Here is a 144,179-nt window from a genome sequence, read left to right as displayed (position 1 = left end):
ACGTTACAAGAAACCACGCACAAGTGCCTTGTCGAGCTCGAACACGTCGCTCGCCTATGTATGAAAGCTTCGAGCTCTCCCTCCGGCTCCACAAAACACAGTTCCAGCTCTCCGATGCAGCAAAGGAATTACAGACATTACAGCACGGACAAATGGTTCAAATGGTTCCGACAAGGGAACATCCCCATCGCACCCCCTTCAGATTTAGTTATAAGTTGGCACAGTGGACAGGCCTTGAAAAACTAAACACATACCAATTGAGAAAACAGGAAGAAGTTGTGTGGAACTATGAAAAAAAAGCAAAATATACAAACTGAGTAGTCCATGCACAGGACAGGCAACATCAAGGCTAATGTCAGCACAGGAGCGCCGTGGTCCCGTGGTTAGTGTGAGCAGCTGCCGATCCAGAGGTCCTTGGTTCAAGTCTTCCCTCAAGTGAAAAGTTTAATTTTTTATTTTCAGACAATTATTATCTGTCCGTCCGATGCGATCACTTTTTTTGGGAGTGGTTATCACATCCACAAGAAAACCTAAATCGGGCAAGGTAGAAGAATCTTTTTACCCATTCGCCAAGTGTACAAGGTAGGTGGGTCGACAACATATTCATGTCATGTGACGCACATGCCGTCACCAGTGTCGAATAGAATACATCAGACGTGTTTTCCTGTGGAGGAATCGGTTGACCTATGACCTTGCGATCAAATGTATTCGGTTACCATTGGAGAGGCACGTCCTTTCGTCTACTAATCGCACAGTTTTGCGGTGCGGTCGCAAAACACAGACACTAAACTTATTACAGTGAACAGAGATGTTAATGAACGAACGGACAGATCATAACTTTGCGAAAATAAAAAAAGTAAAATTTTCACTCGAGGGAGGACTTGAACCAAGGACCTCTCGTTCCGCAGCTGCTCACGCTAACCACGGGACCACGGCACTCCTGAGCTGACGTTAGCCTTGATGTTGCAGTATCTTGTACATGGGCTGCTCAGTTTGTAAATTTTGCTTATTTTTTTCATAGTTCCACACAACTTCTTCCTGTTTTCTCGATTGATTTGTGTTCAGTTTTTCAAGATCTATCCACTGTGCCAACTTATAACTAAATCTGGGGGGGTGCGATGGGGAGGTTCCCTTGTGAGCACTATGCGACTTAACTTCTGAGGTCATCAGTCGCCTAGAACTTTTAGAACTAATTAAACCTAACTAACCTAAGGACATCACACACATCCATGCCCAAGGCAGGATTCGAACCTACGACCGTAGTGGTTGCTCGGCTCCAGACTGTAGCGCCTAGAACCGCACGGCCACTCTGGCAGCAAGGACAAAGCAAGGCCAGTAAGTGCACCGAATCTGCTTACAATCCCAGCAATCGAGCCTCCGTGTTTTTGCCTCCCACTACCCCTCGCAAAAGATTCCGGAATAGTCCCACATTCGGATCTCCGGGAGGGGACTGCCAAGGGGGAGGTTACCATGAGAAAAAGATTGAATAATCTATGAAAGGAGAACATTCTACGAGTCGTGGCGTGGAATGTCAGAAGCTTGAACATGGTAGGGAAACTAGAAAATCTGAAAAGGGAATTGCAAAGGCTCAATCTAGATATGGTAGGGGTCAGTGAAGTGAAGTGGAAGGAAGACAAGGATTTCTGGTCAGATGAGTATCGGGTAATATCAACAGCAGCAGAAAATGGTATAACAGGTGTAGGATTCGTTATGAATAGGAAGGTAGGGCAGAGGGTGTGTTACTGTGAACAGTTCAGTGACCGGGTTGTTCTAATCAGAATCGACAGCAGACCAACACCGACAATGATAGTTCAGGTATACATGCCGACGTCGCAGGCTGAAGATGAACAGATAGAGAAAGTGTATGAGGATACTGAAAGGGTAATGCAGTATGTAAAGGGGGACGAAAATCTAATAGTCATGGGCGACTGGAATGCAGTTGTAGGGGAAGGAGTAGAAGAAAAGGTTACAGGAGATTATGGGCTTGGGACAAGGAATGAAAGAGGAGAAAGACTAATTGAGTTCTGTAACAAGTTTCAGCTAGTAATAGCGAATACCCTGTTCAAGAATTACAAGAGGAGGAGGTATACTTGGAAAAGGCCGGGAGATACGGGAAGATTTCAATTAGATTACATCATGGTCAGACAGAGATTCCGAAATCAGATACTGGATTGTAAGGCGTACCGAGGAGCAGATAATAGACTCAGATCACAATATAGTAGTGATGAAGAGTAGGCTGAAGTTCAAGACATTAGTCAGGAAGAATCAATACGCAAAGAAGTGGGATACGGAAGTACTAAGGAATGACGAGATACGTTTGAAGTTCTCTAATGCTATAGATACAGCAATAAGGAATAGCGCAGTAGGCAGTGCAGTTGAAGAGGAATGGACATCTCTAAAAATGGCCATCACAGAAGTTGGGAAGGAAAACATAGGTACAAAGAAGGTAGCTGCGAAGAAACCATGGGTAACAGAAGAAATACTTCAGTTGATTGACGAAAGGAAAATCAGGAATACAGAAATACAAGTCACTGAGGAATGAAATAAATAGGAAGTGCAGGGAAGCTAAGATGAAATGGCTGCAGGAAAAATGTGAAGACATCGAAAAAGATATGATTGTCGGTAGGACAGTCTCAGCATACAGTAAAGTCAAAACAACCTTTGGTGGCATTAAAAGCAACGGTGGTAACATTAAGAGTGCAACGGGAATTCCACTGTTAAATGCAGAGGAGAGAGCAGATAGGTGGAAAGAATACATTGAAAGCCTCTATGAGGGTGAAGATTTGTCTGATGTGATAGAAGAAGAAACAGGAGTCGATTTAGAAGAGATAGGGGATGCAGTATTAGAATCGGAATTTAAACGAGCTTTGGAGGACTTATGGTCAAATAAGGCAGAAGGGATAGATAACATTCCATCAGAATTTCTAAAATCATTTGGGGAAGTGGCAACAAAACGACTATTCATGTTGGTGTGTAGAATATATGAGTCTGGCGATATAACATCTGACTTTCGGAAAAGCATCATCCACACAATTCCGAAGACGGCAAGAGCTGACAAGTGCGAGAATTATCGCACAATCAGCTTAACAGCTCATGCATCAAAGCTGCTTACAAGAATAATATACAGAAGAATGGAAAAGAAAATTGAGAATGCGCTAGGTGACGATCAGTTTGGCTTTAGGAAAAGTAAAGGGACGAGAGAGGCAATTCTGACGTTACGGCTAATAATGAAAGCAAGGCTAAAGAAAAATCAAGACACTTTCATAGGATTTGTCGACCTGGAAAAAGCGTTCGACAATATAAAATGGTGCAAGCTGTTCGAGATTCTGAAAAAAGTAGGGGTAAGCTATAGGGAGAGACGGGTCATATACAATATGTACAACAACCAAGAGGGAATAATAAGAGTGGACGATCAAAACGAAGTGCTCCTATTAAGAAGGGTGTAAGACAAGGCCGTAGCCTTTCGCCCCTACTCTTCAATCTGTACATCGAGGAAGCAATGATGGAAATAAAAGAAAGGTTCAGGAGTGGAATTAAAATACAAGGTGAAAGGATATCAATGATACGATTCGCTGATGACATTGCTATCCTGAGTGAAAGTGAAGAAGAATTAAATGATCTGCTGAACGGAATGAACAGTCTAATGAGTACACAGTATGGTTTGAGAGTAAATCGGAGAAAGACGAAGGTAATGAGAAGTAGTAGAAATGAGAACAGCGAGAAACTTAACATCAGGATTGATGGTCATGAAGTCAATGAAGTTAAGGAATTCTGCTACCTAGGCAGTAAAATAACCAATGACGGATGGAGCAAGGAGGACATCAAAAGCAGACTCGCTATGGCAAAAAAGGCATTTCTGGCCAAGAGAAGTCTACTAATATCAAATACCGGCCTTAATTTGAGGAAGAAATTTCTGAGGATGTACGTCTGGAGTACAGCATTGTATGGTAGTGAAACATGGACTGTGGGAAAACCGGAACAGAAGAGAATCGAAGCATTTGAGGTGTGGTGCTGTAGACGAATGTTGAAAATTAGGTGGACTGATAAGGTAAGGAATGAGGAGGTTCTACGCAGAATCGGAGAGGAAAGGAATATGTGGAAAACATTGATAAGGAGAAGGGACAGGATGATAGGACATCTGCTACGACATGAGGGAATGACTTCCATGGTACTAGAGGGTGCTGTAGAGGGCAAAAACTGTAGAGGAAGACAGAGATTGGAATATGTCAAGCAAATAATTGAGGACGTAGGTTGCAAGTGCTACTCTTAGATGAAAAGGTTAGCACAGGAAAGGAATTCGTGGCGGGCCGCATCAAACCAGTCAGTAGACTGATGACCAAAAAAAAAAAAAAGCCCCTCGCAACTGTGCTCAAGACTGCCATAACGTGTACTGACAGTTCCGCAGGGCCACACCCTCCTAACACTGCAGTGTTTGACACTCGGTCGGACACAAGTGCACATGCACGACAAGCGTCACGTGTTCCTGAACTGACGGCTCCTACCCCAGCCCTCACGGACAGCACCTCTACCGAGCTCACCCGACCACAGTGCTACTGCTTCGGGCCGGTGGCCATCTTGTCACGTTGGCTCCTGGGACACTTCGCCACCTCGGCTCCCGTAGGATCTGCCGAGTGGCTCCGAACACCAGGACCACACCTCACCTGCCCCGCCTGCCACACATTGTAAACAAACTGCCTCCTGTGCCGCCGGCAACATTTCCGTCGTCACCAACGCCACAGTTCACAAGCTTCGCCTCACACCAGGTTCTTCGATCTCCAGTAAACGACATCGACTTTGTCCCGAGCACCTATCTGACCTTAAAAATAAGATTTCTGAACTACTAAGCTCCGGTGTCATTGAACCCTCTGTCAGTAGGTGGTCTACGCCCATACATATGACACCCAAGAAAGACGGGTCGTGGCGCATGTGCGGAGACTACCGTCGACTAAACGCACGAACAATTATGGACACCTACCCCATACCCAACATTACCGACTTTACCAGTTCCCTCGCAGGTGCGACCACGTTCTCTGTCATTGATTGGAAACGGGCCTACCACCAGATCCCCATGGCACCTGAAAACATCGAGAAGACAGCAATCACCACCCCGATCGGGTTATTTCAGTTTCGATTCATGCCCTTCAGTCTGAAAAATGCAACCCAGACCTGGCAATGCTTCATCAACGAAGTGCTATTCGACCTAAAATTCTGCTTTGCATATCTTGATGACATTCTTGTGTTCAGCTCCTCCGTCGAGGACAAGATTCGACATGTGCAAACTGTTATGAACACTCTCGCGGCAGCAGGCATCGAGACCAACCAGGACAAATTGCAGCTACATCAACCCGCTGTCACTTTTCTTGGTTTTTGGGTCTCTGCCGACAGCATTTCACTGCCCCCTGAGAAAGTAAAAACAATACTAAACCTACCCAGACCTTCGTCATTCAAAGAGCTCCGGCGCTTTCTGGTGACGGTTAATTATTACCGCCGACATCTACCTCAGGCTGAGGAGATTCAGGCTCCACTGACAGATGCCTTGGCAGGTACCAACACTTCTGGATCTCAATTCATTCCATGGACCCATGCTATGACTGACTCTTTCACTGCCCTCAAAAATCTTCTTGCTGAGGCCTGCACCATCGCACATCCTCATCCCAATGCGCAGCTTTTCATCACCACAGATGCAAGCGATACTGCCATCGGCGCTGTTCTTAGCCAGATAATCGACGGCCAAACTTCGCCTCTGCAGTTCTTCTCGCGCAAGCTCACCAATGCACAACAGAAATATTCCGCGTTTGACAGGGAGTTGCTTGCAGTCTACGAAGCGATCAAGCATTTTAAGACTGACATTGAGGGACGCCCTTTCTATGTTTTAACGGACCACAAACCCCTGGCTGTGGCCATTACAAACCCGCCTCCTCGCCGCTTCAGATACACGGACTTCATATCTCAGTTCACCACCGATGTCAGACACATAAAGGGTGCTGACAATATAGTTGCTGATTTCCTTTCACGAGTCGACACCGTCCATTTGCTGTTAGGCCTTTCTGAAGTGCCTAACCTCCAACCCGCCGACAAGGAAACACAAAACCTGATTTCAGACTCTACTTCTTCACTACACTTTGTCCGCACCACGTTCTCTGGCATTTCTGGTGAGATCTAGTGTGACGACAGTACGGGCAAGTTACGCCCCCTCATCCCAACCACGCTCCGTCGAGCTGTCTTCAACGCATTGCAGAATTTAGCCCACCCTGGTGTTTGTGTGTCTGCCCACCTCGTAGCAGAGCGCTTTGTGTGGAGAAATGACAACAAGGGCTGCCAGCAATGGGCACACTCCTGCGTTGCGCGCCAACGCTGCAAAGTACACAAGCACACTTCACCCCCCATTCAAGCCTTTTCGATCCCTCCTGGGCGTTTCCAGCATATTGATATTGACATTGTAGGCCCCTCTCCCCCTGTAACGGCTTTCGTTATGTTCTCTCGTCTATCGACCGAACAACTCGCTGGGTCAAGGCTGTCCCCCTCCCCAATATTACGGCAGAAACTGTTGCTCGAGCTTTCGTCGAGTCATGGGTATCATGTTTCGGATGTCCAGCTATCATCACGACTGACCAGGGCAGACAATTTGAGTCGGCCCTGTTCAACGAGATATGTAACATTTGCGGCATCTGGTGCATCCCTACCACAGCATGCCACCCGCAAAGTAATAGGCTAGTCGAGCGCTGGCACCGCACTTTCAAGGCGGCTCTTCAATGCCACAACTTCTATGGACAGAGGCCCTTCCCCTTGTGCTACTTGGCATTCGTGCAGTCTATAAGGAAGACATCAAAGGCACAATAGCCGAGTTGGTATATGGCCAGAACATTGTTCCCCCTGGCGAACTTGTGAGCCCTTCCATTTCTCTCCCTCAGCCTGACTTACCTTCCTTCGTGGACCGTGTCAGACACCACTTCATCAACCTCCATATCCCTCCACCCACCAGCCATTCCCGCCCTAAGATTCATGTCCTGAAATCTCTGGACAGCTGCGAGCACGTCATGCTCCAAGATGACACTGTTCGTGCCCCCTCCCCCCCCCCAACCTCCATATACCGGCCCCGTACCGAGTTCTCTGGCGCTCAGCCAACACCTATGACATCCCTTCAGGCCACGACCACACCACTCACTTCCGTGGCTCACGATGCTCCGATCATGCCCTCTACGCCGGTCTCACACACTCCGTCGAGTGACTTCCAGCTCCAATCATCGAGCTCTCCTCCAATCTCGCCCTCTATTCCGGTCTCACGCACTCCGTCGAGTGACTACATGCTCCCCATGTCGAACTTACCTACGATCACGCCCTCACCGCCGGCCCCTTCGACCTCTCCACCGTTGCCTGCCTCGCCCTGTTGAGGTTTCTCATGCCCCACCATCTTGAACGTGCCCTCGCTCGAGGTGTTTGTGACTGTCCCCCCAGACATAATCCACGACATCTCAATAATACTGCGTGATAATACACTGTTCGTCATGTTTCCCTTCATCCAGTGCTCATGACACAACCTCCGACATTCCCTGCCACCTGGTGAAATGTGTTCCCCTCCCACCTGACGTCGACCTGGACGTGCTTCGTGTGTTCACCACGCCCTCCGGAGACATCATTGTCGTCGCTCCGTTCGACCCGCAAACTGCTGGCCTACCTGTTGCTGCAAGACCAGCACGCCCAGTATGACGCCCGGCTCGCTTAAACGACTTTCAGGTTTGGTGGCCGAACCTTCCTTCATGACATCTACCCACACAGCTCCCCAACAACGCTGTCGAGCTGACTGTGGTCTGGCTCCCGCGGACCACCCCTACCGACACCTTAGTCACCCCTCCCCCCGGCCTCTCAAGAGTACTCCGTACTGCAGGAAGTCGGGGGGGGGGGGGGGGGGGGAGGCTATATGGCGCCGATGAGGTCAACACCAGCATCGATATGTGTTCATCTTTGGACTCTGAGCATTGTCTTTAGGCTGTTCCGTCATGTTCAGTTCTTTGTGAGCCTTGCCTGTGTTTAGGTGAATAAATGAACTACTGCAAAATGGGTGTTGTTCGGTGTAACCAACCCGAACTTCTCCCTCAAACTAAACACTGGAAAAAAAAAAAGTTGGGAAGAAAATTTCCATCTTTTAGCATTGTTCAGTTACAATGTAACATTGAAAATCATCATAAAAAATTCTATTAAATAATTCAGTTATGTTGTAACACTAAAACTTAACACAAATAAAGCTATTCTTCTTTTCTTATTCAAAAAATAACTTTTTTCCATAGTTTTATTACAAAAACAGCCCAAGTCCTTCAATAGTCACGTTTACTTCAGTATATATTGGTCATAGACAATCACAAATAAATCTATTCATAGGTTAAAATATACTTTTGATAGTGTAGTTAGAGTATAATCTAAGACAATTTAACTATCTGAAAACTACGTCTTGCTAGAAGGTTTTTTGCTCTCTGCTGAAAAATTACTGCCTATGCACAAGAGCTATTTTTGTAAAAGACCCTCCAATTTCAAACTGACACACATGTGACAATTTTGATAATTAATCTACAGAAAAAGAAGCAATCAGAATCATTGAAATTAAATGCACTTCAAAGTTCACTTTTTAGCTGCAGCAACCAAAAGACACCGGTTAAAGGTCAGTTTATGACAGATAAGTAATTTACAAGTCATTTTCAAAATACGCGAGATTCATGATTGTTGATTCTCAGAAAGCAACAAATTTGCTGAGACTTCACCTCTTCAATACACTGGGCTTCACTATTAATGAAGGAGTGAATCAAATTCATTTTGATATACCAACTGAAAAGTTGCAAATGCTGTTGCAAAAATATGATAGTATTTTTTCTGAAGCAATAAGTAGCATTCACAGCTACAAGGAAAACATCACACTAAAGCTGAATGCTGTACCAAAATTTTGCAAAGCACACAAAATTCACTTTGCTTTAAAGGATAAAGTCAAACTGGAACTTGACTGCCTCCACCGCAATGGTATTATAGAATCCATAACCCATAGTCAGTAGGCAATGCCAGTCGTGGTTGAAAAGAAACCCAATGGCACATTATGGATTTGTGGAGATTTAAAAGCAACAGTAAATGCACAATCTGTCATTCTACATCTACATCTACATGACTACTCTGCAATTCACATTTAAGTGCTTGGCAGAGGGTTCATCAAAACACAATCATACTATCTCTCTACCACTCCACTCCCGAACAGCGCGCGGGAAAAACGAACACCTAAACCTTTCTGTTTGAGCTCTTATTTTATTTTGATGATCATTCCTACCTATGTAGGTTGGGCTCAACAAAACATTTTAGCATTCGGAAGAGAAAGTTGGTGACTGAAAACGTCTTTGCTTTAATGACTTCCATCCCAACTCGCATATCATATCTGCCACACTCTCTCCCCTATTATGTGATAATACAAAATGAGCTGCCCTTTTTTGCACCCTTTCAATGTCCTCCGTCAATCCCACCTGGTAAGGATCCCACACCGTGCAGCGATATTCTAACAGAGGATGAACGAGTGTAGTGTAAGCTGTCTCTTTAGTGGACTTGTTGCATCTTCTAAGTGTCCTGCCAATGAAACGCAACCTTTGGCTTGCCTTCCCCACAATATTATCTATGTGGTCTTTCCAACTCAAGTTGTTCGAAATTTTAACACCCAGGTACTTAGTTGAATTGACAGCCTTGAGAATTGTACTATTTATCGAGTAATCGAATTCCAACAGATTTATTTTGGAAATCATGTGGATCACCTCACACTTTTCGTTATTTAGCGTCAACTGCCACCTGTCACACCATACAGCAATCTTTTCTAAATCGCTTTGCAACTGATACTGGTCTTCGGATGACCTTACTAGACAGTAAATTACAGCATCATCTGCGAACAACCTAAGAGAACTGCTCAGATTGTCACCCAGGTCATTTATATAGATCAGGAACAGCAGAGGTCCCAGGAAGCTTCCCTGGGGAACACCTGATATCAGGCGTTCCCCAGGGAAGTGTCCTGGGACCTCTGCTGTTCCTGATCTATATAAATGATCTGGGTGACAATCCGAGCAGTTCTCTTAGGTTGTTCGCAGATGATGCTGTAATTTACTGTCTAGTAAGGTCATCTGAAGATTCTTATCCAATTATGAAGCCAGAAGGACTGATGGCTAAATTAACTGGTTGTGGCAGTGTCTACCTCTACGAAAAAACTTGATGTCAAGTAGGCCCATAACAAATAACTTTGTATGCTGACAGACAAAGGCTGACAGTCATAAATACTCCATCCAGTCAATACCAAGACAAGAGACAGACAAAGGCTGACAGTCATAAATACTCCATCCAGTCAATACCAATACAAGAGGCTACCATTTGGGATTGTCAGTGCTACAGGATTGTTCCATGGTTATTTACAACAATAAAGATCACTACAAACCAACTGGATGACATCACTGTTTCAGGAAGAACTTCAGACGAACTGTTACATAATTTTGAGGCTTTTTTCAAGATTCTGCTTGTGGTAAATCTTAAACACAATAAAAATGAGTGCATATTCTTCCAGAGCAAAGTACAATATTTAGGACACACCCTGTCTGAAAATGGCATCAGACCAATGTCACAACAAATTGAAACAATTAAAAACCTTCCAACTCCAAAAGACTACCAAGTGATTACACATTGTATTAAGACAAATAAATTACTATAGCAAGTTTATCCTACATGGTACATCTGTAAGACAACCGCTTCACAAATTATTATACAAAAGCACAAAATGGAATTCAAATAATGAACGCTAATGTACATTCAACAAATTAAAACAAAATTTGTTAGATGCCAAATGTCTAATGGCACATGACCAACATAAAATGTTGACAATTGCAGCTGATGTGTCAGAATATGGTATCAGCACCATATTATCACATGAATGGTCTATTGATACAATGGAACACAAGGAGGCGACTAGCGCGACTCTTGGTGTTCTCGTAAAGATAAGTTATTTCAGATTATAAAACATATAGTTTAGCACTGATTACATGTTAAATAGGTGTGTTAGTGTGCCTTTTAAGTGTACCATTAAAGTTTTCATTTTTCTTTATGTAATATAGCAGAAAACGCGAAAAGATCGTACAGTCGTATTTTCTGTTCATGTTTTGCCGTAGCAAATCTATAGAATTTCGTTTAGTTGTTCTTTGCTCTCTCCAGCAATTTAACTTAGCGTACCTCTTCATTATTTAACTAGCATTTCCGGAAAGTAGTGAAAAGTTTAAGTTGTTGTTCCAGAAACTTTGCACTGTTGCTTTTGTTTACACACAGTTGCGTCTAGGCCAAATTTGTGGAACCATATTTTCGTGTTTATCTGTAATTTAACTGACTTATTCTTAATAAACTAGTACATTTATCATCAGTGAAAAGTGCTTGACTTGCCATAGGATTGTTAGGTCGGGGCTTTGGTGTGATGGGTGCTGTAGTTTTGTCCGTGTGGGTGACTGTAGTGGGATGGGAATAGGGGAAGTAAATGAGACTTATCAGTGGTTTTGTAGTATTTGTAGTAGAGATAGAAAGATACTAGAACAGGAGGGGAAAATTGCCACCCTTCAGGCTGAGTTAGACAAGGCCAGGGGAGATCTTGACAGGTTAAGGAGGGAGAAGGGAAAAGAGAGGTGGGAAGTGGCTACAGGCAACAGGAGGAACAGGCCTAGAATTTTGTCTGACAGCTTCATGGTGAATGTGGAAAATAGTTGCTTCAGTTACAAGCTGGTGAGCCTCAAGCAGTTGAAGGTGTAGACAGGGCACAACAAACTTTCAGCAGCAAATTGAAAAGTAAGAATGTAGGGAAATCAGTAAAGAGAAAGAAAGTGGTGTTGTCAGGTAGTTCCCATGGAAGAGGTGTTGGTCAACTTTTGCACGATGAACTAGGATCAGAATACCAGATCACCAATTTTTTTAAACCTAGTGCTGGTCTGGAGCAGGTGACAGCGGATTTAGGATTACTTTGCAAAGATTTCACTAAGGAAGACACTGTGGTTATAGTGGGTGGGGCAGGTAACAGTATTGACAGAGATCCTGGATACAGTATAGAGTATGACCTGGCAAAGATTGCATTAGCATCGGAGCATACTAGTGTTGAGTTTGTATCTATTCTTGGGCACCATGACCGATCTCATTTGAACTCTTCTGTCAAGAGAGTTAATTTGGAGCTGGAACGGCTGCTTGTGTTGGGTGCAGGGTCACACATTGGTGTGGTTCCTGTTGATTCTCTCAATAGGTGGGATTATACTAGGCATGGCCTTCACCTCAACAGGAAGGGGAAAGGTAAAATGGCTGGGAAAATAGCAGCAAAGTTAAAGGGGGGAGGCACTGTCATGAGTGGTAAAATACCAGTGGTTATAGGGTTCAGAAAATACCCTTTTTTAAGGTAGGGAGGACAGAAAGAAACCAAATTTTAAGAGAGGTTAGATCTGAGACAAACCTTCAGTTTGAGAATGGAACCAAAAAACATTATTCTAGCTTATTACATCAGCATAAACAGCTATTGGTTAAGAATTTTCAACAGTTGGCAGATATTTTAACTCTACCCACTTTTAACTCAGTCAATGTGAAATGTCAGCTATCTTTATTGCATCAAAATATTCGAGGACTGAGAAATAAAATAAATGAATTAACTATCTGCATAGATGAATTAGAGTCTTCAAACCCAGCTGACATAATCTGCCTCTGTGAACCTCATATGACCACTGGTATAGAACTTTTAAGTGTTACAGGGTTTAGGTTAGCATCTCACTTTAGTAGATCAGAAATGGAGAAAGGAGGAGTTGCCACATTCATCAGGAACTGTCATAAATTTAAGAACATAGACATTCATGCCTAGAACAGCATATGGAAGCTTGTGCAACAGAAGTAGAATTTCACAAAAAATCCTTCATAATATTAAGTGTATATCGAGCACCTGCAGGTAACTTTAATCTGTTCATAAACCACCTTGAAGATGTACTGGCCCATTTAACAACCGAAAACAAAGAAATAGTGGTTGCTGGTGATTTCAATGTAGATTTCCTTAAAGACTCTCCCAATAAGAACTTATTTGAGTTAGTAACACTATCATTCAACTTAATTCACACAGTAAAGTTCCCCACTAGGGTAGCCAATTGCTCACAAACAGCCATTGATAATATCTTTATAGAAAAGTCCAATGAACAAAATTATATTAAAAAACCAATAGTCAATGGCCTCTCAGACCATGACATGCAGTTACTTCTGTTAAACGTTAATACTGAACAGGATATAATATCTGTTAAATCTGAGCTCAAGAGGGTAATCAATAAGCCAAAAATTCATTATTTTAGGACACTCCTCAGAGACATTCACTGGACTGATGTTTACAGTGCTCATGGCATGAATGAAAAATATAATACTTTTGCTAATAAAGTGCTTACCTTATTCAAACACTGTTTTCCCCCAAAACTTACCAAGGTTAGAGCAAAGTGTACAAAGAAGCCATGGATTACTGAAGGAATAGGGGTATCTTGCAAAACAAAAAGAAATCTGTATCTGTCAATCCGAAACAGTTCCGATGTTGATGCTATAGCACATTACAAGAAATACTGCAAAATATGAACAAAATACGGACATCAAAGCAAATATATTACAAGGAAAAGACAGTCATATCAGATAACAAAATAAAGACAATATGGGATATAGTGAATGAGGAGACTGGTAGAACCAGACATAAATAGGAACAAATAGCATTAAGAGTAAATGATACATTGGTGACAGATGTGTATAGTGTTGCAGAACATTTTATAACTGTTACTGAAAAGATGGGATTGTCAGGCTTGGTAGATGCTGCTATGGAATACTTCAGACCATACATTTCAAGTAACTTCCATAATATGAATTTGACCCTCACTACCCCAGCAGAAATAATTTCCATCATAAAATCCTTAAAATCAAAAACATCTAGTGGGTATGATGAAATATCAACAAAGTTAATTAAAGAATGTGACTCTGATCTAAGTAACATATTAAGCTATCTGTGTAACCAGTCATTTATCAGTGAAATATTTCCTGAATGGTTGAAATATGCTGAAGTTAAGCCACTGTTTAAGAAGGTAGATAAAGAAATAGCATCAAATTTCCGTCCAATTTCACTGTTGCCAGCATTCTCAAAAAATTTAGAAAAAGTAATGTGCAATCGGCTTTATAACCATCTTATCTCAGAAAACATACTGTCAAAGTCACAGTTTGGATTTCTAAAGGGTTCTGATATTGAGAAGGCTATTTACACTTACAGCAAAATTGTGCTTAATTCATTAGACAAAAAATTGCAGGCAACTGGTATATTTTGTGATCTGTCAAAGGCATTTGACTGTGTAAATCACAATATCCTTTTAAATAAATTAGAATATTATAGTGTAACAGGAAATGCTGCAAGATGGTTCAAATCTTATATCTCTGGCAGGAAACAAAGGGTGTTATTAGGAAAGAGACATGTATCATGCTATCAGGCATCATCCAACTGGGAACTAATTACATGTGGGGTCCCACAACGTTCCGTTTTGGGGCCCTTACTTTTTCTAGTGTATATAAATGACCTTTCATCAGTAACATTAACAAATGCCAAGTTCGTTTTCTTGCCGATAATACAAACATTGGAATAAATAGCAAATCAAGTGTAGTCTTAGAAAGATCAGCTAAAAAAATATTTGTGGACATAAATACTGGTTCCTAGCCAATTCTTTGTCACTAAACTTTGAAAAAACACACTACATGCAGTTCAGAACTTGCAAGGGGTGTCCCACGAGTATATGCCTAACATACGGTGACAAACAGATAGAAGAAGTGGACAGTGTTAAGTTCTTGGGATTACAGCTTGATAATAAATTCAACTGGGAGGAGCACACCACAGAACTGCTGAAGCGTCTTAACAAATCTCTATTTGCAATGCGAATTGTGTCAGACATAGGGGATATAAAAATGAAAAAGCTGGCATACTATGCTTACTTTCATTCCATAATGTCATATGGGATTATTTTTTGGGGTAATTCATCAAGCCAAGCTAAAGTTTTCCGGGCACAAAAACGTGCAGTAAAAGTTATATGTGGTGTGAACTCAAGAACATCCTGCAGAAGCCTGTTTAGGGAACTAGGGATACTAACTACTGCTTCCCAATATATTTATTCCTTAATGAAAGTTGTCATTAAAACGTATCACTTTTTCAAACCAACAGCTCAATTCATGGAATCAATACTAGAAATAAGAATAATCTTCACAAGGATTTAAAGTCACTTAGTATTGTACAAAAAGGTGTGTATTATGCAGGAACACACATTTTCAGTAACTTGCCATATATATAAAAAATGCTGTAACTTACCAAATGAAAGCATTGGTATGTTGATAGATACAACAAACACACACACAAATTTCAAGCTTTCGCAACCCAAGGTTGCTTCTCAGGAAAGAGGGAAGGAGAGGGAAAGATGAAAGGATGTGGGTTTTAAGGGAGAGGGTGGTGGTGGTGGTGATGGTGGTGGTTAGTGTTTAACGTCTTGTCGACAATGAGGTCATTAGAGACGGAGAGCAAGCTCGGGTTAGGGAACGATTGGGAAGGAAATCGGCCGTGCCCTTTCAAAGGAACCATCCCGGCATTTGCCTGAAACGATTTAGGGAAATCACGGAAAACCTAAATCAGGATGGCCGGAGACGGGATTGAACAGTCGTCCTCCCGAATGTGAGTCCAGTGTGCTAACCACTGCGCCACCTTGCTCGGTTAAGGGAGAGGGTGTGTTCATTGTAAAAAAGTATTATAGTAGTTGTATTACACATTTATTACCTCATAAATAAATAAATAAACTTTTTTATTTTAAATTCAGTGCATTAGTACTTGTAAAATGACTCTTTCATATAATATTCATTAAAAAATAATGATCATTCCATTTGGAACCTGTGAAATGGTACATTAACTTATTTGTTTTAGTTGTAAATATTTGTCATGTATTGTTGTTTTTCTGACATGTTCTACATCCTGGAGTACCTCCTCACTATGGATCAATTGGAATGAAAGTAAATCTAATCTAATCTAATCTGACAACAGGTTTTTGAATGGTCAATAGCACTCACATAAAAACATTTACAGTTGCTCAGAGGGACAACAGTTAAATTGACAAAGAAGCACTTGCCATTATTTTTGCTGTTAAGAAAGTTCGTGAACATATTTATGGCCATAGATTCATCCTGCTTGTGAAACACAAGCCTTTGGTGGCTGTCTTTGGACCAAATAATACTGATCCTTCCAGGACAGCTCAACAATTGCGACACTTGATGCTGCTCTTGTCCGATTATGACTATGAAAAAATTTTCAGTTCCACAGCAAAACATATGAGCCCAGATTTGTTTTCACGACTGCCAACAGGGTACAATAAATATTTTGAGTCTTCAGCAGATAGATGTTTTTCTTCAATGATGACACTGTGGAAAATTTCTCACTGAACTGTAATTTAACTTCAAAGCATGTGCCAAAGGAACCAGTTTTATCTAAGATTAAACACTACATTCAGATGGAGTAGTCTAGAGATAAGAAGTTAATTCAGCAACCAGAAATTAGTTCTTGCCATTCTGGTACATTCAACATCAGGAAAGACGTGAGCAGTTATTCCCAGGGTACTTCAAGCCAAAGTACTTCCAGCGCTAGATCAATGCCGCTGAGACATAGTGAGTACCAAAGCCACTGCCAGAAAACATTGCTACTAGAAAAATTTAGATAAAGACATAGAAGTGATGCTGGCCAAATGCCAATTATGTCAAAAATACACAGGAATCACAATCTTGGTCACATTTGCACATCAACTTTGCTGGACCATTTTTTGGAAGCTACTGGTTCATTGTCATCAATGCATTTTTAATATTTCCTTTTGCGATCCAAATGTCATCAATTACCTTTGTGAAAACAAATAGGTTTTGCCAAGGATCTTCTCCAATGAAGAACTGCCAAAAACAATAGTTACTGACAACAATTCTCAATTTTCTTATCACGAATTCAAACTTCTTTGTGAAAGGAATGGCATTTCACACTTTAAAACTGCACATTACATCCAGAAGCCTGTGGATTTGCAGAGCAATATATGTGGCTGTTCAAGTCACATAGCGATGCAGCCAGCAGCAGTCTCTGACTTTGGTCCCAGCAGTGGGGTCCAGCTGCAGCGAACCAGCAGTAATCAGATGGATATGAATGTTCCACATCATCCTACAGATGAGCCTTTGAACCTGGACTTGGCCAACTTTTAACCAAAAACTCCCCCACTGTGGTTCTAACTGTGGTCTTCCATGGTGTCATGTGCAAATGCCAGATGGAGCAACATGTGTGCACCCATGACATTCACACATTGGCAAGTTGCTTGGTTGGTTTAAAGATGGGGGAAGGGACCAAACTGCTAGGTCATCAGTCCCTTCTCCCTATTAAAATAATTCCACAAGAGAAAGAATAATAATAATAAAAAAATAAAAAAATGACACTCACAGCACAAAACTGGGAGACAGGAAAAAACCACAAGAATGACAGAAGGGCAACAAACACTACAGTGAACAAAATAGGGCAGGGAAAACAGAGAGAGGTGTAAGAAACAGGTATAAGGAATTAAAACAAGAGAGCAGATGACCACGGCTGGCTGATAATGAGAACAAGTGAGGAAGCATGCAGCTAATAAAGCCAACTTCATTGGCTTCCCTCCCCCCCCCCCCCCCCCTGCCTTCCAACCACAGGGAGAAATGGTGGCTGAGGAGAGATGTGTGTCTCCATCAACCATGGCACACAGTGGTAGAATCTGGGGCGACACATTAAAGGCAGTCTCAGCTTGGTGACATAGTACAGTCACCTCCTAGACGGTGCGCAGACCAGAAAATGCGATCCTGCTCAAGACATTCAGATAGGCCATTCATCCACCAAGATTTACAACTGCTACCAAAAAGAGTGGTGAAACCAGGAACTATTTGATGAATCCAGAATGAGATTTTCACTCTGCAGCAGAGTGTGCACTGATATGAAACTTCCTGGTAGATTAAAACTGTGTGCCGAACCGAGACTCAAAATCTGGACCTTTGCCTTTCGCGGGCAAGTGCTTGACCATCTTAGCTACCCAAGCATGACTCACGCCCCGTCCTCACAGCTTCACTTCTGCCAGTACCTCACCTCCCACCTTCCAAACTTTACAGAAGCTGTGAGGACAGGGTGTGAGTCGTGCTTGGGTAGCTCAGATGGTAGAGCACTTGCCCGCGAAAGGCAAAGGTCCAGAGTTTGAGTCTCGGTTGGGCACACAGTTTTAATCTGACAGGAAGCTTCTTATTTGATGAATCCACCAAATAGTCACTGGATAACATTCATAAGCTGAGAGCATGATTTAGGTGACCGCATGCTGATACTTAGTCAGTTCCACAGCAGTTACTGGTCAGTTCCAGCATTAATCACCCAGCTCCAGCTGTTCTTCAGTTTTACATTTCCCTACAGTGCCAACCAGTGTAGTTATTGTGGGCTGTTTACACTAAGTGTATAACATTATTCAAAGGGTAGTGAAGGTGTTTGCCTATTGAGAGACTTAACTTAAGCTCGATCCATATTGAACTTCAATTAGATTAAGTAGTTATAGTGTTAGGTTATCTTACTTGCAGAACTTTCAACTGATTTTGTTATAGAAATATTGCTCTGTAAAGAGACTGTAGCTAGTGTACAGGAAGGCCACTTTCATTTAGCTATGGATATCTGCGGCATGGGGGTTCACTTCGTGATACCTTTATGATGGGCACCTACCTTTGGTGAACATAACAGAAGTTAAAAGCTGTGAATGAATATTTAGTTTTTTGTTGACAAACAACTAACAGCTTATTGCAACAACATGAGCTCACACCAACTGTTCAGTGGGTACAACACAAACTATAGGAAGCTTGGTAATGCAGTTTTGTGCAAAGTAACCCAGTGACGGAAATGAACTTACGGTTCAAAATCATTTCACCCCGTAGATTGCACACATTGTTTGTGATAATGGTGTAATTGCAGCTCTGCCAGAACTCTCCAAAAGTGTATTCATCAAAGTATTCATTTTGTGCTCTTATAGATAAATCTTCTCCCACATGATCCAACAACACCACCTCAAATTCCACAATGTGAACAATTCTTTGTCAAGGACTTTGGTCAGCTCCCCGTTGCTTAAATGGCCCACTTTCTTGCAAGTAACCACACTCAGCAAGAAATTTCTTCCATCACATGTGATTTTGTATCTTTTGTAAAGAGAGCAGCAGCAACATCAATATGGCAAGTGGTGTTTGTTATGAAACATATGCATTGTACAAATACACGTCTCACATGCATTGCTAATTCAAGACCTTGCACTGCACAAAACATTCATTTCAGACCACTGGTTCTTATCTCAAAATACTCTATTTAGGATCACCTATCATCAGTAAAATTTCAACACTAAAGTTTTGGGACAACCTATATCTCTGTAAGGCCAAGTGCAGCTGGACAATGATCAAGGACGGATACCATATCACTGGATTCTTCGTGGAATGTTCTGCCAAAGCCACATAATTTGCTAATGCTGTTTCAGACTTGGGGAGATACGTAATCTCTGTTCCCAATAGGTGGTGATTGATTCACACTCAACAAATGATGGCAGCTCCTAGTCGCAGTGTGACTGTCTGCAAACTTATTCAAATAAACAAGAAATAAAAATGAAGTTATCTGTGCACTCCCAGTAACAGACCATACTGAGTTTTGTTATTTTACTGTTGAGGGAGAGTACGAATGGACTGAGATTCAGTACAAAGTTCTCTTCATTTTCTGTACAGTTCTTTATGGGTGATATTTACATTTTTAGAAAAAGTTCAAGTTTTTTTAAAAATCCAGATTATCTGATGTTATCCTTTAAAGAAAGGAAGTTATGTCTACTGCCTCCTTGAAAAATATGTATTTGGGACAAAGCGTAAATCATACTGCATATACTTGCTTGCATCTGTAAGTTAACTGTAATCGAGAAGGAGACCACATTTTTGAAATGGATGTCTGAAGGGTTACAGAAGGACAACCAGCATACAACAGCATCCAAAATATGAAATTGTGAAAATACTGGAACAGAAAACACACAATTAGAAAAAGTAACGAAACTGTATATTCTCCTCCAGAATGAAATATTCAATGGTGTATATGGTTACGGATTGAAGTGGGAATTAGTGAAGTCTGGTGGCAGAAGGAACAGGACTTCTAATCATGCAAACACAGGGTTATAAATATGAAGTCAAATAAGGGTAATGCAAGAATGGTTTTAATAATGAATAAGAATATAGGAATGTGGGTAAGCTACTACGAACAGTACAGTGAATGCATTATCATAGCCAAGATAGACACACCACAGTAGCAGACGTTTATAAGCCAACTAGCTCTGCAGTTGATGAAGAGACTAAAGGAATGTATGATGAGCTGAAAGAAATTATTCAGATAGTTAAGGGAGATGAAAATATAATTGTGATGGAGGACTGGAATTCAATAGCAGGAAAAGAAAGAGAAGGAAAAGTAGTAGATGAACATGCATTGCAGGAAAAGAATGAAAGACGAAGCCACCTGGTAGTATTTTGCACAGAGCATAATTTAATCATCAATAACACTTTTTGTAAGAGTCATGAAAGAAGGGAAAGTACCTGGAGGCACCATAAGGTTTCAAACTGATTACATAAAATTTTAAACTGTAAGACATTTCCAGAGGCAGATGTGGACACTGACCACAATTTATTGGTTATGAACTGAAGGTTAAAGCTAAAGAAATTGCAAAAAGATAGGAAATTAAGAAGATGAGACCTGGATAAGTTGAAAGAAGCAGACATTGCTGAGAGTTTCAGAGGGAGCGTTAGGCACTGGATGACTAGCACAGGGGAAAGGAATGCAATATAAGATGAATGAACAGTTTTAACAGATGAAATAATGATGGCAGGAGAGGATCAAATAGATAAACAAGACAAGGCCTAATTGAAATACTTGGGTAACACAGGAGATACTTAATTTAACTGATGAAAGGAGAAAATATAAGAATGAAACAAATGAAGCAGGCAAAAGGGAATATAAAGACCCAAAAAATGAGACTGACAGAAAGAGCAAAATGGCTAAGCAGGAATGGCTAGAGGAAAAATGTAAGGATTTAGAGGCATAGTTCACTAGGGGAAAGATAGATACTGCCTACAGGAAAATTAAAAAGCCCTTAGCAGAAAAGGGAAGCAGCTTTATGAATATCAAGAGTTCAGATTGAAAACCAGCCCTAAGCAAAGAAGGGAAAGCTGAAAGGTAGAAGGAGTGTATAGAGAGTCTATACAAGAGAGATGAACTTGAATGCAATTTTATAGAAATGGAAGAGGACATAGATGAACATGAGATTCTGTGAGAAGAATGTGATAGAGCACTGAGAGACCTAAGTTGAAACAAGATCCTGGGAGCAGAAGACATTCTGTAAGAACTGCAGATAGCCTTGTGAGAGCCAGCCAAGACAAAACTCTTCCATCTGATGTGCAAGATTTATGAGACAAGCAAAATGCCCTCAGACTTCAAGAAGAATGTAGTAATTTCAATCTGAAAGAGAGCAGTTGCTGACAGAAGTGAAAATTAATGAACTATCAGTTTAAAAGTCATGGTTGCAAAATATTAACACAAATTCTTTACATAAGAATGAAGAAACTGATAGAAGCTGACCTTGGGGAAGATCAGTTTGGATTCCAGAGAAATGTAGGAACTTGCGAGGCAATACTGACACTGTGATTTGTCTTAGAAGATAAGTTAAGGAAAGGCAAACATATGTTTATGGCATTTTTAAACTTAGAGAAAGCTTTTGACAATGCTGAATGGAACACTCTCTTTGAAATTCTGAAGATAGTAGGGGTAAAAACAGGGAGCAAAAAACAATTTACAACTTGTACAGAAACCAGACAGTGGATATAAGAATCAAGGGGCATGAAAAGGAAGCCGTGGTTGAGAAGGGATAAGAGACGGGGTTGTAGCCTATCCCCGATGTTATTCAGTCTCTATACTGAGCAAGCAGTAAAGGAAACCAAACAAAAATCTGTAGTATAATTCTCTCTGAGACAGCAAAGGACGTGGAAGAGCAGTTGAATGGAATGGACAGCTACTTGAAAGGAGGATATAGGATGAACATTAACAGAAGCAAAACAAGGATAATGGAATTTAGTCAAATGAAATAAGGTGATGCTGAGGGAACTAGATTAGGAAACAAGACATTTGCAGTAGCAGATGAGTTATCACCTCAGTGTAAATGTATGTATAAGCAGAATAATATTCACTGCTAACCAATCAGTTGTTATATTGGAAAATAATTGGCTTCTGTCAATTAGGCATGTCAGCCATTTTGTGACATTTCGACTTGTGATGGCTATAAAGCTGAAATCAAGACTGTGTAAAATAAATGAATAGTAATTTAGAGTTTAATGATAGAAATTTCTATCAAAATGCTTGCATATGTAGCACGAATGCTGCAAGTCTGTTGTCATACTTGTGAATTTGTGTGCTCGCTCCCCTTTCAAGTCCACTTGTACCCAGCAACATGGTGACAAGTGGGCTTTGGCAAAAACTCACGAGATGAGTCTGCAGGTACATTGAGATGCTGAGATTCGAGACGACATCACAGGGGTCACTGGTGAGTTTAAAGTGAGTATACAGAGGTCATTTCTCATCTCTAGTATATGGTATCTCAGTGCCCTTCACAGTGCTCACTCAACATCTGACACTGTTCGCATCCCTCATACAACCCATCAAGCCAAGTAACAGCACTAAACATAAGCAATACTAATGCACTCTGGTGGCCACTCTGCTTGTCACAGAGGATTGCTGCTGATACAGTGTATGTGCAGAAAATTACATTGACATCTGATCATGTCTACTGGCCACTTCACGTTTTTTTTGTCAGGTCACATATGTAGATTATGTATTTATTGAGACTTTCTTCGATACAAACATCTCTCTGCAGTACGTTGATCTTGCATCTTCTGCCAAACCATCATCTTGTCATCTGCAGATTTTGGAGCCAAGTCGTCGTTGTCATCATCATCATCTTCTTCTTCTTCCCTCAATGTCCTTTCTCCCCCAGTACCAGTTTTGGTAATTTTGTTCCCACTGTTTTTCTTACATGTCTGTATCACTGTAATTTTCTTCAATCCATCAACATCACATATTCCTCCTTCCACTTCCATTATCCTTGTCACTTCAGTGTTCCTTAGGTTGCCTTTCCTTTGTATTCTTGCTGACCTAGAAATCCATCTCTAATACTTTCAGCTTGTTTATATGTCTTATCCAGATTTCTACTCCATACAGGACTGTACGTTCTAATATTGACTATAATAGGTGTCTTTTTCTTCTATCCATCATTCTACTGTTCCATAAGATTGAACTGAAAATAAAAATGACCTTGCTGCCACCGCTAAAAATTCTTTTATTAATTTCCAAATTTGTATTTCCCCCTTTGTTGACTTTTTGATCTCACCCTCATGTGCAGTTCAATAGTAAGATATTCTGCTTTTTGATAATTAAACTGCAAACTTCAGTTTTTATATTCCATTACTAGCATATATAATTTGAATCCCCCCATCTTGCACTGTGATAACTTTTTCATCAGCTAATAGTAAATGGTGCAGATATATTCAATCTGCAATCTCTAACCCCATTCTCTTACATTTACAAGCCCATTTCCCAAGACTAATATCAATACACATTTTGAATGGCGCTGGTGACGTGACTGTCTTATAACAGACCCCTGCTTGCTCTAAACTTTTGTAAAAGTATATTACCAGTTTTAATTTGGCATAAATTATCTTTACACATTTCTTGTGTTATTTTAAGAGATCCTATGTCTGCCATACATAACACTTTTCAAACCAATTTCCTTGGAATGGTTATAATATGCCATTTTGAAATCTATGAAAATTAATCCCACAATTTTGATTTTTCTTTATGTTTTTTCAAAAACATAATCTAGACATGATCTACCAGATGTGAAACTGCATTGTTCTTCTCGGGTCCTAAAATTAGTTTCCACTCTGTTTTTTATTACTTTCCTTAAAATTCTTATTAATGAGTTTGTAACACAAATTTCTCAATCGTTTGAACAAATTTTCTGGTCTAGTAATATAACAAAGCTTCATTTCCTAGTGTACGTAGATGTAGATTTATTTTCTGAAAGTATTTTCTGCACACAGCATGTTCAATTGCTTTCAAATAATAGAAGTGCTTCAATTGTAATCTTTCTCTTACATCCGAGATATTCTGCAATGCTGTAAAGGCATCTTGTGATAAAAACTGCTCAAAAAATGTTTTGCACTGCAACTATGACTTATACAGTTTTCCAATCTATTTCTCAGTACTCTTCTAACCACAGCAAGTTATTACATTTGGCACATCTAATAATCACTACCTAAAAATTATGGCTGAGCTGTCTGTCTGGATGCAACTACAAGGGCCAAGTTGACCGTGGTAGTAAAAAAATATGTCCATGTGGTCAATTTAACCTATACAAATCCATTAAGATTAAAAACAGTAGTACACATTCTCCAGCAGTGTGGTATGGAAAGAAGGCAAGCGAGTGAACACCTGGAATTAAATTTGGAGTAATGGGATCATACTTTCTTCACTGACGAGTGCAGGATTTTTCTGATGCCTGATCACAGGAGAATGTGGAGATAGCCAGACACCAATGCATGTCTCCGGCACACAGTCCCACAAGTTTAGCAGTGATGTGTGTCACTCGCATTTTGGGCCAGTATCACTTACATTCGTCAAAAGCCTCTCTTCACTACCAATGGTAATTTGAGGGTTGTAGAGTACTTAGGCAGAATCTTCCAACTTACTGTCTAGTCCTACAGTCAACAATTTGATTATGGGTCCATCTTTCAAGACAATAATGTACACGTACATTGAATTTACCTCATAAACACCAACCTCCAGGAGGAAAGAGTCAACCGAATGGAATGGCCTGTGGTGTCTGATGTTATGAACATGGCTGAGCATGTATGAGACCAGTTGAAAATTGTAGGGGATCAGCACAAGAAACCTGCTCACACATTGAATGATCTCTGGAGTGAAACAGTCAAAGAGTGACAGGCTTGAGCAGCAAAATCTTGACACACTTGTGGACAGCATTCCTAGGAGGATATAATCATGTTGCAGTACACGAGACTGAGTAATGCAGAACTCATATGTTACCCAACAGCAGATTTTGCTTTCACAGATGAGCACTTTTTAACAAACTACCTTTAATTTGGAAGTTGTTTGTTTTTATTTCACATAAATCACTTTCGTAATTTCACAAGGCTTCTTTTCTCTTTTCCTGTTCACCTTCTGGCGTTCAGTTTTTTTACTCACTCTCGGCTTACAACAACATTCACTGCAAGCCAGAGTACAGTATATGTTGGAGGGTACACTGTGTTTATAATCTACTTTGTCCTATTCCACTAACATATCAAACATGGGAAAATCTAACATCCTTCATGCTTCTGTATGTACCTTGAAGCATAGCAAGTTGAAACTATTCCAAGTGCTATTGTTCTACTCCCTTTATCAACATTTTTTTCCTTGTCTTTCAGCTTTATAAGTAGGATACATGCTAAATATATACTCAAACTGATTGGTTTTTTATTTATGTAGCATTTTCGTAATTTGTTTCAGGATGTACTAACTAACTTAATTTCATTGGCAACCTTGTTAATTAAGAGAAATTACTAATCAAAGTCATTACAACAACTTGCTATATGAATATCACTGGGAATGGATCAGTAGTTCTAAGAGAATTGACACCAGTCATTAGAAAGTCCTCATGTCATTCTTTCCAGTAATCTGTTTTTTTTTCCATGAAATTAATTAACTTAAAAGGTATTTGTAATTAAATATTGGTCACACACAAATTAACTTTTGCTAATTGAGCCATTATGCTTCCAGGATTTGACTTTATATTTTTGTTGCCCTGTAACATCATTATCGATTGTGAGTAATTGGTACGGTGTAATTTTATTATGATGTGTTTATTCTGTATGAGTTAAGATCTTTGAATTGTTGGAGGAAAGTGGAAATTTGTGATGTATACTTTGTAAATATTTAATGGTGCATTTAAATAATGAAATTTGATAAAAATATGGCTGTTTGTAAAACCAAAATTGTATGTAGAAAACTGGTTCATACTTAGGGATCTTGTATTGTGAAATAGAAAAGACATAGGGAGCCCCCTCCACTATGGAAGGGGCTTGGCACACAAGAAAAGGTGAAAGTGGCAGTCTATCTGGGCAGCAAGAGAGAGAGCACGTTAGGCAGTCAGTGGCCAGCAGTCACATAGTCAACACCGCAGGTGCCAAGTGAGGCATTCTGAAACCAAATCTATGATGGAATGGCCTCGGATGTGGTTCTGGTTGTAAAATGGTGCTCTCAAATTTGGAAAGGCTCTAAAGATGATGAGTACTTTGCCAAAAGGAATTACATAGAGCTTGAAACTGCCAGGAGGAGACCTGATAGCCACCACGAGCTTGCCACCGCTATTGCACCACTGCTTCACCTAATTTGGAAAACAGATATGTATGCCAGTATGAACCATTGCGCTTGTGTGTGCTTCTGCAATAATAAATCAAGCGTTGAAAAATTTGTGTTTGAACTTTGAAACTGTCCTCTTCATGATACCAAGCAGGGTCCTATCCTAAAAGTGCTAAAGACCGAGTATCCTGTTTATGAAGAAATGCAAATTTGTTTCTATTTAAATGTGCCTAAGTTTCAGTTTTAAAGAATATAAAAGTTGCTAGTTAAATCATTTGTTTTATAGATAAAGAGAGAGGCACATTATTTTAAACTTGTTAAAAAGATTTTTTTTCTTGAATTGCCACTACTTTGATTGTGTCAAAGGTTAGTGCTAAAGGGTATAATGTTGTTAGTTAAAACTACTTGCTTCACAAGTAGTAAAAGAGGCACATAATCTTGAACCTACTGAAAACTTAACTTGAACTTGAATTTATTTCCGAAACTAAATGAGAATATTGCTAGCGTAAATTGTTCTGCAGAATTGTGGGCTAAATAATCTTAAGTGGGGTTGTAGTTCAGCATTTATGTGATACAATTTGTTTCTGAAATGCGTGCATAGTTGCTTATAAAGGAAGGGACAGTTTAAGGGCCACCACTTATCTCTTGGGGCCTTTGAGAACATTTGGTGCTGATTTAATTAATGGTTGAGGTAGTAATTACAGTTAACAGGAGTAAAGTCTCTTTTTACATTTCTGTGATTGTTAATCTATGCTATTAATAGCTACTGTTATTCAGTGTGCATTTAACCTGGTGTGTGTTCATTGTGCTTCACTAAGACAGAATTTATTGAAGTCCCTATTGCAAAAGTATATTTAAATCCACTAAAAGTAATGTTTTCACATTATTATGCCTAATTAGGCTTGCAACCGTTTATTGCTTCATTTAAGAGAACTTTAATTTTGTAAGCAAATAAAGCAATAAAGTCCTTCAGCTTTCTACTAATTGCCATAGTACGAAATTCAGGTTCGATACCCTCTGTCCATTACATTAATACATGGTCAATTTCAAAACTGCTCCCAGAGGGTAACACTATACTGTAGGTTTATGTCATATTTGGCATTTAACAGTCCATGATTATGTTACAGCCCTAATTTTTCTGAACTGGATAACACTCTTAATTATTCAACATAGTCTTTAATTCATAATTTATGTAAATTAACAAAATTTCAAACATGGCAACTTTACTTTTAAGTAGATAATAAACAATGTAGGCATACAGTATGGCAGTCAAATAGAACTGTGAACTTTTATAGTTTTCTAACAAGCTAAATTTTAGTTAAACCAAATCATTCCTGGAACCTATAGATCACCTACTCTATTCAATTTCCCCCTTGCAGTTTCAGAAACTATAATGTGGTTATTAAGGTTACAAAATATCATTATATCAGTCTTTATATCCTACCACACCCCCAAAAAATTCATTCCACAGCCCAAGGGCAGATGAGTCAACACCTTTGTCAAAGTTCAGTTCACATCATGCCATAAAATGTAGTGAAGTCTGCCACCAGGAGTCATACAATCAACATATGTGAGTTAAAAAGGCCGCACCTAGCTACTACCGTCACCATCTTTCAGTGAAATCACTTGTAGAAGTCGAGCTTAGTGAACATCTTCATAAACTCTCCTTTGGCACTACTCATGTATGTGAACTGTATCTGCCAATCTGCACCTTATATTTGTGTTTTTACAGTTGCCATATGGAAAGTCTGATAGCTTATTCTAAGAACTATGCATTATTACGTATTGTCTGATGAACTGTAATCTGTCAGATTGATGTTGACAAAATTTTTTGCCACTGAAATTATGAAGAAAACTGCAAGTGTGGTGTTAACAGAATATAAACAGAAGTGAAGATAAACTGGTCATCACTCATACGAAAAGGTCTAATTTGAATAACTCTGGCATCAAGAAAAATTTCAGTCAAATATGTTTTGTTCATCACTGAGCTGTATGACTATCAACAAAACGAATTTCTGATGATGAGACTTCAAATCAGTGTGCACTGCTGAGGAAATTTAATCTACAACCAGGTTAATACACTTACAATTTGTACCTGTTATTTTATTATAATGATCTCTAGATGAGAAGTAGAATGGAGAGACCAAAACTATTAAACTGTATAGCTCAGACACTAGGTGTTTAAATTTAGAATTATGTGTGAGAATGCCACATTTCTTCCAGAGATCCCCATTTCAGTTCCCTGAGAATCTCCACGAAGCTTTAGTACTCTTTGTCTATTGCTAATTTCACACTTCTGTACCGTTTCATATTGCTTATTATCATTGAAATTACATATTTAGACAACATTACAGGCTACAAAAGTTGAGCACTAACGTTCTAGTCAGGTACCAATTGGTTATTTCTGTATACTATAAACATTATCTTCCATTTATCCAAATAAGTGAGCTGCATTCAGTCACACTCATTCTGCATGTCCTAATCATCTCTCAGTACTGCCCTGAATACATTGTGATTACAAAAAAGTCCTCTTCCCCACGGGGATTCCCGTTCAAGTTCACATAAATTTTCTATAATACTTGCATGTTAGCTGAATCTACCATTAAAAAAATCTAACAAAACACCTCTGGATTGCTTTTATGTCTTCTTTTAATTTGAGCTGTCGGGGATACCAAGTACTTGAGCACAAGAATGGATCGACAAGTGTCCTGTACATTGTGTTCCATATAGATGAGCTGCACTTTGCTAAAATTCTCTCAACAAAATGAAGTTAATCATTTGTCTTTCCTGTAACTGATCTCATATGCTTGTTCCCATTCGATTTACAACGTTATCCCTATATATTTAATTGATGTGACTGTGTCAACCAGCAAACCACTAATATTGTATTTGAACTTCATAGGATTATTTTTCCTATTGTTCTGGATTAATTTAAATTTTCCCCACATTTAGAGCACTTTGCCATTCATCATGATGCATAGAAATTCTGTCCAAATCACCCTGTATACTCTCACAGTCACTTAAAGATGACAGAATTCTGTATGTTACAGCATCATCCGTTAATATGTGTATATTCCTGCGCATCCTATCCATCAGACCATTCATGAAAGCAGGGACCAAGGGTGGTCCTAGAACACTTCCCTGGGGCACTCCTGATTATCCCTTTGTCTCTAATAAACATTCGTCAGTCACAATGGTGTGCTGGGTTTGATTACATAAAAAGTCTTCGAGTTACATATCTGAGAACCTATTCCATATGCCTGGACTTTTCTTAACAGTCTGCAGTGTGGCACAGTGTTAAACACTTCCCAGAAATCGAGGAATGTGGAATTTGTCTGTTGCCCTCCATCCATGGTTCACAGGGTATTGTTCAATGAACAGGCAAGTCGAGTTTTGCACAAGTGACTTTTTTTTTTTTTCCTTCCTATATCTGCATTGATTTGTGGATAGAAAACTTTCTCCACCGCAGAAACTTATAAAAATTACATTCTCAAGAATTCTGCAGCAAACTGACATTAAGGATACTGGTCTGTAATTGTATTAATTGAATCATATTATTAAACTACACTGTATCTTTTCCAATCCCAATCTCCTTACTTGGCACACACTTCTCCAGAGGGCAATTTATTCAGTTTATACTTTGCCCGTAATTAGTCTACATCCATCTCACTGAAACTAAATTATGTCCATTCATTGTCTATGTAGAATACTAACAACCGCTTATCTGTTCTTTCATCTACATCTACGTGATTACTCTGCCTGGCAGAGGGTTCAATGAACCACCTACATGCTGTCTCTCTACCGTTCCACTCTCTAATGGCACGCGGGAAAAACGAGCATTTAAACTTTTCTGTGCGAGCCCTGATTTTTCTTATTTTATCGTGATGATCATTTCTCCCTAAGTAGGTGGGTGACAAAAGAAGGTTTTCGCAATCAGAGGAGAAAACTGGTGATTGAAATTTCATGAGAAGATCCCAGCGCGATGAAAAATGCCTTTGCTTTAATGATTGCCACTCCAATTCACGTATCATGTCTGTGACACTCTCCCCCCTATTTTTCGTTAATACAAAACGAGCTGCCCTTCTTTGTACTTTTTCGATGTCATCTGTCAGTCCCACCTGATGCGGATCCCACACCGCACAGCAATACTCCAGAATAGGGCAGACGAGCGTGGTGTAAGCAGTCTCTTTGGTAGACCTGTTGCACCTTCTAAGTGTTCTGCCAATGAAACACAGTCTTTAGTTTGCTCTACCCACAATATTATCTACATGATCGCTTCAATTTAGGTTATTTGTAATTGTAATCCCTAAGTATTTAGTTGAAGTTACAGCCCTCAGATTTGTGCGACTTATCGTGTAATCAAAATTTATCTGATTTCTTTTAGTACTCATGTGAATAACTTCACACTTTTCTTTATTCAGGGTCAGTTGCCACTTTTTGCAGCATACAGATATTGTATCTAAATCATTTTGCAAGTCATTTGGATCATCTGATGACTTTACAAGACAGTAAATGACAGCATCATCTGCAAACAATCTAAGACGGCTACTCAGATTGTCTGCTATGTCACTAATATAGATCAGGAACAATAGAGGGCCTATAACACTTCCTTGGGGAACACGGGATATTACTTCGATGACTTTCCATCTATTACTACGAATTGTGACCTATCTGACAGGAAATCACGAATCCCGTCGTACAACTGAGGCAATACTCCGTAGGCACGCAGTCTGGTTAGAAGACGCTTGTGAGATACGGTGTCGAAAGCCTTCTGGAAATCTAAAAACATGGAATCAATTTGACATCTCCTGTCGATAGCACTTATTACTTCATGAGTATAAAGAGCTAGTTGTGTTTCACGAGAATAATATTTTATGACTGTGCTGACTATATGTCAATAAATCATTTTCTTCGAGGTACTTCATAATGTTCAAATACAGTATATGTTCTAAAACCCTACTGCAAATCGACGTTAGTGATATAGGCCTGTAATTCAGTGGATTACTCCTACTTCCCTTTTTGGGTATTGGTGTGAACTGAGCAATTTTCCAGTCTTTAGGTGCGGATCTTTCTGTAAGCGAGCAGTTGTATATAATTGCTAAATATGGAGCTATTTTATCAGCATATTCAGAGGAACACGATTGGTGTACAATCTGGACTGGAGGCCTTGCTCTTACTAAGTGATTTAAGCTGCTTTGATACACCAAGGATATCTACTTCTATGTTTCTCATCTTGGCAGTTGCTCTTGATTGGAATTCGGGAATATTTACTTCATCTTTGGTGAAGGAGTTTCAGAAAACCGTGTTTAATAACTCTGCTTTAGTGGCACTGTCATCAGTGTCTTCACCGTTGTTCCAGTACGAAATCACTCTTAACCATCTTGAAAGATTTATTAACGTTCATAACCATTGCAGCTACGGTAACATCATGATCACTGATTCCTGTCTCCATACTGACATTGTTAATAAGGTCAGGCCTGTCTGTAGCTTTGAGGTCTAAAATATTTCCATCACATGTTGGTTGTCCCACTAGTTGTTGAAGACAGGTTTCAGATAAAGTGTTCAGAATTTCTTTGCAAGACTGTCCACAACCTCTGCAGCAAATTGACAGACATCCCAGTCTATACTGGATAGGTTAAAAGTCATGTCCAACTGATAGTGTATGATCTGGGTACTTCTACTCGACAAAGTGTAGGCTGTTTCAATGATTCCTCAATTGATACAGTGGAATTGGCTGGATGATAAAAACATTTGTTGTTTAATTTAAGTTTACTTATACTAGTTATATGTATCAGGTTAGTTTACATTCAGATTAAATTTTGGCCTTGATGGACATAATACTTTTGTAGATTGCAATTTTGACCTGTCTCTGTGATATACATTTCATGCCTTCTTAAATATTCTGGAGCTTTCTAATTGGGGTTCAACCACCTCTCAGCTCAGAGTATAATTTAAGGTATCCACTTTCCTGTAGGGCAGTAAATTAGATGAGTTTGTTACAAATGCTTTGGCAATTTACCATTAAAATCATGATGACTTGAGTGCCTCTATTTCCTACATGATCAGATTTTACTCTCTGCTGACTGGTGAGCGTTTATCAAATAATCAGTATTACGTCGTATCACCTAAAAATTCTCCGAGAGAATCGCGTCTTTATGAAGATACTTCACATAACAAAAGTCTTCCAGAAATACAAGAATACTGAATCTGCATGTTCATCCAGGTACTTTTTGCAATATGTTGAGTGTGAGGAAAATCATGTGTGTTTCACACAGTTTGTTTTTCCTGAACCTGTACTGCTCCACGGCCTGTAGCTTGACAATATTAAACACCTCTGTGATACTGTATAGGAAAACCAAAGTAAAATGCTAAAACACTGTACGAACCCAAAGTGAGAAAAAGAGTGTGTCAGGACTTAAGCATACAGCAAGTTTAATATGGCGCAAGGCTTTTTTTTAACCTCTAGATTTGATTCATCTTTTGTAATTGTACACTCCTTTTCAAGCTCATTTAGCACAATCTGAGCTTTTTTCAAGAGTACCACAACCAGCACACTTCAAATATTATTTATGTTTACAATGTTCAATTAAGTGGTATCACCATTTTCCTTCTCTCTCATGGTCCGTTTAGAGAGATGAATTCATATGTAGTCTCTAAAAATCATTGAAGTATAAGCCTGATTTACTCAACTTTCAAGAGGAAGGGCAGAGGAAACCTCTCTCTATATGCCAACAATAGTTTTGTTTAATGAAGCAACCACAGCCAGCAACATTACCTGAATTTCGTAAATGTGTTCACAAGTAGGGATATCATTGGCACATTGGTACAGAACAGTGAAATGAGTTGGCAACAGACTACGATGGAGAGGTGCTCAATAGAATTAGTACCAGATGGTCAGCCACAGGACGTCCATTGAACATGCTATGAAGATTAAGTGAAACATGAGTGTGGAAAGTGTTATGGCAACAAAATCGATAGGGGACATCACCTCCATAATGTGCTAGTACTGTGGTTCAAAATCTTTTTACTTAATATTACGCAATCAGACTCAGAGTGTACAGGCTGACTGAATCTCTACACTAATTTAAGCTACCATGTTCAGTGTTTTGACCCCTAAAACTGCGGGTACAAGTATGTGTGCTACAAGCTGTACAAACTGTAACCCACACATTACTTGCCAAATAGTCTGAGAAAAGTATTCCTGCCTTATAAGTTGGCTATTACTGGCAATATTTCATAAACCTGAAGTGTGAATATCTGTGTTTACACACAGTGAATATAGGTCTCAGGAAGATTTGAAGTTACAAGAAAACAGATGCTACATATTGCAGTCTGAATGACTATCCAACTACAAAAGCTACTGTGTGGTGCTTCATGTTGGAGTATTTATAAATATTCTACATTCTTTACTATTCCAGTATGTGTGACAGTGGTGGCTACACAGAGATTACGACACTCAGGTTTACTGTGAGGAGCAATAGAATTTAAGAGAAAAAGAAAGAATGGATAGCAAGAATGAGAAGTCTGTCCCAAGGATGAAACATCCAAGAGTTGATGTGAAGCAAAACTGATCAGAAGTGGAAAGATGTTAACTGCTCATCATCTAAATTTGACTGTGGGAATGTGGACATCCAAAAACTATTAAATTCCACAGTAGAAACATTCCAAAGATGTTTCAATGGCACACTCTTAGCACCAAATGTATGCAAGAACAATGGATCATCATCCTGCTCAACACTTCACTTCATAACAAAAAGGATGTCGTTACAGATTATTACATAACTCCAAGACGTTTAACAATTCAGACTGTTTGAATTAAAGAGAGAGAGAGAGAGAGAGAGAGAGAGAGAGAGAGAGAGAGGGGGGGGGGGGGGTTGCAGAATCTAGTGTCCCAAAGAATTGATCCATCCTGGACAACAAGACATTCATAAAGCTTATTTTGCATTGGGAAGGAAGCATCTGAAACTTGGTGATTTGTGTATACTCCTTGAAAGGTATCAAATAGAGGAAACTATTTTTCTAAGCAGTATATTACATTTACATATGTGTTTCCCAACATGTGGACTGCTGCCTAAGTGAGTAAATTTAAGACTACGAACCTGAAGCTTTGACTTAAAAATTGTCGTCAACAACATTTGTTTTGTCATTTATCACTTCTTTCACCTCTTGTAATGGTTTGTTATGCGAAGGATACCAAGTTCCACCAATGTTAAGAATTCCTGTTAAATGGTACATTTTTCTATAACTAGCTGGGTAAATCACTTCAATGGTCACATCAAAGCAAGAGCATACCACCCTTAATAGGACAATACCTAGTCAAGTACTGTGGTGTTCAAATTTATCTTCTGGTTGAAGGCAGCTTTATCTTTAGCAGAAATTTATTAATTGGGAAGTATCTACATGCACAAGTCTTGGAATGGAAGAAGGTGAGCATAAATAAAAAAAGTCCTTTAACAAATATTGCACGCCAATTTTATTTGACTGTTCACTTCTGTTTACAACAGTCTACCTGAGACTCAATGAACAAATGGTGAGGTTCCAATGCCTACAGCACGGTTTACATAACATCACTTAATTTTTACTTTCATCTGTCTGATAGAAAAACTGCATTTACTGGAAATTTCTCTTTGTGGAAAGTAGCTACCTGCGATGTATTTTGCCATAAGTAAAAGAGACACAATAAATGAGATATAAAATGAATACCACAAAATGAATTTTGTTAGACATGGTACTACTAAAAAAATTAAGATGTAATAACCCACAACACATTCATTTACAAACCACATTTGCTAATTTTGTGCAATACACAGCAGTCTTCATCAAACAATAATAAATACACATTTTTGACTATGTGGCAGTGTATGAATGGGTATGCCAGATGCTACCATCTTAATTTTTCTTTGGGTTAAAATAGTGTTCAGAAAATATAGTAATTCTGAATAAGTACAAAAATTTTAGATCCTTACACACCAAAGGTCATCATTTACCCCATAACTTTGTGACAACTATTCTAACACCCTTTGAAAACAAATTCACACTGTAGTAGTAACTCTGAACAAGGGCTACATTATAGATACACAACAAGTTTCTAGAATTGCCATGCATGTTAATGTGTGTAAATTTCATGTTTTATTCATTTTTAGCTGCAGGATGAATAAATGGTCTTCAATGTGACAAGTAAATTATAACTAACAAAAAATTAGTATGAAATAATTTTCTAGCAGGAACAATCTGGTCCATACGAGAGTAACACCCAAAGCATTGCACTTTATCTCTCACTGTACAATAACCTAATTAACAGTGTTTATATATAACTCCTTACAAGAAAATAAGAAGGAACAGAGACAGCATTTTAAAGATTGCCAAACAGAAAAAATTCATGCACAACATAACAGGGTAGGAGAGGATAACAGGTTGGAAATTGTTTAAGACAAAAGCTTCACTAAGATTGCTGTGTATGTCACAAATTTGAAACACAAATTTCTTTACATGTATTGCTGCTTTCACATTTTCACATAACTTGCTGTGGAAAAAAATGTTCAAAAACAAACTGCCACAAATCACAATCATCAATTAAACTCAGAAAACATTAAAGTTTTGGAAAATTATCATAGGACTTACATACAAGACAACTAAATATCAGAAACATGAAGAGACAACCACAAGAAAAATGCAAAGAAAATTGTCACAACAAACAAATTCTACAACAGAAAAAACTAAGAACAAACAGAAAACGCAAAATGGATGGAAACAAATTCAAATGCATGTAATGGCACAGGAAGCAAACAATTTTGGTCAGAGGAAAAGTCACTTTTGAACCACAGAACACAAACTTACAGTAATGACAAAAGTAAGTTTCAAAAATAAATTACTGACCATACAGTTGCTGCTACCACTAATACCAAGACAATGTTCAAATGGTAACACACTGTTACCTTAAATTTGTTTAGCCCTAATTAAGTGAAAAACAGACCAACTGTGCTCCAGTGCTTCCTCACCAAATAATGAGAAAAACCAACAAATTACTTTATGAACACACACACACACACACACACACACACACACACCTAAAATTTTTTCAAACTGGAGAACAATATCCACTAACATACAATTCTGTTACACCTTTTAATACTTAAATTTATGTACACCAGGCCCTATGAAATGCATCTGTTAAAATATAATCACTCAGTACTACAACAGCATTACAAAATTTGCCACAGCTCAGAAAAATGCAAAAATATATGCATTTATTTATGTTGGAATGTCTGCAAAAACTTAAGGACTGCCCAAAGCAATGAAAGAATCTTATGATTACTCCCACTGATTACCTCTTTCCAATTCCAAAGCTTCTCTCAGTGGGCTATTACATGTCAATCATAAACACACACTGGTTCTTGAATTAAAAGTTCACACTCATTTATAATTCTTTTCCAGAACAACTATGTCAGAAGAGCACAAGTTTTCTTTGAAACACTAGAGCATCACAACCACATAACTTAAGAGAGGTATGTCTTCCTGAATGTGAAGACCATGCACAAATCTGCGTATACTGCCTGAAAATTGGCACCTTTTCTTGAATGTCCACATACTTAAAACTAAAAACTGTGATAATTGTGTCTTTTTCAGAAGCTTCCTCTGAGTGAGAAACATGGCCTTGGATTCTGTACTGTAACACACTTATGTTTTACAGCTCAAAACATCTCTTTACAATGTGAACTTCGAAGAGTGCGCGCGCGCACATACACGATTATCTATGATGACTACAGTCAGCCAATAATGTAAGTTTAATTTTGTCATGTAGAAGGCCTAAAGTAAATTTTACACACATTTACAGGGCTCATTCCATATTGCTCTGAGCAGTCTCAGTAACAGGTACAGTGTTCAGAGAACAAAGAATTCTTTATTACCAATGGTGTTTGAAATATTGATCTTATTTTGTCTCTTACGATATGGGAATTAAGATGAATATGGGTATTAAAAAACACAGCGGAAACAGAACTGTCTATTGTCTGTCATGGGATGAATTACAATCATTTAAAAAAAAGCTTCTGTCAATAATGGAACAAATGTAATACCCTAGATACTATTTAGTGTTCAAACTTAACAGCCTTTTACTCTTTATTATCACAGGTCCCATCCTCAGTTACTTCATGAACACAACATTGCCATTACTACAGTTTCTCCACGTCTTTGGAAGCCTTCTGTCGAGCACAAATCACAGAAGTTAAAAGAACTTCTTTGCCTGTGCTTCTTTGTTGTCCCTGAAAATAAATTTACAGAATCAAAGCAGGGAAATACATCAATTTAAACAATAAAGTCGTAACAGCTCTGATCATATGGACATCGTCATTTAACAGAAATAATTAGTTACCACAAGAAACAAGATGTATGGCAATTTAACTGACACGAGAAAGGGGCAGATAATACATGGCAGTGTGGGAAATAAAAATATTCTAGCTGAGTACCTAGTGTTGCCCACGAATGTATTTATTCCAATCTTCTATTAGTCTATCCTCTATGACCTCCTCCTCCTTCCTTTGTCCATCCCCTCCTCCCCCTGCTCCTCTCTGCCCATCTCCTCCTCTTTCCTTTCTCTGTATTTTCTCCTCTCCCCATTTCCTCCTCACCCTCTCTCTGTTTACCTCCCCCCTACACCCATGTCCTCCTCCACACTCTCTGTCTGTCCATCTCCTCCTCCCCTCTTCTTTCTCCATGTTATCACATTTATCCCAATAGGAGGTTTTACAAAGGTTTAGAATGGGTGTTTTACCTGAGGCTTCACCTGTGTATGCACATGACAAGTACATTTCACATATATCTATCAAATTTCACCTGTACTTGTAGGAAAGTTCGCCCTTCAGTTTTCATTTTCATGCTGTTCAATATTTATGACTTATCTCCTGAACTGTGTGCTGTAGAGTGATTCAACTTTTCTAGTACATTCAATGGTATTTGTGAATACTGTCTGCAATGTGTATCATGAATACATTTAGTAGTAAAGAAGTAATAACAAATTAAAACGTTGTGCTTTACACGGCAGTTTTACTGCATGAACAGTGGAAATGCAGTATGTAATAACCTTTTTTCCTTCCATCATTTTGTTGGGGCTGACAGTGAGAAAAAGTTTCACAAAGGTTTGAAATTATGTGTAAAATTTGTTGCAAGTCACTAAGTGCTCTGATTCTCAAATACTGGGTGACTAAATTATGGATATTTGCACGTTGTGGGCTACACTGCTCTATCACCTCCTCCCTTTTGATACATAGGTGTTTCTTAACCCTACAGCGATCCTTTCCAAAAAGTAAATGATAGGTGAACTAAGTTCGGCTGAAATCGGTAAAGTGGTTTAGGAGGAGATGTAGAACATACATACATATTTACATGTACATCAATTTTTGTAAGATGTATGATGAGAAACTGTTTACCAAGACACTTTATGCATGTTTGCTAAATATTACTGATGAACACCACAACCACATGGAAACAGGAAAAACGTTTATTCGCACGACAGTATCAGTTCATCTGTCACCAAAATAAAGTTAACTGTTGCACGAAATGATTCTTTCTTAGGAAAGTAAAGAAAGCAGGAAACATTAAGATAAAAGTTGTAATGAAATGCCAACAGCAGATGAGAACTGCAGAAGCCGCAAATTACAGGTAGCAGAATGGACAATCAACAAATGGCTACCACATTCAATAAATAAAAGACAGGAATTATTGAACATATACAATGACACTGCCTTTAAGTCATAATTAAGATGGAACGTGGGAAGTTTTACTTCACAAGACAGTAATAATCAAACAGCACTTGCAATTACAGCACCACAAGCGAACCCAGCAATGCTTTGCAACTGTTAAAAATATATGGGAACTGAATATATGTCCTAAACTACACTTTCCTCCCAATGTCTATTCACCACCTCCTCCCCCCATCTCTGTCCACAGAACCCCCACCCCCCAATCTGTACGCGAGAGTTCCACACTCCTCAACATCCCTAGGTCCACTGTTTCCGGTGTGATCGTGAAGTGGGAGAGTGAAGGGACACGTACAGTACAAAAGCCTACAGGCCGACCTCGTCTGTTGACTGACAGTCTGCAGACAGTTGAAGAGGGTCGTAATGTGTAATAGCCAGGCATCTACCCCGACCATCACACAGGAACTCCAAACTGCATCAGGATCCATTGCCAGTACTATGACAGTTAGGCGAGAGGTGAAAAAACTGATTTCATGGTCGAGCGACTGCTTATAAGCCACACATCACGCCAGTAAATGCCAAATGACGCCTCACTTGGTGTCAGGAGCGTAAACATTGGATGATTAAACAGTGGAAAAATGTTCTGTGGAGTGACGAATCATGGTACGCAATGTGGCGATCCGTTGGCAGGGTGTGGGTATGGCAAATGCGTAGTGAAAGTCATCTGCCAGCATGTGTAGTGCCAACAGTAAAATTCGGAGGCGGTGATGTTATGGTGTGGTTATGTTTTTCATGGAGGGGGCTTGCATCCCTTGTTCTTTTGCATGGCACTGTCACAGCACAGGCCTACATTGATGTTTTAAGCACCTTCTTGCTTCCCACTGTTTAAGAGCGATTCGGGGATGGTGACTGCATCTCTCAACACGATCGATCACCAGTTCATAAAGCACGGGCTTCGTCGGAGTGGTTACACAACAATAACATCCCTGTAATGGACTGGCCTGCAGAATCTTAACCTGAATCCTACAGAACACCTCTGGGGTGTTTTTGAACACAGACTTCGTGCCAGGCCTCACTGACCGACATCAATACCTCTCCTCAGTGCAGCACTCCATGAAGAAAGGGCTGACATTCCCCAAGAAACCTTCCAGCACCTGACTGAACGTATGCCAGTGAGAGAGGAAGCTGTCATCAATGCTAAGGGTGGGCCAACACCATACTGAATTCCAGCATTACCAATGGAGGGCGCCACAAACTTTGTCATTTTCAGCCAGGTGTCCAGATACTTTTTATCACATAGTGTAGTTGGAGACATTTGAAAGCGGAAACGCTGAGATGCATTTGATGGGCTTGTGCCACAATTTAGCGAACCATACTCATTTTCATTAATCACAGTTTTCTAACTGGTAGGATGATACTGTGAAGCCGTACACTAACTCTGAAGTTTGTCAAGGTTAATTTGATTGACTACTACAGCCCACATATGGAGACTTATCAAGCGTATTCTGGAACTAACACTAATAAATATCCAAAAGAATATATCTTCTGGTAAACCTTCCGGGATGTAAGGTCGTGGTCCATGAAACTCTTCAGCTCCTAACGTTTCGTCCAGAGCTGCGCTGGACATCTTCAGAGGGGTGTTTCTCCTCCGGTGAGTCTAGCCGACTGAGAGCGACTTATGTATCGTAGAAAGTGGGCGTGACCAGAGTTACACGTGATACGCAGAGATAACCTTTGTCAGAGATAAAACTTAACTATCGATCGTAATCTCATCACGGATAAAACTGTCTAGCAATTCTGTAGTGCTACTGTCCAAATATCACTAAGTTTCATGGTCTCTTCTTTCCGATTAAAATTATCCCTATGTTTATATATTTCAATTGCTTCTCTACAAAGCCGTGGGTAATAGTTCGTCGTTGTAGATAAAATTTTTGTTTCGGAAAACTTCACTTGATTTCCTGGCTGAAAAGCGTGTTCTGCTACTGCCGATTTTATCTACGACGACGAACTATTACCCACGGCTTTGTAGAGAAGCAATTGAAATATATAAACATAGGGATAATTTTAATCGGAAAGAAGAAACCATGAAACTTAGTGATATTTGGACAGTAGCACTACAGAATTGCTAGACAGTTTTATCCGTGACGAGATTACGATCGATAGTTAAGTTTTATCTCTGACAAAGGTTATCTCTGCATATCACGTGTAACTCTGGTCACGCCCACTTTCTACGATACATAAGTCGCTCTCAGACGTCCAACCCGTCAGTCGGCAAGACTCACCGGAGGAGAAACACCCCTCTGAAGATGTCCAGCGCAGCTCTGGACGAAACGTTAGGAGCTGAAGAGTTTCATGGACCACGACCTTACATCCCGGAAGGTTTACCAGAAGATATGTCATCCGGTCGTGAAAGCCTTCATACTATGATCCAAAAGAATAGCTGATAATTGTCGTAAAAATCAATATAAGGTACTTAAAAATGGTTTCGATTTGGTGAAATAAACAATGTTCTGCAATGATAAAAAGGAAACACAGGAGTATGTCTATAAATTGCTATGTGCTAAAGAGAGAAGCCTGTAGATGACGCAGAATGGACTCTCAAGACCCTACTAACACTTTCCTGAAACAGGTCCCACTACAGAAGAAACAGGGCCTCGTTTACACAAACACAGTACTTGTGATTTCTGAACCATGAGGGACTTCAAAATGATCAACTGAGAAATATAAGGAAGGGAAAGCTATACTTAAACAATGGATTGTTCACATGCGAAAGGGTCATGGTAGAATGTGTGTATTAAATACTTGTGCAGAATTTAGAATGGAGGTGATGATCGTGTTACTCACTCATGGAGTTAATGTTATGGACTCTGGTGTCACAGTATACTTTCTGACAACTGGCAAGTGTAAAAAGTTAACTGTATTCATTGCAGAAGCATTTGAATAGAGTAGTGTAGCGAAGGCAACTAGTGACGGATATTGTAAGAACAATTACAGGCCATTAATGAAAAAAACCTCACATATTGTATGAAAGTTGTGAAAGTGGGAGTTTAAGGCAAAGAGCTGTTCAGCAAAGCAGTTCCTTTTCCTTGTTACTGTTCATTACACTGATGGACACAGTCGAGAAAGACATCAAGGAAGTAGAAATTTTAGATCTCAATGCTTTTGCTTTTGCGGATGACATCACCATTTGGGGAGAGACAGAAATGGAGGTTCAGAGAGACTGGATTATGTTGTAGCGCCATACAGCGAGACCTTCAGAGATGGTGGTCCAGGTTGCTGTACACACCGGTACCTCTAATACCTAGTAACACATCCTCTTGCATTGATGCATGCCTGTATTCGTAATGGCATACTATCCTCAAGTTCATCAAGGTACTGCTGGTCCAGATTGTCCCACTCCTCAACAGCCATTCGGTGTATATCCCTCAGAGTGGTCGGGTCACGTCGTTCATGAACAGCCATTTTCAATCTCTCCCAGGCATGTTCGATAGGGTTCATGTCTGAAAACATGCTGGCCACTAGTCGAGCGATGTCATTATCCTGAAGGAAGTCATTCACAAGAAGTGCACGATGGGGCCTTGAATTGTCGTCCATGAAGACGAATGCCTCACCAATATGCTGCCGATATGGTTGCACTATCGGTCGGAGGATGGCATTCACGTATCTACAGCCTTTACACCGCCTTCTATGACCGCCAGTAGCATACGTGGGCCCCACATAATGCCATCCCGAAACAGCAGGGAACCCTCACCTTGCTACACTCGCTGGACAGTGCGTCTAAGATGTTCAGCCTGACCGGGTTGCCTCCAAACAAGTCTCTGACGATTGTCTGGTTGAAGGCATATGCAACACTCATCAGTGAAGAGAACGTGATGTCGACCCTGAACGGTCCATTTGGCACGTTGTTGCACCCATCTGTACCACGCTGCGTGGTGTGGTTGCAAAGATGGACCTTGCCATAGAAGTTTGGAGTGAAGTTGTGCATCATGCAGCCTATTGCGCACAGTTTGTGTCACAACACGACCTCCTGTGGCTGCACGCAAAGCATTATTCAACATGGTGAGGTGGTTGTCAGGGTTCCTCCGAGCCATAATCCACAGGTAGCAGTCATTCACTGCAGTAGTAGCCCTTCGGCAGCCTGAGCGAGACATGTCATCGACAGTTGCTGTCTCTCTGTATCTCCTCCATGTTCAAACAACATCGCTTTGGTTCACTCTGAGACACCAGGACACTTCCCTTGTTGAGAACCCTTCCTGGCACAAAGTAACAACACAGACATGATCGAACCATGGTACTGACCGTCTAGGTATGGTTGAACATACACGAGCCGTGTACCTCCTTCCTAGTGGAATGACGAACTGGTCGGTTGTCCGACCTGCTCCGTCTAACAGGTGCTGCTCATGCATAATTGTTTATATCTTTGTGTGGGTTTAGTGACATTTCTGAACAGTCAAAGGGACTGTGTCTGTGGTATAATATCCATAGTCAACGTCTATCTTCAGGAGTTCTGGGAACTGGGGTGATGCAAAACTTTTTTTATGTAAGGAGATACCTATAGGTAACCTTAATCATGGAGGAAAGAATAAGTGCTGCAAGATTGAAGTGGTTAGGTCATGTGAAGCACATGCACCTGCCTAACTCCATGGCAGTATTTGGTGATGGAAGTACCAGGAGGAAGACTGACTGGGTGGCCCAGGAAGGGATGGGCAGATGAGGTTAATGAAGATTTCAGTAGGAGAGGAGTAACATGGAATGCAGCTGAGAGAAAAATCAATGACGACGACGACGACTACACCACGGAGTTGAGAGGGTATTCCTTGTTAGCCATGTTGTAGAAGAACTGTAAAACTAACTATAGAGAAAAATATGTTTCATGGCTTGTCACGTCACCCACTTCCACTTTCTGTTTCTCTTTATTCCTCCCTCTGGCACTGTCTTCTTCACTATTTTCCGTGCGCTGTTCTGTCACTGTCCAATAAGCTCCACTGCCAGTGTGTCCCTCTCTTAATCTCTACCACTGTGTTCCTCTCTTTCTCTCACATTGCCACTGTCTTCTTCATTCTTTCTATAACACAACCACTGTCTACCATCTTCCAGTACTTGCTGCTTTTTCATCTCTTTTCCACTGCCACTGTGTCTTCTCTCTCTGCATAAAAAAGTGTCAATATGTTGGCATGCCAAAATTATTGGGAGAATTTTTGAAAGTGCTGAGGAAGGTAGAATGTGGTAGCTGGTACCCCACTGTTCACTCAGAGTATTTTAAATAAACAGGAACACATTCGCATTTCTTCGGCATGTAACTCATACACAAAGAAATGTATTTGTCAGTAAAATTTATATAGTTTACTGAAGTGAAACTGAAATAATACAAAATTAATTTCGCAGCTCAAACCAGATTTTATGTTCAAAGCAATATTGCATGTGCTTCAGTACTACAACATGGGTGGCCCAGGACTCCTCTTATGATAACAGTTACTCTTAACAGCACATTTCTCTGTGCTATGTCACTTTATAAACTACATTTCTGCCTCACACTGGGTTTTATGTGCGTATTTTACAAATACAAGTGGGGTAATTTTGAACCTCTGTATCCCGAAAAGGGATAAAGAAATCTTACAAGATAGTTCAAGATTGGGGTCTTTGGAACACATAATAAAACTTACAGCAATTTGCTATGCATAGCCATCTCAGAATCCAGGCTGGGTTTTGACCTGCTGGTGATGGTGAAAATATAGTAAAAAAGTAATGTGTGGGGTTTTCCAAGGAACTTTCAATGAACTAATGGTGCCTCTGTAAGTCCCACCAAGTCCACCATAGACCATACCAAATGAAAAAGAACCATCCGCTTTGCTCCATTTGCCTAAGGAGGAGGAAGTGTGTAATATTCATACTTTGACCAAATATGTAGGATACTGAAACTACAATGATCATTCTGTTGGTTATATGAATGATCCCTCGTCGAAGGGCTACCCAGAAGACTTGACCCCTTCCTTTGTATCACAACGAACCTGTGGTATAACCACCAGGCAATCCTGTTTTTACACATGGTGTTTTGGAACATTAAGTATGTAAGCTGTCGCAAGTATGCCAATTTGTACACCAGGATACCATCACATTCATTTCAGTTACCAGCATTTCGATACTGCTGTGTGTGTGATATTGTCAGTAAACATAAAGCTGTATGTCTGACTCTTTGAACTCTCCATAAGAGACATTTAGCCACCACTTTGACAAGGTATTTGAATGGTTTATGGCAGGGATATTACGTAGCATAATTCCACTGCCTCCTGAAACAACATGTATACTTGAAGAAAGAAGACACTTTTTTCAATTGTTTGTGTACTTAAAACACAACAATACAGGTGTCAATAATTACTGTCAGTTTCCCTTTACAAATCACATTCAAAATTACAGTAAGACTTTTTAGTGTGTTTCCTTCGAAAGGAACCATTTTGGCATCACCTTACAAAATTTAGGGAAACCTTGGAAAACCTAAAGCTGGATGGCCAAATGGGAATTTGAACCCTCATCCTCCTCCTCCTCCTCAACAGGAGTTTAGTGTGTTGCCACTGCCCATCACAATAAGTGTAGGCCTACAGAATGTACCCCACTGCATATTAAGTTTTTCTTAAACTATTCACTGAACAGTATGCACCTGCCAAAAGAATGTTCTTCACTTCGTTCACTTCTCACTGGCCCCACCCTTCTCACTTAGCATGTCCATTGGGAAGAGCCACAGTATCAAAACTCCTGAAAACAATGTTCCAAAGGGTATTTTTCACATGGGGAAACTTAAGCAGTACTTCTGAACCTTAAATTGAATGTATCATACCTGTGTATAAGACAGGTAGGTGAGCAAGAGCCCTGACACTCAGTCATTTGCCTACTTGGAAGTGAGCGCCTGCTGTAAAATGGGGTTGGCAGATGTCATTACGTAGCTGTGGGGGTGTGCAAACAATACGCTGAACATAACTGTGGTCATTCTTACACAGCATAGCCTTAGACACAAGTGTATACACATATGTTGCAGCTCTTTTAAAACTGATACAAAGTACAATGATGGCCAGGTTAAGAATTTTAAAGCAAAGGTCATATGCACCAACACCGTTTTACAATATGTCAGTGCACAATGCCTGTGTGTTTATGGTACGTGTAGTGTCTTGGTATGCTTAGTGTAGGCCTATTTCAAAGTTCTGAAAACAACAACAAAAATTCAGTTTGTAAAATATCTTTCATGCAAAAGATTATGGACACTTGGAAGGCAAAGAGTGAGAATTGGGGGTGCAAAAATAAAATGAACTGTTAAAGTGATTTGACTGAAAAAGTATTCATCATATGGGAGCAGAGAAATAAATGCCTGAATAATTTTCCCCAGAACATTTTCAATATGAAAGTAAGTTTTTTGATTTCAGGAGGAAAACTCAGCAAATGCATCCACAATTTCTTACAAGTTACTATATTGTTTTTCAGACTGCCAAAGCATTATGCTGTTTCATTGAAGGAGAGTTTATGAAGCCATGTTTAATATCTGCATCTGAGTATATAGCTCCTGAGAGAATAAGTGTTTCAAGCAGTCTGCCTCATTCTACAGTTCAGCACACAATAAAAAAGCTAATAACATTTTAGATGAGCTAATGGTTCTTGCAAAACATGTTACTGCATTTTTTTTGGCACTTGTGAGTGTACAGATGTTTCCGACATTGCTCAGATGGTGATTTACATTAGATAGTAGGTCTGATGTTCATAGGAGGACTTGGTTCCATTGAACGACACTGCAACAGGAACACAGATTTTGTGTATGTGCACGAAAGTGTTGACAGTATGGTTCTGCAATGAGGTGTGTCACTTCTTTGGCTACAGGTAGTGCAGTGGCTATGGCTGGTCAAAATCTCAGTTTTATGGCACTTTTATGAGAAATGCGAAAATCATTGTCTGCTCCACATGAGATTTTTTCAACACACTGTATTCTCACTGCATTCTCCACCACAAGAACTTATGTTCTAAGGAACTTGAATGTGAAGGAAGTGCTGAATGAGGTGACTCTTACAACTAATTTCATCTGCCATCGTGCTCTCAGACATCACTAGTTCAAAGCCTTTTTGGAAAACTTGGAAAGCAGTTATGAGGAATCATATGTGACAGCAAAATATGGTGGTTGAGTCAAGGTAAAGTCCTTGAGAAATTTTTGAACTTCACAATGAAATACATATATTGTTGGAAACCAGTCTTAAGCCTGTTGCAGAACTGAAAAATTAATGGCAGATAGCAGATTTAGCATTCCTCTGTGATATTACGCACCATATAAATACAGTACTGTGCGGTAAAAACATGTTAATTCCAGAGATGTGTGACTGCATCGAGGGCTTTAAGATAAAACACACTGTGGTAGAGACAGCTGGGAAATGGGAACACAGCTCATTTCTCCAAGTTGTTATCTTTAAGTATGGGAGCACAGCCGAATTTTGAACACTATCAAAATATACTCATTGATCTCCTCCACATATCTGAGATTTGTTACCAGGATTTTGAAAAGTCTGGTACTTAGCTGCCATACGTTATTTGTTTCATAGATAGATGTAAATTTCATTTCACTGGCGTTTTCATTAATGTAATAGTCTTAGAAAATACTGTTTGTCACAAAATGCGTAAATGAGCCACTGTGAAGAGATACCTTTATGTATGTAACACATCATAATCTACTATGGAGAAACTATTATGTTCTGATTCCTCACACCTACCCCCACCCCCTTTCCCCACAATTTGTCACCATGAGCCAGCTGGTAGCTCACTGCTGTAGCACGAGCGTGAGCCAGCCGAAATAAGAAGGCCTTGTTATACAAACATAGACACATATTGTGACAGCGAACTCTGTGTTTAAAATACTTCTTATATTCCAGTGCAACATAAGTGCATGAAGGAGGTAAAGTCCATAGTCCCACCCTCCATGCATATACTGTGCTTACCAAATTATGAAGTTTTTTCCCAAAGTCTAAAAATAAGGGGTCATCTTGTATTCACCGATTAAATTAATATAGGGGTTGTCTTACATCTACAAAAGAAGCTTTGGCTATTGAGGTTCCGTATAAATTTACCTTTTAGAATTCTGAAGGGTAGGGATTAGCAGACAGTAACTTTCGTTAGAATAGGCAGGAGATTTCCCAATGCACTAAAGCGCTCAATACAGTATCAATCTTGCTTGAACAATCATGTGGTATTTGACTTGCGGCACTAACGCAATGGATATGCGAGAAACTATGAACTAGCTGCTACAACATCCTAATGCTCTGCTAAAAAAGACTGACAATTTTGTGAAACACAAGAGGGAGCAGCATCATATTTGATCAACTTACAGACATCTGTTGTCTTTGAACAGGTTTGCAATAAAAGTTCTCATACATGTATGGATACTGCATACATAGAGTTTATGCTGCTTTTTAAGTAAAGGTAACATTCAAAGGTTAAAATCTTGTCCTTCAAAAACCATTAATTGATTTTGAACCCAAGACATCATTTTATTTGGTTATGAGAAACTAAAGATTTGTGAAGTGGGTTGCATCTGAGAAATTTTGTCACTGTTCACATATTAGAATACCGGAGAAAGACTTTACCATCTCTTAATCAGCTTTAAAATCTGATGGCGACATTCAGATGAAACGAGAAAGAAAATAGATCCAGAATTAAATGTCTAACGAATGAAACAAATCACATTAAACTGACTGCAATTTTTGTTGCAAAAATAAATTACAGCAGAAGGACGGCTGTGGAGATAGTACCAGCAGACGTCACTAGATCATGGGACAAGCTAAAGTTCGAGAATTGGACCGATTGGTCAGGGTGATCATTTATTTCTGTATTAGTCGCTGTTGTTACATATGACCTCCACTTTAGAAGATATTGCAGTCCATGTTTCACAGTTGCTCCAGCACAGCATTAAAGAAGGCTTAGTGGGGACCTATGACAACAGCTTGGCTGAGAACTATATTGTGCGTGGGGTGGGGAGTGGTGAGCGGGCAGCAAATTAAGTCTTGCTGCCAACCATGAGACTATATACTGCATACTCTGGCCTTTTACAAACAACTACGATGTTTTAACTGCAGTTTTTCTCAATCCATTTGTACTCTGAATCAAACTTACTATAAAATTGGGCAAATACTCAACATTACATGTTTCTGCTGGAGATGCTGAAAGTCTACACTGGGGCCAGTAGCATACTTACATGTTTCATGCAGCAATGTTGCCGATGGAGGGTGAAGTCTCAACTTTTCAGATGAAAAAAAAAAATATTTGTGGCAACTAATATATTAGTTTCACAGCTGTCCTGTTAGGATGATGGTGATGATTAAAAATAGTGGTAACACAGATGACAGGCTAAACAAAGAAGGCAGTGAAGATAAATATTAATGTAGACAATTTCTTATTGTTTACACTATTTCTTGTTGTATTATCAACGCAGGCAATCAATAAATGGTGTAAGTTGAGAATAGGTGTAGTGTTAACTTTTTAGGCAGATACCTTACATCAACAAAAGTTTGTAACTTTGATCAGTCAGCATATATGAAGTGGATATTACACGATAATCAGCCATGAACGGTACTGGTCTAGTGCGATAGCCACCTAGCAGTAGAACGAGCGAAACTACAAAAATTAGCAGACACATTATCCGCGCGACAGAATAGACAGCAGTTCTTTACTCCCATCAATCCCCGCATGCACACCAGGTACCAATAACTTGCGCATGCGCAGAAGGGGGTACCTCAGTGCTTTCTGCTTGTTATTTGCTTATTGTTCAGTGGCTAGTAGCTAATTTCAGTTTTCGCATTGGGGATTCTCCACGTTTTTCTCAGTACATAGGTTTTTGTAAATGTAGAAAAAAAAAAGTTTTTCTGCCAACTGACTTTCTTTTATACTAGGTGTTTGTGAAAGCATTTTTTCTTTTGATTATTTCATATTACAGAAATAGAATGGAGCAGAGAGGCGTTAACTGTGTTAATTCAGGCATACAGTGACGAAAGGTGTCTATATGACCCGCTGTATCATTATATGGTATGTCAGCAATCGTTTCTTTCTGAGTAATATGTGTATAACATTACATGGCGACTTTTGATTTGTATCTTAATGCCTCAGCTTACAAAAGTTAATGTTTGATTTGACTGCATCTCTTGCTTTATTTCATCATGTCAGAAAAGACAAACTGGCAGTGATGAGAGTCCGCGCAGTTTCGCCTTGTGCGACAGACGATGACTGCAAAAGACTGAGTAGCACATAGCATTCCATTTTCCAAACTTGGAGAAACAACGCAAGTACACCTTTAAGTATTGGTCCTTTAAAGTGTTGCAAATTGCAGTGCATACACGCACAACAACTTTTGAAATGGTGGGCTGTGCTGTTCTGTGGCTAAAAACCAGGCTCTTAAAAGATTCCCCAGATGCCAGGAAACGTAATGTTACAACCAGCCTGCAACATAACAGGGCATGTACTGGTATTTTATCAGTGATCCAGGTTGGTACGATCACAAAACATATATATATATGATTTAATTCTTATTTTCGAGATGGTGAGATAGTGTCCCCTCCAAGATATGTCCACCCTCACGAAGTTCCGAAACTCTTGCAGATCTTCGGGCCTCAGTTCTTTCATAAGCAACATAATGCCCTGCCTTTGTTCCTTCTTTCCAGCCAGGGTCGAACTCAACAATGTCTGGCTTTCCATTTTCGTCGTCATTCTGCCCTAATCCAAAGATTTACTGTCAGTGCCAGGGCAATAGCTCCAAAGACAAGTGGGCCCCCCATGTGCAAAATTTAAATTTAAATATACATGTACCTGTGTAACCAAGTGTCATAATATAAAACTAACTGTTGAGTTTGTAATTCAGGCGAGTAGTAACCTACATAATAGAATAACAATTACTTGATACATGACAATAAAAAACAATTTCTTATTAAATAGAAACCTTGAGCTGACATAAATAATTTGAACGAATAGCATTCCAATATGTTAGAATGAACTGTTAGGATGAACGACTTTACAAGAGATCAGATGGTTCTATCTGCTTTTCGCGTGTTATAACAGTCTATTGCACATATGCACTGGGTATATGCCGCATGGATGGTGTAATAGGTCTATGTGAACCAGCCTGTAGTTACAGATATGCATGCTCGGGGCGCTGATGCATAGGTGTACGGTTTACGCACATCGTGTAATAGGGGCTTTAAAAATAAATTTTTCTCCAACAGCTTCTTAAAAAAATAGGGGTCGTCTTATACTGCGCTAAATATAGTATCCGTGGCAATCTGATTCCAAGTTGAGAGGATTTGGGACCATCCTACAGGGAATGGAATGAGGAAAATTCCCTGCTGCTCTGACCTGGGACTGAACCCAGGAACTCCAGGGCTGGGGTCTAGCACTTTACCCAACAGACCACCACAAAAATGAACTGCAGGAAGTTTAATATTATGTGTAACATAGAGGTTTAACAGTGTTGTAGCAGATGTTAAGAATTTAATTTCTATTTTCAATACATACGCTATTTAAACAAATAAAATAATTACTTTCAATAATATGAATAGTAAACAATACTTTTGTGTGCAGGAAACTGTGTACTCACTGTTAATAAAAAAATGTCTATCAACACAGGTTTGATATATCTGTAATGAAAGTCAATTTCTGAGAATAGATTAAGGAATAAGTGATTACTGATTAAACTGTTATTAGGTGTCTGTGGATGTAGCAGTAACAAATTTAACATTTTGATTATAGGGTAAAAATTACCATTATTTTGTTAGCTTTAATTAACTGTTTGTGGACAGATTAATATTTAAGTGATGACAGCAGATAATGATGTAAGGAATACATAGTAGGACTTGTGACTTGTGTAATTCAAATTCCCAGTTTCATTGATAATGAAAAGTACTACTCCAATTCATCTAATGGGAGCACAAATGATTAGTAGAAATCAATACATGCACTTTGCCCCAAAAGAATAGGCAAGAAAATATGACTTTTTGCAGTTGACTCATCCCGCTAAATTAAGAAGCATTACCAAACATCTTAAAAAAAGTTGAGTTAATACTTATACACAATAAATTATGACTACCCATATGATCAAATGTATGAAAGTATTTACACTGCTTACCTGTAGTAAACATACAGGAGTAGGACAAGCATCTGCCCAGCAACAATGACCAGCACCATGGTCAATGAAACACATGATACACTTGGACAAGATGGCACAACTTTCTGTGCCATTTCACGCTTGAGTGAATTAAGTGCATCACGCACTTCATTCCCTAAGCCAACAGCCTCATAGCTGACAGATGCAACTTGTCCAGTTGACTGCTTTGATTGAGTTTGCAAAATAGTGTCTGCTCGTGAATGGACCTCGTGTAAAGTAGATCTGAAAAAAATTGTTGCATCAAACACCTAGCAAAAATTATACTACAGCTTTAAGAATACGAACACAAAACTCGTCTGAAAAATAATATTTAAAAGTGGTGCAGCAGCCTCACACTTTTATCTGTATCAAAGCAATACTAAAAGTACACTCATGGTTTGTTGCTGAAAATCAGAAGTATGTTCCCGTACATTAAGTCTTTCCTTCCAGGAAAGCTACGACAAACAGAATACTAACAGAACTGCAAGTATTACATCAGCCAATAAAGATAGAACTGCACTTAACATTTGTTGATTCAAATGATATCTGTAGACAGATGAGAGCAATAAAGTCACTAATTCTACAACTCACATGAAGCGGAAATAAGCTACAAGCATTAAAAAAGGTTTTCTATTAATACATGCTGAACTTAACAGTATAACTATGATTCAGATCCTAGGCCCACAATCTGAAGTGTTATAAATAACCATGCATTAAATTGATGAGTTACACCAGCTCACAACGTGTGCTTATCATCCACATATCTCATACAGTATTCAATTCTAAAGCTGAGGAGCTCGTTATGTATGAATAACTGTTCAATGTTGTTTGTGACAATTACACAGAGTAAGGCACTGAGAGCAAGTACTTCTTATGAGCCACATATGGCAGTATTTTCTGTAACTGATCCTGTGAGCCAGTCATGCTAAACGCTCAGTTAACAGAGGGGGACTGATAACACTAACCATTTTTCAATTGAGATGTATCAAATGTTTTTGTGAAATGTCATCTCTTAGTTTGAAACACATTGGACATGAAGCAGTACCAGCATACAACTGACAATAATGGCAATAGCTCCTAATCTTTCTGGACATTATATTTCCTCAAGAAGTATTACTGGATGAACAAAAGAAATTGAAAGTTCCATATTCTACATCAGTCACGACCAAACAAAGTAAGTCATTTCTAAACTATTAGATTACTCATGATTAAGATGAGTATAAACACAGAAAAGATTGGTTATCTTCTGCTCAAAAGGAAGACCTGTATTCAGTCTGTTTACAGAAACAAGGTGAAGATTTTGCCCCTAAGGATTTGAGTTCAATATACATCTGCATAATCAGTGATGTCAATGAGATTCTGCAACCACAAAACATATTTGCATACATTGCCTTAGACAAAAATGAAAGAAAAAATGACACAGAGAGAACGACATAATTGATAAAGCTGCATACATATCATACAATAGGCAGTTTCAACTTGCACTTCATACAGTGAAACCTATTTGCACATGGGAACACCTGAATTCCTGTCAAACAAACAACTGCTATTAATGCCATTTACAAACTGTGCTCCGAACAATAACATCCCCTGTCGCAAATAAATTCAAGTCATTCAACATGCTACAAATCAATGCTGGTGTTTTTACTGTGGAGGATTTTCTTGTACTATTCTACAATTGAGTTACCACAGGTAGATTTACCGAACGGATTAAAGATCCCTGTGCGCTAGATCAACATACTTCCGGAAGAGTTTTGGTCAACAAGGGTAAAAAAAAAATATATATTTTCCAATCATTCATAATTTCTGGAAGCACAGTGAATTAAAGCAGCCCACTTCTGATTTGTTTTTATGTCTTCCTTTAATCTGACTTGGTGGGGATCCTTAACACTCAAGAAGTACTCAGAAATAGATTGCACTAGTATTCTATAGGCAGTCTCTTTTACAGATGAACTACGCTTCCCCAAAATTCTCCTAATTAAACCAGGTCAATCATTTGCCTTCCCTACCACAATCCTCACACGCTAGTTCCATTTCATATTGCTTTACAGTATTATGACCAGATATTTAAATGATAACACTGTGTCAAGCAGGACACAACTAATGCTGTATCTGAACATTACAGGTTTGTTTTTCCTACTCATGTGCATTAGCTTACATTTTTCTACATGTACAGCTACCTTCCATTCATCACACCAACTAGAAATTTTGTCGGAGTGATCTCTTATCCTTCTAGTCACTCAATGATGACACCTTCCCATACACAACAGCATAATCATCAAACACCACAGATTGCTGCTGACCCTGGTTGCCAAGTAATTTATGTACACGGAAAATAATAGTGCCTATCACACTTCCCTGGGGCACTCCTGATGTACCCCTGTCTCTGATGAACACTTGCCATGGAAGACAATGTAATGAGATCTATTACTTAAGAAGTCTTCAAGCCACTAACATATCTGGGAATCTATTCTTATGTGCTTGTACCTTTGTTAACAGTCTGCAGTGGGTCACTGTATCAAATGCTTTTCAGAAATCTAGAAATATGGAATCTGCCTATTGTATTTCATCTATAGTTTGCAGTGTATCATGTGAGAAAACAGCACGCCGAGTTTCACATGAGAGATGCTTTCTATAACTGTGGTGATTTGTAGATGCAAGCTTCTCGGTCTCAAGAAAATTTATTATATTCGGACTGAGAATATGTTCCAGAACTCAGCAGCAAACTGATGTTAAGGATATTAGACTGTAATCTTGCAGATCCATTCCTTCACTCTTATACACAGGAGTCACCTGCACTTTTTTTCCCACTTGATTGGGATTTTGCACTGCGCAAGAGATTCATGATAAATGCAAGCTAAGTAAGGGGGCCAATGCCATAGAGTACTCTTTAGAAAACTGAATTGGGATTCCATCTAGACCTGGCAACTTATTTGTTTTCAACCCTTCCAGTTGTTCCTCTACACCAAGGATGTTTGTTACTATGACATCCTTATGGGAGTCAGTTCGATGGACAAATGATGGAATACTACTGTGATTCTCCTGCATGATCATCATCTTAACTGCAAAATTTAAAATTTCAGCTTTCATTCTGCTGTCACACTGGATGGGTCCACGAGTGACTGTATTAGCAATTTCACATAGGACCTGAATTTCCTCGGGTTCTTGGCCAGATCTTTTGCTGTAATATGACTTATGACTGGTAACTGGTGTATGCTTTGCGCATCTTTTTTACACACGCACAAATCTCTACTGATGTTTGCCTGCCGCCATTTGCATGTTCTCTTATGAACCAAGAGTGCAACAGCCTCTGCTTCCTCAGAATTTTCCCAATTTTGTTGTTTAACCATGGTTGCTATTTTCCGACCTTAATCCACTTACTAGGCACGTACTTCTCCAGACCACGATTTAAACTTTCCCCATAATTCTTCTACGTCAATCTTACTAAAACTATATGTCAATTTACTATATGTTAGATGCTAACAACTATATTTGTTCTTCCTAGTTTTCTTGATCAATTTGTTAACTTTCATTATAGTAGTCGCTGTGATGATATCTGATATCATAATCACTAATCCCTGGATCTATACTGTCATTGTCTACAAACCTGGCCTGCTTGTACGTACAAAGCCTACGACATTCCCATTGCATATGGGCTGCCGAACAAGATGCTGAAGACAGTTTTTGGGTATCTGTGTTAAGAAGTACTTTACAAGACTATCTATACTCGACAGGTTAAAGTCATCTCCAACTAATCCAGCATGATCTGGATATTTACGGGCTACTGACCGTATACTTTCTTTGAATGACACTAGGACTGTCACAGCAGAATCAGGCAGCTGGTAAAATCATCCAAAAATTAAGAGGACCAGGAATCAAAAATCTGTTGAAATAATCATTTCTTTTTATTTTGTTAAGTTACATGCCGGTCCTTCCTGAATCATAATATGTACAATTCATGTATTAGATTAGATTAGTACTTGTTCCATAGATCATGAATACAACACTTCGTAATGATGTGGAACGTGTCAGGTTAATAAAAGGTGTCTATACAAGATATTACATTACACAAAATCTCTACCTCTTTAAATAAGTGTCTGCAGGATGATCTTGGATGAGCTCCAGCAATTATTCTGATTACACACTTTTGTGCAATGAACACTTTTACTCAATGATGAGTTACCCCAGAATATGATGCCATACGAAAGCAGAGAATGAAAATAGGCATGGTAAGCTAATTTACTGAGATGCGTATCGCCAAAATTTGCAATGACCCTAATAGCATAAGTAGCTGAACTCAAACATTTCAACAGATCTTCAGTGTGTTTTTTCCAGTTCAACCCCTCATCAATGCATACACCTAGAAATTTTGAATATTCTACCTTAGCTACCAATTTCTGATCGAAGTCCATATTTATTAATGGTGTCATTCCCTTTACTGTGTGGGACTGTATATACTGTGTTTTGTCAAAGTTTAACGAGAGCTCATTTGCAGAGAACCACTTAATGATTTTCTGAAAAATGTCATCTACAATTTCACCCATTAATTCTTGTCTGCCGGGTGTGATAGCTATACTTGTACGTTTGGCGCATTTTAATTGTGGGGAAAAAAAGCATTTTCTATACAATGACGCACACTCCCTCCTGTCTGCTGTCAAATGAGCCGTTTATTTAGCTGCAAGAGACTTTTTGTCTTGATTCTATTTATTCTTTGACCATTACTTTGCAAGTTTGTCAGCTTGGTGGTGAGTGAATGGAGTGTTGGTAATAGTTTAACATTAGTTTAAGTGTTCTGTTTTGATTTTACTCATAGTGATTTGAAACAATACTTAATTTTAGGAAGTAATTTTGTTGTGTTGATAGTTATATTCTATCCATGCAAATTGTAAATAATGGCAGGATAAGCAATTTTAACAGTAGGAATAAGTTTGACGGTAATCGTGGACCCCTGTCATTCTCCCTGTCCAAAGGGTCCTGACTCGACATGGTGTAAGTATCAGAGAGCTAGTGTAACTGGTGATGAGCATAGACCTAACCATCCCTATACAATGTCAACAACATATGTTAAAAACTTATTTGTAGGTAATTACCAATGAAAGTTTCAGTAACTGTGTGCGGAAATGCCTTCCTAAAACAATATTTTCAGGCATCAAAATTCTAAAAACTTGTGTTGTGAACGCAGTATTATGTTTCAATTATGGGTCAGTCAGCAGGCTGAAAGTTTTCAGTGCAATGAGCAGAGAACCTAGGATGAACATGGAGAATGTGCTTCTGTCAACTGACCAGCTGAGCGTGTGAGAGGCTGAGAAATATGCCCTACAAATGGCAAGAGAGGCCAGAACTGAAAAGAGGGTCTCCAAACACAAGGTGGGGATACAGGAACCCTCAATTATGACAACTACAGGGCTGGTGAGTTTCAGCTTCGAATGCAGGTTGAATAGGTTGCATCAAAAACTTCAAATGCATTTTCCTGAAAGTATGAGAGTTTTAGCTTTAGGTATAATTCTCTCTGAAACTTATAAATCTATATCAATGAAACTTGGAACATAGATCAATTATTTCACTTTCATTACAATGTACTAGAATTATGGCAATTAAATAAAAGGTTTGACAAACATTTAGTTTTCTTTTTTCAAATGCCAATCTTTTAGGTCATATCTTTTCTAGAATTTTTACAGTGATAACAATGCTACTGTTGTAAGTAACACACTTTCAAGAAAATATAACAAATTATACATGTTACAAATTTGGTTTGATATGAGCAAATAATTTTTGAGGGAAGTGTACCAACATTAGCTGGATCAACAATAGGAAATTCGCTCACAACTGGTTTCCCTTAACTTGGTTTCACCTAGATCCCTTATATATGACCAGATAACTTCACTGTCACACTCAACTTTGACCTCAATAGTGAGAATATTTTTGTCATCTTTAATAAACACTCCCCCCTACTATGGTATCTAATCTGTCTTTCTGATATATGCTCCATGACTTGCTAAATATTTCAGCACTTTCTACTTCAGGTTTCAGATATCTCTTGGTCCCAAGAATAATTTGAGTGTGAGAACTTTCCTGAAGGGCAGCAAATTCAGGAATTTTGTTACAAATACTTGGACAATTTACTGATAAAATTCTGAAAGTCAAAGTGCCTTTACTTTGAATGTGGTCTAATTTCACTATCTGCATATCAAGTGACGAGTCTTCATTAGAGTACTTCAAACTAATAATAATAATAATAATAATAATGAGCGTACGGCATTGGTGGTCGGGAGACCCCTCGCAGGGCGGTTCGGCCACCACTCCACAAGTTCTTTAACGCCACTTCGGCGACATGCGAGTGAATGAGGATGAAATGATGATGAAAGACACACAACACAGTAATCTCCAGGCAGAGAAAATCCCTGACCCCACCGGGAATCGAATCCGGGACCCTGTGCGTGGGAAGCGAGAACACTACTGCAAGACCACAAGCCGCAGACTACTTCATACTGTTGCCTTTAAAAAAATATATATAAAAAAGTGCACTTCATATGTACTCCACTACCCTAGTAGCTGCTTCCTTTATGTACTGCACACGTGGCCTATCAAGGGCAGTCCTCCACTTCATGATGTAGCTCCAGAAATCTGCTACCAAGACCCCCAAAGATTTGATGAAGCCATTGGTTGAGACCCCTCCACTTGGCTCCATATCACAGGACCCATATCAACTCCGAGAACAATGCTGCAAATTCCAATCCCTACTTGCGTCCCACATGCGAGGCCAGATGTCTTCGTCGCCTCCGTCAGCCACTTGTATGAACTGAGGGCGACCTCAGAACCCATGTGACAGGGGTCGTCTGTGATGACTTGAGCCCAACTTGCAGATGACCGCACTCTGCACACTTGATACCCACAAGCAAGGCTGCCTCCATATCTCAGATGAGGCTACCAGGCAGGCACACCAAGTGCACATTGGCTTTCTTTTCAGCCCTGAATGCTATCTCCCTAAGGCGCTCCATAACACACCTAACTCTGGAGCTCTCAATAACTAACAAACCTTTGGCCACATGTGCCTGCTCGGACCCTGCTGCTCACTCACAGGGTGCATAGGCAAAGCCAGACAGCCAGTCTCCACATTGCCCCTCTGCTTCGAGTGACACAAACACATTACCACCCACCATTCCCCTGGTATAAGGACGGATCCACCGCTTTGATTACACTTTGACGTGGCTCGGAAGCAGAGCCAATGAGTGAAACAAACAGCACCCGAGATGTCCCATGCACTGCACGAGATTCTCTGCTGCACCCTGAGGCAGCAGGCTGAAGGTGGCCGACTGTAGCCAAAAGCACCTTCAGCTGTTTGCGAATGCATTCCTTTATTTTTTAACTTCATTTCGGCCGTTTTCTAAAAGTGTCAGTCTGATTGGAACACCAAAGATAATTTTCTTCACTTTCTAACCCACCAATAATAGCAAAACCTTCTGTGGAAGAGCTCATGGATGTGTCAGGATCAGAACAATACATGCTCGAGTGTTTCCTCACCCTGCAGCAACCACGGACAAACGGCTAGCCACCACAGGCCCTCATACAACCAGGTGAACGTGACGCATGTTGGGCTTGTTTCTGCTCTCACTCTGGTAAGCTTAAAATTATTTCTTATTGTAGTTTTATATTCCACATGAAATAACTTCAATAAACAAAGTGAAGACTGTAGTTATTCAACATGTGTAGGTTACTATGAGTATATATTAGTTATATTCTTATTCCACGTCTTAAGATTTGCCTTGCAGTTACAAACTGGATTTTGTATACTTGAATCCTGTGAACATTGTTTAAGGATTATACAATAGAGTTGCAAGTGGGATAGATCTAACATTTGCGACACTTTGATCATTTTCAGTTTGATCGAGTGGTAAATGCAGTGGAGGCAACTTGAAACATATGTGTCGTGCATGCTATCAATAAGTCATACTAGAAAAGTAACTATATTATGAAAAGGATAGTTGCTACTCACCATATAGCAGAGATGCTGAGTTGCAGATAAGCACAACAAAAGGCTCTCCCAAAATACGCTTTCGGCCAACAAGGCCTCTGTCAAATCAAAAATAGATGACACACACACACACACACACACACACACACACACACACACGAATGGTGCGTACAAATAAAGATTGTTGGTAAGACACTGTGTTGGCTCTGGTTTCCCAAATTTTCTTGTCATGGGCATCATATGAAATATATGTGGGAGGAAGTAATCTGTTGTCAAACTCTGCCCAGAAAGTGATCTCTCATAATTTCAACAGTAAATCTCTCTGTAGTGCACAACTCCTCTCATGTAATGTCTGCCAATAGAGTGTTTAGCACCTCAGTAACACTTTTGCACTGATTAAATGATCCTGTGATGAAATGTATCACTCTTCATTGGATCTTCCGCATTTCTTCTATCGTTCTTACCTAGTAAGGATCCCATATTGATGAACAATACTCCAGATTCAGTCCACTCCTTTATGGATGAGTTACATTTCCTCAAGACTCTTCCTCTGGATCTGTTTGGCATCTGCTTTTCCTACTATTTATTTTATGTGGTCTTCCCACTTACGATTGCTCTGGATAGCTACTCTCCGATATTTTACAGTAGGTACTGTTTCCTGCAGCTTCTCGTCAACACTGTACTTTTACAGTAGTGGCTTTCTTTTCTTGTGTATGGGCAATATGTTACATTTATTTACATCCAGGGTGTAAGGGTACAGTACCCTTACATGGTATCGATCATGCACTATGCAGCGATCATAAAATAAAGCAGTCAACAATGTGCAAGTGGGTGAGGGAGAGTCTAGTAGTGTTGGAGTCCATGAGTGGAAGTCGGGTGTGCGAGAGGCTAGAGACAGTTGCTCAGTAACGAGGCTGGAGATTAGTGGCAAAATGTAGGTGTAATGGCACACATCCTTTGATTTCTGTTGAGTGCTTATGAATTTTGGTTTATGAAAGGGTGTTTTAATTAATAAAATCCAGTATTTGTGAAAGGAGATGTTATCATTTAGTAGTTCCTCTTAGATTTCACAAGAACAGAAGGGCACGACAATGAGTTTCATGAAAAGGAGCTATTACCTAATTATGCTAAATTAGTTAAATATAAGTTCATCTTCAGAGTATGCGAATAATAAAGTTCGGTGCAAAACTGGGGGGAGGTTATAACGGCCAACTGCCAGAGCCTGCAGATCATTCTGCAATTTTTGATACTGTCTTCCGACACTGCTACTTTATTATAGACAACCGTGTCATCAGTGAACAGTCTTCAAAAGCATCTGACACTTTCTAGTAGATAATTTATATACATTGCGAACAGTAATGATAGTGTCCCATTTCCTTGGGGTACTCCAGTAATTACCTTCACACGTGTCGATTTTGTTCTGGTAAGAGCAAAGTGTTGAGTTCTATCTGCAAGGAAGTATTGAATCCAGTTGCAAATCTAGTCCAATACTCAATGATCTCCTTTTTCCACCACACAAAAATGTCAAATGGTGTCAAATGCCTTCCTGAAGTCAAGGAACATGGCATCAACTTTAGCACCATTAACTACAGCACTATGGATCTCACGGAGGAACAGAGTGAGCTGAGTTTTGCACGATTTTTACTCTCCGAAAAGTCCTAATTCTTGAGCATAAAACATGTTCCATAATTCTGCAACAGACTGACATAAAAAATATAGGTTTACAATTGTATGCATGTGTCTAACACCCCTTCTTGAAACCAGAAATGATGTGCACTGTTTTCCCCAGTCACTAGATACCCTTCATTGCTCCAGCAATCTACGACGAACTGCTGCTAGAAGGGGAGCAAGTTCTTTCACACAATCTCTGTAGAATCTTACAGGTATTTCATCTGGTGCCAATGCCTTCCACTACTAAGTGATTGTATTTGTTTTTCTACTTCACAATTGGGTACCTCACCATCTACCATTTTGAAATTCATATGATGATTGAAAGGAGGGACTGTGTTATGATCTTTCATGGTGAAACAAATTTCTGAAGACAAAATCCAGTATTTCGGTCTTTTATCAATTATCTTCCATTTTGGTGCCAGTACGGTCTCCAAGTGAATGAATAGACGATTTCTAACTGCTTACCGATTTTACAGAAGCTACCAAGTTTTTACTAAGATTGGTTGACCAAGTTTTACTTTCTAAGTCATCTAAGTCATTGAACACTTCTCTCATTGTTATCCTTATGCTCATTTTCGTGCTGTCCAGCTTTTGTTTGTCAGCAAGGTTTTGACTTCTCTTTAATATGAGATGAAGCTATCTGTGTTTACAAAGTAGTTTCCTAACACTGCTATTAAACCTTGGTGGGTTTTTCCCATACCACAAGACCTTGCTTGGAACATACTTGTCAAAGGCATATTGGACAGCACTTTTGAATTTTTTCCATTTGTGCTCCACATTGTCATCCTTATCAATGAATGTTTGATGCTGACTACTCAGATACTCTGCAACTTCTAGCTTGTCATGCTTGCTCAGCAAAAATATCTTCCTACCATTCTTTAATGTTCCTTGCAAAACCTGTAGTCATAATTGCTGTCAGAGTCTTGTCATCACCTATCCCTTCCTCTACATTAACTGATTTGGTAAGTTCATGTCTGTTTGTTGCTATGAGGTCTTAAGTGTTACCTTCCTGAGTTGGTTCTTTAACTATCTGCCAAGTTACTTTTGAACAAGTCATTCAGAATAATGTCACACGAATCCCTGTCTCTGGCATCAGTTTTGATAGCACGACTCACTCAATCTATACCTGGCAAGTTGAATACACCTCCCATTACAACAGAGTAATCAAGAAAATAATTAACGATATTCTGGAAGTTCTCTCTGATCTGTTCTATTACTACAGCCCCTGACCCACACCATCTGTGGACACATCCAATTACCATTTTTGACTGACCTTTGATGCTCAACTTCAGCCAGATTAATTCACATTTGGGATCCCTGATAATCTCACTAGATATTGAGTTCTTAACTGGAATAAATATGCTGCCACCACTGGCCACTAATCTATCCTTACAATAAATATTCCAATCTAAATTTAGAATTTCATTGCTATACGCTTCCTGTTACAACCAATTTCCTGTTCCTAATAATATCTGGGCATTATAACTTTCAAAGAGAGATTCTGGGACCTTCCCTTGGATGCTCCTGCAGTTTACTATGTCATACTAAACTTTTATCTACCCAATATATGAGGACAAGCATTCTCTGAGAACCTTGTGGTTGACGCAACTTTTGATTTTGGCAGGCCATTTGTCTCTGATCCCAAGGGAGGGGGGTTCTGTAACTTAAAGACACCCATGTGCACACCACATGTGCTCTGCTACCCTAGTAGCTGGTTCTTGCATGTAGTGCATGCCTCATCCAGTAAGGGGAACCCTACAATTCTCCACCCAGCTTGTGTGCAATGTTAGTTGGCCTTCACCAAGTCAGTCATCTGTCAAAGGAGCCAAGGATGGCCTCAAAACCCACGCGGCAGGTATCACTGATGCCAATAAGTGCTATTACTTGCAGCCGGTTGAACCTAGTACACTTGATAGCCACTGACAGGACCTTCTCCATGTCACAGACAAGACCCTTCCAGCAAACACACCAAGTGCACACTGCCATTCTTTCATGCACTGCAAGCTATTTCCCTGGGGGCTCTATTACCTGTTTAATGTTGGAGCTCCCAATGACTAGCATACCCACCCTCTGCAATTGTCCAGACTGGGCAGGAAAACCTGCTGCTGTCACAACAGGAGAGCCGTACCATGATGGTTCACAAGTATTATTAAGACTGGCTAGCACCTTGTACTGGTTACTAGTGTGTAATGAGCCAGCAGTATGTTCCCCTTTCACCTTCACCCTAGTGACACAGGAACCCACCACCCACTCTCCAGTGACAACGGACTGGTCAAATGTTGCACATCAGATGACACAGTAACACCTATGTCACTAAAGGATCCCAATGGCACCAAAGGCGTTGCAGGTCTCTTCACCAGCACACTGATGTCACAACAGCTTTGAGCATTAGCCAGAAGCCTGTTGATCAGGGCCAACGGGGCTTCCAGTTGTTTACAGACAGCAGCCAATTCGCATTGCCTCCACTCATAACAAGTTAAAAAAAAGGGGGGGGGGGACAAAGCAGGCAAGATTAACTTAGAAAGTACTATCACACCCTGCAGCCAAGAAAATAAATGGCAATACGGAGATTTGGACATATGCAAAGAAAGATAGTTTTGGCATGGGGGTTTTTTAACTTTCAGAAGTCTTGATAATTGACATATGTGATGAACGGTGACAATTTAACCTTCGTGCTACTTTTGCATTCTATAGGCATGGTTGAGAAGTTGGGTGTTTGAGTACTGCACACTATAATTCCAAAAAGGGGGAAGGAGGTTGACTATCATTGCATTTTTCTATGAATGTCATCATTTTGCTCATCTAACAGCTCTCCGAGTCCTATGCAATATTGTTACTTGTGACGAGTTGTGATTCCTCTCCATTAACTTCTTAAGGAGAAATTAATAGCTGGGCCCTAACAAAAGGCATATCCTTGAGCAAAGGGTAGTGTGAACAGATTATATTTTGCATATGGTGGCACAACAAGGGTCTTGTGCACAACATACTGCTTCCCGAGAGAGTGTCCATCACAGCTGACATTTGTTGTCCACAACTAAGAAACCTTTTGGATGCAATATAAGAAAACGACCAACAAAAGTGCATGAAATGTTGCTTGTTAAACGGCCATCAAGAAAATTCCTTTCTGGACGAAAATGCACTTCCAACCTGGCCTGATGATATCTTTAACTCTGAAGAGTAGGTTCCTATAGACTTAATATCGGTAAACTACCTGAGCACTGTCAGATTGTTTTAGTCAATGTTAGAGAATATACTATAGAGACCTACTTGTTCAGAGTTAAAGGTGTCATCAGGCCAGGTTTGAAGTACATTTCATCTGGAAAGAAATTTTCATAATGGGTGTTCAAGAAGGAGTGAAAAAAAGAACACCTGAGGGCACAACATCAAAAGAATAAGTGTGCAAGTGAATGACTTCCCTGAATAATTTAGTTTGTGAGATCAGCAGAATGTGTTGCAATGTAGGAGCAATACGTGACAGTTTTGTGGGCTGTTTTTCTTACACTGGAACTGAAAGGGGTCTCAGATGTTGGCAACAAATGCTAGCTGCGATGAACACACACCTGGGGAGGAGTTTGTAGAGCATAACACTTTTTGTACCACCAGATGCAAAATATTATCTTTTCACACTGCCCTTTGGTCAAGATGTCTTGTTATTAACACCACTGGACTGGAAGTAGATAGAAACATGCAGTTTGTTTTAAAATACATTTGCACTTGTGAATGCGTAATATAAATGGTAGCAATGTGCGGGACACTGAACTCTAGCGGCAGCAGCGAGAGAAACTTTTTGATACTTAAAATGGTGACATTTTCATTACAAAAACAGCAAGTAATCTTTTGTTGTCTACATTTGCGTGGTGTGACATCAATCTAAATTCATCGTCTGTTGAATCACACAGGTGACGACTGTCACGGACATGTCTAATGTGCGTTCATGGGTGCGATAGTTGAAAGAAGGTAGAACACCATGTGACAAACTATGGCCATTTTGGTCTCGCAAAAGGCAGTCTGATGACACAATCAAGAGAGTGGGGAAAGTTGCTTTGGAGGATCGCCGAATGAGTGTGGAACACATCACCTCAAAAGTTGGTATTTCCATGGGATCTGTGCACAAATGCTCATGGACAACCACAAGGCTGCACTTGTGGCATGTTGCCTGGCAATGCTGACATGCGATGACAGCATGAATGTGACTTTTCATTAACTGACAATGCACGAGTCATAGATGTCATCTTTCAATCCTGAAACAGAATGCCAGTAACCTAAACGGAAGCACACCTACTCAGCGCCACCAAAAAATTTCTGGTAAGTACCACTGCTGGAAAAATAATGGCGTAATGGTGGGCATGTCGTACGACAGAGATAGTGTAATACTCCAATTATTGAAACTTCCTGCTTTGAAGTTGGTTTCCTTCAATCACAGTGCTTATCATCATGCCCAAAATGTTCACCATTGCCTAACTGTCACAACAATTAGTTACTTCCAGTTCCTTGTCTGACTTTCTTCCTTGATATGTTTGTATCCCAAATTCTGGTTCTGGGCCTATTATTTCATATTTCATCATAAACGATAACTGCACGCCCACATGTTTCATACATAGTGCCAACTGAATATTACTGGATCCTGCAACAAGATATGTGATTCAGCACCTTTTATACAGTTTTGTAACTGCAGATACTGGTTTACATTACGTAAGCTTTGCACGACATTATGTGAAGCTAAGTTTTTGAAGGCTGTCCATTATTACAGCTGGGACACCAGTATCATAGATATTCAAATGCAATGGCATAGCTTAGTGGTTAGTGGACAAGGGCTGTTCAAAAAGTAATGTGACTTTTCAAATTACGCGGGCAACATACATTCGATTATAGATTTTTTTTATGTTAGTAAACATGTCCTGAACATGTTCACAGTTTCAAGTGAACAGGATACTTCGTTTCTTTTTGACAGATAGAAACGTTAGACATGTTTTCGTATGCTCAGCGATTTTTGATTATAAAAAAATTGAGCAAAGAACTTGCATCAAATTTTGTGTGAAAAATAGAACCAAGTGCTATAAAACACTTGAAATTTTGACAGTGGCATACAGTGAGTCTGCTCTAAAAAAAAAAAAGGTACAAGCTCTTCCAAGATGGCTGAGAAGATGCCAACGACAAACCTCCCTCTGGACGCCCCAGCACAACAACAGATGATAATATTTAAGCTGTGAAGAAAATTGTTTTGGAAAATTGTCGAAATACCATACGGGAAGTTGCTGAGGTTATCGGTTGGCTTGTGTCATGTTTTGGGCACGAGACGTGTGTCAATGAAGTTTGTTCTGAAACTTCTCAATTTTGATCAGAAGAACTGTTGCACGAGTATCACTCAGGAGCTCTTGAATGATGTCAATGATGATCCTGATTTGCTCAAAAGGGTCATAACTGGTGACGAAACATGGGTTTACAGTTATGATGGCAAAATCAAAGCCCAATAGTCCCAATGGAAGCATCGCGAAGAGCCAAGACCGAAATAAAGCACGCCAAGTTTGATCGAATGTCAAAGTTTTGCTCACTTTTTTTCCCCCTCTAGTTACTGTGGCATAGTGGATCATGAGTTTTTGTCTCAAGGTTGAACGGCCAATAAAGAGTATTAACTTGACGTTACAAACTATTTGCAAGAAGTAACAGGCAAAAAAGTCCGGAATTGTGGAAAAACAGTTCTTGGCTTTTGCATCATGACAATGCACCTGCTGATTCATCATTGCTTGTGAGAGACTTTTTGGCCAAAAACAACACAACAATCATGCCTCGGCAACCATATTCACCAGATTTGTCCCCCTACGATTTTTTCTTGTTCCCAAAACTGAAGAGACCTGCGAAAGGACAAAGATTTTCAACAACTGAGGAAATAAAACCTGCATTGCTGGAAGTACTCAAGGCTGTATCAAAAATTGCTTATGAGATGTGCTTCCAGGGTTGGAAGAAGAGTTGTCACAAGCATATTTTATCTGAGGGGGATTACATTTAAGGGGACAGCATGAATATTGATGAATAAATAAATATTTTTTTGTAAAAATATGGAGTTACCTTACCTTTTGAACACACTTTGTATAAACTTGACATGTAGAAGATTGAAGGTTTGAATCTCGTCACATGCAGTGAACTTTATTTTACTTAATGTAAACAGTCTTTGATCATTGTTTTTATTTAATAAATTGGTTGAAAAGTATTTTTTTATTTCTAATATTTTCATTATCATATTGATTTTTTTTATTTGCTCTCATTTTTCTTCCTATGATTCTTCTTTCATTTGGAATTTGCTTGTGTTGCCTGTAATCTGCAACCAAGTGTCAACCAAGACTGCTAATAGGTTGGTAACACAGCATCCTGTGTAGCCAATGAGAATTATACCTCTAAAACAAAATTTTTCTGCAGAAGAAGGCTATGAAAACAAACATAATGCGAAATTTTTGTCTTGGTTTGCTTGTACAGGTTAGCCTTAAATGCTGTGGACAAAATGATTGTGATTTTAGTTCTGCAATAGACTGTTGATCACTGTCGTCTCAGATGCAGTGCAAATCACGAGAGTGTGGTTAGGTTAGGATATGAGTTTAAATTCTGGACAACAAATTCGTGTGTTACAGTTCAGTCATTGGTCACTTAAAATTAGCTGTCTACAGATCAACTTCCATTTCTTTCATACCTTAAAGGGGGCCCTTCCAACATTGCTCCACATTATACATTAACAGCATTTGTTAGGAGACCTGCCATATTCATGTATGTCTATAACCGAGTGGTAGCAGGCAGCGGATGTGGTAACACTGTAGTGGCAAATGACAGATGTCAACTATCAAGTAATTTTAATCAGACTATACTCATATTGTTCTGAAGGGCACTATGGTGGCAAGATGTTTTGAAGAACAAGCGCCTTACAGCATTGCATGAAGAACAGCCAGGAAAGGCTGCATGTGTCTTCTTTCACCAGAACGATGCATCAAAGCATTGGGCGAACATGACACTGCAGTTTCTTTGTAACAACTTTGAAATTATTTCTCATCCACCCTATGCACCTCACCTGGCTTTAAGCACTTTTGGCGATTTCCAATGATGAAAGACGCATTCAGCTACCCAGGAGGTATAGGCGGATAAGGCAAAAAAATTCCCAGATTTTTCCCGCATTTCCTGCTTACAAATACACTTTTTCCCTGGTGACATTCCATTTTTCCCAAGAGAAAGTACACTTTTTCCAAGTTTTAAGTGACAACATACTTTCCTTCAGAGCTGTAAAAGATTTCAATTCTTTGAATATTCAAGGTTTTATTCACCGAGATAGAAGTTCCAGACACTTTAGGGGGAAAAAAAAAAAAAACACGTTTTGAACAGGTCTTTGATGCATGACAACATTTACACTGCATGTTTTTGTACTATGAAATTGTAAATACAAATTGCACGAAACACAGCACAGCAGCATGCAAAGCACTTAAATAGGGACTGCAACACGCTTTTGTCAGCCAATTACAGCTCATGTCATGTGATCTCACCAGCCACTGACAGCAGATACTCAGAGCACAAGTCATGTGATGTAGTTAGGTGTTAGAAACATCAGTGTGAAGTAGCACTAACATACACACAAGAAAAGTTAATGGTTTAAAGTAATATACATACTGTATAGCTGTAACAAAAGCTACGCTTTCACATACAGGTCAAAAAGTTATTGCAGTTTTTTCCAGCAATGTGGTTAGGCAGAATCCTAAGAGCACAGCTTAAATGCTGAATATTTCCGACAAGCAAGATTATAAATTTCACTGCTGTGTATCGAACTGTTTGTGGGTTACCTGGCTGAATACACGTTCCGTCAAGCACTTACTTTTCCGTGAAATTGCTCAAGAACTCACTTAGCCTTTTTTAAGGATAATTATACTTTTGCCATTATTAGTGTATAATTTGTAATCTGTTGAAGAATTAAAATAAATATGAAGCACTAACCTTGAAACTTGATCTTTTTGGCATGTTTTATCCTTTAAAATATATCAAACACAAACGTGCCAGTAAATTTTACATAATGGCATAAATGGCTGGTCTTTTGGCACAAAAATTTTTCTATCAAGGGAACCTCCCCATCGCACCCCCCTCAGATTTAGTTATAACTTGGCACAGTTTGTATATTTTGCTTATTTTTTCACAGTTCCACACACCTTCTTCCTGTTTTCTCAATTGATCTGTGTTCAGTTTTTCAAGGCCTATCCACTGTGCCAACTTATAACTAAATCTGAGGGGGGATGCGATGGGGAGGTTCCCTTGTAAGAAACTGGTCCTCAGTGTTAAGTTTTGAATGAGAGTCTAAGGATGTGCGATTTGAGAAATTCATCACACATGCTCACAAGTAACATAATTCATCTTGAGTAAAAAGAAATTTAGCTTTAAGTAACACTTCCCAAACCACCACCATCTGCAATATATTCCCATGACCTGTTAGAAATGTAAACACCTGTGATGTCACGCTCATTGAGAACAGTTTATTGTATTGCATAGTCTTCATCACAGTCATCGAAACAAGGCTCAGAAAAAGAAGCATCGAAAGCAGTTCTTTGCAATTGAAGTTTTATTTTGGTGTTATTCTCTCGTTTATGTTTTATTGCTGCAGTATTATTCTGAAGTAGTGGGCTAAAGCAAAATTCTTTGTTAGATTATCAGTTCTAATCACACACAATTTGAAAAATAACTGAAAACTAAAACAATGAAAAATTCCAGGAATTCTAAAAAATTCCCACATTTTACCTGGGTTTCTCACGGGTGAAAAAATCCCTAGGTTTTTCCCGGATTTCCTGGGGCGTATACATCCTGGTTACCATACATTCTGTAGTTGTGAAACTACTGCATCAGTGATTTTCCAGTGGCCAAATTAGACTCCTAAAGAAGCATTTGCAACAGCCATGGAATCATGCTGTCAACATTGTGAAAAATAATTTAATGGCTGTGGGAAGATTATGTTGAGAAGTGACCAGTTGAACAGGTTGGGCGTGATTAATTTGCAAGGGCAAAAAATTGGAGCTGTTCTAGCGTGAATGCACCCCGTATGTCACAAATGTTGGGCCTTTTCCACTTGCGACTACTTTATAACACTTTAAGATTGTTGACAGGATTATTAGAAAACTACAACTGATAAAACATATTCACAGTAACTTACCATTTTATATAACTTCAAAGCGATCACTTCACCTATCGAAGTGATTTTATGCAGAAAATCTAACTACAATAACAAACAATTTTATGCATGCCAGTGTGAGAACATAAACGTGGCCAAGATGCACCGTGACACATTCATGGGGTCAGATGGTGACATATGTCAAGTGGCTGGTGACAGCTAGTCAGTTAGCAGCTGCCGATAGCCGCTGTAGGGCGAGGAAACACTAGCATAAACTGTTCTGAACTTGGCACGACCATGAGCTCTTTCACAAAGTTTTACTATTACCGGTGGGTTAGAAAGTGAAGCAGATTATCTCTGAGGTTCCATCATACTGATGCCTTTAGCAGACAGTCAAAATGAAGTTAAAAAATAAAGGAATGAGTGGACTGGAACTCACGAAGTTGTGTGTACAATGTTTACCCCTAGATGATGAGCAGATGCAGCATTGCAATAGAGCGAGTGGAACACAACACTTCCCCCAGACACATCTGCACAGTGTTGCCATATCACGCAGATAATGGACTTTAATTCTAATGTTTGGCCAATTTTTGTGCTATCGAGTGCACCAGTGTCACACAGTGTGGAGTTTTAACTTGGCAGTCCTTGCCAGAGACTCATTTTGTCACATTTATCCCCTCATCATGCCCAACATCCCCAGGTAACTGGGACACATTAACTCAAATTATCCAGCCACCGCTGAGGATACCATAAATTGAAGTTTTAAAAGACATGCAACTCGCAGAACCCATCTACTGTTAAGGCACTTAGGATGTTTAGTCATGAATAATAATCCGCTCCTCAAGTAGAAATGTGCCAATATGATTGGGGCGTGGGTACAACTAGGTCTCTGAAATGTTCTTGAGGGACAGTTACCATTTTGAGAACTCTCCCACTAACAAATAATAGAGTTAGTTTGTGTATAGGCACAACTGTGAACTTTATGGGTCGCATACCATGCACCTCTGTACATAGAAGTCACCTCCAATGAAATTAGTGTGGAAACATCAGGTCAATATTCCACATCCTGTTACATTAGCAAGGCTTGCTGCAACCCAGATTAATTCTGTTATCTATGCTGGTGGTCCAAAAACAAAAAGTGAGAAATGTCCTTCATTGCATTTGTTTGTGGATGATGTTCTTATCTTTGAATACATGCCATTCTTCGAAGGCCACCCTGTAACCTTGAGAAGAACTGGAATACTTTGGTGTCATATATTGCTTTGCACTGAGACTTTGTAGACCCCCATGGGAGTCCTAACGACTGCCTCTCTCTCATGTTTTGCCTACTTAAGTGACCCTTACCGGAACTTTTTCTTGCACATCCTTCCAGTACAATATACTCCAGTTCAGTCACTGGTTCAACACAGAATCAATTAGCAGGGAACCATGAGAATATGCAGGTGATCTACTGGATAACAAAATATGGAGTTCCTAAGATATTTGGAATAGTGGGTACCACTATTCTCTTACTGCAATTTAGCCATGCCCCTCAAGCGACTTTTTTTTATTGGGAAAGCTACAAGCAAGTAAAATATTCATGAAAATTGACCACCTCAAATCACAGATTCTATAACTCTGATACTGGAGCATAAGTGTTTTAGGATATATCAAATCGTCTGTTACTAATAAATTTCTTACATCAAATATCATTTTATAAAACTTTTCAATGCTGCCTATATCGTAGGTCAAAAAATACCATATTATGCTCATATCCTTTCTTTTTCTACAGATCCATATTTCACACTTACCTTATTTCCCGAGCAGCATTGATGATAGTATTCTGATTGGACAGGACAGCATCCACCTCATGGCGGCGGATAGTGTCAGTTATTTGTAGTGGTTGTCCCCCTGCCACCTGTCCTCCTATGAACAAACATTTAAAAATTTAATATAACTAAGACACTGGAGTGTGCTTAAGTTACAATGTATTCTCCAATTTTACAACATGATCATCAGCATCAACATGAAGTTAGAATGTTCCAGATAAGTGGAATGTTCACCCTAATTTGCTCACAAATGTAAAATGTAAGTATCAATTGTAGTGTTAATATCTAGTATTACAGGGAATGGTATCAGTGTTACTTGCCTGTTGATATACCAGAGAGAAGGCTCATAACTCTTTCCTGTCTGCCAACCACCTCATCCAGTTTTCGGCTCAGCTCATGAATCATTTCAGACATTTTGCTCTGTCCTGCAAATATCTGTCTCAATTCCCGTTGGCTATCAGATTCAAACCACTCATCAGAGAATTGATCACGGTCCTTGACTGCATCAGGGTGCTCACGGCGATACCTGGAAAACATTAATTTTAAAGTATACAGAGTAACGAAAGATTTATTGAAAAATTATTTCATTATTAATCTGGAACCAACAAATGCTTGTGTCCTTAATTCTTAAATCATCTTATGGGTAATAACGAGGAAGTGTTATTACTAGTACATTTCCTTTATGAGAACTGTTTGTCTATGAAGTATGTTAAGGAAAAAGGATGAAAATGTAGAGTAGCTTATAGACTTCACACAGAGTGGTGATAGTTGACTTGCCATTCAGTAGCAGTAATCCTACATTGTTGACTGCTGTTCATTGTCTTCATGTTCTGTGGATTAGTTTGCATGATAAATCATAACGATGTGGAATGAGTCATCTTACATTAACAGTGCAAATTAATTTGTGTGCATGGTTCCATGCAGAATATTTCTAAAGGTATTTTTAATGAAATGCAAATATACAGATGTGAGTCAGTAATTCCTATCCAGCAGAACAGAATGATAGAAATTCTTCTGCAGACTAGAGGGAGTTGCCATTACTTTACTGTGTCAGACATGTCACTGAGTAATTGATGAAAAATTTTTGTTGCAGCACTGTACACCCCTTTTTGTGCTACAGACAACCTTAATGTTGAGCAATGAATCTCATTTTTCCTTCTAATATTGTACGAGGGTCACTCCAAAAGAAATGCACACCATTATTTTTTTTTTAATTCATCTTTTATTCTACATGTTTGAAAGTTTTACAGTGTGTAGATGCATCATTTAGGAACAATATTTTCATTTCTCCACATAATTTCCATCCCTCTCAACTGCCTTACACCATCTTGGAACCAGCACCTGTATACCTGCACGGTAAAATTCTGGACCAACCTGTTGGAGCCACTGTTTGGCAGCGTACACAAGGGAGTTATCATCTCCAAACCTTGTTCCACAAAGAGAGTCTTTCAGTTTCCCAAAGAGATGATAAGTCACATGGAGCCAGGTCATGACTGTAAGGTGGGTATTTCAGCGTTGTCCATCTGAGATTTGTCATCACTTCCATGGTTTTTTGACTGACATGTGGCCGTACATTGTTGTGCAACAGCAAAACATCCTGCTTTTAGAGATGTGGTCAAACACAACTCAGTCGAGCTTGAAGTTTCTTCAGTGTCGTCACATATGCATCAGAATTTATGGTGGTTCCACTTGGCATCATGTCCACATGCAAAAGTCCTTCAGAATTGAAAAACACCATAGACATAACTTTTCCTGTAGAAGGTGTGGTTTTGAATTTTTTTTTCTTGGGTGAATTTGCATGCTGCCACTACACTGATTGCCTCTTCGTCTCTGGTGAAAAATGCTGGAGCCATGTTTCATCACCTGTCACAATTCTTCCAAGAAATTCATTTCCACCATTCTCATACCATTCCAAAAGTTCGCTGTCTACCGTTTTTCTTGTTTCTTTGTGAGCCACTGTCAACATCCTGGAAACCCACCTGGCACAAACCTTTTTTAACACCAACACTTCCAGTATTCTGCAAACACTTCCTTCCCCTATCAAAACGTAGCATGACAATTCGTTCACTGTGATGCGTCTGTCAGCAGTCACCAATTCGTTAACTCGCTGCACATTGTCTGGAGTGTATGCAGTACAAGGTCTGCCGCTGCGAGGACAATCCTCAATATTGCCGTGCCCGCTTTCATCACGTAACCCGCTTGCCCACTGGCTAAATGTACTGTGATCGACAGCAGTATCTCCATACACCTTTTTCAACCTCTTGTGGATGTTTACCACTGTCTCGTTTTCACAGCACAGGAATTCTATGACAACATGTTGCTTCTGACAAACATCAAGTGTAGCAGCCATCTTTAAGGCATGCTGTGACAGAGCCACTAATGGGAACAGGTTGAACTAAGTTTGAAAACAAGCGGGAAGGATGGATCTACACACTGTAAAACTTTCACACATGCAGAACGAAAACTGTATTTTTACAAAAATAGTAAGCATTTCTTTTGGAGTGATCCTCGTAATTATGTAAATCGGTGTTCCTTTTGAACTGCAGTGGATTATTTACAACAAACTTAATGATTGACTAAGTAACTCTGAAGCAGTAGTCACAATGCCCAGCTCCTCGAACAGATAGCACAAGATAATCATGTGTGGGCACTACATATTATTCTTACAGTATTTTGTGAGCAATGAAGACTTTTTAAAGCTGAGGAACTCCAAAACATTATTCCATATGACATTAATGAATAAAAATAAGCAACCTATATCAAGTTGCTGATTTGTCTCTGACCAAGATTTGGAACATTCCTACATAAAAAATGGCTGAGCTAAGTTGTTTTCAGAATTATAAAATGTGTTTTTTCCAGTTTAAATTTTCGTTAATATGTACACCTAAGAATTTTGAAGTTTCTATATTATTTATTATTTCCTGACCCTGTGTTGGACTTAATGGTGTAGTACCCCTAGGTGGGCAGACCTGGGTACGTTGTTCCTTTAAAATTGAGGGTGAGACCATTCAATGATACTTTTACGAATATTGTTTACCATTTCTTGTGTTTCTGTACATATGGTCTGATTACACTACTAGTGTCCTTTGCAAAAAAGAAATAAAGCTGCTTGTTGTATATTAGAAGATCGTTTACACATATGAGGAACTATAGTGGACGTAAGATTGAGCCTTGGGGAACCCCATATGTGATTTCTCCCCAGTCATACTTACGTCATCAGACTATATTGTTTGAATTACTAAGCACAACTTTTTGCATTCTTTTGGTCAGATATGACATTATCCAATGGTTGGCTATACCACCAATCCCATAGAACTTCAATTTCCTTAGGAAAATTCTGTGACACAATCAAATGCCTCAGATGAGTCACAGAAAATGCTTGTAAAATTTGGTGAGTGAACATGTAAATGGCATTCTTAATATAGCACCTTTTTCTGAAATCCCAACTATGATTCAATAAGGGTATTATTGTTGCTAAGGTGAAATACTAATCTACAATACATCTCTATCTTAAAAATTTTGGGAAATGACGTCAGCAGTGAAACAGGTCTGCAGTTATTGACATATCTCCCATCACCTTTCTTCTAGAGGGCTTTATCAATGGCATATTTCAGTCTCTAGAAAAATGCCTTGAGTTAGTTATGTATTACATATTTCAGATACGACTGGTCTTATAAGGTAACAGATCTTTAGTATTTTCTTGAAAACACCCATCAAAACCAAATGAACTTTTATTTTTGAGAGAATGTATAACGTTCTAAATTTCAGAAGGAGAAGTTGACGATACATTCATGAGATTGAATTTTATGGGAGTTACATCGACAACATTCTGCTCTGATTTTTGTCTTTGAGTGTTTGTCCTTTTGTTTTCTACTACATTTATGAAATAATTATTAAATATGTTTGCTATCTGTGACTCATCATTTATAGCCCTTCCATTTAATCCAATTGTGATGTTACCCTGCTGTTCTGTGGCTGGTTGTCCTGTCGTTTCACTCCATTCCATATGGCCTAAAGTATGTTGTCAGAATTACTGATTTCTGACGTGCATCTTCCTTGATTTTTAATAATCTTCAGTAGTTTTTTATAGTGTGCAACTACTGCAGTATCTCTACTTGTTCTTGCCAAAAGATACATTTCCCTTTTCCTTTCACAAGATAGTTTAATCCCTCTAGTGGTCCATCTTTTTTACATGGCTAATTAATGTCCTTTTGATTAACTTATGCAGACAGCTATTTCCACATAATGATGTGTGTTTATCAGAGAATAGATTAATCCTTCGGCAGGAGCACCTGCGGCAGTTAGCCCGAGATTTAGTTTTCTGTTAGTATCACATATAGCGTTACAGTTGTATCCACATCCGGATACTTATTTGTTATTCTCAACAGATGTCACCACTTACAATATTTGCACGATTCATGCTTTCAGCAGTTTGGTTGCTATTGTTGCTTGAAACGCAAGTGTTGCGTTTGCAGTGTGTTTGCCACTACGTGCCTTGTGATGTAAGTATTTTTTATACATGTGTTTTCTTTCGTCTCAAGGTAATCTTTCTTTTATATTAGTATATAATGTACATTCGAATCGACTCAAAGTTCCCATATGCAATTTTCGTTACTTTTTACAATCTTTGATATTGGTTTGCAAGAATATATTACTTTTATAAAAACATGTGTCTCATTAGGTCTTATAAAAGTGTGGAAATGGAGAAAAAGAAGGCATCTGACAGGCACCGTCTAATTGTACGCCCTGAAGACTATGAGAAAGTATTGCGAGAATTGTCAGAAGACTAATTACGAGATTGTCAGATTCGTGTGAATCTGAGTGGGAAGAGGAAGTTATTGAAGAAAACCACAGCTGTGAATGAACAATCAACAGGGGAAACAGATGACTATCTAGTTGAAGAGAGGAGAAAACAAACAGGTGATTATCGATTTTATGTAGGAAAAGATAAAGAAACTATCTGGATAAGTGAACTGCTTCCTTCTTCTTCTAAAACCAAGGCCGAGAGCAGGCCAGGTCCAAAAGCAAGTGCTGAAATTATAGAAAAAGAAATTGATGCATTTTACCTATTTATTACTGATGGGATGATTGACAACATTGTGGAAGATACAAATCAATACATCCAGAATAGTAAAAGAGCTTAAGTTCAATATTCAAGAGAATCAGACTGCAGAGACAATACAAAACCAGAGATAAAGGCTCTTTTAGGTGCATTATATCTAATAGGTATAAAGAAAGGACACACAAATTGCTGTGAACTGTGGGATGCAGATGGTACAGGAATAATTATTTTACAAGCTGCACTTTTGCTTTCTGCTTCAAACTCTTAGGTTTGAGGACCTGGGTACCCGGAAAAAAAAAAAGGTGACAAACTAACACCTATTCGAGACTTTCATCATGAGTTTGTCAAGAACTGCCTTGCTCACTACAATGCCAGCGAGTTTGTCACTATTGACAAGATGTTGCATCCCTACAGAGGATGCTGCGGATATGTACAATATATCCCTAATAAGCCTGCAAAATATGGGCTCAAGATTTATGCCTTGTGTGATTTTACACCCTGAACTTTGAAATTTACTGTGGTAAGCAGATTCCAGGACCCTACCTGAAGTCTAACAAGCCTGATGACATTGTGCAAACATTAGTGACGCCAATTGAGAAAACAAACAGAAATCTTACGACTGATAATTACTACAGTAGCTACCTTCTGGCTGAAAATCTCAGAAAAGGTTTGACTTTCTTGGAAACCATGGAAAAAAAGAAGGAAATACCTCAAATATTCCAAGCAAATAAAACCCGAGAAGTCCAGTCATGTCTCTTCAGTTTTCAAGACTGATTTTTGTATGGTCTCGACTGTTCCTAAAAAGAACAAAGCTGTGATTCTTAATCGACAATGTACAGCACAAATTAAATAGGTCAAGAGTCTAAGAAATTGAGAGTGAATTTGGACTACAATGCTACCAAAGGTGGAGTAGACACTGTAGATCAGATGTGCTCATCCTACAGTACTTCCAGAATAACACGACGATGGCTACTTGCACTTTTCTACAAACAACTAGACATTGCTGGGATAAATGCAGACATTATTTTCAAATAAAACAATCCTGATAATAAAGAGAGAACACGAACTTTTTTTAAACATCATACTCTGGACTTAATGGAAGAACATTTGAATCAACCAACATTACTTGAGACACTTCTCAACTATATTCACACTTTCTTGATCAAGTATAGACAAGAAGAAGAGAAGACCAAGAAGCCAACAAAACCTGGAATTTGTTTCATGTGTGGGAGGCATAAAAACAACAGAACCAAAACAGTATGTATGAAATGCAAGAAAAATGTATGCAATAAACATAGTGTCATAGATACAAAATGTGTGCAATGTGAAAGTGAGCTGCAGATGGAAGTTGACTATTTATTCACAATCATAAACAGGAGTGGGAGTTTATGAATGCTCCATTTCATAATGTGTTCCCTTGTTACTTTCTTTTCACGTGAATCAGTGCAATTAAGTGATATATACAACTGGCGATTATATAAAATATTATTTTTTCCTAGGTTAAAAATGTAATACTATTTGCGGTGTAAAAAGGCGCAATGCGATCACTTATGGAAGTATGAAAGGCGCGCCCACCAAAGGGTTAAATTTTATGTTAGCATTTCATTCATTATAAATTTCGTCCCAGATGATCTTTTAATTATTCTGAACACGTATGTTCTGGTGTCAATTATTCTAACTGGTTTCCACTGATGAGTATCCACATTGTAAGGCACTATGCTTTTATCCTAGCTAACTACGCATCACAATCAGAAACAGCACTTGTTAATGAGCAAACAGTCATTTTCTTGCTTTGAGCTTCATCACTGAGAACATTACCAATTAGATATCCACTGTCTATTCACCTATACTGGAAAGTAATTACCGAGATCAAATTGCAGGATCCAAATAAGGTTTCCACAGCATTTTTCCTATCACAATCCTTTAGAAAATCTACACTGAAGTCAACATAGACAACTGCTTGCTGCTGTCTGACAGGTAGCACAGTAAGGATTCCAGATTCCTCAAACGAATTATTTTTCAGTATTAATTCACAAGCACACACTTCTATGTGCTCATCACAACAAAATCTACTTGTCTCAATGTTTTGTAGCTTTTGTTCCGTCTAAATATAAGTAATTCCTCCTTTTCCCATATATTTTCTGCATGAGTAAGCTGCTGGAGTGTAATATTTCTTATGTAGCTTACCTAACTCTGCAGTTATGTGGTGCTCAGGCAGTCACACCTTGTATACCTTTTACAGAGCTCTCTCAATTTTCCAAAAAGGCAAAAAGCTATTCTACTTTATTACTCAATCCTCTAATATTTTGATGAAATAAGCAAATGTTACTTTTCTCTCAATTCCTAAACATTTTGATGAACTACAGTAATCTTACTTTTCTGTGCATTCTCAAGCATTTTGTTATCTTGACTTCTTTCAAAACAGGGTGCCTGACTCCTGATTCTAAGCTAAAAAAGGTGCCCCTCTGACACCAGTAACCATAGCAATCTTTTTTGTGATGGTCAGAAAGTGGGTGAGTGTACCCTGCAGCTCTGCATGCAATTGGGGCCATCCCTCTCACAGCTACCCCACTCCCGATCCATTGTAATAAAAACTGTTAAAGAAGGGAACAGCACCCATTATTCATCCGAGCGCTACCCATAAAACAGAATGAGGAGCAGCGGAAAAGAGCTATCCAAATCTAACAGGAATCAGAGCAGAGTAAATGAAGGATGACCAAGGCAGCTAGAAAAGGAGGTAGGGTCAAGAATCCCCCAGACCCAACATGGGGTGGGAGATGCACCAATCCCAACCATCCTGCACCCCTTTCCGAAACTAGTTGAGAACGTTATATCTGAGAACAAAAACCACTATCATCTAGAAAATGAAGAACCAGTCCAACTACCTCTGAGTCATTTGCCAATATTAGAGGTAAAGAATCCACAATACCATGCTTAGTAGTATGGAGAACCAGGAGGGGGCATTCCACCAGGATGCAAGCTACAGTCTGTAAGGCTCCACAACCACAGCCATGGGGTGGTTCATTACACAATATAAAACTAGTTTAATCTGATATGACAATGCGGAGGTGATACAAGAGGAATGCGCACCTGGCATTGTCAAAGCCAGGGTGTATACGTGGACAAGGAAAATAAATTCCCGGATTTCCTGGTTAAAAATACACTTTCTCCCGGGTGAAAACATACTTTTCCCTGTTAACTGACAGTATATTTTCTCTCAAAACTGTGTAAGTCCTTTGAATGATTATGGTTTTATATGCGGGAGTAGAATTTTCCGGCACTTTATAAAACTAAACACACAGAAAAAAACGCGTTTTGGAAAGATCTTTGATGTGCAGCAACATGTACGCTGCATATTTTCTTATTATGAAAGTATAAATTCGAATTCCACCAAACACCACATGTTACTTTCTGAAGCAATGAAATCGAGATTGCGATGCGCTTTTGTAGGCCAGTCATAGCTCTTGTCACATGATCTCTGTAGTGGACGGACCCAACAGCCAATCCACTATGACTTGTAGCCGAATAGCACGCGTTTAAACTCACGCAGGCTGGCGTGAGGTCTGAAACAGAATACGTAATGAATGCTATAAAGAAAAGTACGTAGCTGCTGGAATACTTAACTTTAATCCATAATTGGTGTACATCGCTCTTGTTGATACAGTATTATCATCTCAATATAACTTGGTGATGGCGCCTTGCTAGGTCGTAGCAATCGACTTAGCTGAAGGCTATGCTAACTATCGTCTCAGCAAATGAGAGCGTATTTGTCAGTGATCCCCTTCTGGCAAAGTCGTCTGTACAACTGGGGCGAGTGCCAGGACGTCTCTCTAGACCTGCCGTGTGGTGGCGCTCGGTCTGCGATCACTGACAGTGGCGACACGCGGGTCCGATGTATACTACTGGACCGCGGCCGATTTAAAAGCTACCACCTAGCAAGTGTGGTGTCTGGCGGTGACACCACAATCTCGCCAGCCGATGACAGCGGGTATTCAGAGCTTAGGACACGTGATGATGTCAGCCAATAGCAACATCACTGTTAAGTAGCGCGAACGCACAAACAGAAAAAGTTAATGGTTTAAATTAATATGCATTGTGTTTCTACACGAAACGCAAAGCTTTCACATATAATATTGGTCTGTAAAATTAATACGCTGCAAGAGAAGCTAAGCTTTCACGTACAATGTTGGTCTTTTATGCGCGTATTACAATTTAAGATATATCACGCAAATGTGATCGTACAATTTTTAATAATGACTTAAATGTCTGATCTTCTGGGCTTGAAATTCATCTAAATGGCTCATTATCAAAGAGTTGATTTTTAAATGACAGTCAAACGCTCTGTGATTTAAGAAATTCATCGTACAATATCGCACATAGCTCTGCTGTAACTGCCAGAATGGTACTTTGATGGTAACGCTTTTAAAACCACCATTCGGAATATTTTCCCGTGACCTGTTAGAAATAGGTTCGTTTCCGCAGCTGCCAGAGAGCGCCAGATGACAGCCGTCACCATGCTTGCGCAGCTACGATGTCGTAGGGAGCCCGTATGTACGCACATGTAAAACATTAAATGGTTCAAATGGCTCTGAGCACTATGGGACTTAACTTCTAAGGTCGTAAGTTCCCTAGAACTTAGAACTACTTAAACCTAACTAACCTAATGACATCACACACATGCCAGAGGCAGGATTCGAACCTGCGACCATAGCAGTCGCGCGGTTCCAGACTGAAGCACCTAGAACCGCTCGACCACTGCGGCCGGCTGTAAAACATTAAAATATCATACATTATGTCATACCATAAACAAGACATCAGAGGATACTCCAAGAGCATCGGAATTTTGAGACCCATACTAAAATGTGCACATTTAAAGTTCACATTTGTATGTCCATATTCCCAGTTAAGTAGGCCGACGATCTGTTTTGTAACAACAGAATATAATTTACAAAGTACCAGTATCAAATGCCTATTAGGCCTACTACAAGCTAAAAGCCTTGCATTAGGAAATAGTTTCACACTTCATTCATACGCTCCAGTTTCTCAAGTACGAGATCAAAAAGTAGTAGTACAAAATTTTTCTACAAATTTGGAATCATCGTATTGTTCCATAATTTATGTGATGTCCCCATTTCTTCTCCTTCCTCGTTCTAACAGACAGTCTTGTTATCACTAATTCTGTAACTATTCCTGCCAATGTCAAAACTTATTCGCTGGTTAACTCCACTAACTCTGCCAGAATCACCGGTTTAGTTATCCTGCGATTATTCTCCAGTTAGGCGTTGCTACATATTCGTACAACGCGTTTTCCGCACTTCTTCCAGAATAGAATTTAAAGCGGCTGCTAGCTGGGGACTGTACAACTGGCCCTTACCAGTATAGCGATCTGGCCAAAAATTTTCTGTCAAAATTTCATTTTCTTAGACACACCGAGAAGGTAATACGTAATCTTTCTTACCTGTTATCCGTTTATTTCCACTCCTGTAGCCTGAATCTATGGATTTAGCTAGTAATTATAACAACGCTCATCATTCGCAAACCCAATCAACCACACAATCAGACAGCGGTTGGCAATCATCCGTTCGGCCTTACTCCACTCAGCTCGTATAGCCCCTTTTGTCTATAGGAAAGTTTGTTTCTACATGTGACGAGGATTCCCCTGACAGAGACATCATGTACACTATGCACGCATTCACAAATCAACTTACGATTCATTCATGTGTTCAAAAACCGACAGGGGTGCGTTTCAAAGTCATACGAATAATCAATAGACTAACATGCGCTGGATGCTAGTCGCTTTGTGAAACAAGGTTTTTTCCCCTCAGTAGCATGAATTTGCCCCCCCCCTCCTAGAACTGGGCCTGCTGTGCATGCAATAATATGGCAGCTTGGGCGCTCCAGTAAAATTTTTCCCGGTAGCATCTAGCTGCTTGCTGCGACTGCTTGGCAGCCAACAGACACATTTATGTAGCCAGAAGCGGAAGAAGGTACTACTCAACTGCGCATGTGCATGATCCCGCTCGTAACTACTAAAACGAATCTAATGTAAACAGTTGTGACGTCACACTCATCAAAGGCAATTTGTTGTTACGGAACATTGCATAGTCTTCCTAAAGCCTTTGACACATATCTCTGTTTGCAGATACTTGTATGAGCACTGTGTTTTGTTGCTGTATATAGAGCATTTCCTTTGAAATTCAAGTTTTATTTTCGTTTTTTCTCTCGTTCATGATTTATTGTTGCAGTATTATTCTGAAATAGTGGTATACAGTAATATCTCTTGTTAGAGTATCAGTTCTTGCCAGTCAAAATTACAAAAATTTAACTGAGAACAAAAACAATGAAAACTTCCCGGAATTCTAAAAAATTCCCGGGTTTTTCCCAGTTTTCTCCCGAATGAAAAAATTCCTGGGTTTTTCCCGGATCTCCTGGTTGTCCCGGGTCGTATACACCCTGAAAGCAAATGTAGGGTGAGTAACTGCTTCTCCATTCAAATGGTTGGCCAGTTCCCTCCATGTGATACTCTAAGATTTGGAACCCAAGGAAAGACAACTGAACAGGCAGTGTGACTAAAGTCAGAGAGAAAGTTACGAATAGCAAATATCACATGGTTACAAGGAGACTGTTCATTAAGTCACTACGAAGTAAAAATGTGTCTAAGGAAGTGTGCTTAATAAAATGTAGGGCTCTTTTAATGACTATTAGTGCCACACAACACATTCGATCAACAAATGGTGTTCTGAAAAGTGAGAGATGTAAAAGTATATCTCACTCCATCCATAGTTCTAAATCAGTCAGTGTAAATTATGAAAACATGTTGGTAACTTCTGAAGAACTGAGAGGAGCAAACACTGGAAGGTCATGCACGCAACGGTAACTATGTCCTTGAACTAAATCAGTCCTAAATCATGGTTCGGGTACTAACCAAAGGGGGGCGGAGGCGGGATGTTCTACAGGAATTACCAGCAGCACATTTAAAATGTGGTTAGGCAGACGCCCCGGCAGGGGCTTTGAAGTCATTCCTATTGGTAATCCTACTTGAGAGTGGGCGTCAGGGGGCCGATGCCCCTTGCATGCAAAAAGAATTTCATAAATTGGATGATTTGGATATTGCTGGCTGATGACTGCATAGGTGAGCAAGAATTGGTACCATTGGAACTGAAGGAGAATTCCCGCTTCAGCAAGGAGCCTGTCTATGGGGCTAGTCTAGAAGGCACCATTATGATGGACAGGGTCCCACAATTTCAAAGCTGAAAGTGCCACTGAGCCATAAATCTGGTAACCAAAGCCCAACTGAGGCGAGACCAGTGCACAGTAAATATGGAGGAGAGTAGCGAGATTCACACTACAAGTGTAGGCAAGGAAGCTTTAAGCTTTTGCATGCAACTAGTCTTTAGCTGACGAATATGGGGGAGCCCTGTCACTATTTTATCCAAGAGAACTCCCAACAATTGGGACTCTGCAACAACGTCCAAGTGCTGGGCACCCAATTACAGTTTTGGGTAAGGATGGGCCATGGTACAATGATAGAAATGCAAGACTCACATTTTCATGGGAAAGAATTGGAAACCCTGAGAAAGGGCCCAAGCAGATACCCTTTGGATAGCACCTTGGAGCTGCCATTCAGTCAATGCTACAGATTAGGAGCTATACTGAATGTAAAAGTTGCTGACACACAGTGCAGGGGTGGCCAGTGGTCCGACAAGAGGTCACTACATAATTGACAGCAATGAGGAAGAGTAACACTCAGTATGGACCTCTGCAGAATGCCATTCTCTTGGAGTCATGGAAAGCTATGTGATGTACCAGCTCTAACCCGAAATGACTGGTGAGATAAAAGCAATGAAGAAAAATCGATATGTTGCCTCTGAAGTCCCAGTCATGAAAGGCAAGTTAAATGTGATGGCATTAAGTGGTGATGTATGCCATATGTAGGTCAAGAACGATTGCAGTGAGTTGTTGGCATTTAAAAAGAAGCATGTCAGACTTTGGTTTTCAACCTAACCAGGTGGTCAGTTGAGGATCATCCCTCTTGTAAGGCATGCTGATGGGGGCATACAAGGCTATGCAATTCGAGGTCCCAGCACAATCGTTGGGCTACTATCCTTTCAAGAAGTTTGCTGAGCATGTTAGCGAGATTAATCTGTCAGCAAACATATGGGAATTGGATTTTTGCCTGGTTTAAGGATTGGGATAACGATACTATCCTCATCTAGCTTCTAGTCAAATACAGCTAAAGACTGAGGTGATGGAGTCCGAGTAACATTAAGATATTGGATCACATGATTATGAATTCAATCAGGGCCTGGGGCCATACCATGTGATGAGTCAGGAGCCTAAAACATTTCCCAGTCACTGAAAGTTTCATTACATAAGTCAGCATGACTGGGGTAGAGGATAGATGTCTTCAACTAGTCATTTGTGCATTCAAAACATAGCCAAGTAAGATGACGACGCTGACGCAGTTGCAGAGTGGATTGCAAGGTGGTCAGCAAGAACAGACTCATCAGTAGAAATACTACTATGAAGGAGAAACAGGAGAGTTACTGATGTTTGGTGGCCCAAACCTGGAATAAAGAAGCATGTGTTTCGAAGGAAGGGATGCAGTGCATCCAGCATTCCTTCATGTTGTGTTTAATTAGACAGCAAGCCTCAGCATGAAACCAATTGAAGCTTACGAGTGTGATCTGTGAAGATGTTGCAGGGCCCTTCAACAATTCTGAATAGCTGTTGCAATGTCTTTGGTCCACCATAACACCAGCTGACAGCAGAATGGTCCTGTGGAAAGGGAATAGCAGTTCCAGTGGCATGGTTGACTGCGATAGACACATCCCCCACAACTAATCAAAGCAATCTACAGCAGGCAAAGGTGACAGCAGATGTATGCTACAGCCAGTAAGTCCTTTTCTTACAGCATAAAGTCAAGTGCACGCACACCAGTCAGGAACAAGAGAGAAGAGATGGCAGTAAGAAGAGGTCTGCCAACAGCACGCTAACTGACTTCTCCAGGACAACAATGTGACGGCAGTGACCCCTATGTGGAGAGGACGTAAGTGCCGCGCCTGACTGTTCGTGGGCAGTTGAACAGCAGCATCAAGATTAGACACTTGTATAGCAGTGACTTAGGAATTGTATATACTGAAGAAGCTTGTTTATTTTGCATGTCGGCCTTTGCTTGTGACACACCTATGTAACACAAAGTTAAAGTATTGTAATTACTCATTTTGTAATAAAACTCATTAATACGATTTGCTTAAATTGTTGTCTAGTGATCCGAGAAAGTAGGTTCCTAGACACCCCATATTCGACGACTAGGCAGGATTTAACATCTGGTGACAAGAAGTTGGACTGTTCCCATAGCAACAATATGTTAATGCTTCAGAGCCACCGCAGCATTTTCGGTTTGTCGTGGGCTTGTGTGTTTTGCTGGCGCCTTAGTTCTACCTTGACTTTTCTTAGCAGGGGTGTGTCTACATATTTTAACAGTGTCTTTTCTATTTAGTGTTTTCAGGTGGGAATTGCAGAAATTTTCTTTGCTTGTGTGCTTACTTTTATTGCTTGCCTTGTCCGTTTATCGCATTTGTCTCTTCCAAAATGAACAACCCACCTCTCTCACACCATGCTCAGGTGCCTCAGCTGGAGGCAATAGATGCAACGTAGCTAACATAAATGTTTCAGTTCCAGACACAACAAATTGCATCTCTGCTCAATACTGAACAGCAGCTATTGGTGAACTGATACTAATGCTGTGCGAACTACAACAACTGTAGCTCCAAGTGCCATACCGACTTTTCGCCAGTTTAACGAAAAAGATGAGGACTGACTCGAGTGGTTGTAACAGTATGAAGCACACATAATTGCTCACAACGTAACAAGTACTGTGAAACTACATTCCTTTTTGTCAACAGTAGACAGTGCACTGTTTTGCCTCATTCAGAAATTATTTCCTAACACCACTCCGAGTGAACATTCCTAAGATCAGGTTGCAGGTTCGCTAAGTATTATGACCAGAAAGATAATGTGGTGGCAGCTAGGTACCAATTCCTTCGTTGCAAGAAAAGGTCAGAGCTAACGTATTGCAAGTGGGTAACAGATTTGCAGGGTATGTAGAGGAAATGCAAATTTAAATGTGCACACGTGCTTTATTTTCAGATGTTCTGCTGTGTGATGCAATCGAGTACAATTTAACTCAGACAATTTAACTTAGAGAACAGATTTAGAAACAGTCAGATCCATAATTTCAGCTTGTAGTGCAAATACTAGATCTGTACGATTCAGGATGCTGTAGCAGCCGATAAATATAAGCAGCCACCAATTTCTCAGGTTGAGAAAGAATTCACCCTTCACAACCGTCTCCTGTGATAGGGAGAGGTGGTGTGCTGGGAGATAAATTTAATCTCCCACCTACCACCAGTTTCTTTTGTGGGGTGACATTAAAGCACATTACAGTTTATTGGGCAGCTCTAACATAACTGTTGTAACAGAGTAGATGGTATACTGAATAATGGTTTCCCCACTCTCTTTAGTACAGCACGTGGATCTTCAGCTATTGACAGTGTCGTCTGTAGCCTCAGTTTTTTTACTATTTTATTCAGTGGAAGATACACAGTGAACAATGTGATCACTAACCAGTCAAGGGTCAGCCACATGAAAAAGAGGCAAATGGAAAAATGAGCAACAGTTCTGTCTCGTGTGTGTGTGTGTGTGTGTGTGTGTGTGTGGGCGCACACGCGCGTGTTCCACCTTCAGTTTTAAATACATTTAGTCTAACAATGAAAATAATTATTGATAATATTATGTAAATGGACGCAGATGGGATGAGAAGCAAAAACTTTCCTTCTCATTCCATTCAGTAAGTCTCCTCTGACCCGAGGTTCTGGGTGACTTCTAAACTGTAACCCTTTCCCTAACCTCTCCAGTGTTTTTCCTTCACCCCTTTTCCTTCCCCTTCAACGCTTCTGCTAGAAGAAGTGGCCACTGTTTGTAAAAGTTAAATCCTGTGTGTGTTTTCCCTCGCCGCCACCTGGCGAGTAAATTTTTTACCTGTCTGACGCAGCTTACTAAGTATGATGGATAACTGAAAGAATATCAGTTCTTTATTAGGTAAAGAAATCAGACTGTAGAATGGGCAAAAAATTATTTTTCTCAGCTAATAGTTTTTGAAAAACTGGATGATAAGCATTTCATACTGGCCAGAATTCTGTATATCAGCACAGACACCAGCATTTGCCAATCAGTACAGCCATAACAAAAGCCACTTCAGAATGAATGCAAAGATAACATCTGTAGCAGTGACAGGGTTAATCCAAAAGTATTTACAATCTATCAAAAGTTTCCACCACATTTAAGGAAACACTATTATTTCAAATGTAACTGTCATAATTGTTAATACGTTTCTGCTGTGAGACATGACAGTCAATGCCTTTACAGAAAAATGTTAGTGGCTGCCTACGGGACCATGACTGTACCCAGGCACACAACTCTTCATGTGAAGCAACTTCATGGCCATGAATGTCTTCTCAGGGCTCCAAATTATGGAATTTTCATGGGAAGAGATCGGGACTGGGTGGAGCATGTGTAAGGGCTTACCAGAGAAACTTCTGCACTGTACTCTAAGCAACCATGGTAACATACAAGCAGGCACTGTTTCTTTTCTTTTCTTTTTTTTTTTTTTTTTTAATGCAATTTCCATAATTTTGGAGCCCTGAGGAAAGACATTTGTGGCCACTAATTTGTTTCAGATGAAAACAGTATCTGTCTTGTACCTAAGTGGGATAAACATCACAGTTATGGTAATTACTGTTGAAATAGTAAAAAGTTATCTTACTGTTTTATCTTTCTCATTCTCATGTGACTGCCCTTTATATATTGTACTGCCACAGCTCCCATCATGGTATTTGGTCACTATAAATGGCTCAAAGACCAGTCCACACACCCCATCATGGGCTGAGCGATTTTTCCATTCAACAGGGTGGCAACAATAACAATCAAATTTCCATTAGATTGTGTTTGCATGTGTGTCAAATACCAATTTTTAATAATGACTCAGTTTGGGATAGTACCACCTGCCACCTGATATCTACTTCCACAATTTTGATACTACAGAAGGAAGGATCCAGGGCAATTGAGGCTGCTGGACCCACAATCACCTATGGTTTCATGCCCTCCTCATAGTACTTGGTTTCGGTAGGAGTATCGAGGTAAGAGTCATGAACAGATGTAGACCAACCTGTCATGTGGCCCAATATCTGCACCATTTGAAGTCCCTGTCATTAGGGTATGAGGTTGCAGCAATTAAGGCAGCAGGACAAGGAAGGAGTAAACATCTGTTAATGTTGGGATGGGCAGGGGGAGTAGATTGCCCTTTATCATATGGGTTGAGGGGAACCTCAGTAAAGGAAAGGGGGAGAGTCCCCTCCCTCACATGAATGGATGAATTAAGATAGTCAAACAATCAAAGATCTTTAATTCTTTGACTTTACGTTCCCCTCCAGTGACAGGGCAGGTTGGTGATTGGTGGGAGTGATCCTCCCTGCAACTGATGCAATGAGATGGTTTTACATACAGGGTACCCTCATGTTGTGGTTGTCCGACATTCTGTCCACACTGGTTTATTCAATGAACATGTGGCCCAATTTCAAACACTTTAAGCACCACATTGTGGATGGTACAATGGGCGTTACATCACACTGCTAGACCATAATCTCAACTTTTTCCAGTAACAAAGTCACCCTCAAAACCCACGATAAATGCTTCATTGTCAACATTGTTATCTTCAGGCCCTTATCAGAGCAAACTGATAGAATGGACACTGACTTTCTGAATCTGCACATAATTTCTCATTAGTTTGAAATACAAGGTCCCTGGGAATATTATACCCTTAACCATTCAGTATTTTTGTTCTTGCGGGGGGGGGGGGGGGGGGGGATAACAAAGTAATTTCGTGAAGTTTGTTGCAGAGTAACAATGCCCGTGACTGGAAAGGAGAAGGGTGCTTTAATCAGCATGGATCCCTTCCACATTGAAGTGACCTCACCATATTTGACATCAATTGTTTCTACAAAAAATAAGGGTTTGGTATCTGAAGGACTGCCCACCAGTCTTGGGAGTTTAAGCACATGTGTCTTTGCTTGTTTATCTGGTCGATTTTCATCTCGATTCATAGCTAATGAGGGTAAACTTATCTGATGAAACTGCTGGTGCCATATGACCACTAGCATGGTTTAGCTTTATTCTCTTAATTATGATTATTCTGTCATGGTGCCAACCACTACCTCACTTGGGGAGGGAAGGGAAGGGAAGGGAAGGGAAGGGAAGGGAAGGGAAGGGAAGGGAAGGTCTGTCTTCCACTAGGTGTCATCCCTCTAAAGCTATGGCATGGGGGTTGTCGAGAGTTGGTCCCATGTTCCATTTAAAATATACCCCTGGGCATTCATGGTGAAGGATGAGTAGATACACCAGCAGCACATTCCCTGTAATCAGGTGGCTACCATCATAGGGATAACCTGACAACCCCCATCAACCATCTACTGTGTACAGGGTGACTTACAGAGAAATTTTAAAATTAATGTGGTGGTCAAGCTTGATAACAGGACATTTGTTAAATGAACCAAAATGGGTGTGTCATTAGCAAAAGGCAAAACAGAGTTACGAAAGCAGAGACTGGGGGGCAAGGCTGAGTCAACATCAACTAGAGTATCCATTGGACGTTTAAGTCGAAGTGATAAATATAGGATAGTGCTGCAGCACAGGAAGAGAAGAAAGGCTGCAATGCTCTGGGACTTACCATGTATAGACACTCAAAAGAATGGGGAGAGCTAGTACAATTCTTTCAGCTTCTTCAGATATGGCAATTTCCACAACTGTCAAATGCTTTTATAATTTAACAAGAATCATGTGAAATAATGAGAGTAATAAACATTGCTCTTATAACTACAACAGGAAATGCTGTAATGGACTTAAAACACTACTAGTCATTTGTTTAGACACTTACTCTTCTTTCTGCTGTTCCAGCTTCTTCTGATAATCTGCATATTCCTGACTGAGTTTCTTCTGCTCCTCGTCAGTGACCCGTGCTGGAGAGGGCGGTGGAGGTGCTTGCCCAGGAGGATGCAAGCTTGTGGTCAGGAAGTGGAGAACATCGTGATCATCTATGTAAACAAATTTCAGTGTTATTAGCAAACATTATAACATAATGTGTACAATTTGTACTACTCAAATGCATCCAAGATCATTAACAAACTGCAAATGAAGTTGATATATTTCCACAATATTAAACTTTTAGGCACAGCACAATATGCACGATCTGTATATCAAAGGACATTAGATGAGCGAGTTACTTGCATATAAACCACCGCACGATGAAAATGAATTCATGGCAGCCCTTTCAACTAGCCACTTTACGATCAGAATGACACAGGCAGAGTGACTTTCTAAACCCATATGGAATGGTTGTAATAAAATAGCAAGATGTTTTGATCTCAGAATCAAGCCTGGAATGCTTCATCCTCTCCTGTCTTTCGCATTCAGGTAGTAAGAACAAAATTATGGTAACACCTCTATGGCTGCAAGTCACTGCCAATAGGCTAATAGTGAGAGAACCTTCCAGAATGAGTTCGGATTGTTATAAATCAAATGTTAAGTTCATCCTACTGAGGGTAGATGTTAAAATCCCATGGAAAGCATATAGGGACGACCTCCTTCCAGAAGCTACCTTGTCCACAGTTGCTTCCAATGATACATGGAAAAGACCAGCACCTGCAGTTTCAGTTTGTGAATACTTTTGTAGATCATTATCTCTGAATGAATTATGGGATATCAAGAATGAAACTATTTGGAGATGATTAAGATGTTGAAATTAATTAGAAACAGATACAGAGTTGCAGGTGTGATTAAAGTTGCTATTTGAACATTTTTGACAAGTTCTTTTACATAATTTAGAATATAATTGTACTGTGCTGTATGGACAGTATGAATTCATTGTTTTTGGACATCAAAATAAAGGTAGGAAAAATACAGAACTCACACTGAGCGTAAGTTGGGGTGTATCTTCTTACTGTTGTCAGCACGTGGAACATGCCGCCATGTTAGAATTTTTACATGCTGCTCTCCAGTGACTGACTATGCAATCAGTGTTCTATTTAAAATTCTTTAGTTTATTAGTGGAAAATTTTAGGCTTTGAAGTTGAAACATCCAGTATCATAGAAGTTTGTGTTTTGTAGGAGGCTCACTCTGTATCTTGAGTATCTTTGAATGAAGTGCTTAATTTTCACCTTGTTACTGCAAACAATGGGTGTAAAATGATATCCCAAATGGATTAATAGATGTCACTATGGATGAGTAGAGTTAATACCATGTTTTCTCCCAACTGTTTCATACTGGAGGTGAGGGTATTAAATTCAGAACTTTGTCATTTGGCAGCAGTCTTTTTGAAAGTTGAACATATTTTTGGCTGCCTGTTTACAAAAACAACAGAATAGTGTCTAATGAGGTTGCAGCATAATTAGTGATGACTATACATTTTGCTTTTGGGTAGAAAGTGCTCATCATATGAATTCAAGCTCTGTAGTACATGAAGATTTCTATACATCAGGTTCCTGGAAACGACTACGAACCCAACAATAAAACCTTTCAAGAACAGTTGTAAGCTCATGTAACTATTAATCAAATATGAAAAAGTAAAAGCATTTATCTGTCTAAGACATCTGTTCAGGACCATTTGTGTACAGTCAGTGACCAGAAAGCTTTGGTATCATTTCTGTCTTCAGTGTGATGAATCAATATTCTTACCTCCCAGTCTGTCACTTGAAATGATTAAAAACATGAAACAGGTCTGAAGTGAGTGTGAAGTTATTAATTTTCACAAAAAAGGTAACAGCCTTGGTGGAGTACTGGTTTTAACTTTCAACACAAGCACAAAAGGATGAAGAATTGATCAAATAATACACTTTCCTACATGACAGAGAAACAACTATAAAGTTTTGCGATATGTAGGCTTAATATTTCAAGACAAGTTTTATCAGGGCAATGGATAAGAACCTGGAGAATAGTGTTGAGACTGACATGCATCATATGCAATTCTGAAAATTATTCAAAGACTGACACAATAAAAAGCAAATACCTTGAGATTAAAGGAGACCACTCACTGAAAAACAAAAGTGTTAGTTGTCCATAGACACACACAAAAGATGGAAAACTTGCTAGCTTTTAGTTATCCTTTAACGAACTAGTGTAAGGACAGACGGACGGACGGACGGACACACACACACACACACACACACACACACACACACACACACACACAAACCTATGCCCTGACAGCTCTGTGGGAGGCATCCGGATTGCCAGCTAGGGTTGTGTGTGTGTGTGTGTGTGTGTGTGTGTGTGTGTGTGTGTGTGTGTGTGTGTGTGGAGGAGGGGAGGGGGGAGGAGACTGGGTGGAAGACTGGGTGGAGGGTACAGGGGCAATGGGTTACTTAAGATTGAGGCCAGGACAATCATAGGAACAGAGGTTGTGTTTTAAGGATAACTCCCATCTGCATATTCTGAGAAGCTGGTGGAGGACGGAAGGATCCAGATGGCTCGTGTTGTGAAGCAGCCACTGAAACTGAGCATGTTCATCAACATTGTTCTTGGCAACAGTTTGGCAGTGGCCATTCCTAGTTGGTAGCCATAGCAACATAAAAAGGTTGAGCAGTGTCTACAGCAGAGTTGGTATATGACATGACTGCTTTCACAAGTGGCATGGCATCTGATGGCGTAGGACAAGCCTGTGACAGGACTGGAGTACGAGGTGTTGGGTGAGTAGATTGGGCAGGTCTTGCACATTAGTCTGCTTCAGGGAGTGGGAGGGGTACAGGGATGAACTAGGAGACAGGTGGGCCACCTCTCGTCTGTGGGCCAGATCCAGCCCGCGATTGGTTTCAGTGTCACCCACAGATGAAACACATGGAAGAGGGACAAAAATGCTTACACTGTACTCCGCCCAGAACACAGAAATGTCACAAGGAAGTCAACAGGGCTTCACACATTCAGTATTACTGTCAATATGTTAATATGACAGTCTCAGGGCTCGTATTCTCATATGTCAATAGTGGAAACACTGACAAACAATATTGATGCCAACCAAAATAGTCTCACTATTACAAATAGGTACTAAGTGCATGAGGGCAAGCATTATCGGTCTGACAATCCATCCTTATGTTGATCACATTTTCTTAGTTTCACTTCTGTGTAATACAGGTGGTATGTGCTACGTTCAAACAATTTGAAATTTTAAACTTTTTAAAATTAACAAAAATGATACCTTATTTTTTAAGAGTTACAGAAATAACCCATGCCTATGTTATCAGTGGGGACTTGAAAATGTAGCATCTATTTTTGTTAAAATTCGTATCTATTTCTTGCAAAATTTGTGTCCATTTTCATCAAAATTGGCATTATTTTCTTTGTTTGTAAATGATTAGAAACACAAATTTAAAAGATTGTCACACTGCACGAGTGGAGACAAACAAATTATTAGTTCTTTGAAAATGACTGTTAAAGTGCTGGTTTTTGACTGGAATGTTTGCTTTTGCAAAAATTTCAGTACCTTCTTCTTCCAAAATTGCCTTTACTTCCTTCGTTTGGCTGCATTTAAGCTTTCAAAAATGATTGTTCTGTTGAAAAGCAGCAGCATTTTCCCACAAGTTGAGTGAATGTGTCTCCGATATGAGGTGTTTCTGGACATTGTCTTTTTCCACCCAATCTGAAGATTAAAAAGTCTGCAGACTATTAATTTTGACTTTTTGTGGGCATTCATAGCCTTACGACCCATGCTTGATAACGCTACAGGTAGAATTGACAAGGCATTAGCACAGAAGTAGAACCAAACGTACAGCAACTCAATTTTGACGTTGGAGGAAGAATTTTGGTCCATTGAAAAATGTTACAGATTTGGTTTTCCAATCACTATAGAGCAGATGGAGGGCACTATAGGCTACCACTGCAGATGGTCGCAAGCTTAAACAGACTACAATTTTAACCGCCACAAAGGAAGGAGGGGTGCAGGGAAACAAACCCAACCCTGCCTCCATTTCACTGGGCAGCAGCCTACATCAGAACTAACACATTATCATCAGAATTAACACATTGTCACAGGGATGACTGAACTCTTCTGATGTTGTAAGGGTCGTAATCGAAATCTGTGATGGACCAGGATTAGTAGCTTCACTTATTTCAAAAAAAGAAAAAAGAGAAGGGCAATGCACAACACAAAGCATTATTCAGGGACAGCTAACACCCAATTGCTTGTTTAAGTTAGAAGATCATCGTTAACAACTTAGTTCAGGCTCGGCGTCTAACGCTATTCGATACAACTACAGTTCAAAACATCCATCACCTAATTTTCCATGTTAAAACTGTCTGCTTTATAACATCTTTTGAACTTTAGCTAACAAACAAAGGCATTTCTTTCTTATAAAATGCTAGGTCCCATGGCTGAGTAGTACATTGCATTGTGTGACATGTACCTTAAACAGACCATTCAACCATCTATACTGCAATGGCACCAGATCATCGAGCACAATGGTACATCGTTGCTTTCATACACTGTATTTTGCAAGTAAGTTCTTGCACACATTATCTTTCCAAATTGGGCTTTGCCAGATGATGTACAATGCCAGTAACTGTTTACATTTTCGATACTGTATGCAGAAAATACAGCTATTTCAAACTATCCCTGATAAATAGATCATCTGGATCAATTCACTATGAAACAGCGTCTATTAAGTAATTTCGCGTTTTCAGGCAAAATTCGTATCTATTTCGTGTTTATCGTAAAATGCGAATTTGCCTGGTCCCAAGTGATCAGTTATCAAAACTATTCTTCAGATGTTTATAATATTTATTTACAGGTCGTGAACATTGTTTCTTTACTAACGGCATTACAGAATTCTGGAAAAGAAATTTGTAAGACTACTACTGTAAAACAACCTAAGTTAAGAAATGATGTTCTTGATGCATAAATAAAGGTAAACATCTGAAGATGGACTAAACATAAAATGGAAATACCTTCAAAAGTGCATAATTTGTTGCTGTGTCGGGAAATGGGTGCCATTCATTCATATCAGTGCATTGCTCCATAAACATTAACTTCACTGTCACTGCAGTTTTGACTTTGTGCACTAGCAGTGCATTTGTCATGTCATGTGATGAGGTGGCCCACAAACTTAGGTGAGCATGTCAATCAGGCCCAAAGGTCACCAAAGGTTGCCCATCCCTGGACTAAGACGACATGTACGTTCATTGGGTGGGTAACAGAACACCACCGTAGGGGACGTATTAAGGATCTTGGGTAGACTGTCCCTCATTTCAGGGCAGGACGAGACAATCATTGTAGCTGATTATTGGGGGAGGTGAGAGGATTGGTGGTGTGAGATGATACGGCATGTGAAATCTGTTGTGGACTAGGTTGGGATGGTATTGGCTGTCTAAAGGCCTTTGTGAAGCCTTCAGCATACTGGACAAGGGAGATCTTGTCACTGTAGATATGTCGCCCATGGGTGGCTAGGTTGTACGAAAGGGATTTTTTGGTGTGGAATGGATGGCAGCTGTCGAAATGCAGGTACTGTTGGTGGTTAGTGGGTTTGATGTAAAGAGGTGTGGACTGAGTCATCAGAGAAGTGGAGGTCAGTGTTCAGGGAGGTGGCACGTTCAATAGAGGAGAACCTTGCAAAACAGATGGGAGAAAAAGTGTTGATGTTGTGAAGCAATGTAGATAGAGTGCCTTGGCCCTGAGTCCATATCACGAAGATATCATCAATGAACTTTAATCACACAAGAGGTTGGGACTATTGGAAGACTAGGAAGATTTTCCCTAGATGGCCCAAAAACAGGTTGACATAGCAGGGTGCCATGTGAGTAACCATGAATGTGCCACAGATTTGTTTGTAAACCTTCTCTTCAAAGGAAAAGTAGTAGTGGGTCAAGATATAGTTGGTAAGGCGTATAAGGAACGAGGGAACACCTTTAGAGACTGAAGGATGTTGGAAGAGGCAGTGTCCTGTAGTGGCATGTCCATTGGTATAAAGGATGTTGGTATATAGAGAGGTGGCATCAACAGTGACAAGTAAGGATCCGGAAGGTAAATGGGTGGGGATGGTGGAAAGTTGGTGAAGAAAGTGGCCATTATCTTTGACATGGGAGGCTAGGTTTCAGGCTATTGGGTGGAGGTGTTGGTAAACAGTGGAAATTCTTTCAGTGGGAGCACAATAGCCCAATACAATGGGGCATCCACGACTGATGAGTTTGTGGATTTTGGGGAGCATGTAGAAGGTGGGTGTGTGGGGTATTGTTGTTGTGAGGAGAGAGATGGACTCAGGTGAGAGCTTCTGGAAATTACCTGCGGATTTCAGTAAAGATTGGAGATTATTTTGTTCAGGTAGTCAGGGATGATGATTAGGTCTGGATCTCTTTTCAGGCTGTGTAAGTTTGTCTTTCCTTCTGCTGAAGGATCAGTGTTTTTCAAAAGGCATCTAGAGATGGTTGGTGAGGCCAAGTTGGAGGTAAGGAATTCCAGGGAGCTGGCTAGGGGGTGGTTAGGGGAGGGGTGGGGGCAGGGTCACACTTGAATGGTGGTATGAACTGTGAGACAAGGTTCAACGTTGGGATTAGGTTTGCTTTGGTCAGAGAGACTGGTGAAAAAGAAGTGTTTCCACCTTAGAGATTGGGAGGTGGAGAGTAGCTACTTGTCAAGTCCAACATGGTTAAATTTGAGGGTAGGGCTGAAGGTTACACCTTTGGATAGGACTGAAACTTCCGTGGGACTGAAGTTTTTGGTGGAGATGTTAGCAACAATGTTTTGGGTTTCTTGGGTTCTGGGTTTTTAGGAGGGAGTTTTGGGAGATGTGGTTAATCTGAACGAGTCTGCCATGCAGGGTCTGGGTGCTTTGAAGGGCTAAAAAGGGAGCTCACAGTGAGACGGATGGGTGTTTATGGATAGTGATACCCTATAACAGGAGGAGGATGTCAATGCATTGGACAATTTATGGAGTTGGTATCTGGAATGCTCCTCCAGGTTTCTGAGTGCAAGGGTTTCTATTTCAGAGCTGAGGTGTACGTAGTGAGGACTGTACAATAAAATTATCTTGTGGAGCAAACAGAGGTGGTTCTAGGGTATCTGTGCCAAGGAGAGATATTTTTGCAGTACCAGTTCCACGAGGGATAGCGACTGGTAGAACCTGAAAACGCGAAGTTCATTACGAAAGGAGGGATTGCATCCAGAGTAGGGGATTTTTATGGTTAGGTCACTCGGGGATTGAAACGCGTGTTGGACTGGGTTTTAGCCAGAGAAAAAGATATTTTTCAGAAGTGGTGCAGGAAGACGGAGCAGGGATCCATTGGGGCATGGATGATACAAAATGAGAAATGACATGCGAAATGGGCAAGTGAAAGTGTAAGGTGGTTATAATGAGAACTGGATAATACAGCAAGAGTTCATCAAGTGGAAAGGACAGAAGAAGTAGTGCTGGGAGCAATAAGACTGTTTTGTGGCGTGACAGTGGTTCAAAGTGTGTAAGATACCATCACACGCGAGAATGAAGAAGGAAAGAAAGTTCTGACAGGAGGGACTGGTGAGGAGGGATGAATGAATTCAGAGTTTAAATGTACTGGTTGGTTGCTGGAAGGTGGTGTAACTGATATCTTGTGGACAGATGTTACATAGAACATGGTGCACCGCAGCCGTAATGGTTGCAACTGGAGCTCCAGGGTGTCACAGAAGCCATGCATGACCATGTCACCTGTATTTGAAAAACTGCCATCCCTTCCTCCCACACAGCCCCAATCCTCCCACCACACAAGAATCAGCTACAAAGGAGCACCCCCCCCCCCCTCATCTCCCAATATCCCCCTGGGCTAGAACAACTCCTCCACAAAGACTTTGACTATCTCTCACCCTGGCCTGAGATGAGGGACATTCTACCCAAGATCCTTCCCACCGCTCCTAAAGTGGTGTTCTGCCATCCACGAACATCCTAGTCCATCCCAATGAAACTAGTTCCCAACTCCTCCTCACAAGGACCATATTCCTGTGGCACACCAAGGTGCAAGACATGCCCAAACCACTCACCCAGCACCACCTGTCACAGGCTCGTCCTACACCAGCAGAGCCCCGGTCACTTACGAAAGCAGCCACGTCATATACCAACTCTGCTGAAACACTGCACACATGCACGGTGTGTGTGTGTGTGTGTGTGTGTGTGTGTGTGTGTGTGTGTGTGTGTGTGTGTGTGTGGCAACTCTGAAAGATAGGAAGTTTTCCATCTTTTCCATGTGCCTTTCAACAACTCACCACTTCTGCTTTTCGGTGAGTGGTCCCCTTTAATCCTCAAGTACTTATATTCTACAAGAATTTTCATGAAACAGTAAAAAGTAAGGAATTTTAGAAACTGAGGAATGAGAAACGGTCAGTGTTGCCATATGTACTTCACGTAAACCATTGATTTTAGTAAAAAACTAAAAAGCAATCTTTCCCAATTACTTTCCCAATTCCTTTTCTGCTTTGATGGATTCCGAATAATTTATACTGTTGGTCAAAAGATGCTTCCTAACTGTTCCCGTTCTTCAGCAATATTCTTCAGTTTCCCCTATCATAACAAATATGTATATACATGCAGCTGAGTCTTAAAAAACGTTAACAGAATGAAGATAGTGAAATACTGAATGACACAAGAAAGCCAATAACTATCAAGTTTGGTTTGGATATGAACAGTGAAGGGAATCGGTCATGTTCTTTTCAACGGAGTCATCCTATCATTTGCCTTAAGGAATCAGAAAACCACAGATAACTTAAATCTTAAATGGCTGGGTGGAGGTTTGAATCCCAATTTGTAAAATGGTTTTCTTGTGATTTAACCACTGTGCCACTTCATTTGGTATAAAGCCTGATACAAAACTGAAGATAACTACGATTATTCTACACATAAAGCTAATTAACTACTGCATCTGTACTGTTGGCTTGGCTCAGGATGTCAGTCTTGTTAATGTGTTGTGTGCTCTTATATAAGTACTATAAATTTAAATCTCCACTGCACTTTTCTGTCTTTATGTGAAGGCTAATCTTAGGAACTACTGCACTGATTTTGACATGGTTTTCACTAATGGAGTGATTCAGGAGGAAGGTCTGTCTATCTAATTTATTACTACTAAGCCAGACCTGAGCCAGGGCAGGTCACTAGTCTTGTAATAAAAGTGGCAGAATGCACTTCTGCAGAAATAAAATTAATTAATATGAGAGTAAGAGATGTGTTACTGACTTGCATTAATTTTCCAAGTGTATATGTGGTTTTAAAAATGATAAAGACTGCAAGGCATTGTCGAAGGTTACTGGAGGATCAAACTGAGGTTAGGACTATGTTTAATACCTCCTCAAATGTTATCACAGGGCACTGTAAAATATGGGGACAAGTTACCTAGTTAGTTACATGTTCCACTGATCAATCTCACAGTAACCATTATGATGTGGAATGTGTCAAGTGCATAAGAAATGCACACACGAATCAAGAGTGTAAGAGTGAGTGAGTGAGTGTGTGTGTGTGTGTGTGTGTGTGTGTGTGTGTGTGTGTTTTTAAGCTTAAAATTTTTATTACCTACACCATTCACTTATAATTCCTATTCAAGAATTTATCTATGGTATAGAAGGAGTTGTCAAGGAGATACGATTTCAATTTATTTTTTAAACTATTACTGCTGTCTGTCAGACATTTTATTTCATCTGGTAATTTATCGAAAAGTTTTACAGCAGCATATTTTACCCCTTTCAGTGCCAAAGATAGGTTATGCAGAGGATAATGTTAAGTCATCATGAATGCCATTGTTGCTTTTAAACTGGTCCATGTTGTTGAGACTATATTTCATTACTGAGTAAATGCACTGTCAGGCTGTTGTAAGAATTCCTAACCTTTTAAACAGATGCCTACAAGATGTGCGACATTGAGCCCCACACATTATTCTAACCACTTTCTTTTGAGCAGTGGATACTTTTTGCCTAAGAGTTGAGTTACCCCAAAATAATATTCCGTATGACATAAGAGAGTGAAAGTACGCAGAGTATGCTAGCTTGCTAATTTCTATATCCTCAACATTAGCAATTATTCGGATTGCAAAAGTTGCTGAACCTAGTCACTTTAGAAGATCCAAAATACGAATTTTCCACTTACGATTCTCATCTACATACACACACCCAAAAACATAATATGCTCTATCCTGGCTACTGACTTCTGTTGATGTGTTACATTTATTGAAGGAACTGTACTCCTTTCAGTAGAAAATTGGATGTATTGTGTGTTTTCAAAGCTCAGAGCAAACCCATAAGCAGAAAACCAATCAATAACTTTTCCAAGGACATTATTTCTACAATTTTCTATTGGAGCTTCTTGTACTGGATTAATAATGATCCTTGTATCATCAGCAAACAGTATCAGTTCAGCTTCTTGTTTCAGATAAGAAAGATAGTCATTAATATACATCAAGAACACAAGCGGACCCATGATCAACCCCTGTGGAACACCTAATGTAATTTCACCCCAGTTAGATAAAGTGGGAAACTTCCTTGCTTAAATCTTACTGAAACTTAAATCAACTTAAACCATATAAAGAAATTTTTTACTTCGTGTTCTGTAGATGTGACTTAAACCACTCATATGCTGTTCCATTTATACTGTAGAATTGTAATTTCTGTACCATAATGTCATGGTTCACACGGTCAAATACTTTGGACAAGTCACAGAAAATTGGTGACATTTTACTATTTAGATACTATTATGTGGGCAGCATAATTTTATATTGCTGTTTCAGTAGAACAGGATTTTTGAAATCCAAACTGTGATTTACTAAGTATCCCACTACTGTTGAGATGGCTAACCACTCTTTAGTAGATTGCTTTCTCGGTGATTTTTGAAAATGCTGTAAGCAAAGAAACTGGCTAGTAATTATTGACATCTGTGGTGTCCCCTTTTTTGTAGAGAGGTTTGGCAATGGCATATTTTAACTTGTCTGGGAAAATACCTTGAGTTAGTGATGCATTACAGATGTGACTCAGAACATCAGCTGTAACTGCTCCACATTATTTTCATATCTTGTCAGAGATGTCATGTACCCCAACATAACATTTATTTTTAAAAGATTTAATGATTTACCTTATTTCACAACAGGTTGTTAGATGTAAATCTGACAAGGAATTTTCAGAACTGACTTTTCCATGTATTGCTTGGCTTTTTCTTTTGAACTATTCTCACAAATTTTTTTCACCTGCACTTCAGAAATGGTTGTTAAATACATTAGCTATTTGCATATTATTGGTTAAGTTGGTCTCATCTTTAGTAGTAATACTACCTAACCCAGTGGTTACTTTTCCTGTCTTTCTTCTAACAACATTCCACATTAATTTGATTTTATTCCTCGAGTTGTTAATTTCACTTATTAATATACATTTTTCATTTTTTTTAAATTTTCTGACAACTTTTCACAGGATGTTCAATAATTTTTATAGTGTAAAATTACTTCTGGGTCTTTACTAATCTTTGCTGTCTCATACAATTTTCTTTTTCTTTCTGAAGACATTTTAAAACCTATAGTAACCCAATGTTCTTCGAAAACTGTTTGGTGTTGCATTTAGTAATTTTTTGGGACAACAATGTTCAAAAAGAGAGAAATTTATCAAGAAATGCATTGCATTTATCATTAGCATTTGGCTCATTATATACATCTCCCCAATTAACATTCTCTCTCTCTCTCTCTCTCTCTCTCTCTCTCTCTCTCTCTCTCTCTCTCTCTCTCTCTCTCTCTGAAGTGCACTGATACCGGGTTGACCAGCCTTACACCCTTACACTTTTACTTGATGTTTTCTGAACTGCACACTGTGGCTACAGCCAAGCGGTGCTTATTGCCATCTTCACTGCCTGAGTATTTCAGTAATTAGTTGAGGATCACAGATAACTAATGTAAAAGAACGCGAAAGGAACAAAGGATATGAGGACTGCTACATAGAAGAAGCATAGACAGGCAGACAAATAAAATTTAGTAAAACCCTGAATTAATGAATCCACTTTTAAGGAAATTCTGCTTTTAAAGAATATTTCCATTGGTCCTGGTAAAACTCCCATAAGAACAATGCTATTTCTCCCCACTTTCAGTGAACCCCACTTTCTGAAAATGTTCAATTTTGAAGAATAAACATGAAATCTTTTGCACATTCAAATTCAGTTTATGTGCAATTCCCAACACGTTCAAGTGAGTTTCTGATTACCTTCCATTTCATTTCACACAAGTCATTTCTTGTCATGTGGCACAGTAAATGGTAATAAATTCAATCAGCCAACATGCATGCATATCATCATCTATAACTCTACTTGCCTTGTAGCTATACCGGCACATGTGCTTAATGAGCCTGTAATCATGGCCTTTGTCGAAAAACACACACACACACACACACACACACACACACACACACACACACGACTGCAGCCTCTAGCAGCTGAAGCCACACTGCAAGCAACAGCAGCAGGCATGAGGGCGGGGAGGGGTAGTTTATTTGTTTACTCAAGTGCCAAAGTTTTCAATTTTACTTTTGTGGAGTTATAGACTGCAAATGTTGAAAGCTTACATTTCAGCAGAAGATGACTATCATTCGCAATGTCAATGACAATCTTTAAGACAAATATCTGCATTATGCTGAAGAAATGTTGTGTTCCTCCTCCAAACTGTACAAGTCATCTGCAGCCTCTGGACCTGGGCATAATACATGCTAATAAAGCCAAATACAGAGTAGCAGTTGTTCAGAAGTCAATTAAATTCTTTGAGAGGAAGGAAGCCATGAGGCTCAGCCTTGTACAGACTGTGTGTAAGTTTGTCTCTGTAACAAAACAAACTATGTTAAACTGTTTCACAAAGGCTGGCTATTGTACATCAATTGCTGCAAGACGACATTGTTTCAGAAGGAAGTAAAAACAAACTGCTATTATTGAAAATGCAATATTCCAGAACATTGTTGTTGGTTGGTTGGTTGGTTGGGGTTTAAGGGACCAAACAGCAAGGTCAGCAGTCCCTTGTTTCAAATATGCGCCATTCCGCTAATGGGACAACTCAGTAAAGTCAGAACAATAAAACGGAAAAAGGGAAAAAACGTAAAAAGGCAGTCATGTTGTCATTGGTAAAAAACCAAAATGAGGGAAGTCGGCAAGAGAATGAACCCAACACTATGCTGAAGCAGCATAGGCAAGACCACCTGTGACTTAAAAGGTACAACTGCTATAATGTAGAAAGTACGTAGAGGAATTCGGTCAGGGAGGTGAATCAGGAATCTCCAAACACTGCTTACAGTGGGAGACACCCAAACACTCACCGCCCCGCCCCAACACCAGAGAGAGATTAAAAACCTTAAAACTGAGAATAAAAACCACTTTCCCGGAGGAAACCGAGAACCAGAGAGACCATCCGGGAATCGTCAGCCAACATCAAAGGTAAAGTGTGGGGGGAGCCTGTACTTAGCACACAGAGCCAAAAGAAGGGGGCATTCAACCAAAATGTGGGCTACTGACTGGAAGGCTCCACAACCACATAGTGGGGGTGGCTCATCACGCAAAAGAAAACCATGGGTCAACCGAGTATGGCCAATGCGGAGACGACACAGTGTGGTCGAGTCCTTTCGGGAGATGCGAAAGGAAGAATGCCACGGGCCTGGTGTCACCTTAATTGCACGAAGTTTATTAGACAGGGGAGTAGCCTCCCAAGAATTGGCCCATGACTGTGCGAAGTGGGATTTGATGTGAAGCCGTAAATCTGCTGCAGGAGGGGCTACAGAAAACGGGGGGTAAGTAACTGCTCCCCCAGCCAAACGATCAGCGAGCTCATTACCCGGGATACCCACATGGCCAGGGACCCAAAGGAAGTCAATAGAACAAGCAGCACGGTGAATATCAGCGAGATGGTCATGGATGGCAGAGACCAAGGGATGGCGCGAAAAACACCCGTCAATAGCAAGAAGGCCACTCATCGAGTCCGTGCATAACAAAACGCGGTTGTGTTGGGACTGTTTAATAAAGGTAAGGGCCTGGGAAATTGCCATCAATTCCGCAGTAAACACCGCACATGTAGGTGGCAGCAGATGACTTTCCGTTCCAACAGATTACGTGAAGGCATACCCAACACGATCAGCAGATTTAGAGCCATCAGTGTAAAATACAACAGCATCCCGAAACTCCCACAAAATTTGGCGGAAAAAGGAACGGAACACCACCGGGGGGATGGAATCTTTCGGACCGCGGCGGAGATCCATCCGAAGTTGAGGCCGAGGAACTAACCAAGGAGGGGTGGAGGGGACGGAGCGAGGAAGACAGGACAAAGAAGGAAGCTGAAAATCACGGCAAAGAGACGCAAGGCGCAGCCCAACCAGTAAACCCGCCCGAGGGCGGGAGTCGGGTGGGCGACATCCATGGTCTGGGAACAGGATAGAATAGGAAGGATGAGTGGGAGAGGAATGGATAGTGAGTGCATAAGACACCAGAAGCTGGGACCGCCGAACAGAAAGGGGGGGGGGGGGGGGGATCCCAGCTTCAACCAGGAGACTATCAACAGGGCTAGTAGGGAAGGCACCGGTGGCCAAACGGATACCACGATGGTGGACTGGATCCAGCACGTGCAGTGTGGAAGGAGCAGCTGAACCATAAACTTGACAACCATAGTCCAAGCGAGACAGAACTAGAGTATGATAAAGACGGAGGAGGAGGGAACGGTCCGCACCCCAAGAGGAGTGGGCAAGGAAGCGAAGGACATTGAGTTTACGGAAACATCCTACCTTCAGGAGTCTGATATGGGGCAGCCAAGTGAGCTTGTTGTCGAAAAGAAGGCCCAGGAAACGAAACTGTGGGACCACAGGCAATCGTTGTGCAGCGAGATAGAGCTCTGGATCAGGGTGGATCGTAGTATGGCGACGGAAGTGGACCACTCGCGATTTTAAAGGAGAGAATTGAAACCCGTGTGAGAGGGTCCATGCAGAGGCACGCCGTATAGCTACCTGGAGCTGCCGCTCTGCAGATGCTATCGAGGAGGAATTAACCCAAATGCAGAAATCATCCACATACAGGGCAGGGGCGACCAAGGGACCGACAGAGGCCACAAGTCCATCGATAGCAATGAGGAAAAGAAGGACACTCAAGACAGAACCCTGTGGGATGCCCGTCTCCTGGGTCCGTGGAGAACTAAAAGCAGTACCAACTCGAACTCTGAATGACCGATGGATCAGGAATTGGCGGATAAAAATCGGGAGTGGGCCCCGAAGACCCCACTGATGAAGGGTAAGTAAGATGTGATGGCGCCAGGCCGTGTCATAGGCCTTGCGAAGGTCAAAAAACACTGCAACCAAATGGCGGCGCTGGGAAAAAGCCTGCCGAACTGCGGATTCCAAGTGAAGTAAATGATGGATTGAAGACCGTCCCTCTCGAAAGCCACACTGGTAAGGCGACAATAGATCCCGAGATTCGAGGACCCAATTGAGCCGACGGGCTACCATCCGTTCAAGTAACTTACAAACAACATTGGTCAAACTAATTGGCCGATAGCTGTCAACAGATAGGGGGTTCTTACCAGGCTTAAGGACAGGAACCACAATGCTATCCTTCCACTGAGAAGGGAAGTCACCCTGGAGCCAGATACGGTTAAACACCCGAAGAAGATGTTGCCGTTGTGGAGCACTGAGATGTTGAAGCAGTTTGTTATGAATGGAATCTGGGCCAGGGGCTGTATCATGAGAAGAAGATAGAGCAGAAAGAAATTCCCATTCTGTAAAAGGTTCGTTGTAACTTTCTGACTCACAAGGGGTGAAACATAAGGTGGAAGCTTCAGCCCGCTGTTTTTGATGAAGGAAAGCAGCTGGATAGGAGGCTGACGCTGACGCCACTGCAAAATGGGTCGCAAGATGTTCTGCAAGAACTAATGGGTCCGTACAAATGCCATCTGGGAGGTGAAGGCCTGGGAGGGTGGACTGCCGATGGCAACCTTGGAGAGAACGAAGTGTAGCCCATACCTGTGACAGAGGGACAGTAGAACCAAGGGAAGAAACGAATCGTTTCCAACATATCCGCTTACCCTGTTTGATTAAATAACGGGCTTTAGCACGGATGCGTTTAAAGGTAGTAAGGCTGGCTACGGATGGGTGCCTCTTAAAGTGTTGCAAAGCTCGACGGCGATCACAGATGGCAATGGCAATGGCCGTACTCCACCACGGGACTTGCCGGCGACGAAATGGTCCAGACAGGCTAGCAGCGCGAAAAATCGCGTCAGACACGTCATGTAGGACGTCATCAATACAACCCGACAAAGAGGGAGAAAACTCGACCTGTGCAGTGTATAGAGGCCAATCAGCGCGGTGGAAAGACCAATGAGGTAACCTGTCCATCGGGGAGCGGGAAGGGAGCGTGATAATCAACGGGAAATGGTCACAATCACAAAGGTCGTCGTGTGGCGACCAGTGTAATGAAGGGAGGAGAGAGGGAGAAGAAAGAGACACTGAAATGAGTAGGGGAGCCATCATTAAGAAGGCACAGGTCGTGGTCTGCAATAAATTGGTCTATAAGAAGACCTCGTCTAGATGGAAAGGCACTGCCCCACAAAGGATGATGAGCATTAAAATCCCCAAGGAGGAGGAAGGGAGGAGGAAGTTGCTGAAGAAGGGTAGTTAAGGCAACAGGTGTAAGAGTCCTGTCAGGAGGGAGATAAAGATTGCAAACTGTGACTGCAGAGTCTAAGTGGACCCTAACAGCAACCGCTTCCAATGTAGTTTGGAGAGGAATCCACGTGCTAGCAATGTCTGTACGGACCAACATACAAACGCCACCAGAAGCCCGCAAGGGTCCGACCCGATTTCGACAGAAAACACAGAATCCACGGAGGGTCGGTGAGTGAGCATCAGTAAAATGAGATTCCTGGAGAACCACACAAGCTGCAGAGTATGACGAAAGAAGGGATTTCAATTCCGGAAGGTGATGATAGTATCCATTACAATTCCATTGGAGAACCACAGAACGATGGTTTAAATGAGGGCTGAACATGCTAAATCCAGTCATACCGCCGGGTCCCCACCCGTCACCGACAAGGAGGAGGCGACATCCATGAACGACAGGTCAGAATCCGGTTGTGAAGTCGGGGAAGGGACCTCCGGTGACACCAGAGGCTCTTTGTCCCGGGACTTACGTTTCTTCTTCTTTCCAGGCTGAGATCGAGGAGGGCTGTGTGGCATAAAGGAGCCAGCTGCAGCAAGATCAGGAACAGAAAGAGACCGGGCGACCTGGGGGCCGACAGACCGCGGCTCTCGCGGTCGCCGCGCGGCAGCAGACCTCTGACCTGGAAGGTGCCGGGAAGGGGCATCCCGGGAGAGGCACCCTTGACCGGCAGACGCCGAAGGAGTGGGACACTTCTCCGGCTGGGGAGGGGAAGCAGCGCCCATAGGAGAAGGTGTGGGAGCCGCAGGGGAGGGGGGGGAGGCGAGGGGTCCGGGATGGGGGTAAGGAAGGGGGAGGAAGGGGTGAAGATGTAACCAAGGCGTAACTAGATGTCATGGACACAGGGTGCAGTCGTGCATATTTCTTACGAGCCTCTGTGTAGGTTAAACGATCGAGGGACTTATACTCCTGTATCTTTTTTTCTTTCTTATATACTGGGCAATCTGGTGAACGTGGAGAATGACTACCATGACAATTTACACATACAGGAGGGGGAACACAGGGACTCCCCTCATGGAGTGGACGTCCACAGTCACCACAGAGAGGGGCCTGGGAACAGCGAGAAGACATGTGGCCAAAACGCAAGCACTTAAAACACCTCACTCATAGGAGGTGGGATGTACGGCTTCACATCACAGCGATAGACCATAATCTTAACTTCCTCAGGAAGGGTATCCCCTTCAAAGGCCAGGATAAAGGCACCAGTATCAATACGATTATCTTTAGGACCCTTCTGAACACGCCGAACAAAGTGAACACCCCGCCGTCCGAGATTGTCCCGAAGTTCCTCATCAGTTTGAAGGATGACGTCCCTGTGAAAAATCACACCTTGTACCATATTTAGAGACTGGTGAGGAGTTTTTTTTTTTTTGGTAAGGTTTAAGGGCGCTCAACTGCTGAGGTCATTACCGCCCAGTCACTGGTGTTAGAGCACAAGGAACCTGCTAAAACTCAAGGGGATGGGGGGAAATCAAAAGGACCTGACAAAGATGCAGATGAAATAAGTAAAAAGGTTAAATGTCTTTGGTCAAGCCAGTTAAAGTTATAAAACGCAGAAGACGAGCAGCTGCTCGAGCGTCATCAGCTAAAACATCCGGTAAGGTAGATGGCAGGGACAGGACAACACGAAATTGACTAAAACGGGGACACGACAATAAAACATGGCGCACCGTTAATGCCTGACCACAAGGGCACTGCGGGGCTGGGTCACCAGAGAGCAGGTAGCGGTGGCTAAACCGGCAATGCCCAATCCGCAACCTGGTCAGAAGGACCTCCTCGCGCCGAGATGGTCGGGAGGAAGTTGTCCAAGCAGTTGGGAGCGGTTTTACTGCCTGGAGCTTGTTTCCTTGGAGAGATGACCAAGCATCCCACCACAAGGACACAAGCCTCTTACATACATCCCCACAAACGTCAGATGACGGGACACAATGGGAGGCTGGCCGAGGCTGGAGGACTGCAGCCTTGGCTGCAGCATCCGCAGCCTCATTCCCAGGCACTCCCACATGTCCGGGGACCCACAGAAAGCTGACAGAACCGCCATTATCAGCGAAAGAATGGAGGGACTGCTGTATTCGTTGAATCAAGGGACGGACCGGATAGGGAGCCCCAAGGCTCTGAAGAGCACTGAGTGAGTCAGTGCAGAGTACATACGATGAATGGCAGTGGCGGCGGGCATACTGAATGGCCTGATGGAGAGCAAAAAGCTCGGCCGTAAAGCTGGAACATTGGTCAAGGAGCCGGTATTTAAAGGTGGCGGTCCCGACGACAAAGGCACAGCCGACACCATCGTCAGTTTTGGAGCCAGCGGTGTAAATAAAGGTGTGACCAGCAAGTCGAGCACGAAGTTCGACAAACCGTGAGCAATACACTGCAGCCGGAGTACCCTCCTTCGGGAGTGAGCTGAGGTCGAGATAAATACGAACCGGAGCCTGGAGCCAAGGTGGTGTCGGGCTCTCACCCTCTCTGAAGGTGGTAGGGAGGGCAACATCCAATTGTCGAAGCAGGCGACGGAAGCGGACTCCGGGGGGCAGCAGGGCAGACACATACAACCCGTACTGACGGTCGAGAGAATCGGCGAAGAAGGACTTGTAAGAGGGGTGTTCGGGCATAGACAACAGCCGGCAAGCATACTGACACAGCAGTATGTCGCGCCGGTAGGTCAATGGTAACTCGGCAGCTTCAGCGTAAAGACTCTCGACAGGACTAGTGTAGAAGGCTCCGGTCGCAAGACGTATCCCCCGATGGTGGATGGAGTTGAGCCGGCGTAAGAGGGATGGCCGAGCGGACGAGTAGACGAAGCTCCCATAATCCAGCTTCGATCGGACTATGGACCGACACAAGCGAAGCAGGACAGTGCGATCCGCTCCCCAAGATGAACCGCTAAGAACTCTGAGGACATTAAGGGAACGTGTACAACGGGCCGCCAAATAAGAGACATGTGGAGACCAACACAGTTTCCGGTCCAACGTGAGCCCTAGAAACTTAGTTGTGTCCACGAATGGGAGAACAACGGGACCGAGATGTAAGGATGGCGGAAGGAACGCTTTATATCGCCAAAAGTTGATACAAACCATCTTCTCTTCAGAGAACCGGAAGCCATTTGCCACGCTCCATGAGTAGAGGCTGTCTAGACAACGCTGGAGGCAGCGCTCCAGGAGGCATGTTCTCTGGGCACTGCAGTAGATCGCGAAGTCATCGACAAAGAGAGAGCCTGAGACATTAGGTGGAATGCAATCCATAAATGGATTGATCGCGATGGCAAAAAGGGCTACGCTCAAGACGGAGCCCTGAGGCACTCCGTTCTCCTGGAGGAAGACGTCGGACAATACGGAACCCACACGTACCCTAAACTTTCGATCCGTTAAAAAGGAATCAATAAAAAGGGGCAGACGACCGCGTAGGCCCCACTTGTGCATAGTGCGGAGGATACCTCCTCTCCAACAGGTATCATAAGCCTTCTCCAAGTCGAAGAACACGGCTACCGTTTGGCGCCTTCGCAAAAAGTTGTTCATGATGAATGTCGACAAGGTCACAAGGTGGTCAACAGCGGAGCGGCGGCGACGAAAGCCGCATTGGACATTAGTAAGTAGTCGTCGAGATTCAAGAATCCAAACTAACCGAGCATTAACCATGCGCTCCATCACCTTACAGACACAGCTTGTAAGAGAAATGGGGCGGTAACTAGAAGGAAGGTGTCTATCCTTCCCGGGTTTGGGTATAGGAACAACAACGGCGTCACGCCAACGCATGGGGACCTGACCGTCGGTCCAGACGCGATTGTAGGTACGAAGAAGGAAGCTTTTGCCCGCCGGAGAAAGGTGTGCCAGCATCTGAACGTGAATGGCATCTGGCCCCGGAGCAGAGGACCGGGACAGTGCAAGCGCACGTTCGAGTTCCCGCATAGTAAAGGGGGCATTGTAAGTTTCCAGATTCAGCGAGTGGAAGGAAGGTCGCCGAGCCTCGTCTGCCTCTTTCCTGGGAAGGAAGGCAGGATGGTAATGGGCGGAGCTTGAAACCCCCGCGAAAAAGCGGCCAAAGGCGTTGGAGACAGCCACAGGATCAACAAGGACCTCATTACCTGAGGTCAGGCCAGGTACTGAGGAGTGGGCCTTAATGCCCGACAGCCGGCGCAGGCTACCCCAAACAACGGAAGAGGGAGTAAAACTGGTAAAGGAGCTCGTGAAAGAGGCCCAGCAAGCTTTTTTGCTGTCTTTGATGACTCTACGGCATTGCGCTCGGAGTCGTTTGTATTCAATACAATTCGCCAACGTAGGATGGCGGCGAAAGGTGCGTAAAGCACGTCGTCGAGCACGGATAGCGTCCCTACAAGCCTCGTTCCACCAGGGGACGGAAACGCGACGTGAAGAAGAAGTAGTACGAGGTATGGAACGTTCGGCAGCATGGATAATAACAGCCGTGAGGTATTCGACCTGACTGTCACAACTGGGAAAATCGTGGTCCGGAAAAGTCGCCAGGGAGGAGTAAAGTCCCCAGTCAGCTTTCAGTATGTTCCAGCGCGAAGGACGTGGGGATGGGGTGTGGTGCAGGAGACGAACGACACAGGGGAAGTGGTCACTCGAATAGGTGTCAGAAAGGACATACCACTCGAACCGACGGGCAAGAGTGGTAGAACAGATCGAGAGGTCCAAGTGGGAGTAGGTATGAGTAGAGTCCGAGAGGAAAGTCGGGGCGCCGGTATTGAGGCAGACAAGATTGAGATGGTTGAAGACATCCGCCAAGAGTGAGCCTCTTTGACAGGATGCAGGAGAGCCCCAAAGGGGATGATGGGCATTGAAGTCGCCAAACAATAAGAACGGCGGGGGAAGCTGATCGATCAGGTGCATCATGTCAGCCCGACTAACAGCAGATGACGGTGGAGTGTAGACGGTACAAACTGAAAAAGTAAAAGCAGAAAGAGTAATGCGGATAGCTATTGCTTGGAGGGGGGTGGTCAATGGGATGGGATGGTAATAGACATCGTACCGAACGAGCAACATGACCCCACCATGAGCAGGGATACCGTCCACAGGGGCGAGGTCATACCGCTCCGAGGTATAGTGGGAAAAGGCAATACGGTCAGTCGGGCGCAACTTGGTTTCCTGGAGACCAAGGACGAGCGGACAGTGCAGGCGGAGGAGCAGTTGTAATTCCTCCCGATTAGATCGAATACCTCTTATGTTCCAATGAAACAACGCCATTGCTAGTCAAAAAGTTGGGGGAACGAGACGGGGAAGAGCTGGTCACCTCGATGGCCGCGGAGGGCCAGGTTGCGAGGCAACAACGCTACAACTGACTGCAGGCGGATCCGGTTCCATCGACTCGTCGCCAGCTGCGGCCGCTGTCCCTGATTGTGTAGGAGGGGCCGCATCATTTGCCGACAAAAGGCCAGCGGAACGCCTGGCAGCAGAGCGTCCCGGCGAAACTGAGGACGGCCGGGAGCAGCGACTCACGGATGAAGCGTCAGATGAAACGCGCCGGGGTGGAGAGGGGGATAGAGACTTCTTCTTGGAGGCCTTCTTGGAAGGCCGAGGAGGCACAGGGATGGTGGGCTGGACCCGAAGAAGGTCCTCACGCGCGGGGTCCGTTTTGGAACGCCGGACCTCGGAAGCTGGGGTCCGGAACGTTTCCCCGATGGACGCCTGAGAAGAGGATCGCTTCTCAGGTGGCGTGGGGGGAGGAGGAGGAGGAGGAGGAGGAGGAAGGGTGGCCCCTGGGGCAGGGGGGGTGGGGGCCGCGGGGGAGGAGGAGTTGGAAGGGAGGGATTTGGGAGGCGGAGGCAGAGCCCCCTGATGGGCAGAGGAGGCGGAGGGGGGACAGGATAGAGGTGAGGATACAGCGGAAGGAGTGGACACAACTGAGGCAAACGAAGTGGCCAGTGACACGGGATGAAGGCGGTCATACTTCTTCCTGGCCTCAGAATAAGAGAGCCGATCCAAAGTTTTGATTTCTTGTATCTTTTTCTCCTTCTGATAGGCGGGGCAGTCTGGGGACCTAGGCGAGTGGACGCCAGGACAATTAGGGCACCGAGGTGGTGGGGTGCAAGTATGTTCCTCACGAAGAGGACGTCCACAGTCGCCACAAAGGGGCTCAGCCTCACACCGGGACGACATGTGCCCAAAGCGCAAACACCTAAAACAGCGCATAGGAGGCGGGACGTAAGGTCGCACGTCACAACGGTAGCACATCACCTTTACCTTCTCCGGGAGAACGTCCCCCTCGAAGGCGAGGATAAAGGCCCCGGTGTCGATGCGACGGTCTTTGGGGCCGCGCTGGACTCGCCGGACGAAATGCACGCCGCGGCGCTCCAGGTTGGCCCTGAGCTCCTCATCAGATTGTAGCAGGAGGTCACGATGAAAAATAACCCCCTGCGTCCTATTTAGTGCCAGATGTGGAACAATGGAGACTGGGATGTCCCCTAGGCGGTCGCACGCCTGGAGTGCCGCCGATTGTGTGGCAGAGGTGGTCTTGATAAGAACGGACCCTGATCGCATCTTGCTGAGAGCCTCGATTTCCCCGAAGACGTCCTCAATGTGCCGAACAAAGAACATGGGCTTGGAGGTGGCGAACGTCCCCCCATCTGTTCGAGAACAGACCAAATAGTGGGGGAAGTACTTCGCCCCAAGCCGGCGGGCCTGTCCCTCCTCCCATGGAGTGGCCAAGGGGGAAAGGGCAGGAGAACCAGAACTAGAAACGGTACCTTTTCTTTTGGAAGACTCGGCCGCAGAGCGACCTGATACGTGTTGACGTTTCATGTGCGAAACGTCCGCCCCGATACCACCCACTCCGACCAGGGGCTCTCCCCACGGGCGCCACCCAGCCGCAGCAAGGGCCACCTGGCAGGATGACCATTGCCGGGAGTCCTGATGCCCCAAGGAGACGGGCATCTACTCCTTGGCCAACGTGGGGAGGGTGCAGCTCAGGTATCGGCAGTACGATCCCTGTGTTGTCAGGGGGCTACAACCTAGAGGGTACATGACGACCCCACCACAACGGGCTGGCTACCGTGCTGGATTTCTGGTGCCATGGAAAGTCCATCATGATCGCTGGTGCAGATGGAGATGCACTATGGGCGTAACTTGGACAACCCATCAGGCGTTTAGGCCCAATTTGAGGAATAATGGGTATGGTGACAACGCCGGTGCAATGCTGAGTGCCAAGGTCTTAGTGCACTTAGGACCAGTGGTACACCATGTAAGGTGTCCTTCCCCAAAAGGCTCGTACTTCTGTAGAATTTTGAAAAATGGAGGTCAAACCCCAAGGGGGACCATCACATTAAGGCCAAAACATTTGAGACTCCTTTTAGTCGCCTCTTACGACAGGCAGGAATACCGCGGGCCTATTCTTACCCCCGAACCCGCAGGGGGGCTGGTGAGGAGTAATGGACACAGGAATTGTGCCAAGATGGGTACAGGCACGAAGGGCCGCAGATTGGGCAGCTGAAGCAGTTTTTATCAGCAACGAACCCGACCGCATCTTGCTTAGGGAGTCCACTTCGCCAAACTTGTCTTCAATGTGTTCCACAAAGAATAAAGGTTTGACACTGGTGAAAGTATCTCCATCAGTCCTGGTGCAAACTAGATAACGGGGGAAAGGTTTTGCCCCTAGACGATGGGCCTGACCCTCTTCCCAGGGGGTAGCCATGGAAGGGAAGGCCGAAGGGGCAAGAGAAGCAGCACTTGAGGAATCAGTTCCACGCAGAGAGACGGCCGCAGAAGAACGGCCAGAGTTTTAGACCCGTATGCGTTTCATCTGCATAGCGTCTGCCCTGATACCACCCACTCCGATCAGGGGCTCTCCTCACGGGCGCCACCCAGCCACAGCAAGGGCCGTCTGGCACGGAGGCCATTGCCGGGAGTTCCGATGCTCCAGGATGACGAGCAACCACTCCAAGGCATGCATGAGGAGGTCACAGCTCAGGTATCAGAAGTGTGATCCCTGTGTGTTCAGGGGGCTCAACCAAAAGGGTACATAGCAACCCCACCACACAGGCTGGCTACCGTGCTGGCTATGCACCCTAGCATCAGACAACGACGTGAAAGAAAAGGTGGAATGTACTAGGAGGGCGCACGTCGGAGACACTAGGTAAGGTGCTCTTCCCCAAATGGCTCACACTACGGAGGAGAAATTTCATAATGGAGGTCAAACCCCAGAGGGGGACCAAGGAATGCCAAAAGGAGGAGATGATTACGCAACAAAGCCTGAGTGTAAAACCAACAGAACCAAGAGGATAGCGGGGGCCAACATAAGCAAGGACACCAATAGAGGCAGAGGAGAGGGCGAGGGGAAAGGAGCATGGAGGGGAAAGGAGGGGAAGGGAAAGGAAATGCAGCCCTGGAGAGAAAGAAGGCTGCAATGGCTCGGGGCCCCGTGCTCGCCACGCACGTATCCACAAAAGAGTTGTGGACCCCCTGGGGGGGGGAACATTGTTGTAGTGGTGGTGGTGGTGGTGGTGGTGTTCTGACTCGTGTACCCTAGACTGCTGCAAACGAAATGCTTATGATGGAACACGAGTAGCACCTGGAAATGAGGAGGAGGAGGAGGAGGAAGAGGAAGAGGAGGAGGAGGAGGCAAATGAGAGCACTGCGTCAAGTTTCACTCTTGCTGTGCAAGGAACTGATTTTTATCAGCAACGAACCCGACCGCATCTTGCTCAGGGAGTCCACTTCGCCAAACTTGTCTTCAATGTGTTCCAGGGCTGCATTTCCTTTCCCTTCCCCTCCTTTCCCCTCCATGCTCCTTTCCCCTCGCCCTCTCCTCTCCCTCTATTGGTGTCCTTGCTTATGTTGGCCCCCGCTATCCTCTTGGTTCTGTTGGTTTTACACTCAGGCTTTGTTGCATAATCATATTTTCCTCTTTCAATGTAAATTAATCGATTCTAACTTATCAACACACTGGAGCAACAACTTCTGTTACTACAGGGTGCTGGAATGACAAAACAAGGCTTCCTGCTTTTTTTAAATTGAAAGTCCACCCCCGGTAGCTGAGTGGTCAGCACAACAGACTGTCAATCCTAAAGGCCCGGGTTCGATTCCCGGCTGGGTCGGAGATTTCCTCCGTTCAGGGACTGGGTGTTGCGTTGTCCTAATCATCATCATTTCATCCCCATCGACGCACAAGCAGCCGAAGTGGCATCAAATAGATACACTTGCAGCAGGCGAGCGGTCTACCCGATGGGAGGCCCTCGTCACACGCCATATATTTAAAATGAAAAATGTGCTCTGTGAAAACTGTAATAATTGTGTATTTACTGCATTTAAATTAGTATCACATAATATTAGTAATTTTGTAATTAAATAGCACTTATATCACTTAAACATGCTTGAATTATGACTGTCACTCTTTCTATGTACTCTCACAAAACCTCCAGTTAAGGAAAATCCCTATTTAGGGGAAAAATTTTTGGATCCTCAGATATTCATTAAAAAGGGATTTAACTGTACTGCTACATATTTAGCTATCAGGCTATACTGCTTGCATTACATTACTCAGTATACATTGTTTTCTTTCTCTGCTTTCCCATGTTTCCTTGTCACCTTCTGAATCGGACATGCTTCCAGCTGGTTGGTTTGTGGTATTGAAGGGACCAGACTACTAGGGTCATCATTCCCTTTTTCCATGAACTTTAAACACCCACAAGGAATAAAAACAATGGAGATGACGAGACAATACAGGACAAGAAAGAGACAGACAGAGACCAGACAAAAGGAATTAAAAATCACACGGAGTGTGACAGTGGTTGGCTGACCATAGGAGAAAAATAAATAAAACTCTAAATCTGCCATCGCAACGTCATCTGATAAAAGTGCAGGAAGCGTATCAGGCAGCGCAAATGTCTGCCTGGGCAGAGTTAAAAGCGGGCAGTCCAACAAGATGTGGACCACTATCAAAGCCGACTCACAGCGACGTAAAGGTGGGTTCTCGAGGCGCTGTGTGTCATCCAGGTGTGGCCAATGCGCAGCAGGCAAAGGACAACAGAGTCCTTGCGAGAGACCCGCAAGGAGGAGCGCCACACACAGTTAGCCTCCTTGATGGCCTGAAGTTTGTTGGATGAAGGAAGGGCGCGCCATTCTTCACCCCAGGTGCGAAGTACCCTCTGCCGCAAAACTGACCTCAGGTCACTCTCCGAAAGGCCAACCTCCAAGGCTGGTGCACCAACAGCCTATTTGGCCAGCGTATCAACACGTTCATTTCCCGGGATGCCTACATGACCCGGGATCCACAGAAAGATCACAGAGCAGCCACAACGGGCAAGAGTATGGAGGGACTCCTGGATAGCCATCACCACAAGAGAGCGAGGTAAACACTGGTCAATAGCTCGTAAACCACTCACGGAGTCACTACAGATAACTGAGGACTCACCTGAGCAGGAGCGGATATACTTTAAGGCGCAAGAGATGGCGACCAGCTCGGCAGTGAAAACACTACCAGCCAGCAATGAGTGTTGTTCATAATTATCCCCTAGAGTAAGAGCATAACCAACATGGCCAGCAACCATCGAATCGTCAATATAGACAACGTCAGAGCCTTGAAATGAGGCAAGGATTGAAAGAAAGTGGCGGCGGAGGGCCTCAGGAGGGACTGAGTCCTTCGGGCCCTGTGCCAAATCGAGCCGAAGGCAAGGGCCGGCCACACACCACGGGGATATACGCAGAGGCGCCTGGAAAAAGAGGTGGAAGATGAAAAACCTCAAACCCAGAGAGAAGAGCCCAGACACGAACTGAGATCGTACACCCTGATCGGGGCCGCTGCTCTGGCAGATGGACGACCAAGTTGGGGAACAGCAGACGGTAATTGGGATGCTCAGGCGAGCTACAAACATGAGCAGCGTAAGCGGCCAGTAATCGTTGGCACCGGATCCGCAATGGAGGGACACAAGCCTCCACAAGTATGCTAGTGACAGGGCTTGTGTGGAAAGCTCCAGTGGCGAGTCTGATTCCGCTGTGAACAATGGGGTCAAGCAACTGCAAAGCAGAAGGGGATGCCAAGCCATAAGCCAGGCCCCATAATCTAGACGGGACTGGATTAACACCTGGTACAGCCGTAGAAGGGTAGACCGATCAGCACCTCAGCTGGTGTGACTCAAGCAACGAAGAGCGTTAAGATGCCGCCAGCACGTTTGTTTAAGCTGCCGAATATGAGGCAGCCAAGTCAACTGGGTATCGAAAACCAATCCCAAAAACCGATGCGTCTCCACCACAGCAAGAGGTTCGCCGCCAAGATAAAGCTGTGGCTCAGGGTGAACAGTGCGTCGCCGGCAGAAATGCATAACGCAGGTCTTGGCAGCCAGAAACTGGAAGCCATGCGCTACAGCCCAAGATTGCGCCTTTCAGATAGCACCTTGCAGCTGCCGTTCAGCAGCTGCAATGACAGTGGAGCTATAGTATAGGCAGAAGTCGTCAGCATACAAGGAAGCTGAGACAGACGTTCTCATTGCCGCAGCGAGCCCATTAATTGCAATCAAAAAGAGGCAGACACTTAAGACAGATCCTTGTGGTACCCCATTCTACTGAACTTGGGAGGAGCTATTGGAGGCCGCAACTTGCACACGGAAGAATCGAAGCGACAGAAAATTTTGTATGAAAATCGGGAGCAGGCCCTGAAGACGCCTACCATGAAGCGTAGAGAGGATGTGATGTCGCTATGTCGTATTGTATGCCTTCAGCATGTAAAAAAAGACGGCGACCAGATGCTGACAATGGGCAAAGGCTGTACGGATGGCAGACTCCAGGCACAGCAGATAATCGGTGACAGAGCGGCCCTTACAGAACCCACCCTGAGACAGAACCAGAAGGCCCTGAGACTCAAGTAGTCATTAGAAAGAGGCTCAATAGTGGCAATGGAGGTGAACAAGTCCCAGTCAGTCTTATTCATAGCCCATCTGCAGGGGCACCCAGAAGAGTGACGTTGTGGCAGTGACAGAAAGATCGGAAAGTGGTCACTACCGTACAAATCATCATGCACACTCCATTGGACAGATGGTAATAGGCTAGGCCTGCAGATCAAAAGGCTGATGGCTGAGTACGTGCCGTGCGCCACACTGAAATGTGGGAAGGCACCATTATTTAAAAGAGAAAGGTTGAGCTGTGCCAATACTTGCTCAACGATGCTACCTCAGCCTGTTGCCATCAATCCACCCCACAGAGGGTTATAGGCGTTGAAGTCGCCCAATAACAGAAAAGGTGGTGGCAATTGGGCTATCAGCGCAGCCAGGACATGTTGCAGGACATCACCACCCAGTGGAAAATAGAGACTGCAGACAGTAACAGCCTGAGGCGTCCACACCCGAACAGCGACAGCCTCTAAAGGTGTTTGTAGAGGGACAGACTCGCTGTGAAGGGAGTGAAGGACGTAGATGCAGACACCACCAGATACCCTCTTATAAGCTGCCCGGTTCTTATAATAACCCCGATAGCCACCGAGGGCGGGGGTTCGCATCGCCGGGAACCAAGTTTCCTGAAGAGCAATTCAGAGGATAGGGTGAAGGCTGAGAAGTTGTTGGAGCTCAGCAAGATGGTGCAAAAAACCGCTGCAGTTCCACTGGAGGATGACACTGTCCATGGCTGAGAAAGGCGTGAAGGCACCGAGGTGCCAGATTACGCCACTGGGTCACCTGCTGCTACCGATTGAGTACCTGTTCGAGTGACATCCATTGTGTCCGAGAGTCCGGCAATATCTAGGTCCTCAGCGGACGCCAGAATCTCTACCTCACCCTCAGACACAGAGCTTGTAGGTTGCAGTGGGGTGGGTGCCACTGCAAGTTTCTTCGTCTTAGAGGTCTACTTCTTGGACTTTTCTTGCTGCTCCTTGGCTTTCACTGATTCAGAGTCCAGGACGGAGGAGGATCACGAAGCCCTACGACCAGCTGCTTGTGGGCACTTATGCCACTGCTGGGCGTAATCCTTCCCACTTGCGGAAACCTGGGAAGGGAGGGACCCAAGGGACCCCTTGCGAGGGAGAGAAGCTGAAGAAGTTGGACGCTTCTCCGGCTTAGAAGCTGGGATGGACACCCACGATGGGATTGGTGGGGTGGGGTGGGGTGTGTGTGTGTGTGTGTGTGTGTGTGTGTGTGTGTGTGTGTGTGTGTGTGTGTGTGTGTGTGTGTGTGGGGGGGGGGGGGGGGGGGGGGGGGTGTTGCTCCCGAGGTATGTGGCGCAGGAGCAACAGGGTGGGTAGTGCCCCCCATGGCCAAAGGGGCATGTGGAGTTGTACGGCTTGGTGAGACGACTGGAATTCACTTAACTGATGGGGCTATCACGATGGTTGTAGCGGCAGCATATGAGGAAGTCATTTGCACAGGATGGAGTCATTCATATTTCCTCTTAGCCTCAGTATAGGTCAGTCGGTCCAGGGTCTTATATTCCATGATTTTCTGCTGTTTCTGTAAGATCCTGCAGTCCTGCGAGCAAGGTGAATGATGCTCTCCACAGTTGACACAGATGGGAGGTGGGGCACATGGAGTACTGGGATGTGATGGGCGTCCACAATCTCTGCATGTGAGGCTGGAAGTACAGTGGGAAGACATACGTCCGAACTTCCAGCACTTAAAGCACTGCATCTGGGGAGGGATATAGGGCTTGACATCACAGTATTAGACCATCACCTTGACCTTCTCCGGTAATTTATCACCCTCAGAGGCCAAGATGAAGGCACCGGTAGCAATCTGATTATCCTTCGGACCCCAATGAACAGGCTGGCTCTAAATTGGCACGCAGCTCATCATCAGACTGCAAAAGAAGGTCCCTATGGAAAATAATACCCTGGACCATATTTAAACTCTTCGGGGTGTGATGGTAACTGAAACAACCCCCAACTTGTCACAAGCAAGTAACCTGGGTAGAGGATGCCATCTTCATCAATACTGCCCCAGAGTGCATTTTGGACAAGCCCTCCACCTCCCCAAACTTGTTCTCTAAATACTCTATGAAGAATTGAGGCTTTGTTGACGTGAAAGAATCCCCATCAGCTCTCGTACAAACTAGGAACCACTGCCATCCTGAGCCTTACGTTCCTCCCACAGTGTGGCCAAGGAGGGGAACAATTTGGGATCGTATTTCTGAGCATTGAATTGAGCCCGAGAATGCTTAGAGACTGCTGGTGGCTAGCCACCAGCAAGAGATGATATACCACACTTCATTGAGAGTCATCCACCCTGATGCCACCCACCCTGACCAAGGGCCCTCCCCACGAGCGCCACCCAGCCTCAGCACGGGCCACCTCGCAGGATGGCCATTGCCGGGAGTCCTGATGCCCCAGGGAGATAGGCATCTACTCCTTGGCATACATGGGGAGTTAATGGCACAGGCATCAGCAGAGCGATCCCTGTGTTAGGGGGCTACAACAAACAGGGTACATGGCAGCCCCACCACAACGGACTGGCTACCGTGCTGGATATTAGGTACAAGGAAGTCCATGGTTGTCATCTCCGCAAAAAGCAACACTGCACAGTGCACGGTGGAAATCACGCCCAGGAATGTATCCTCATCCAAGAGATGGAGAATGAGCAGGACGGCAATGCGATGACGAGAAAGCTGGCTAAAGGTCTATGCACAATGAACACGAAGCACCATGTAAGGCGCCCTTCCCCAATTGGCTCCCTCTTCGGAAGAATTTGGAAATATGGAGGTCAAACCTGAGAGGGGACCATCACATATAGGCTGAAACGTTTGAGACTCCTTTTAGTCGCCTCTTATGACAGGAAGGAATACCGCCATGCTTCCAGTCCAACAGTTAATAACAGCCTCTATGGCAAGGGGCAATCTATTCTTCTCCCATTGTTGTTATTCCATCCTATACCTTAGCTTGCATGAAAGTGAAAAAAAAAGCAGCACAAAAGGAACAAATGAGAAGAGGCAAGAAAGAAACCATCTGGAGTTTGTAGCTACATAACATGCTGAGAGCAAAGTAGTGGTGGTTGTTGTTTTGTATTAGGCCAACTACCTATGTGACCGTACCTACGTGATCAACACCATATGCAACATTCTCTACGTTGAGCTATATGATAAAATCACAAAGCATGATATGCAAGAAGGTATCAAATAATACATCAGACAAGTGTTTTTGGATAATTGATTACTACAAAATAACTGTGTTAGTACCCATTAATAGTTTAGGGAGAAGTCTGCATACTATGCAAATTCTACAAATCCATGACCCATACTTCTTTTAAGCACCCAAATGGATGTAAAGTGAAGAACGAACGCAAGGAAACTTCATACTGTGCAATCGTTTGTTCCATACAGACAGCTTTCCCAGCTCAAACAATTCATTTATTTCCTTAGAGTCCCAAAACATCTTGGTGGCTAACAAAGAATTCTCCACACCTTCACAGGAGAACTAGAATTTCCTTTATGTTCTCACAAGCTCCATCTTTTCTGGATACACCTAATCAACAGCCAATAGCAAACGAGCCACCCCCCCTCCACTTTTTCTGGATACACGTAATCAACAGCCACATTAACAAACTCAAGGCCATAGACTGAAAAAGCAAGAAGACAATACCTGAGATAACTACTAAGCAGGTGACAGATTCTTTCTTCTTGCTTTGACTAAGTGGAGTCTACTAATGTCAAATAACAGTGCTCAGTAAAAATATTGTGAAACCTGATCTTTGAAGGTATTTTAGTGGATCGGTGTTTCTGAAGTCCAAAAAGTATAAAAATTGACTGGATCAATTCAGTTCCTATGGTGATCTACAGCTCCAGCCCCCCCCCCTCCCCTCCCTAGTAATGATACTTTGCTCCATACACACTTCAGATGGATGCAAAGTAGCACCTCTTCGGCAAATAGTGAGAATGGAAATTATTTAATTGGGCATATGACTTTCCACGTCATACACACATGATAACACTTGAGTAGGAGTTGCTTGCTGCTCTATGCACAAGGCATGTTGCGTCTGATACCCAAGGTATTTTTCCCCATCTTAGGCACTTCAGTTCAAAAGAGTAAGTTACTTCATGCACCCAGTCAAGCGCAGATTCTTAAGCTGAATATTCTCCTGCTACACCCAGTGTCCTACACAATTATAATACGCAATACACGTCAAACCAATGACAACTCTCATATAAAAGTGTGAGGGTATATTGAGGTCAATCTGTATGACAGTTGTCGTCTCATATAAAAGTGTGAGGGTATATTGAGGTCAATCTGTATGACAGTTGTCGTAAGTTTCACATGTACTGCGTATTAGAACAGTGTGACATTAGGTATACCAAGAGAAATTCAACTTATGGAAATAAACCTGATCTGGAATCTTATGACTGCTGAAACCAAATCTGATTTTTTTAGTGTACTTACAACAAAAATTTTAGTTTTGTTAAGACATGTTTTGATAATACATTCGGTGAATGAAAATTTACTGCCATTGTAGGAAAGATTGCAATCTGGAGGAGGACTACCTCCACAAGGATGAAAAACTATTGTTTCTGTACTAGCATTGTGATACATCACTGTCAAGAAAGATTGGAAAATTGCAGTAAGGGACTATGGGGCACTGCTGAGGTCATCAGTCCCTAGCCTTACACACTACTTAATCCAACTTAAACTAACATGCTAAGCATCACACACACACACACACACACACACACACACACACACACAAACAAACACACACACACACACACAAGGGAGGACTCTAACCTCCGACAGGGGAGAGCTGCGCGGGCCAGATTCACGCATTATACATATACCTAATCAGCAGCATTGTTGCCTTGTGAGAGGATTTTCTCTAAAGCAAGCTACATAGTGAATGATTGTCATGCTGTTGCCTGAGGCTTTCCCTACAGACTAGTTGCTAATATGTTTCTCCGATGAGACGCCTCATGTCATCGTGAAAACTCCACAATATTTCATCAGTGCAACTGACATACATCTTCAGGTGTGGTTCAGGTTCACTGCACATGAAGATGTCAGCCAGTTGCACCGACAAAATATTGTGGCATGTTCACAATGACATCCGATGTCTCGTTTGAGAATCATACTTGCTCCAGTGTAAAGCACATTGAAAACATTGTTTTAAATGGGAATATACTGTTTCAAATGTTAAATAAATCAGTGTGATTTCCTTGAACACACAAAATACTTATGAAACGCTGCTATGGCAATATTGCCTATGTCACTGCTTTCTATGTGGTTCACAGCCTACGTGGAACCTATTACCTGGATGGAAACTGCAGCATTTTGATTTATTACAAGCAATAATAGTTTGGCTGATCCACAGTTTTAAACCAACTCCACAATGAAGTTTACTTTTAGTTATGATTGACAGTGACTGGCAACACTTACTGTATTTCGCATCACCTTGCAAACTAACTTCCACACTTATTAGGTAAATCTTTAAGTCAGTACACTTTAATAAATCATTTATTGCAAAGATTCAAGACTACATTTGTATTTAGTATTAAGTGCCACACCCGACAATAAAATAATGAACTAATGTACCTGCTAACCCTCCTGTTGCAGCAGAGAGACCAAAGTAACCATTTTTGGGAAGGACTACATTATCGGCTCTGAAACAGATTTCCATTTCCTGTTCATTGTTTGTCATACCACTATGGATCAGGACCTGCAAAGAACATAACAGAATTTAAATATATAGAAAAGAAGTAAAAAAACCATGCTTGTGGAACTGTTATATATATTCACAGAATTGTAATGTCATGCATACTGAAATCATAACTGTAAAAAATATATACATATAAAACTATGCACTATCCACAATAATAGTTTCCACAGAACAGTAGTGTTTCAGCATAGAAATTCTATCTCTACCCACTTGCATTTTTTGTTTACAACACTGTTTAATCATTACTTCAACAGTTTTCTGGTTTAAAGACTGCTCAATCGTCTCAGCACAATGAAGATGAGCAGAGCAGGCTAGGATTCCACTATCTGCTACATTATGACAATCTGTCTATATAAAACCTTCAGGGCCTCCCAACTGACATCACATGTTTGCATTTATTTATTCATGACATGTTGTAAATGAAATTCAGACAAAACTCATTGGGGACTGATTAAATATATATAACTACTGTACTGAACACAGTTAAGAATTTACACTTATAATGTAATCTAAGATAGTTAACACTTATCTGGCATCTTCACAATATTTGGTCTCTGGAGCCTTTCATAGAATTAATTCAGGTACTGCTAACAGACAGTGAAATCCTACAGAACAATTGTGAACTTCTGCATTGTAGCACTGGTTCTCATACATGAACTTCCGAACAAAATGTTTTAGCCTTAGGTACAAATAGACCACTTTGTTACTTAATCCCACGGATTATAACAACATTAATGACATTATACAGCAACACACTAGCAAGTAAGGGTAATTCAGCCACAGTGTAGAACTGAAGTTTATGTTAACAACTTCTGCAGAGATCTCCTTTGTGCATTACATTCTAGATAAATTTCTGAACTGACCCAATACAACTTTACATCTTTTGTGAATTCTCCAAGTAGAAATTTACTTAAGAAATTGTCGCCACCTTTTCAAGTGTGAATGTAATGCTATTACCTTCATTTCACAACTCTGAAATGTTATCTCCATTTCACAGATGGGTTTAAATTTTAAACCACAGCTTGTAAGTGTAGGAAAAAAGGCATACATTCCAGAACATACACTAACTACTTCATACCATCACTTCCATAAAAAATTCAAGCAACTAAGAGTAAACCTTGCGTTGGCATACAGTAGAAGCAAATAGACCAATATTTCATGAGAAGAGGGGTATGTGCCTGTTCAAATAATTGCAATGTACAGGCTACAACCCTGGCTTCTGGAACCAAGCAGATTACTTCCACAAAGCGTAAGGAAGATAAAATACACTCCAGCAAATGTCAAATGAAGTGCAAAGCAATATATTTAGTTATAATTAAGCATATAGTTTGGCTGTAAAATTGAACAAAACAAAACTACTGTTACCACATGTACAGAGGTCCCCAATAGCAGCAGTGCAGCCAAATAAATTCAAAATCCAAAGAGCAAATGCTGAAATTAATAGACTGAGAGTATAAGAATGTCAAAGTTATAAGTCGGTGTCAAATCTGAACCCTCAATAATAGCTTTGGAGAGTTCCAGCTTTTTATGTATATTTCTGTCTCTTACACCAGTTTTAACTGCAGAAATTCCATAAATTTACAAAATTTGTCTTGGAAGTATGTGCAATATTCTTCACAAAATACGACAACTCTTGTTACCTGAAATGAAACAGCTTCTCTGTTTTCTGCATTAGAAACTTACAGTGAGTGAGTTGAGGTAATACTCTATTCGAGCTCTTGTCGGGTAAGGCTTGTTGCGGAAATCTCTCATACATCCATTCAACATCTGAGTTGCTCCATCACTGCAAATGAGGAAAAAATAAATGAACACTGCTATACATATACCTGTGCTTTCTTGTTATCTGGATGCTCACTATTCTTGAAAGAGTTTTTAGCCAATCTGACTTCCGGTATATCTTGTACAAAGTGACCTTAATACCTATAATGCTCTGTTTAAATGTTGAAGCCCTACAGCTATATGTAACACAAAATTCAAGTTAAGTTTCCATTTCTCAAACAAAGCAATTAACACATTCACTCGTATAATTTCTTATTTTAGTCCAACTTCTCTGGTAATTTATATTGTGCACACATCAACTAACGAAAGTTAAAGTAACTTCTTATCAGTGGTGAGGCAGGGGTGCTCCAAGTAGAAAAACCAACTGTTTGCATTATCATACTATTCTGGAGGTACTACACAAATTGTTTCTTGTCACATTTGTTATATAAATCAATTTTATGAACCAGCATGTTTACAACAGCTGAAGTATAAAACTTACTGAGGATGATCAAATTCCTTTGTACCATCATTGAGTACACCCATAATGAAGGGGTTATTGTGTTTATTATCATTGTCAAATGAATCAAAGAACACACCAAGTCCAACCCATTTATCAGAACTGCCAAAAACTGGTCCATCATAGGCACCTTTTGACTCTGTGAACCAGAAAGCCTGCAAGGAAAGAAAAGAAAATGCATTATCTGTTTTATAAAAATAACCACACCATCAGTTTACGTATTTAATATGGTTTACAGTAAATGGAATTGCAGATTTTTCACTTCATTAAAGGTAACTTAACAAGTACTAAACAGCATGAGTATAAAAACAGTACAGCATCCTACCAGCCCATCAGCACCCAGTCTACCTCTTCCTGTGATGCGGAAAACAATATCTACTTCCCACCAATCAAAATTTGTTTTTGATTTAGTCCATATTGCTCCTGTGAAAACAAGGAAAAAATTAATGTGTGTCTGACACTTTAATTATTAACAGATGTGCCTCAAATGGACTTACCTTTTTGACTTTTCATTGATGGAGCTATTCGGACATTTTCTGAACTGGCAATGGCATCTGCAAGAAATTTGTTTAGAAAATCAATAAGAATGTAGTATTAGGTCATAGACTCCTTAACATAAAACCCCGACTTATCTAGTTGTTATTACTTCGGCAAACTTAAAGTCCCTGGTATACCAGGGAAACTTAAGAATAGGCCTTCAAAAATGTAAAATCCCACCTATATACATTTCGGCACAGATAGTTAAGTGTTTGGCCACTAGAGACCACCTGGGATTACATTTGTAGCCTGACTGCCATGTTTTGGTTGAGAGGGTTCCACCAGATACCATCTTTACTGTGTGCAACTTTGGATACAAGATGCGTACTTTCAGCCCCTCTCTTGTATTACTGTTTATGCAATGCTTTTTTAAAAAAATGGTATAGTGACTGGGTATGACACTTGATGTTATTTCAGTAGAGATTGAAAAGGATGAAAGGAGTAAAAATTGCTTGTCAGCGATACAAGATAAATACATCTACTGTGTTCCAGCCAGCTCCTTCAAGATTTATATTCACGGGAAACTTATGAAATACACGGTTGGACTTCATAGCTGCATAGAAACTAAAAAATGACTTCCAGTTTCAAGATATTTTAGTCACAGACCAGTGCAATATATACTCAGGATTTGATTATAAGTGATTTTCAAAATTTTAAACTCATTATTTTGAGCTTTAAAAGCTAGCTTTATAAGTCTATATGTAATGTCATTCTGTATGGGATGCTTTCCATACACACATTTTTTGGAACATAAATCGATGTGTTAAGGGGTTAAAATAGCTTAAAAGTCTAAAAATATTAACAAATAAGTTTTTGTTCACTCTTCTCTTTAATTTATTTGCTGCACAAATTGTGCTTTGTCAAACACCACATATCAACCAAGGTATAAATAGTGTAACCATCAGAGAGAAAGATACTAGTAAACAATACTAAGGAACTGTTAAATGAAATCAAATGGACTGTCCAAGCATTTTCATCAATAGCAAGCAAAGAAAAGACGAAACCAATGAGAAAACAATCTTGAGAAATAATGTTGACAAACAACATAAGGTGCAATAACGAAAGATCCCAATGAAGTCCAACAACTGCTTTCTTCAATTATTATCTAGACAGTCTGAATATGATGCTGGCATATCAATAGCATCATGATTACCATGCCTCTAGTATTTTTAAAAATACTGTTTATAGAACAGCACATGCACACCCCAGCAGAAATTTAACGTGCAAAATCAGTTACCCCACAAATTTCACAACTGATGGTATCAAGCACCAAATGAATAAATGAAAACATTGTGGTTCTAAAAGAAGGATGGATGATTAATGTTTCATATCCCATTAACAACAAGGTTATCTGATAAGGAGGACAAACCCTGATGGGTCAAGGTTGGGGAAGGAAATTGGTCTGCCCACTGTTTTCATCCTAGTCCATAGGATAAACTTTCCCTTAAGAGCAATGTCCCAAATTACAGGGCAGTTCGTATGGTGATGTTTAAATACCAGAAGACCAGAAACAGCACTTTTCAAAATTAAAGAATGAGAATTTCACACTTCCATATGTACTACTCAAGTGTCAAAAACATACACTTGCTCTGACTTTGCTCACAGGTAAAAGATATGACCGTAATGTAACAGAACTAGAAAATTATATCGATGTATGAAGCAAATAGTAGAAAATGTATTGTCGAATAGGTAATACAAACGCTATCATGTTCATGTATATTGACAATATTTTATAACACAAGTAATAAATCAGAGTATCAACATAGACAAGGAAAGATCCTTGTATCCACACAAGAAAAAAATTATGAACTTTCGTCATTTACGGTAAACTAGAATGTTACCAAAACAATGTAACTGTAGACTTAATAGCATGTTGATAATGACAACTCTTTGCATAAGGTCTCACGAGAACACGGATATCAACGTCTGTTATGCCTATCTAAGTTCAGAAACTTAATACACCTTGTGCCCACAATTATTGGCAAAAACACTTTTTCCCAATGTTTTAATGAAACCTTTTTAATTGTAACTACATAAACTCACATTAACACGTAGGTACTATGGTCACGTGCATGTCACTTAATTCCGGCGTTGACACTCAAAATTTGTCATCTGTCAGTTAGTTCTTAACCTTAATTCCATGTTTAAAAATAACTACGTAACAATACGATGAAAAGCCATTTTGAATACAATTCAAATTAGTGAAATGACGTACAATGTTTACCCAACCGGTATAATATTATACAACTCCGAAAATTGTTACAAAGTAACGGAATAGAACAAAAATCAAAACAGGTAAATTCATACTAAAATAGTTAAAATGAAACCTGCCAAAATTAGAAAGCAACTAACTACAAAAACAATATACAACAATCGGCAACATCCCAGCTGTCATATGTTTTTCAACTACAGCAGAAAGACATTTCCATGGAAACCGGTTCTTTTACGTAGTAATGCAATCGCTGCACTGCACACAAGTATTATTTACGGCAAAATGAATTATCCATCGAAAGTTTCAAAAAACCGAAGACACCGCACATTACAACCGAATTTAACCGATTGACTTACTTCCGCCGTACTCCCAAAACGGGACAGATCCATCCTTCTGAGCCAAATATGGAGGCTTGAAACTATATTTATATTCAAACCTCCTGAACCGATTATTCCCAAAAGTCTCAGACGTCAACAATAGGACAAACACCACGCACAGCCACCTCAACCCTGCCGCCACCATGTTTCACGACGGTCAGACTGTCTTTTCTTTCCTCTTCGGCTACGTGAACAACAACACAACCTGGTCGAATTTGATTGGACGTGGAAACCAGGCGCTTTCTTCAAAGATATAATCGCACAAGTAAACTACCAGCAGGCCAGGGAGCAAGGAGTTTCGATACTAGCAAGGAGGTTAGAGTCGAGCCTTCTTGGACCAAGTGGGCATTTTTACTCTTATCTGCTTGGAGGAGGTTATAATCTACAGTCTCTTTCTGTAGACAGCTTATTGGTACTGACATAGGTTGAATACTGACAAGATTTTTCGCTAAGAAACTACGTTGAATTGCAAATAGAAGCATTAATTACGTAGGTCTTGAGCTCACTATTAGCATACTCGTAACTCATAAAACACAGGAAATTCATTTTTAGGATCGTTGTAGCACATAATATACAATGATGTAGGATTTACAACACATGGTAATACTTAGAGAATAGTACATGAAGAAGTTTTAGAATTAAGGCCAATTCATACTGGCCGTCACGTCAAGTTAAGTCACGTCAAAACATTCTACAGAGAATTTCAAATGACAGAATTCAGACTACAGTCAACGGACCGTCAGATGTCAGTGTTTCTGGGGACAGAAATTTTTTACATACGCGTCTTCTGCTAACATTGGAAGTTAACCAACTTTAGCGAGACGTAAGCATGTTATAGTAGTGGACTTTGGGCTTTTGTATCTTCTTAATGCCGGAAGGCAGTGCAGCGACATTTCAGTGTCTGCTAAAATGCAATTTCATAACAACTAAGCGTGTAAGAAATGCAAAAAAGTGTTATAAAAGGCATCCTTTGTGTGAAATATAAGTTTTGGCTACATGAAAGTAGCTAGAATGTGAATCTAAATCGTAAATGACGATATTAGGTGGTCATGTAACTGTGTTAGTGATGAACGCGAAGATCTTCTGAATACGATAAATTCGAAAGACGAAATTATCGAGTTTCTGAGTAGTGACATTGAGACTCCCAGAAAATAAATAGTAATCTTGAAACAAGAAAACGCGAAACTATTAAACGAAAAAGTTTATGGATTCGTGAAAACAGTGAATCAGTGACGGAAAATGGCCAAAAAACAGTCAAATTCGAAGTGTAAAAGAGATACGCAAACCGAAAAAGTGTTAATAATGACGAAGATCGTGGAGAAAGAAATACAAAATATGTCAGACCTAGAAATAAACAGAAGTGGGTTGCAGTAACGTACAAAAAGAAAGGAAGAAAGCATCAAGGAAGTGACAAACAAAGCACAGGAAATGACTTCTTAATAATTGGTGTCTCACTAACTAAAGACGTTGCAGTACTGAATAATAAGACTGATGTTCGCCCAGGGATGAATAAACACTTCAAGAACAAGTAGACAAAGAAACATAATGCATTCTCGCAGATAAATTGGAATGAAAACTTTAAAGGTGTTTTCATCCACCTGGGACGAACTCGCTACGAAGGAGCAGTGAAGAAGAGATCGTAAACGAAGCACTAAATCTAATCCAGACGGCGAAAAACGTGTACCCAGCATCAAAGCTAATATTAAGTAGTATCCTACACAGAAAATCGGTTAGTGATAAATACATAGGCAGGATAAACAATCGAATCGGAGAGCAGTGCCACCGACTTGGTGCAGTTTTCATGATTTCGAATAAATTTATTAGTGATAAATTTTTAGGACAGTATGGGCTGCATCTAAACAGGATAAGATAGGATACATTCAGCAATACATACTGCGATATTCGTAAGTCCATACTTAGTTCGGGAAACTAGTATGCAGAGATGTAGATGTCAAAATTGATACCGAAGTTGAAACGAAAATACACAAATAGCGTTTCAAAACAGACCCTGTTAAGAATATTCAGAGAAGTAACAATATGTTCTTAATGCACTTGAACATAAATGGGTTAAATTCAAACCATAAAAATGGCAGAGAAATAAAACTTAGCTATTTGCTAATCATTTTGTCAGAGATATCAAATGTCAAGATCATATAAATGAATGAACACTGCCTTACAAAGGATAGTATCAAAATCTTAAATAACCTTGGTAATTCTCTTGTTGTCCGCAGATTTTGTAAGAGTAATTTAACTCAAGGAGGATCATGCAAACTTGTGGAAAGATCAGTGAGATATAAAGCAAGATTCGATTTCGATTCCCTTAATGAAGAATGTATATTTGAAAGCTGCTGCATAGAATTAGGCCAAAATATTGAAATTTTATCTGTGCATATAACTCCAGGTGCAGAGATAACTAAATAATTTTTGTCGAAATTCCGGTACCTATTACATAAATTTCAAAAATAATCCAAGAAAAGAGTCACAATAACTGCTGATTTCATCATAGATTTAGCCAGTGAAGCCAGAAACTCAACAAAATTCAATGATATGATTGAAATACCGGGTTTCCGTGCTAATTTCACTGATTTTACTCAAGTAAACGAAATGTCAGCAACATGTGTAGATACTACTTTAACCAATTAAACTTATAATGAGGCAAATGAGTTTCGTTTACATTTAGGACTTTCTGATCATTGTGCTCTATTTATGGAATTACCAAAAACAATATAACCTTGTCCAAAAGGAACCTATACCAAACGAGAGTTCAGCACAGATAATATGAACTTATTCAATCATAGGTTAAATAAGGCAGAGTCGTTTGGTTTAAATGGGTTAAAATGAAACATGGAAAAGACTCAGTTAAGGTAGTTTATAGCAAAACAAGTAAAATTGAATGATATTCAGATCAGGCACAGAAACCAGGATTTCCAGGGAGCTAGCTGGGTGAAATTCCTAGAAATGCAACTAGATAAAAATGGGCTCACATATACAGTACTTTGAAAAAAATTAGTTAGCCTAATATTTGCAATTAGGATATCACACAATGTTACCAAGATGGACATAGAAAAGCAGTATATCACAGCTACTTTGAGTCACTAATAAGGTATGGAATTGTATTCTGGGGTAACTCAACAATATGTGTCGAACATTTAAACTTCATAAAACCATCATTAGAAATATGCACATGGTAGGACAAAGAAAATCATGTCACCTACTCCTAAAAAATCTAAGTCCATTAAGTGTTCCCCCAATATACATCTATGAGCTAATCATCTTTTTGTACATTCTTGACCTATTTGTAGCAACTCATTATCAGCATGATTACAATACCAGAAATCAAAATAATTTTATGCTGCCCAAACACCACTTAAAACTTTATGTTCAAACTCCACAGTATATGGGTCTGAAAATTTATAGTGAATTGAAAGGAAGAGAACTGCTCCTCATAAGTTTAGAAACACTGGAAAAACCTAATATGAGAAACTAGTGCAGAAATGTTATTCAGCAGAAAAATTCAAGAAAGACAACCTGAAAATTTGAGCAGGAGAGAGCAAGTACTTGTTGTTGTTGTTGTTGTGGTCTACAGTCCTGAGACTGGTTTAATGCAGCTCTCCATGCTACTATATCCCATGCAAGCTTCTTTCATCTCCCAGTACTTACTGCAACCTACATTCTTCTGAATCTGCTTAGTGTATTCATCTCTTGGTCTCCCTCTACAATTTTTACCCCCACGCTGCCTTCCAATGCCAAATTTGTGATCCCTCGATGTCTCAGAACATGTCCTACCAACCGATTCCTTGTTCTAGTCACGTTGTGAGACAAACTCCTCTTCTCCCAATTCTATTCAATACCTTCTCATTAGTTATGTGATCTACACATCTAATCTTCAGCATTCTTCTATAGCACCACATTTCGAATGCTTCTATTCTCTTCTTGTTCAAACTATTTATCGTCCATGTTTCACTTCCATGCATGGCTACACTCCATACAAATACTTCCAGAAACGACTTCCTGACACTTAAATCTATACTCGATGTTAACAAAAACCTCTTCTTCAAAAACACTTTCCTTGCCATCGCCAGTCTACATTTTATATCCTCTCTACTTCGACCATCATTAGTTATTTTGAACCCGAAATAGCAAAACTCCTTTACTACTTTAAGTGTCTCATTTCCTAATCTAATTCCCTCAGCATCACGTGACTTAATTCGACTACATTCCATTATCCTCGTTTTACTTTTGGTGATGTTCATCTTATATGCTACTTTCAAGACACTATACATTCTGTTCAACTGCTCTTCCAAGTCCTTTGCTGTCTCTGACAGAATTACAATGTCATCGGCAAACCTCAAAGTTTTATTTTTTCACTGTGGATTTTAATTCCTGCTCCGAATTTTTCTTTTGTTTCGTTCACTGCTTGCTCAATATACAGATTGAAAAACATCGGGGATAGGCTACAAACCCTATCTCACTCCCTTCCCAACCACTGCTTCCCTTTCATGCCCCTCGACTCTTATAACTGCCATCTGGTTTCTGTACACATTGTAAATAGCCATTCGCTCCCTGTATTTTAACCCTGCCACCTTTAGAATTTGAAAGAGAGTATTCCAGTCAACATTGTCCAAAACTTTCTCTAAGTCTACAAATGCTAGAAACTTAGGTTTGCCTTTCCTTAATCTAGCTTCTAAGATAAGTCGTAAGGTCAGTATTGCCTCACGTGTTCCAATATTTCTACAGAATCCAAATCTATCTTACACCTAGTGAGATACGCCTCATCAATTAAATTCAATATTTCTTCTGTTACCCAAGGATTTCTACTAGCCCTCGTCTTTTTACCTACTTGATCCTCTGCTGCCTTCACTACTTCATCCCTCAGAGCTACCCATTCTTCTTCTACTGTATTTCTTCCCCCCATTCCTGTCAATTGTTCCCTTATACTCTCCCTGAAACTCTGTACAACCTCTGGTTTAGTCAGTTTATCCAGGTCCCATCTCCTTAAATTCCCACCTTTTTGCAGTTTCTTCAGTTTTAATCTACAGTTCATTATCAATAGATTGTGGTCAGAGTCCACATCTGCCCCTGGAAATGTCTTACAATTTAAAACCTGGTTCCTAAATCTCTGTCTTACCATTATATAATCTATCTGATACCTTTTAGTATCTCCAGGATTCTTCCATGTATACAACCTTCTTTTATGATTCTTGAACCAAGTGTTAGCTATGATTAAGTTATGCTCTGCACAAAATTCTACCAAACGGCTTCCTCTTTCATTTCTTACCCCCAATCCATATTCGCCTACTATGTTTCCTTCTCTCCCTTTTCCTACGCTCGAATTCCAGTCACCCATGACTATTAAATTTTCGTCTCCCTTCACTACCTGAACAATTTCTTTTATCTCATCATACATTTCTTCAATTTCTTCGTCATCTGCAGAGCTAGTTGGCATATAAACTTGTACTACTGTAGTAGGCATGGGTTTCGTGCCTATCTTGGCCACAATAATACGTTCACTATGCTGTTTGTGGTAGCTTACCCACACCCCTATTTTTTTATTCATATAATCTATCTGATACCCTCTTGTAGCAAGTAGTTAGGACTATTAATGTTTAGAAGTTTGGTATTTTCTAAGAACAATTACTAATTGCTTAATTAATTAATTATAGTGTACAGCAAACTATACACTGAAGAGCCAAAGAAACTAGTACAGGTACCTAATATCGTATAGTGCTCCCACGAGCATCCAGAAGTGCCACAACACAATGTGGCATGGATTTGAATAATGTCTGAAGTAGTGTTGGAGGGAACTGACACCATGAATCTTGCAATGCTGTCCATAAATCTGTAAGAGTACGAGGGGCAGGAGATCTCTTATCAACAGCACGCCACGCATATCCTCAATAATTTTCATGTTGGGGAATTTGGTGGTCAGCGGAAGTGTTTAAACTCAGAAGTGTGTTCTGAAGCCACTCTGTAGCAATTCTGGACGTGTGGGGTGTTGCATTGTCCTGCTGGAAGTGCTCATGTCTGTCGGAATGCACAATGGACATGAATGGATGCAGATGATTGGACAGGATACTTACATACGTGTCAACTGTCAGAGTCGTATCTAGACGTATAAAAGGTCCCATATCACTCCAATTGCACATGCCCCACACCATTACAGAGCCTCCAGTAGCTTGAACAGTCTTCTGTTGACATGCGGGGTCCATGGATTCATGAGATGGTCTCCAAACCCGTACATGTCCATCTGCTTGATGCAATTTTAAATCAGACTGTTCTGAACAGGCAACATGTTTCCAGTCATCAATCGTCCAATGTTGGTGTTGACAGGCCCAGGCAGGGTGTTAAGCTTTGTGTCATGCAGTCATCAATAGTACACAATTGGGCTTTCAGCTCCGAAAGGCCATATCTATGATGTTTTGTTGAATGGTTTGCACACTGACACTTGTTGATGGCCCAGCAATGAATTTACAGCAGTTTGTGGACGGGTTGCACTTCTGTCATGTTGAATGATTCTCTTCAGTCGTCGTTGGGCCTGTTCTTGCAGGATCTTTTTCTGGCAGCAGCGATGTCGGAGATTTGATGTTTCATCGGATTCCTGATATTTGTGCTACACTCGTGAAATGGTTGTACAGGAAAATTCCCACTTCATTGCTACCTCGGAGATGCTTTCTCCCATCACTCATGCGCCGACTGTAACACCTTGTTCAAACTCACTTAAATCTTTATAACCTGCCATTGTAGCAGCAGTAACGAACCTATAACTGCACCAGACGCTTGTTGTCTTATATAAGCGTAGCTGACTGCAGCAAAGCATTCTGGCTGTTTACATATCTTGTAAGGTGGCTATAATTTCGCACCTTACAAGCACTCATCTACATACTTTGTCATGATTTACAAGCGTAATTAGTTTTCATTTGATAGGTTGTACATCGTATACATGAATATTTTAAGAAGACTGATGTTGTCATGTACACCTTGTAAATAGTTGTTAATGCTGATTGCATGAAAGGTGATGGAATGTCTTTACTATCAAAACGTCATAATGAACGATTGTCTATACTAAAAGAGGTTGGAATGCCAGTGGAAATGAAATGGCAGGAATAACTCAAGTCCTGGGTGGAAAAGCCTGCACAGGTGTGTTGGTCCTGCTTGACACAGGAAGTAGCCGAGACAGACAGACGGGGCACCTGAGTGCTGAAGAACAATACAGCGGCGGCCGGCCAGTATTGTAGTGGGACTGGAAGGATAACTAGATAATACTTCAGAAACTCTGAAAATCTTGGATGCAGCAGAGAGGAACAAGGAAGCGTTACCTCGGAAATCACGCAGGCTTGGTTATTTCCGAGGACTTTTACTCTGAGAAGCGCACCATTGTACATATTCCTAATTAATGAGGATAGGTGTTTCTTCGCAAACTTTCCGCATTGGATGACAGTAGACTGAAATATGATTGGTCGGCTTTTGGAAGAATCTGTAGAGAGGGAGAATATTCTGTGATTTCAAGAATACGATTCGCCTTCTGCATTTACGAGGGAGGGGAGCCAAGCTTTGCTGGGAAGCCAGTGGTGAAGAGAAAGAGGTCTTCTGTTTTCAGCACCCGCTCAGTATCAGCATTTGTTGGTACAGACGGACTTGCTCTCTTTGCTCTCAGGAGATTTAATAGTTAGAACGGTTAGGCATTGTACTGTTGCTAACTTATAAGATTCTGGACTTCGCCTCCAGGTAGGGAGTCGTCATTGAGTATGCAGTGTTCACTGATTGAGAGCACTTCTTCTGCCTATACTCAAGTTGAGATGTTATCTGAGGGAGTGGCTGGGAGTCAGCGTTTCTCCTCTGTAGAACACAGAGAGGAGAAGATAGTATTATATTATACTAGTAAGAGGACCACCTACTGCCATCCTGGTGTTTGAATGAGTTTTTACTTTGTGGCTGGAGTTTTTTCATTGTCCCAGACATGTATGAGAACCATCACTCTGACGCACCAGACACAGTACATACGGTGATACTGCCAATTGCTTCGGTTTATTAGGGCTATAAAGCTAAATAGCTGTGAACACACAAGTTTTATTTCCACTCAGGTTGCACACCACTGTAGATCATCTGTGAAGGTATTGTTTTCTAGTGTTTGGTACATAGAAGATGTCAGTCATCTCGTGTTATTTATACTAGATCGCGTAGCCATAAAAAGGGGCAGATCTGGGCAATCGATCAGTAAGAATAGTTAGGAAATTCATTTATAACTCTTTATGCCCATTGGACATTGATATATAAACATTTGTAATATATAAAGCTGTTTTAAACTACCATGAAAGTACAAGCAGAAACAACATTTATCATTATTACTAGTTCCCTTAATCATTCATTTATGTTTGTGTTGTAATTTATATGTTAAAGAGCAAGAAGGAAGAAATAATATCACCACTAAGAGAGCCTAAGATCTGCTTCAGGGGGTAGTCAGACAGGGCCAAATCTTCATTTTTGCATTCAGTATTTTCCGTTATGCACATTCATTTTACACCCACCTGGTGAAGCATCTTGGAATCTCTGTATTTGAATACGCATGCCTATACCAGTTTCTTTCATGCTTCAGGGTATTAACGATAGTATAAGAAAAATTGTAAACTAGTTTTTGTGTTTTGATGAGTCTCCTTTACATTAAGTCAATAACCCTCTAACCTATTCATTTTATTATTGTGCTTTGCTTTTGTGGTAAACTGCAAATGTTCCATGAGGATGTGGATATTTTTTCCATTGAGTGTTGTTTCACAAATAGGATCAGGTACAGAAAAGAGAAAAATTTTGTTTTACAATAACAGAACAGAGCTGACGCCTACACTATATATTAATAACAACACATGTTGTTGAAACAATTTTCATTAAATAACATTTTGAAGAAAAAAGTCAGCTCTAATGAAGGAGAAAAATACAGTTACTTATAACACTATTAGTTATCTATGAAAACGCAATGAATAAGTTAAACAGGGTTTTTATTTTCTTATAAGTATTGTTTGATGTATTTGCGTTTACATATTTTCGCTAGTAAATAAACATAGATGTTTTGAAATGTTGTGTCCCTTCCCATCATTTTACTGTACGAAACTGATCAAGGACATACGTCATGAAGTTTGCTTTGGATATCAATAAATTTTGTCCTTGTTAGCTCCTTAATGCTGGTACTATCCCCAGACCTTTTGTATCATGGATGGTAATTCATACCGTCACTTTCACCTGTACTTGATATTCATACTGTCACTTTCACCTATACCTGATAACAGTGCAGTCAACACCGTATTTATGACAAGAAGAGGTGTATCTATGTCTACTCAGGACCGTGACTATTGCAGAAGCCACTGTGAGCCTGCAGACAGTCCTGGGAATAATATTCAAACTTCAGCTGTGCAACATATCCACATAAATGTGCCCATCAGTCATGGAGAAGTACCCTCTCATTGGCTCCAAGTAAGTGCTCGGAAAATCATATCCTGACAGAGAGGAGGGGGGAATTCCCGAGAAGTAACGATCCAGAGTTCTTTTCCAACAGCTTTCGTCTGATAACTAGCGCCATCTTGGTCGCAGTTTGGCAGGTGAGAAATTATAGCCGAGAATAGCTCATGTGCTGCCATAATCTCCAGAGGTGTTCTTGATAAAGCTATCCACCTACTGTTTGCCGAACACAAAACAGACAGTAGTGACTGTCAAAATAAAAATATTCTGAAATTAATTTATATTACCCATCTGTGAGCTGCTGTATACTGTCTTATAAACAAAAGATCACTATTTAGTAGCAAAAACAACTCGTACTGGTTACAATAATATCAGCAGATGTTGGACATTAAGATTATACCATGAATCTGCCTCGTACATATCGTTAGAGCTCCAACAGCACAACAGCGTTGATGACGAAGCATGAATCAGGTAATATTGGAGCCTAACATTTTTGAGAGGAATGTCAGTAGGCTCTAATAGCACAGCAAGACTTTATTAGGTTGACTAGCAAAATACGTTCTCAGACAAATATGGTGTAACTTTTGTCATGTTTGCCATCATGATGGGGACAATTAAAAATGCTTTCTGACAACATATGTAGTGGTAAATTACGATCGCTGTACCACAAGATAGGTGCACACACTGTTTCCTATGACGAAGAAAAAAGAGCTGTGATCAACCAATATGTTTTATATGGTTGCTAACCAACATTGTAGCAGTGGCTTTCTTGTCACTGTAACAAACTCCTTACTAAGAGGATGACTTCTCCTATTTCTAATATTTCTTCGAAATTATAAATATGTAAGCACTGGACTCTCATAAAAAATAAACTTCTATGGAAGGAGCTCTTGCAGTGACTGTAGCTTACAGCCCTTAAACCAACCTGGTAAGAGTTTAAGTCTACTGATGAAATGTAGTATTTTGTCATAACACACGACAGTAATCTTAAACCTGATAAATAATTATTCTTTCGAAGACCGATCGTAGCTATCGCTATATTGACATCAGCCCTGTATGGAAGAACTGTGATATGTCTGGAAAGACGATGTTTCTATCAGCTGTAGCTGTGAGACCATAAGAAAGCTAATTCCCCAGTCTTGATTCTATAGAAGGTAATGGATCAGAGGAAATGATTTTCAGTCATCTGGCAGAGTAACTCTGAATTAAACCATTAGTTCAGCTGCCAGTATAGCGATTTTGTATAATCGATGTCCACATTAAAATTATAGGTATACAAAACTTTTTTATAAACAATTGTAGGTCCTGGTTGTCTTTTTTTAAAAGTAGAGTATCAATGTATTGCTTCCTATCATTAGCAAATACTCAGTTAAACTACAGTCTTCCACAACATGTACACATCCAGCTAATAACGTCATCTGTGAGTGGTTATTGTATGTTGACGTCGAACATAGGAGGTGGTCACATTACTGAGTTAATCTCTCAGTAGAAATGGATAAAAATGTGGGAGCATATTGCCACAGGTCTTCCAGATGTCCACAGAAAGCAGGAAGTCATATGTGGGTCACAGTGACTATAGTACCAAATGGAGCTGGCAACATGAGGCAGTAGAAGGAATGGTACAAGACAGTGTGTGTCAATCAGCGAGTGGTTATGGTGCACTCCAGTGGTATTTTCCATTACAACGTGACCTAAGAAACCTCTGAAAGACTTCACATGGGGAAGAATCATATGGAAACTGGAAGGAGGACGAAGTGTGATGAATCTCAGGAGTTTGCTACTGCTCATAGCATTATTTCACGTTCCTGGTGAGTGTTCTGAACCACAGCATTGCTGTCTGAAAGAGATGAGGTAGCTGACCACGATAAACCACACAGCAGACGACCTCTACATCGTGCAACACACACGAAGAGACCTATGTCAAACAATGCGTACATTTGGTGGGCCTAAAAGGGACGCAATTTTGCCCTCGACAGTAACAGATCGGCTGCATAATGACATATTGAGGATGGGCTCTTCACCTGATAACTAGTGCATTGTACTCTGTTGGCACTAATACATTGGAGGCATCGTTTGTGATGGTGTCAAAAGCATAGGGACTGGACCAACGAGCAGAGGGGGCCACATGAGTAGTGATTCTGAATGTATCCTCAGATGGCGAGAGGTGGGAATATTTAATGTTCCCAGCAATAGTATCGAAAATGATCGTTTCATGGTCCAAATGTTATGCTGTGGTGAAGCATAATGTTGCATGGGCATCCTGGCATCCAAATCTTTGAACACGATACACTCACCAGTCAAAATTATCGCGACACGGTACCTCTTTCCCAGTGAGTGACTTTTAAGGGGTGCAGACTGACGTGACTTTATTTCTATGATTTACAATGTGCGACTGCATCGAACAGAGCAAGGGGAGGAGCTCACGGAATAAGATAATATTCAGGGAATGGACGGGATTTCCCGCCCCCCCCCCTTCCAGACTTAAATCCCATCGAGCACATGTAGTATGAGCTGGGGAGACATGCTTCAGCACGCCCACATACACCAAATACCATACATCAGTTGTCAACGGTGCTGGTGGAGGAATGGATTTCTTACTAAACTGGTGTCCAACGTGGGAGCACATTGCAAAGCATTTATTCCCCTGTCAGTCTATGTTAGTATCTGTAAATGTGTAGGACGAACACTGGATTGCGTTATAGCATGTCAATATGACCACCAACAGCAAATGCTTTTTAATAACGATGTTTATTCACTGTAGCAGCAAAACACCATCAAGTATTGGTCATGGGGACACTTCCAGTTAAGCGACCATCTAAAATGTGGACTGAACTCACACTATATTGTGTATGTAACTGAGCTCACACTATATTGTGTGTGCCACGATGTACTTACCAAAGAGTCATGGGGTGGGAGCATGGAGTCCTACAACGCTGATCAACATGCGTAGTGTTACACTGCACATAAAAAACGCAT

The 144,179-nt window shown here is 41.1% G+C and overlaps 1 protein-coding gene across 1 annotated transcript; it reads right to left on the bottom strand.

Moving 5' to 3' along the window:
• Positions 1-35,006: 35,006 nt before the first annotated feature.
• On the bottom strand, positions 35,007-131,931 carry LOC124555278 (protein ERGIC-53). The gene is made up of 11 exons (XM_047129151.1): positions 131,736-131,931; positions 129,128-129,184; positions 128,956-129,053; positions 128,613-128,785; positions 128,036-128,135; positions 126,229-126,352; positions 92,033-92,189; positions 73,298-73,503; positions 72,960-73,074; positions 52,385-52,645; positions 35,007-37,818 (listed from the first exon to the last, which is right to left on the bottom strand). Exons 1-11 carry the CDS (start codon positions 131,899-131,901, stop codon positions 37,782-37,784), a joined length of 1,494 nt encoding a protein of 497 aa, XP_046985107.1. The 5' UTR covers positions 131,902-131,931; the 3' UTR covers positions 35,007-37,781.
• Positions 131,932-144,179: the final 12,248 nt, after the last annotated feature.

The sequence above is a fragment of the Schistocerca americana genome, chromosome X, assembly GCF_021461395.2.
Source record: "Schistocerca americana isolate TAMUIC-IGC-003095 chromosome X, iqSchAmer2.1, whole genome shotgun sequence".
In the NCBI taxonomy this organism is placed as follows: Eukaryota; Metazoa; Arthropoda; class Insecta; order Orthoptera; family Acrididae; genus Schistocerca; species Schistocerca americana.
The sequence above is the reverse complement of the archived record's forward strand: the minus strand, read 5'-3'. Positions and strand labels throughout refer to the sequence as shown.

Excerpts from the sequence above, each read along its gene's own strand:
- LOC124555278 (XM_047129151.1), bottom strand. The coding sequence starts at position 131,901 with ATGGTGGCGGCAGGGTTGAGGTGGCTGTGCGTGGTGTTTGTCCTATTG. Across the intron at positions 126,353-128,035 it reads ATTACCTCAACTCACTCACT|GTCCTGATCCATAGTGGTAT; the intron begins GTAAGTTTCTAA and ends TGTTCTTTGCAG. Across the intron at positions 92,190-126,228 it reads TGCAACAGGAGGGTTAGCAG|ATGATCACGATGTTCTCCAC; the intron begins GTACATTAGTTC and ends TTGTTTACATAG.